The 144,179-nt window shown below is 43.0% G+C and overlaps 3 protein-coding genes and 1 pseudogene across 11 annotated transcripts in view; 2 read left to right on the forward strand and 2 right to left on the reverse strand.

Moving 5' to 3' along the window:
• Nucleotides 1-36,342: 36,342 nt before the first annotated feature.
• Nucleotides 36,343-105,767, reverse strand: LOC109894596 (serine/threonine-protein kinase D3). Of its 3 annotated transcripts, none has more exons than XM_031829059.1 (18): nt 105,366-105,767; nt 104,036-104,799; nt 65,964-66,102; nt 59,557-59,688; nt 56,919-57,082; nt 55,922-56,111; nt 55,709-55,786; nt 55,428-55,608; nt 54,991-55,192; nt 50,340-50,616; nt 48,603-48,658; nt 48,178-48,250; nt 46,749-46,855; nt 40,298-40,459; nt 39,516-39,614; nt 39,142-39,409; nt 38,478-38,563; nt 36,343-38,332 (listed from the first exon to the last, which is right to left on the reverse strand). In XM_031829059.1, the coding sequence occupies exons 2-18, from the start codon at nt 104,342-104,344 to the stop codon at nt 38,159-38,161; spliced, it is 2,697 nt and encodes an 898-aa protein (XP_031684919.1). In that variant the 5' UTR covers nt 104,345-104,799; nt 105,366-105,767; the 3' UTR covers nt 36,343-38,158. The 3 variants fall into 3 exon arrangements, with proteins under 3 accessions (XP_031684919.1, XP_031684918.1, XP_031684917.1); XM_031829058.1 differs by having other exon boundaries at nt 105,361-105,767; XM_031829057.1 differs by having other exon boundaries at nt 105,357-105,767.
• A 125-nt stretch (nt 105,768-105,892) lies between these two features.
• On the reverse strand, nt 105,893-111,733 carry mocs3 (molybdenum cofactor synthesis 3). Of its 2 annotated transcripts, none has more exons than XM_020488197.2 (13): nt 111,538-111,733; nt 111,078-111,210; nt 110,900-110,992; nt 110,523-110,643; nt 109,769-109,843; nt 109,472-109,589; nt 109,214-109,322; nt 109,068-109,130; nt 108,598-108,761; nt 108,174-108,221; nt 107,497-107,593; nt 107,183-107,290; nt 105,893-106,537 (listed from the first exon to the last, which is right to left on the reverse strand). In XM_020488197.2, the coding sequence occupies exons 1-13, from the start codon at nt 111,625-111,627 to the stop codon at nt 106,380-106,382; spliced, it is 1,377 nt and encodes a 458-aa protein (XP_020343786.1). In that variant the 5' UTR covers nt 111,628-111,733; the 3' UTR covers nt 105,893-106,379. The 2 variants fall into 2 exon arrangements, with proteins under 2 accessions (XP_020343786.1, XP_020343787.1); XM_020488198.1 differs by having other exon boundaries at nt 111,078-111,205; nt 111,538-111,625.
• A 2,090-nt stretch (nt 111,734-113,823) lies between these two features.
• LOC109893776 (glutaminyl-peptide cyclotransferase-like) lies at nt 113,824-117,169 on the forward strand (annotated as a pseudogene).
• Nucleotides 117,170-129,984: 12,815 nt separating this feature from the next.
• The window catches only part of LOC109894597 (connector enhancer of kinase suppressor of ras 3), a 90,378-nt gene continuing 76,183 nt past the window's right edge, over nt 129,985-144,179 (forward strand). For 2 of the 6 annotated variants that reach the window (XM_031829062.1, XM_020488199.2), the window contains exons 1-2: nt 129,985-130,236; nt 130,793-130,867. In XM_031829062.1, the coding sequence (XP_031684922.1) occupies nt 130,807-130,867 (61 nt within the window). In that variant the 5' untranslated portion in view covers nt 129,985-130,236; nt 130,793-130,806. Of the gene's footprint in view, nt 130,237-130,546; nt 130,868-144,179 lie in introns of those variants that run through there. The other 4 variants (XM_031829061.1, XM_031829064.1, XM_031829060.1 and 1 more) reach the window with 2 other exon arrangements.

Raw genomic sequence — 144,179 nt, forward strand, 5'->3', positions numbered from 1 at the left:
CTAACGTGTAAACCCCACCCATCGGCAGGCTGTTCACGTTACTTGCCAACCCAGAACAGCCATCCACTCAGCAGCACTTTGCCTAAGTATGTCCGAAATCGCACAATTTTATTTTATTTCACCAGGTAGGCTAGTTGAGAACAAGTTCTCATTTACAACTGCGACCTGGCCAAGATAAAGCGTAGCAATTCGACAAATACAACAACACAGAGTTACACAATCATGTCCGACATCGCTTTACCACTACTTACTGATGAGTATCAACTTCCTTGGCTGTATCTATAGTAAATGTTGTCTTTTCTCGGAATGAAGAATTCATCCTACCGGATGAAATGTCTTATCTTTACCAAAAGTTCAGGAAATACTAGCCTTCAAGATCTCGCCGTTGAATTTAAAAAACAAATTGAGATAAGCCTACTGTTAGCTAGAATAAAGTTAGCATGATAATTAGCATGCTAGCTAACATTAGCTAACCTAGCTAGCCAACATTTGCTAATGTAACAAGCGGTGTTAGTTGATGCTAGCTAATTCTACACCTCAATAGTTCACTAGCAAGTAGATACCTACTTTAGCTGGCTAAGATGTACCCAGATTCAGAAGCTTTGTTAGCTGACGCAATCTAACTAAACTGACTTAGCTAATTAGCTACTGTAGCTAACTAGTAGTTTAATGAATCTGGGTACATTTTAGTCAGCTAACGTTAGTCTAGCCGAACACATTTCCTCTAAACACCTGGTCTAGCTAGCTAACTAATGTTAGCTTTCGAATTTTAGCAAACACCCAGTTAGCTAGCCATTTTATTCCTTGTTCGTTGATAAAGTTGTTATTACCTTGCTAATTACTGTAGACTGAATTTATTGACGTAACCTACTAGCTAGATCAATTAACAGTTTTTTATCATTGTAATATTAAATGGTCACAAGCAGTCACTTACCTAATGTTTATAGCTTTAAAAATAGTATCCTACACCTTAAGTATTTGGTAATGGTAGTTATCTAGCTAAGTAACTATTTATATATTTTTTATTATTTCAGAGAAAGCATGTACACAATCTAAAGAAGTATGGAGAACTGACAGCAAACACACTGAAGAGAAAACATGCCCCTAAAACTCCCTCCACCATCAAGCAGAGCACATTACTGAAGACTTTTTTGAATGTCTCAAAAATCCATTGACAAAGCTGTGGTGAAGTATGTGGTCCAAGGGCTCCAACCATTCGCTGTTGTAGAACAAGAACCGTTTAGAGAGTTTGTCCAGGATCTGCAGCTTAACTCAAAAGATCTTATCAAGGCCCACACTGCGCTCCAGGATTGATGAAGTCTCCAAGGAAATTAAGAAGAAGGTGACTGAGGCCATGAGAGTAATTGACCACATTGCCACCACCACCGACTGCTGGTCTGCAAGAAGACCGAGCTTCATTGGTGTTATATCCCACTGGATAGACCCTGACAGTCTCAACAGATGCTCTGCAGCCCTGCCTGTAAACGGTTGAGAGGATCGCACACCTTTGATGTGTTGGCAGGCGCCCTAAATGACATCTATTCTGAGTTTGAAATCCAGGTTAAGATTGTGTGAACAACAATAGACAACGGCTCTAACTTGAAAGCTTTCCAAGTTTTTGTAGAAGGAGAAGGTGAAAACAACGAGACACTGGAAGGAAGCAGTGAAGCCAGGACAGGAAGATGGGGAAGAGGAACAAGAGGAGAGTGAAGAAGTGGAGTTTGTTGATGTGGCAACGATCCTGAATGAAGATGATGGTTTTGAGTACCAGCTGCAGAAGCACCAGCGCTGTGCTTACCACCTACTCAACTTAGTATCTACAATCGATGCCCTGAAAGCAACATCCAGTGAGGCTTACAAAAAAGTGTCCCATTTAACATTTGGCAAGTGCCAAGCACTTTGGAACAAATGCGGAAGATACACACTTGCAGCCAAAACGGTTGAAGATGCTTGCGACCTCCAGCTGCTGCACCCAAATGCTACGAGGCGGAACTCCTGGTTCATGGCTGTAGAAAGACTCCTGAGGATCGACAAAGGAGAGGCGGCCATCAGAGTTCCCTGCACAGACTTCGAGGTTCCAATGTAAGTAAGGATGATGTATTTTGTCATAATTTCATGTTGTCTAAATCTGTTGCAGTGTTTTCTGACCTTTTGCTTGGGGACTAATAACTATTTCACATGTTGTAGCCACACACTAAATTGATCCATTTAGTAAACTACTCATCCAGCCATTGATTACTGTAGTTAAATCAGGTGAAATGGTTAGTAGTCCCCTTTGTATAGGGTTAGGAAGCAGAGTAGTATTATTATTATTATAATATATTTTTTACAGGTTCAATCCAGCTGCACTCATCCTTCCTCACAGAGTATGCTTCTACCATGAGCCCAGTTGCGAATGCCATCAACATCCTGCAGGCTGAAATCAATGTCCAGATGTGGTGGCTACTTCCTACTATCAACCTGCTGATCACAAAAATTGACCGAATCAAGTTGTCTCTGAAGTACTGTAAGCCTCTGGTGGATGTGCTTACAACTGGGACTGAAGAAGCGCTTCAGCCACATATTTCACGACACTGAGCTGATCGAATCAAATCCAATTTATTTATATAGCCCTTTGTACATCAGCTGAAATGTCAAAGTGCTGTACAGAAACCCAGCCTAAAACCCCAAACAGCAAGCAATGCAGGTGTAGAAGCATGGTGGCTAGGAAAAACTCCCTAGAAAGGCCAAAACCTTGGAAGAAACTAGGAAGAAACCTAGAGAGGAACCAGGCTATGAGGGGTGGCCAGTCCTCTTCTGGCTGTGCCAGGTGGAGATTATAACAGAACATGGCCAAGATGTTCAAATGTTCATAAATGACCAGCATGGTCAAATAATAATAATCACAGTAGTTGTCGAGGGTGCAGCAAGTCTGCACCTCAGGAGTAAATGTCAGTTGGCTTTTCATAGCCGATCATTAAGAGTATCTCTACCACTCCTGCTGTCTCTAGAGAGTTGAAAACAGCAGGTCTGGGACAGGTAGCATGTCCGGTGAACAGGTTAGGATTCCATAGCCGCAGGCAGAACAGTTGAAACTGGAGCGGCAGCACGGCCAGGTGGACTGGGGACAGCAAGGAGTCATCATGCCATTGTAGTCCTGAGGCATGGTCCTAGGGCTCAGGTCCTCCGAGAGAGAGAATTAGAGAGAGCGTACTTAAATTCACACAGGACACCGGATAAGACAGAAGAAGTACTCAAGATATAACAAACTGACCCTAGCCCCCCGACACATAAACTACTGCAGCATAAATACTGGAGGCTGAGACAGGAGGGGTCAGGAGACACTGTGGCCCCATCCGATGATTCCCCCGGACAGGGCTAGAGGGATATCTTCAACCACCAACTTACCATCCTGAGACCAGGCTGAGTATAGCCCACAAAGATCTCCGCCACGGGACAACCCAAGGGGGGGCGCCAACCCAGACAGGAAGATCACGTCAGTGACTCAACCCAGCTGATCACAGCTGCAATCCTTATCCCCAAATTCAAAACAACGTGGATGAAGGATGACGCCACAATCAGAATGGGTAAGACAACATGGTTAATTAACAGTATTTATTATTCATAAACAGCTGTGTGTTGTGTACATTTTGACACTTCATAGATTTGAGAACCACCCATTTAAACTACAATCCTGACTTTGTGGTTCAGCCCTGTTGCTTGGTTTATATAGATGGGGGATAGGGATGGATTCATGTAGACTCATATCTACATGATTTCTATTGTCATCCTTGTATTTCAGGAATGGACGACATCAAGGACCACCTGGAAGAACCCTTGCTGCAGCTAGGCGATGGCACCAGTTCATCAGATGAGGACTTCTTCCCTCCTGAGTGGCGCAGCGGTCTAAGGCACTGCATCTCGGTGCTAGAAGTGTCACTACAGACCCTGGTTCGATTCCAGGCTGTATCACAACGGGCAGTGATTGATCGTCTGGGTTAGGGTTTGGTCGGGGTAGCCGTCATTGTAAATAAGAATTTGTTCTTAACTTCCCAGTTGTCTTGAAAGCACCCCAAATCAAAAAAAAAAAATTGGAAAGCATTCCCTCGCCTGCAATGATTGTGTGCGCTGTCATCGACTGTGCCGTCTGACACCAGATTGCTATAACATAAACTCAGCAAAAAAATAAATGTCCCCTTTTCAGGACCCTGTCTTTCAAAGATAATTCATAAAAATCCAAATAACTTCACAGATCTTCATTGTAAAGGGTTTAAACACTGTTTCCCATGCTCGTTCAATGAACCATAAACAATTAATGAATGTCCTGTCTGGTCCAGCGACCGGTGTAACGGTCGTTAAGACACTAACAGCAATTAAGGTCACAGTTATGAAAACTTAGGACACTAAAGAGGCCTTTCTACTGACTCTGAAAACACCAAAAGAAAGAGGCCCAGGGTTCCTGCTCATCTGTGTGAACGTGTCTTAGTTATGCTGCAAGGAGGCATGAGGACTGCAGATGTGGCCAGGGCAATAAATTGCAAAGTCCGTACTGGGAGACGACAAAGACAGACAGGACGGACAGCTGAGGCAGACAACGTCCTCGCAGTGGCAGACAACATGTAACAACACCTGCACAGGATCAGTACATCCAAACATCACACCTGAGGGACAGGTACAGGATGGCAACAACAAATGCCTGAGTGACACCAGGAACGCACAATCCCTCCATCAGTGCTCAGACTGCAATAGGCTGAGAGAGGCTGGAATGAGGGCTTGTAGGCCTGTTGTAAGGCAGGTCCTCACCAGACATCACCGTCAACAACGTCACCTATGGGCACAAACCCACCGTCGCTGGACCAGACAGGACTGGCAAATAGTGCTCTTCACTGACGATTCATGGTTTTGTCTCACCAGAGGTGATGGTCGGATTCACATTTATCGTTGAAGGAATGAGCTTTACACCAAGAAAGTAAAGACACCTTACTTGAAAATGACAAGTAAAAGTCACCCATTAGAATACTACTTGAGTAACAGTCTCAAGTATATTTAATATCAGTTACTTTAAGTATAAAAAGTTAAAGAATGAAACGTAACAGCCGTAAAGCAAAACAGACAGACCTTTTATTTGGTTTGAGCTTTTCTGAAAGGTAACAGTCTTACGGATGCAAGAAGAGCTCAGATTTTTTTAAATGATGAGGATTCTCAAATAGGCAACACTTCAAAAATATATCTTACAGACAAAATAGAATGATGCCTTAATGAAGGAATATAGCCAGTAAACGTAAGCTTACAATCACAGTCACTTTGCTTTAGAAAAAACATGCTATAATAGACCCTATACATAAAATAAAAAAGTACATGTACAGAACTACACACAACCTCACTATAGCAATAAGGACATCACCACTGATGGAACTGTATTAGAAATCAGTGTGTCAGGTCATGCCTTTGTAACAAGGACATCTATAACTGGTGAAGTTTTAAAATAAATGAACAAAACGCATAAGGCATCTGTGTCCTTGCTAGCATTAAGCTGTCATTATTTGAAGTTGAAGGATTTATGGTTCATCTTCAGTAAAAGCTGTTTTTCAAAGTTTATGGAATCTACCCTTGCTCTCCTGGGGCTGAAAACAAGTCCTGCAATGCTGAACAGCCTTTCAAAGCCAGTTGATGCAGGTAAGGGTGTGTTTAGCCTCAGAGACAGCTTACAGACTGCCGAGAAGGACTTGAGCAACTCCATATGATCAGTTGAACAGGCCAGGTATCCGTCCAGCTGTTTGGAGCTTTCTTGTGCTTGAGACGTCTTCATTTATTTTATTTAACTAGGCAAGTCCGTTAAGAAGAAACTAGGTCAATTCATGAGGTCGGAAAGTCGTTCTAGAAACAGTTCGAGAAACATGACAGTGTTTCGGACATTCAAAACAATTTTCTCAGTCTGAGCTTGTTTTTTTCAGAGTTCCCGGGTTGTCTTGAATACTCTTAAGTCAGAGATTTCCAAGTTCCCAGTTGGCATATGACCTAGTCTAACCCTACCTCATTGGTGTCAGGTGATGGAGACTGGAGGGGAAAAATGTGTTCATTTTGGACCATTCTTTGGACAAAACACTTCATTAGAGATTTTTATACTTGGGTGCATTTGTAAATTCACTCTTGCAATTTGCAACAAAAAAAAAAACATTTCTGCCACCTTTCCCTGTTGGTGAATTGTGCAGAACCTACACCCATTTACAGATGCCAACTACCATTAGTGCCTATTAATGAAGGTGTCTTCTTCCTGGGGCCTTTTGCTAAGAGCCCCTACGCTTGCTCTAAACATTGACAATGGTTTTGGAAACATAAAGAACTCATCTTTCATATCAGCAATAAATAATTTTCAACCGAAAGAAGTTTAAATGACTAAACACCTTAATTAATAGGGTTAGTGTCCCCACAAGGCCTTATCTCAAATGTTACAGGGCTTGTTTTCGGAAGACAGACGACCACCTGGGATAATTAGCTATCTAGCGTGCTGCGAACACCTGTGTGTAAGCGTAACTGGGGAGGAATTGTAGTTCATCAACGTGGAGGCCCACAACGTATGGATCTGTGCAAATCTGCTACAGTAAGTATCTTTATTTTAAATAATCTTTCTCTCTGATGTTAAAAATATGGACAGTCGTGGCTAAAGCTAACCGCTGAAAACCCTACGTAGAGAAGGGTTTTTGAGAGCTATGCTGAACCCTACCGCAGCCTGATATTGGACAATTTCTTCGGTTATATCAGTTATATCTGACTTCTTCTAATCTCATTTCATGGATACCCATGCACTACCCTTGTCTTGGTGTGATGTAGTGTAAATGTAGGCCTATGCAACTTTTATTTGCTGTCTCCAGCCAAACTTTGGGGCTCCTCTACAAAGGACAGATTGGAGGTGACATCCAGACAGACCACAGGTAAATATGGAAAATGTTCCCTTCATCCCTTTTCTGGTTCCCAAATAGCACCCTATTTCCTTTATAGTGCACTACTTTTGACCAGGGCCCTGTCAAAAGTATTGCACTATATAGGGAATAGGGGTGCCATTTTGGACAAATGTGTTTATCAATTATGACATAACATGTGGAACGGTTACAGATGAAACGGTTGAGCCAACGTGCGCTAATGTGATTAGCATTATGTTGTAAGTAACAGCAAACTTTCCAGGACATAGACATGTCTTGTATGGGCAGAAACCTTAAATTCTTGTTAATCTAACTGCACTCTCCAGTTTACAGTAGCTATCACAGTGAAACAAATACAATGCTATTGTTTGAGGAGAGTGCACAACAACAACAAAAACTTATCACAGCAACTGGTTCGAAACATTCACCTCTGAAGGTAAATAAAGTACTTACATTCAGTAATCTTGTTCTGATTTGTCATCCTGAGAGTCCCAGAGATTCAAATGTAGGAACTGGGTTCTACAGTTTGAACCCCTGCTGTCTCTGGCTCCACACCACCCCGCCTGGTCATCTAGATGTGTGAAAGTTAGTGTATAAGCTAATGATCCATCATGTAAGACATTCCTGGGAGTGTGTTAACTCACATTTTGTATTACCGTATAATTTTTGTATATTCTCTATAGTTATGTACTTAAATGTGTCAATTGACCAATTCGGCACATTTTGGCAGACTTGATACAAAATATTGTCCTGTATTGCAACGCTTCACTTGATCAATCTAAAACTTTGCACACACATTACTTCCATCTGGTGGCCAAAATCTAAATTGCGCCTAAACTGCAATATTATTTTTTGACCTTTCTCTTGCATTTCAAAGATGATGGGGGAAAAAAAACAATAATCGAAAAAGCATGATTTTTTTGTTTGTATTATCTTTTACCAGATCTAATGTGTTAAATTATCCTACATTAATTTTACATTCCCACACACTTCAAAGTGTTTCCTTTCAAATGGTATCAAGAATATGCATATTCTTGCTTCAGCTCCTGAGCTAAAGGTAGTTAGATTTGGGTATGTCATTTTAGGCTCCGATCCGATCCTAAAGAGGATTTATTAAGAACGATAAGAACTTCTTTAGAGGGTATGAGTGGTGGCTGATGAGAGAAGCCAAGAAATTGAATCACAACATCATGCTCCTAACTGAGCCAAATTACACATGATCTCTTTGTGGAGCTGGTGCTTAAGTGTTAAGTTGACTCATCTCACTTGGCAAAAACTGGTTGAATCAAAGTTGATTTCATGTAATTTCTACCCCCAAAATCTGTGATGACATTCAATCAACATTGAATCAACTGACTGGATTAGTTGACAAGTCAACCAAATGTAAATCAAAACTAGACGAACTGACGTCAGTGCCTAGTGAGATGATGTATACTGTTCAGATGGTTAAATAGAGCTGAAATTGGAAGTTTACATACAGTACACTTACGTTGAAGTCATTAAAACTCATTTTTCAACCACTCCACAAATGTCTTGTTATTTAACAAACTATAGTTTTGGCAAGTCTGTTAGGACATCTACTTTGTGCATGTACTTTTTCCAACAATTGTTTAGACAGATTATTTAACTTATAATTCGCTGTATCACAATTCCAGTGGGTCAGAAGTTTACATACACTAAGTTAACTGTGCCTTTAAACAGCTTGGAAAATTAAAGAAAATTATGTCATGGCTTTAGAAGCTTCTGATAGGCTAATTGACATTATTTGAGTCAAATGGAGGTGTACCTGTGAGATGTATTTCAAGGCCTACCTTCAAACTCAGTGCCTCTTTTCTTGACATCATGGGAAAATAAAAAGAAATCAGCCAAGACCTCAGAAAAACAATTGTAGACTTCCACAAGTCTGGTTCATCCTTGGGAGCAATTTCCAAATGCCTGAAGGTACCACATTCATCTATACAAACAATGGTACGCAAGTATAAACACCATGGGACCACGCAGCCGTCATACCGCTCAGGAAGGAGATGCGTTCTGTCTCCTAGCGATCAACGTACTTTGGTGCCAAAAGTGCAAATCAATCCCAGAACAACAGCGAAGGACTTTGTGAAGATCCTGGAGGAAACAGGTGCAAAAGTATCTATATCCACAGTAAAACGAGTCCTATATCGACATAACCTGAAAGACCGCTCAGCAAGGAAGAAGACACTGCTCCAAAACCGCCATAAAAAAGCCAGACTATGGTTTGCAACTGCACATGGGGACAAAAATCGACAATGACCCCAAGCATACTTCCAAAGTTGTAGCAAAATGGCTTAAGGACAACAAAGTCAAGGTATTGGAGTGGCCATCACAAAGCCCTGACCTCAATCCTATAGAAAATTTGTGGGCAGAACTGAAAAAGCGTGTGTGAGCAAGGAGGCCTACAAACCTGACTCAGTTACACGAGCTCTGTCAGGAAGAATGGGCAAAAATTCACCCAACTTATTGTGGGAAGTTTGTGGAAGGCTACCCAAAACATTTGACCCAAGTTAAACAATTTAAAGGCCATACTACCAAATAATAATTGAGTGTATGTAAACTTCTGACCCACTGGGAATGTGATGAAAGAAATAAAAGCTAAAATAAATAATTCTCTACTATTATTATGACATTTCACATTCTTAAAATAAAGTGGTGATCCTAACTGACCTAAGACAGGGAATTTTTACTAGGATTAAATGTCACGAATTGTGAAAACTGAGTTTAAATGTAGTTGGCTAAGGTGTATGTAAACTTCCGACTTTAACTGTACATTTGATATGAATGCTCCCTAGCTCAGTTAGCGTCTGTGATTACACAGATAGCTGTACATTTTTTAATTTGTGGTGCAACTCATTCAAAATGGATTCTCTCAGCATAAGGCAGTCCAAAATAAATAAGTACTCTGTTTTGACCTCTTAGGAAATAGTTCAGAGGCCATTGACAGGGGTTTCTCTGCTGATGTGTACGTCTACCTTTTGGAGGGTTGTGGGAAACAGGGTTCCCCATGTCTTATGAAATCTCTTAGCTTTGTTGAGTGGCGTGTGTAACTCTGGGTGAATGGGGTCAGTGAGCCTTGTGTTGGTGCCCTCATCTTGAAGCAATTTCAGTGGAGCTGATAGCCAAGAGCTCTATCAAAGAGCTCCTCAGCCCAAGGATAGGAGGGGAGGCTCAGGCTACTGTTCACCAGTAGCGATTAGATGATTGAGTTACAATGAGCCTGTCGTGATTGCAAACTCAGCCAACGATCTTGCTGATGAGCATAATTTTGGAACCATCAGACATTTGAGACCCCGATGCACAGTAGTTTTAGTTTGGAATGCTCAGTTAAAACAACCAACGTTTGTGACAAATCAAGAGACTTAAGTGGAATGAAATTGCAGCTTTATTCTGACCTGGACAGATGGTCTCGCACCATGAGAATAGACATTTACACAGACACTGACGCATGGAATGGGTCTCAGTCCATCAGCATTTGCTCATTGACTGAACATTCCAAATTACCATGGCAATTATGCATCACAATAGTAATTATCATTCTATGCTTTCCAGGCCCAACATGGACAGTAAAGTAGCCTGGGGGCTACACTTCTGATGGGTCTAACAATTGTATTAGGCTACTTTATCTAAAAGTGAGAGTGTAAACCCCAGCTGTTGTTATTCTTTCCCCAGGGAAGGACCATCCACCATATGGGAATCATTATATGGCCAATGGAAATGAATGTGAACGACCAACAATGAAGCATGGTTTGACTGTTTTACTGTTCAATAGTCATGGTGTGCTGAATGTTTCAATGCTGAACAACCATACATCCTAGGAGTACCGAAAATTAGAACCGAGCATTGAAAAAGGTCCTTTCATAACTCAGCCCCCTGGTCTTGGAATTCCCTCAAAGCCAACCTAAAAGTCCAGGACCTGGTGTCCCTGGAGGAGTTCAAAGGACAAATAGATGAACAGGTTGTTGAGACATGTAGTTTTTAGCTCACTAGTTTGCTTTGCCTTATGTAAGGATGCATGTTTTATTTCACACACACGGTAGGCCGTCATTGCAAAATAAGAATTTATTCTTGACTGACTTGCCTAGTTAAATAAAATAATATTTTTTTTCTGCTGTTGTATTTGTGCTGTTGTCTGTGTTGTCCGTTTTGTCTTACATAGTTTTTAGTTTTAGTTTTTTAAATCCCAGCCCCAATCCCCACAGGAGGCTATTTGCCTCATCACAGGCCATCATTGAATAAGAATTTGTTAATTGACTAGCCTGGTTAAATAAAATCCTCCCAACGGCCAGCGTCCCTGCACAGAGTGAGGGGATCCTCCCAACGGCCAGCGTCCCTGCACAGAGTGAGGGGATCCTCCCAACGGCCAGCGTCCCTGCACAGAGGGAGGGGATCCTCCCAATGGCCAGCGTCCCTGCACAGAGGGAGGGGATCATCCCAACGGCCAGCGTCCCTGCACAGAGGGAGGGGATCCTCCCCACGGCCAGCGTCCCTGCACAGAGGGAGGGGATCCTCCCCACAGCCAGCGTCCCTGCACAGAGGGAGGGGATCCTCCCAACGGCCAGCGTCCCTGCACAGAGGGAGGGGATCCACCCAACGGCCAGCGTCCCTGCACAGAGGGAGGGGATCCTCCTAACGGCCAGCGTCCCTGCACAGAGTGAGGGGATCCTCCCCACGGCCAGCGTCCCTGCACAGAGTGAGGGGATCCTCCCAACGGCCAGCGTCCCTGCACAGAGGGAGGGGATCCTCCCCACGGCCAGCGTCCCTGCACAGAGGGAGGGGATCCTCCCCACGGCCAGCGTCCCTGCACAGAGGGAGGGGATCCTCCCAACGGCCAGCGTCCCTGCACAGAGGGAGGGGATCCTCCCAACGGCCAGTGTCCCTGCACAGAGGGAGGGGATCCTCCCAACTGCCAGCGTCCCTGCACAGAGGGAGGGGATCCTCCCAACGGCCAGCGTCCCTGCACAGTGTGAGGGGATCCTCCCAACGGCCAGCGTCCCTGCACAGAGGGAGGGGATCCTCCCCACAGCCAGCGTCCCTGCACAGAGGGAGGGGATCCTCCCAACGGCCAGCGTCCCTGCACAGAGGGAGGGGATCCTCCCAACGGCCAGCGTCCCTGCACAGAGTGAGGGGATCCTTCCCAACGGCCAGCATCCCTGCACAGAGTGAGGGGATCCTTCCCAACGGCCAGCGTCCCTGCACAGAGGGAGGGGACTCTCCCCACAGCCAGCGTCCCTGTGAAGAATGAAAACAATCCTCCACAACCACCTCCCATCATCCCCATGGTGGCACCAGAGGCCAACCCTCAGAGCCAGACTTGCAGTTGCCTGGTGTCTCAGCCTGAGATGCCTGCTGGCTCAGCTGGGTCTTTGGGATTGGAAAGGTTAATGAGGTTCATCTACCTGAGGATAGAGGCAAATCTGTCTGGAAGCTGTTATTTATACTATTTATATAAACAATTGAGTGGATTAATATTTTTATATGCGGTTGATTTACATTGTTATTGTCTTCTTCCTTAGATTGACTGGGATCCAAAACTGAGCCCGTGTCTGAGGTATACACTTAAATTCAATTAAATTCAAAGCAGTGAATGACTGTTGTATTTCAACTGTGAGAATGGTACTAAGAATTGAAAAACAAGCTTGCACCACCACCTCCACCGATGCGGATGTATGGATATCAGGGTTCCCCTGATAGTCTCCCCAAAGGAATGAATCCTTACTATATGAAAGATGCTTTATCTCCAAGACTGTACCAAGGCTGCATATCTGAACCCTGCCGGCACTTGCTATAGCTTACAATATGGCAATTAAGGTCAAAGTGATTAAACTGCTAAGTACTTTTTGTGGGATAGGAAAAAAAACAGGATTAATATGTAGAAGATGTGCTCACCAAGGGATGTAGGAGGCTTGGCTTTACCAGATGTTAAATAGTCCAATTTACCATTTGAAATGGCTAAATTGGTGAAGCATTGGGACAAAATGGGTGCTGGCTTGGATTGGATAACAATAGAACGGGAACTAAGTTATCCTTCCACCCCTGTTGATACTCTGTTACATAGTCTTACAGGGCAGAGGTCTGTTGATACTCTGTTACATAGTCTTACAGGGGAGAGGTCTGTTGATACTCTGTTACATAGTCTTACAGGGCAGAGGTCTGTTGATACTCTGATACATAGTCTTATAGGGCAGAGGTCTGTTGATACTCTGTTACATAGTCTTACAGGGCAGAGGTCTGTTGATACTCTGTTACATAGTCTTACAGGGCAGAGGTCTGTTGATACTCTGTTACAGTCTTACAGGGCAGAGGTCTGTTGATACTCTGTTACATAGTCTTACAGGGCAGAGGTCTGTTGATACTCTGTTACATAGTCTTATAGGGCAGAGGTCTGTTGATACTCTGTTACATAATCTTATAGGGCAGAGGTCTGTTGATACTCTGTTACATAGTCTTATAGGGCAGAGGTCTGTTGATACTCTGTTACATAATCTTATAGGGCAGAGGTCTGTTTATACTCTGTTACATAGTCTTACAGGGCAGAGGTCTGTTGATACTCTGTTACATAGTCTTACAGGGCAGAGGTCTGTTGATACTCTGTTACACAGTCTTACAGGGCAGAGGTCTGTTGATACTCTGTTACAGTCTTACAGGGCAGAGGTCTGTTGATACTCTGTTACATAGTCTTACAGGGCAGAGGTCTGTTGATACTCTGTTACATAGTCTTACAGGGCAGAGGTCTGTTGATACTCTGTTACATAGTCTTACAGGGCAGAGGTCTGTTGATACTCTGTTACATAGTCTTACAGGGCAGAGGTCTGTTGATACTCTGTTACAGTCTTACAGGGCAGAGGTCTGTTGATACTCTGTTACATAGTCTTACAGGGCAGAGGTCTGTTGATACTCTGTTACAGTCTTACAGGGCAGAGGTCTGTTGATACTCTGTTACAGTCTTACAGGGCAGAGGTCTGTTGATACTCTGTTACCTAGTCTTATAGGGCAGAGGTCTGTTGATACTCTGTTACATAGTCTTATAGGGCAGAGGTCTGTTGATACTCTGTTACATAGTCTTACAGGGCAGAGGTCTGTTGATACTCTGTTACAGTCTTACAGGGCAGAGGTCTGTTGATACTCTGTTACATAGTCTTACAGGGCAGAGGTCTGTTGATACTCTGTTACAGTCTTACAGGGCAGAGGTCTGTTGATACTCTGTTACAGTCTTACAGGGCAGAGGTCTGTTGATACTCTGTTACCTAGTCTTATAGGGCAGAGGTCTGTTGATACTCTGTTACATAGTCTTATAGGGCAGAGGTCTGTTGATACTCTGTTACATAGTCTTATAGGGCAGAGGTCTGTTGATACTCTGTTACAGTCTTACAGGGCAGAGGTCTGTTGATACTCTGTTACATAGTCTTATAGGGCAGAGGTCTGTTGATACTCTGTTACATAGTCTTATAGGGCAGAGGTCTGTTGATACTCTGTTACATAGTCTTATAGGGCAGAGGTCTGTTGATACTCTGTTACATAATCTTATAGGGCAGAGGTCTGTTGATACTCTGTTACATAGTCTTACAGGGCAGAGGTCTGTTGATACTCTGTTACATAGTCTTACAGGGCAGAGGTCTGTTGATACTCTGTTACACAGTCTTACAGGGCAGAGGTCTGTTGATACTCTGTTACAGTCTTACAGGGCAGAGGTCTGTTGATACTCTGTTACATAGTCTTACAGGGCAGAGGTCTGTTGATACTCTGTTACATAGTCTTACAGGGCAGAGGTCTGTTGATACTCTGTTACATAGTCTTACAGGGCAGAGGTCTGTTGATACTCTGTTACACAGTCTTACAGGGCAGAGGTCTGTTGATACTCTGTTACAGTCTTACAGGGCAGAGGTCTGTTGATACTCTGTTACATAGTCTTACAGGGCAGAGGTCTGTTGATACTCTGTTACATAGTCTTACAGGGCAGAGGTCTGTTGATACTCTGTTACATAGTCTTACAGGGCAGAGGTCTGTTGATACTCTGTTACATAGTCTTACAGGGCAGAGGTCTGTTGATACTCTGTTACAGTCTTACAGGGCAGAGGTCTGTTGATACTCTGTTACATAGTCTTACAGGGCAGAGGTCTGTTGATACTCTGTTACAGTCTTACAGGGCAGAGGTCTGTTGATACTCTGTTACAGTCTTACAGGGCAGAGGTCTGTTGATACTCTGTTACCTAGTCTTATAGGGCAGAGGTCTGTTGATACTCTGTTACATAGTCTTATAGGGCAGAGGTCTGTTGATACTCTGTTACATAGTCTTATAGGGCAGAGGTCTGTTGATACTCTGTTACAGTCTTACAGGGCAGAGGTCTGTTGATACTCTGTTACATAGTCTTATAGGGCAGAGGTCTGTTGATACTCTGTTACATAGTCTTATAGGGCAGAGGTCTGTTGATACTCTGTTACATAGTCTTATAGGGCAGAGGTCTGTTGATACCATGTTACATAATCTTATAGGGCAGAGGTCTGTTGATACTCTGTTACATAGTCTTACAGGGCAGAGGTCTGTTGATACTCTGTTACATAGTCTTACAGGGCAGAGGTCTGTTGATACTCTGTTACACAGTCTTACAGGGCAGAGGTCTGTTGATACTCTGTTACAGTCTTACAGGGCAGAGGTCTGTTGATACTCTGTTACATAGTCTTACAGGGCAGAGGTCTGTTGATACTCTGTTACATAGTCTTACAGGGCAGAGGTCTGTTGATACTCTGTTACATAGTCTTACAGGGCAGAGGTCTGTTGATACTCTGTTACATAGTCTTACAGGGCAGAGGTCTGTTGATACTCTGTTACATAGTCTTACAGGGCAGAGGTCTGTTGATACTCTGTTACATAGTCTTACAGGGCAGAGGTCTGTTGATACTCTGTTACATAGTCTTACAGGGCAGAGGTCTGTTGATACTCTGTTACATAGTCTTACAGGGCAGAGGTCTGTTGATACTCTGTTACAGTCTTACAGGGCAGAGGTCTGTTGATACTCTGTTACATAGTCTTACAGGGCAGAGGTCTGTTGATACTCTGTTACAGTCTTACAGGGCAGAGGTCTGTTGATACTCTGTTACATAGTCTTATAGGGCAGAGGTCTGTTGATACTCTGTTACATAGTCTTATAGGGCAGAGGTCTGTTGATACTCTGTTACATAGTCTTATAGGGCAGAGGTCTGTTGATACTCTGTTACAGTCTTACAGGGCAGAGGTCTGTTGATACTCTGTTACATAGTCTTATAGGGCAGAGGTCTGTTGATACTCTGTTACATAGTCTTACAGGGCAGAGGTCTGTTGATACTCTGTTACATAGTCTTACAGGGCAGAGGTCTGTTGATACTCTGTTACAGTCTTACAGGGCAGAGGTCTGTTGATACTCTGTTACATAGTCTTACAGGGCAGAGGTCTGTTGATACTCTGTTACATAGTCTTACAGGGCAGAGGTCTGTTGATACTCTGTTACAGTCTTACAGGGCAGAGGTCTGTTGATACTCTGTTACATAGTCTTATAGGGCAGAGGTCTGTTGATACTCTGTTACATAGTCTTACAGGGCAGAGGTCTGTTGATACTCTGTTACAGTCTTACAGGGCAGAGGTCTGTTGATACTCTGTTACATAGTCTTACAGGGCAGAGGTCTGTTGATACTCTGTTACAGTCTTACAGGGCAGAGGTCTGTTGATACTCTGTTACAGTCTTACAGGGCAGAGGTCTGTTGATACTCTGTTACATAGTCTTATAGGGCAGAGGTCTGTTGATACTCTGTTACATAGTCTTATAGGGCAGAGGTCTGTTGATACTCTGTTACATAGTCTTACAGGGCAGAGGTCTGTTGATACTCTGTTACAGTCTTACAGGGCAGAGGTCTGTTGATACTCTGTTACATAGTCTTATAGGGCAGAGGTCTGTTGATACTCTGTTACATAGTCTTACAGGGCAGAGGTCTGTTGATACTCTGTTACATAGTCTTACAGGGCAGAGGTCTGTTGATACTCTGTTACAGTCTTACAGGGCAGAGGTCTGTTGATACTCTGTTACATAGTCTTACAGGGCAGAGGTCTGTTGATACTCTGTTACAGTCTTACAAGGCAGAGGTCTGTTGATACTCTGTTACATAGTCTTACAGGGCAGAGGTCTGTTGATACTCTGTTACATAGTCTTACAGGGCAGAGGTCTGTTGATACTCTGTTACATAGTCTTACAGGGCAGAGGTCTGTTGATACTCTGTTACAGTCTTATAGGGCAGAGGTCTGTTGATACTCTGTTACATAGTCTTACAGGGCAGAGGTCTGTTGATACTCTGTTACAGTCTTACAGGGCAGAGGTCTGTTGATACTCTGTTACATAGTCTTACAGGGCAGAGGTCTGTTGATACTCTGTTACATAGTCTTACAGGGCAGAGGTCTGTTGATACTCTGTTACATAGTCTTACAGGGGAGAGGTCTGTTGATACTCTGTTACATAGTCTTACAGGGCAGAGGTCTGTTGATACTCTGTTACACAGTCTTACAGGGCAGAGGTCTGTTGATACTCTGTTACAGTCTTACAGGGCAGAGGTCTGTTGATACTCTGTTACATAGTCTTACAGGGCAGAGGTCTGTTGATACTCTGTTACATAGTCTTACAGGGCAGAGGTCTGTTGATACTCTGTTACATAGTCTTACAGGGCAGAGGTCTGTTGATACTCTGTTACATAGTCTTACAGGGCAGAGGTCTGTTGATACTCTGTTACATAGTCTTACAGGGCAGAGGTCTGTTGATACTCTGTTACATAGTCTTACAGGGCAGAGGTCTGTTGATACTCTGTTACATAGTCTTACAGGGCAGAGGTCTGTTGATACTCTGTTACATAGTCTTACAGGGCAGAGGTCTGTTGATACTCTGTTACAGTCTTACAGGACAGAGGTCTGTTGATACTCTGTTACATAGTCTTACAGGGCAGAGGTCTGTTGATACTCTGTTACAGTCTTACAGGGCAGAGGTCTGTTGATACTCTGTTACATAGTCTTACAGGGCAGAGGTCTGTTGATACTCTGTTACACAGTCTTACAGGGCAGAGGTCTGTTGATACTCTGTTACAGTCTTACAGGGCAGAGGTCTGTTGATACTCTGTTACATAGTCTTACAGGGCAGAGGTCTGTTGATACTCTGTTACACAGTCTTACAGGGCAGAGGTCTGTTGATACTCTGTTACATAGTCTTACAGGGCAGAGGTCTGTTGATACTCTGTTACATAGTCTTACAGGGCAGAGGTCTGTTGATACTCTGTTACATAGTCTTACAGGGCAGAGGTCTGTTGATACTCTGTTACATAGTCTTACAGGGCAGAGGTCTGTTGATACTCTGTTACAGTCTTACAGGGCAGAGGTCTGTTGATACTCTGTTACATAGTCTTACAGGGCAGAGGTCTGTTGATACTCTGTTACACAGTCTTACAGGGCAGAGGTCTGTTGATACTCTGTTACAGTCTTACAGGGCAGAGGTCTGTTGATACTCTGTTACATAGTCTTACAGGGCAGAGGTCTGTTGATACTCTGTTACACAGTCTTACAGGGCAGAGGTCTGTTGATACTCTGTTACAGTCTTACAGGGCAGAGGTCTGTTGATACTCTGTTACAGTCTTACAGGGCAGAGGTCTGTTGATACTCTGTTACATAGTCTTACAGGGCAGAGGTCTGTTGATACTCTGTTACATAGTCCTTACAGGGCAGAGGTCTGTTGATACTCTGTTACATAGTCTTACAGGGGAGAGGTCTGTTGATACTCTGTTACATAGTCTTACAGGGCAGAGGTCTGTTGATACTCTGTTACATAGTCTTACAGGGCAGAGGTCTGTTGATACTCTGTTACAGTCTTACAGGGCAGAGGTCTGTTGATACTCTGTTACATAGTCTTACAGGGCAGAGGTCTGTTGATACTCTGTTACACAGTCTTACAGGGCAGAGGTCTGTTGATACTCTGTTACAGTCTTACAGGGCAGAGGTCTGTTGATACTCTGTTACATAGTCTTACAGGGCAGAGGTCTGTTGATACTCTGTTACACAGTCTTACAGGGCAGAGGTCTGTTGATACTCTGTTACAGTCTTACAGGGCAGAGGTCTGTTGATACTCTGTTACATAGTCTTACAGGGCAGAGGTCTGTTGATACTCTGTTACATAGTCTTACAGGGCAGAGGTCTGTTGATACTCTGTTACAGTCTTACAGGGCAGAGGTCTGTTGATACTCTGTTACATAGTCTTACAGGGCAGAGGTCTGTTGATACTCTGTTACAGTCTTACAGGGCAGAGGTCTGTTGATACTCTGTTACATAGTCTTACAGGGCAGAGGTCTGTTGATACTCTGTTACACAGTCTTACAGGGCAGAGGTCTGTTGATACTCTGTTACAGTCTTACAGGGCAGAGGTCTGTTGATACTCTGTTACATAGTCTTACAGGGCAGAGGTCTGTTGATACTCTGTTACATAGTCTTATAGGGCAGAGGTCTGTTGATACTCTGTTACATAGTCTTACAGGGCAGAGGTCTGTTGATACTCTGTTACATAGTCTTACAGGGCAGAGGTCTGTTGATACTCTGTTACAGTCTTACAGGGCAGAGGTCTGTTGATACTCTGTTACATAGTCTTACAGGGCAGAGGTCTGTTGATACTCTGTTACACAGTCTTACAGGGCAGAGGTCTGTTGATACTCTGTTACAGTCTTACAGGGCAGAGGTCTGTTGATACTCTGTTACATAGTCTTACAGGGCAGAGGTCTGTTGATACTCTGTTACACAGTCTTACAGGGCAGAGGTCTGTTGATACTCTGTTACGGTCTTACAGGGCAGAGGTCTGTTGATACTCTGTTACATAGTCTTACAGGGCAGAGGTCTGTTGATACTCTGTTACATAGTCTTACAGGGCAGAGGTCTGTTGATACTCTGTTACATAGTCTTACAGGGCAGAGGTCTGTTGATACTCTGTTACACAGTCTTACAGGGCAGAGGTCTGTTGATACTCTGTTACAGTCTTACAGGGCAGAGGTCTGTTGATACTCTGTTACATAGTCTTACAGGGCAGAGGTCTGTTGATACTCTGTTACACAGTCTTACAGGGCAGAGGTCTGTTGATACTCTGTTACAGTCTTACAGGGCAGAGGTCTGTTGATACTCTGTTACATAGTCTTACAGGGCAGAGGTCTGTTGATACTCTGTTACATAGTCTTACAGGGCAGAGGTCTGTTGATACTCTGTTACAGTCTTACAGGGCAGAGGTCTGTTGATACTCTGTTACATAGTCTTACAGGGCAGAGGTCTGTTGATACTCTGTTACAGTCTTACAGGGCAGAGGTCTGTTGATACTCTGTTACATAGTCTTACAGGGCAGAGGTCTGTTGATACTCTGTTACACAGTCTTACAGGGCAGAGGTCTGTTGATACTCTGTTACAGTCTTACAGGGCAGAGGTCTGTTGATACTCTGTTACATAGTCTTACAGGGCAGAGGTCTGTTGATACTCTGTTACATAGTCTTATAGGGCAGAGGTCTGTTGATACTCTGTTACATAGTCTTACAGGGCAGAGGTCTGTTGATACTCTGTTACATAGTCTTACAGGGCAGAGGTCTGTTGATACTCTGTTACAGTCTTACAGGGCAGAGGTCTGTTGATACTCTGTTACATAGTCTTACAGGGCAGAGGTCTGTTGATACTCTGTTACACAGTCTTACAGGGCAGAGGTCTGTTGATACTCTGTTACAGTCTTACAGGGCAGAGGTCTGTTGATACTCTGTTACATAGTCTTACAGGGCAGAGGTCTGTTGATACTCTGTTACACAGTCTTACAGGGCAGAGGTCTGTTGATACTCTGTTACGGTCTTACAGGGCAGAGGTCTGTTGATACTCTGTTACATAGTCTTACAGGGCAGAGGTCTGTTGATACTCTGTTACATAGTCTTACAGGGCAGAGGTCTGTTGATACTCTGTTACATAGTCTTACAGGGGAGAGGTCTGTTGATACTCTGTTACATAGTCTTACAGGGCAGAGGTCTGTTGATACTCTGTTACATAGTCTTACAGGGCAGAGGTCTGTTGATACTCTGTTACAGTCTTACAGGGCAGAGGTCTGTTGATACTCTGTTACATAGTCTTACAGGGCAGAGGTCTGTTGATACTCTGTTACATAGTCTTACAGGGCAGAGGTCTGTTGATACTCTGTTACATAGTCTTACAGGGCAGAGGTCTGTTGATACTCCGTTACATAGTCTTACAGGGCAGAGGTCTGTTGATACTCTGTTACAGTCTTATAGGGCAGAGGTCTGTTGACACTCTGTTACAGTCTTACAGGGCAGAGGTCTGTTGATACTCTGTTACATAGTCTTACAGGGCAGAGGTCTGTTGATACTCTGTTACAGTCTTACAGGGCAGAGGTCTGTTGATACTCTGTTACATAGTCTTACAGGGCAGAGGTCTGTTGATACTCTGTTACAGTCTTACAGGGCAGAGGTCTGTTGATACTCTGTTACATAGTCTTACAGGGCAGAGGTCTGTTGATACTCTGTTACACAGTCTTACAGGCAGAGGTCTGTTGATACTCTGTTACAGTCTTACAGGGCAGAGGTCTGTTGATACTCTGTTACATAGTCTTACAGGGCAGAGGTCTGTTGATACTCTGTTACATAGTCTTATAGGGCAGAGGTCTGTTGATACTCTGTTACATAGTCTTACAGGGCAGAGGTCTGTTGATACTCTGTTACATAGTCTTACAGGGCAGAGGTCTGTTGATACTCTGTTACAGTCTTACAGGGCAGAGGTCTGTTGATACTCTGTTACATAGTCTTACAGGGCAGAGGTCTGTTGATACTCTGTTACACAGTCTTACAGGGCAGAGGTCTGTTGATACTCTGTTACAGTCTTACAGGGCAGAGGTCTGTTGATACTCTGTTACATAGTCTTACAGGGCAGAGGTCTGTTGATACTCTGTTACACAGTCTTACAGGGCAGAGGTCTGTTGATACTCTGTTACGGTCTTACAGGGCAGAGGTCTGTTGATACTCTGTTACATAGTCTTACAGGGCAGAGGTCTGTTGATACTCTGTTACATAGTCTTACAGGGCAGAGGTCTGTTGATACTCTGTTACATAGTCTTACAGGGGAGAGGTCTGTTGATACTCTGTTACATAGTCTTACAGGGCAGAGGTCTGTTGATACTCTGTTACATAGTCTTACAGGGCAGAGGTCTGTTGATACTCTGTTACAGTCTTACAGGGCAGAGGTCTGTTTGATACTCTGTTACATAGTCTTACAGGGCAGAGGTCTGTTGATACTCTGTTTACATAGTCTTACAGGGCAGAGGTCTGTTGATACTCTGTTACATAGTCTTACAGGGCAGAGGTCTGTTGATACTCCGTTACATAGTCTTACAGGGCAGAGGTCTGTTGATACTCTGTTACAGTCTTATAGGGCAGAGGTCTGTTGACACTCTGTTACAGTCTTACAGGGCAGAGGTCTGTTGATACTCTGTTACATAGTCTTACAGGGCAGAGGTCTGTTGATACTCTGTTACAGTCTTACAGGGCAGAGGTCTGTTGATACTCTGTTACATAGTCTTACAGGGCAGAGGTCTGTTGATACTCTGTTACATAGTCTTACAGGGCAGAGGTCTGTTGATACTCTGTTACATAGTCTTACAGGGCAGAGGTCTGTTGATACTCTGTTACAGTCTTACAGGGCAGAGGTCTGTTGATACTCTGTTACATAGTCTTACAGGGCAGAGGTCTGTTGATACTCTGTTACATAGCCTTACAGGGCAGAGGTCTGTTGATACTCTGTTACAGTCTTACAGGGCAGAGGTCTGTTGATACTCTGTTACATAGTCTTACAGGGCAGAGGTCTGTTGATACTCTGTTACAGTCTTACAGGGCAGAGGTCTGTTGATACTCTGTTACAGTCTTACAGGGCAGAGGTCTGTTGATACTCTGTTACATAGTCTTATAGGGCAGAGGTCTGTTGATACTCTGTTACATAGTCTTATAGGGCAGAGGTCTGTTGATACTCTGTTACATAGTCTTACAGGGCAGAGGTCTGTTGATACTCTGTTACAGTCTTACAGGGCAGAGGTCTGTTGATACTCTGTTACATTGTCTTATAGGGCAGAGGTCTGTTGATACTCTGTTACATAGTCTTACAGGGCAGAGGTCTGTTGATACTCTGTTACATAGTCTTACAGGGCAGAGGTCTGTTGATACTCTGTTACAGTCTTACAGGGCAGAGGTCTGTTGATACTCTGTTACATAGTCTTACAGGGCAGAGGTCTGTTGATACTCTGTTACAGTCTTACAGGGCAGAGGTCTGTTGATACTCTGTTACATAGTCTTACAGGGCAGAGGTCTGTTGATACTCTGTTACAGTCTTACAGGGCAGAGGTCTGTTGATACTCTGTTACAGTCTTACAGGGCAGAGGTCTGTTGATACTCTGTTACATAGTCTTATAGGGCAGAGGTCTGTTGATACTCTGTTACATAGTCTTATAGGGCAGAGGTCTGTTGATACTCTGTTACATAGTCTTATAGGGCAGAGGTCTGTTGATACTCTGTTACAGTCTTACAGGGCAGAGGTCTGTTGATACTCTGTTACATAGTCTTATAGGGCAGAGGTCTGTTGATACTCTGTTACATAGTCTTATAGGGCAGAGGTCTGTTGATACTCTGTTACATAATCTTATAGGGCAGAGGTCTGTTTATACTCTGTTACATAGTCTTACAGGGCAGAGGTCTGTTGATACTCTGTTACATAGTCTTACAGGGCAGAGGTCTGTTGATACTCTGTTACACAGTCTTACAGGGCAGAGGTCTGTTGATACTCTGTTACAGTCTTACAGGGCAGAGGTCTGTTGATACTCTGTTACATAGTCTTACAGGGCAGAGGTCTGTTGATACTCTGTTACAGTCTTACAGGGCAGAGGTCTGTTGATACTCTGTTACAGTCTTACAGGGCAGAGGTCTGTTGATACTCTGTTACCTAGTCTTATAGGGCAGAGGTCTGTTGATACTCTGTTACATAGTCTTATAGGGCAGAGGTCTGTTGATACTCTGTTACATAGTCTTATAGGGCAGAGGTCTGTTGATACTCTGTTACAGTCTTACAGGGCAGAGGTCTGTTGATACTCTGTTATATAGTCTTATAGGGCAGAGGTCTGTTGATACTCTGTTACATAGTCTTATAGGGCAGAGGTCTGTTGATACTCTGTTACATAGTCTTATAGGGCAGAGGTCTGTTGATACTCTGTTACATAATCTTATAGGGCAGAGGTCTGTTGATACTCTGTTACATAGTCTTACAGGGCAGAGGTCTGTTGATACTCTGTTACATAGTCTTACAGGGCAGAGGTCTGTTGATACTCTGTTACACAGTCTTACAGGGCAGAGGTCTGTTGATACTCTGTTACAGTCTTACAGGGCAGAGGTCTGTTGATACTCTGTTACATAGACTTACAGGGCAGAGGTCTGTTGATACTCTGTTACATAGTCTTACAGGGCAGAGGTCTGTTGATACTCTGTTACATAGTCTTACAGGGCAGAGGTCTGTTGATACTCTGTTACAGTCTTACAGGGCAGAGGTCTGTTGATACTCTGTTACATAGTCTTACAGGGCAGAGGTCTGTTGATACTCTGTTACATAGTCTTACAGGGCAGAGGTCTGTTGATACTCTGTTACAGTCTTACAGGGCAGAGGTCTGTTGATACTCTGTTACAGTCTTACAGGGCAGAGGTCTGTTGATACTCTGTTACATAGTCTTATAGGGCAGAGGTCTGTTGATACTCTGTTACATAGTCTTATAGGGCAGAGGTCTGTTGATACTCTGTTACATAGTCTTATAGGGCAGAGGTCTGTTGATACTCTGTTACAGTCTTACAGGGCAGAGGTCTGTTGATACTCTGTTACATAGTCTTATAGGGCAGAGGTCTGTTGATACTCTGTTACATAGTCTTATAGGGCAGAGGTCTGTTGATACTCTGTTACATAGTCTTATAGGGCAGAGGTCTGTTGATACTCTGTTACAGTCTTACAGGGCAGAGGTCTGTTGATACTCTGTTATATAGTCTTATAGGGCAGAGGTCTGTTGATACTCTGTTACATAGTCTTATAGGGCAGAGGTCTGTTGATACTCTGTTACATAGTCTTATAGGGCAGAGGTCTGTTGATACTCTGTTACATAATCTTATAGGGCAGAGGTCTGTTGATACTCTGTTACATAATCTTACAGGGCAGAGGTCTGTTGATACTCTGTTACAGTCTTACAGGGCAGAGGTCTGTTGATACTCTGTTACAGTCTTACAGGGCAGAGGTCTGTTGATACTCTGTTACCTAGTCTTATAGGGCAGAGGTCTGTTGATACTCTGTTACATAGTCTTATAGGGCAGAGGTCTGTTGATACTCTGTTACATAGTCTTATAGGGCAGAGGTCTGTTGATACTCTGTTACAGTCTTACAGGGCAGAGGTCTGTTGATACTCTGTTATATAGTCTTATAGGGCAGAGGTCTGTTGATACTCTGTTACATAGTCTTATAGGGCAGAGGTCTGTTGATACTCTGTTACATAGTCTTATAGGGCAGAGGTCTGTTTGATACTCTGTTACATAATCTTATAGGGCAGAGGTCTGTTGATACTCTGTTACATAGTCTTACAGGGCAGAGGTCTGTTGATACTCTGTTACATAGTCTTACAGGGCAGAGGTCTGTTGATACTCTGTTACACAGTCTTACAGGGCAGAGGTCTGTTGATACTCTGTTACAGTCTTACAGGGCAGAGGTCTGTTGATACTCTGTTACATAGACTTACAGGGCAGAGGTCTGTTGATACTCTGTTACATAGTCTTACAGGGCAGAGGTCTGTTGATACTCTGTTACATAGTCTTACAGGGCAGAGGTCTGTTGATACTCTGTTACAGTCTTACAGGGCAGAGGTCTGTTGATACTCTGTTACATAGTCTTACAGGGCAGAGGTCTGTTGATACTCTGTTACATAGTCTTACAGGGCAGAGGTCTGTTGATACTCTGTTACAGTCTTACAGGGCAGAGGTCTGTTGATACTCTGTTACAGTCTTACAGGGCAGAGGTCTGTTGATACTCTGTTACATAGTCTTATAGGGCAGAGGTCTGTTGATACTCTGTTACATAGTCTTATAGGGCAGAGGTCTGTTGATACTCTGTTACACAGTCTTACAGGGCAGAGGTCTGTTGATACTCTGTTACAGTCTTACAGGGCAGAGGTCTGTTGATACTCTGTTACATAGACTTACAGGGCAGAGGTCTGTTGATACTCTGTTACATAGTCTTACAGGGCAGAGGTCTGTTGATACTCTGTTACATAGTCTTACAGGGCAGAGGTCTGTTGATACTCTGTTACAGTCTTACAGGGCAGAGGTCTGTTGATACTCTGTTACATAGTCTTACAGGGCAGAGGTCTGTTGATACTCTGTTACATAGTCTTACAGGGCAGAGGTCTGTTGATACTCTGTTACAGTCTTACAGGGCAGAGGTCTGTTGATACTCTGTTACAGTCTTACAGGGCAGAGGTCTGTTGATACTCTGTTACATAGTCTTATAGGGCAGAGGTCTGTTGATACTCTGTTACATAGTCTTATAGGGCAGAGGTCTGTTGATACTCTGTTACATAGTCTTATAGGGCAGAGGTCTGTTGATACTCTGTTACAGTCTTACAGGGCAGAGGTCTGTTGATACTCTGTTACATAGTCTTATAGGGCAGAGGTCTGTTGATACTCTGTTACATAGTCTTATAGGGCAGAGGTCTGTTGATACTCTGTTACATAGTCTTATAGGGCAGAGGTCTGTTGATACTCTGTTACAGTCTTACAGGGCAGAGGTCTGTTGATACTCTGTTATATAGTCTTATAGGGCAGAGGTCTGTTGATACTCTGTTACATAGTCTTATAGGGCAGAGGTCTGTTGATACTCTGTTACATAGTCTTATAGGGCAGAGGTCTGTTGATACTCTGTTACATAATCTTATAGGGCAGAGGTCTGTTGATACTCTGTTACATAATCTTACAGGGCAGAGGTCTGTTGATACTCTGTTACAGTCTTACAGGGCAGAGGTCTGTTGATACTCTGTTACAGTCTTACAGGGCAGAGGTCTGTTGATACTCTGTTACCTAGTCTTATAGGGCAGAGGTCTGTTGATACTCTGTTACATAGTCTTATAGGGCAGAGGTCTGTTGATACTCTGTTACATAGTCTTATAGGGCAGAGGTCTGTTGATACTCTGTTACAGTCTTACAGGGCAGAGGTCTGTTGATACTCTGTTATATAGTCTTATAGGGCAGAGGTCTGTTGATACTCTGTTACATAGTCTTATAGGGCAGAGGTCTGTTGATACTCTGTTACATAGTCTTATAGGGCAGAGGTCTGTTGATACTCTGTTACATAATCTTATAGGGCAGAGGTCTGTTGATACTCTGTTACATAGTCTTACAGGGCAGAGGTCTGTTGATACTCTGTTACATAGTCTTACAGGGCAGAGGTCTGTTGATACTCTGTTACACAGTCTTACAGGGCAGAGGTCTGTTGATACTCTGTTACAGTCTTACAGGGCAGAGGTCTGTTGATACTCTGTTACATAGACTTACAGGGCAGAGGTCTGTTGATACTCTGTTACATAGTCTTACAGGGCAGAGGTCTGTTGATACTCTGTTACATAGTCTTACAGGGCAGAGGTCTGTTGATACTCTGTTACAGTCTTACAGGGCAGAGGTCTGTTGATACTCTGTTACATAGTCTTACAGGGCAGAGGTCTGTTGATACTCTGTTACATAGTCTTACAGGGCAGAGGTCTGTTGATACTCTGTTACAGTCTTACAGGGCAGAGGTCTGTTGATACTCTGTTACAGTCTTACAGGGCAGAGGTCTGTTGATACTCTGTTACATAGTCTTATAGGGCAGAGGTCTGTTGATACTCTGTTACATAGTCTTATAGGGCAGAGGTCTGTTGATACTCTGTTACATAGTCTTATAGGGCAGAGGTCTGTTGATACTCTGTTACAGTCTTACAGGGCAGAGGTCTGTTGATACTCTGTTACATAGTCTTATAGGGCAGAGGTCTGTTGATACTCTGTTACATAGTCTTATAGGGCAGAGGTCTGTTGATACTCTGTTACATAGTCTTATAGGGCAGAGGTCTGTTGATACTCTGTTACAGTCTTACAGGGCAGAGGTCTGTTGATACTCTGTTATATAGTCTTATAGGGCAGAGGTCTGTTGATACTCTGTTACATAGTCTTATAGGGCAGAGGTCTGTTGATACTCTGTTACATAGTCTTATAGGGCAGAGGTCTGTTGATACTCTGTTACATAATCTTATAGGGCAGAGGTCTGTTGATACTCTGTTACATAGTCTTACAGGGCAGAGGTCTGTTGATACTCTGTTACATAGTCTTACAGGGCAGAGGTCTGTTGATACTCTGTTACACAGTCTTACAGGGCAGAGGTCTGTTGATACTCTGTTACAGTCTTACAGGGCAGAGGTCTGTTGATACTCTGTTACATAGACTTACAGGGCAGAGGTCTGTTGATACTCTGTTACATAGTCTTACAGGGCAGAGGTCTGTTGATACTCTGTTACATAGTCTTACAGGGCAGAGGTCTGTTGATACTCTGTTACATAGTCTTACAGGGCAGAGGTCTGTTGATACTCTGTTACATAGTCTTACAGGGCAGAGGTCTGTTGATACTCTGTTACATAGTCTTACAGGGCAGAGGTCTGTTGATACTCTGTTACAGTCTTATAGGGCAGGGGTCTGTTGATACTCTGTTACAGTCTTACAGGGCAGAGGTCTGTTGATACTCTGTTACATAGTCTTACAGGGCAGAGGTCTGTTGATACTCTGTTACAGTCTTACAGGGCAGAGGTCTGTTGATACTCTGTTACATAGTCTTACAGGGCAGAGGTCTGTTGATACTCTGTTACATAGTCTTACAGGGCAGAGGTCTGTTGATACTCTGTTACAGTCTTACAGGGCAGAGGTCTGTTGATACTCTGTTACATAGTCTTACAGGGCAGAGGTCTGTTGATACTCTGTTACAGTCTTACAGGGCAGAGGTCTGTTGATACTCTGTTACAGTCTTACAGGGCAGAGGTCTGTTGATACTCTGTTACATAGTCTTATAGGGCAGAGGTCTGTTGATACTCTGTTACATAGTCTTATAGGGAAGAGGTCTGTTGATACTCTGTTACAGTCTTACAGGGCAGAGGTCTGTTGATACTCTGTTACATAGTCTTATAGGGCAGAGGTCTGTTGATACTCTGTTACAGTCTTACAGGGCAGAGGTCTGTTGATACTCTGTTACATAGTCTTATAGGGCAGAGGTCTGTTGATACTCTGTTACAGTCTTACAGGGCAGAGGTCTGTTGATACTCTGTTACATAGTCTTATAGGGCAGAGGTCTGTTGATACTCTGTTACATAGTCTTACAGGGCAGAGGTCTGTTGATACTCTGTTACATAGTCTTACAGGGAAGAGGTCTGTTGATACTCTGTTACAGTCTTACAGGGCAGAGGTCTGTTGATACTCTGTTACATAGTCTTACAGGGCAGAGGTCTGTTGATACTCTGTTACACAGTCTTACAGGGCAGAGGTCTGTTGATACTCTGTTACAGTCTTACAGGGCAGAGGTCTGTTGATACTCTGTTACATAGTCTTACAGGGCAGAGGTCTGTTGATACTCTGTTACACAGTCTTACAGGGCAGAGGTCTGTTGATACTCTGTTACATAGTCTTACAGGGCAGAGGTCTGTTGATACTCTGTTACATAGTCTTACAGGGGAGAGGTCTGTTGATACTCTGTTACATAGTCTTACAGGGCAGAGGTCTGTTGATACTCTGTTACATAGTCTTACAGGGCAGAGGTCTGTTGATACTCTGTTACATAGTCTTACAGGGCAGAGGTCTGTTGATACTCTGTTACATAGTCTTACAGGGGAGAGGTCTGTTGATACTCTGTTACATAGTCTTACAGGGCAGAGGTCTGTTGATACTCTGTTACATAGTCTTACAGGGCAGAGGTCTGTTGATACTCTGTTACATAGTCTTACAGGGCAGAGGTCTGTTGATACTCTGTTACATAGTCTTACAGGGCAGAGGTCTGTTGATACTCTGTTACATAGTCTTACAGGGCAGAGGTCTGTTGATACTCTGTTACAGTCTTATAGGGCAGAGGTCTGTTGATACTCTGTTACAGTCTTACAGGGCAGAGGTCTGTTGATACTCTGTTACATAGTCTTACAGGGCAGAGGTCTGTTGATACTCTGTTACAGTCTTACAGGGTAGAGGTCTGTTGATACTCTGTTACATAGTCTTACAGGGCAGAGGTCTGTTGATACTCTGTTACATAGTCTTACAGGGCAGAGGTCTGTTGATACTCTGTTACAGTCTTACAGGGCAGAGGTCTGTTGATACTCTGTTACATAGTCTTATAGGGCAGAGGTCTGTTGATACTCTGTTACATAGTCTTACAGGGCAGAGGTCTGTTGATACTCTGTTACAGTCTTACAGGGCAGAGGTCTGTTGATACTCTGTTACATAGTCTTACAGGGCAGAGGTCTGTGATACTCTGTTACAGTCTTACAGGGCAGAGGTCTGTTGATACTCTGTTACATAGTCTTACAGGGCAGAGGTCTGTTGATACTCTGTTACATAGTCTTACAGGGCAGAGGTCTGTTGATACTCTGTTACATAGTCTTACAGGGCAGAGGTCTGTTGATACTCTGTTACATAGTCTTACAGGGCAGAGGTCTGTTGATACTCTGTTACATAGTCTTACAGGGCAGAGGTCTGTTGATAACTCTGTTACAGTCTTACAGGGCAGAGGTCGTGATCTCTGTTACATAGTCTTACAGGGCAGAGGTCTGTTGATACTCTGTTACAGTCTTACAGGGCAGAGGTCTGTTGATACTCTGTTACAGTCTTACAGGGCAGAGGTCTGTTGATACTCTGTTACATAGTCTTATAGGGCAGAGGTCTGTTGATACTCTGTTACATAGTCTTATAGGGCAGAGGTCTGTTGGATACTCTGTTACATAGTCTTATAGGGCAGAGGTCTGTTGATACTCTGTTACAGTCTTACAGGGCAGAGGTCTGTTGATACTCTGTTACATAGTCTTATAGGGCAGAGGTTGTTGATACTCTGTTACATAGTCTTACAGGGCAGAGGTCTGTTGATACTCTGTTACATAGTCTTACAGGAAGAGGTCTGTTGATACTCTGTTACAGTCTTACAGGGCAGAGGTCTGTTGATACTCTGTTACATAGTCTTACAGGGCAGAGGTCTGTTGATACTCTGTTACACAGTCTTACAGGGCAGAGGTCTGTTGATACTCTGTTACAGTCTTACAGGGCAGAGGTCTGTTGATACTCTGTTACATAGTCTTACAGGGCAGAGGTCTGTTGATACTCTGTTACACAGTCTTACAGGGCAGAGGTCTGTTGATACTCTGTTACATAGTCTTACAGGGCAGAGGTCTGTTGATACTCTGTTACATAGTCTTACAGGGAGAGGTCTGTTGATACTCTGTTACATAGTCTTACAGGGGCAGAGGTCTGTTGATACTCTGTTACATAGTCTTACAGGGCAGAGGTCTGTTGATACTCTGTTACATAGTCTTACAGGGCAGAGGTCTGTTGATACTCTGTTACATAGTCTTACAGGGCCAGAGGTCTGTTGATACTCTGTTACATAGTCTTACAGGGCAGAGGTCTGTTGATACTCTGTTACATAGTCTTACAGGGCAGAGGTCTGTTGATACTCTGTTACATAGTCTTACAGGGCAGAGGTCTGTTGATACTCTGTTACATAGTCTTACAGGGCAGAGGTCTGTTGATACTCTGTTACATAGTCTTACAGGGCAGAGGTCTGTTGATACTCTGTTACAGTCTTACAGGGCAGAGGTCTGTTGATACTCTGTTACATAGTCTTACAGGGCAGAGGTCTGTTGATACTCTGTTACAGTCTTACAGGGCAGAGGTCTGTTGATACTCTGTTACAGTCTTACAGGGCAGAGGTCTGTTGATACTCTGTTACATAGTCTTATAGGGCAGAGGTCTGTTGATACTCTGTTACATAGTCTTATAGGGCAGAGGTCTGTTGATACTCTGTTACATAGTCTTATAGGGCAGAGGTCTGTTGATACTCTGTTACAGTCTTACAGGGCAGAGGTCTGTTGATACTCTGTTACATAGTCTTATAGGGCAGAGGTCTGTTGATACTCTGTTACATAGTCTTACAGGGCAGAGGTCTGTTGATACTCTGTTACATAGTCTTACAGGGAAGAGGTCTGTTGATACTCTGTTACAGTCTTACAGGGCAGAGGTCTGTTGATACTCTGTTACATAGTCTTACAGGGCAGAGGTCTGTTGATACTCTGTTACACAGTCTTACAGGGCAGAGGTCTGTTGATACTCTGTTACAGTCTTACAGGGCAGAGGTCTGTTGATACTCTGTTACACAGTCTTACAGGGCAGAGGTCTGTTGATACTCTGTTACATAGTCTTACAGGGCAGAGGTCTGTTGATACTCTGTTACATAGTCTTACAGGGGAGAGGTCTGTTGATACTCTGTTACATAGTCTTACAGGGCAGAGGTCTGTTGATACTCTGTTACATAGTCTTACAGGGCAGAGGTCTGTTGATACTCTGTTACATAGTCTTACAGGGCAGAGGTCTGTTGATACTCTGTTACATAGTCTTACAGGGGAGAGGTCTGTTGATACTCTGTTACATAGTCTTACAGGGCAGAGGTCTGTTGATACTCTGTTACATAGTCTTACAGGGCAGAGGTCTGTTGATACTCTGTTACATAGTCTTACAGGGCAGAGGTCTGTTGATACTCTGTTACATAGTCTTACAGGGCAGAGGTCTGTTGATACTCTGTTACATAGTCTTACAGGGCAGAGGTCTGTTGATACTCTGTTACAGTCTTATAGGGCAGAGGTCTGTTGATACTCTGTTACATAGTCTTATAGGGCAGAGGTCTGTTGATACTCTGTTACAGTCTTACAGGGCAGAGGTCTGTTGATACTCTGTTACATAGTCTTATAGGGCAGAGGTCTGTTGATACTCTGTTACAGTCTTACAGGGCAGAGGTCTGTTGATACTCTGTTACATAGTCTTACAGGGCAGAGGTCTGTTGATACTCTGTTACAGTCTTACAGGGCAGAGGTCTGTTGATACTCTGTTACATAGTCTTACAGGGCAGAGGTCTGTTGATACTCTGTTACAGTCTTACAGGGCAGAGGTCTGTTGATACTCTGTTACATAGTCTTATAGGGCAGAGGTCTGTTGATACTCTGTTACATAGTCTTATAGGGCAGAGATCTGTTGATACTCTGTTACATCGTCTTATAGGGCAGAGGTCTGTTGATACTCTGTTACATAATCTTATAGGGCAGAGGTCTGTTGATACTCTGTTACATAGTCTTACAGGGCAGAGGTCTGTTGATACTCTGTTACAGTCTTATAGGGCAGAGGTCTGTTGATACTCTGTTACAGTCTTACAGGGCAGAGGTCTGTTGATACTCTGTTACATAGTCTTACAGGGCAGAGGTCTGTTGATACTCTGTTACATAGTCTTACAGGGCAGAGGTCTGTTGATACTCTGTTACGTAGTCTTACAGGGCAGAGGTCTGTTGATACTCTGTTACATAGTCTTACAGGGCAGAGGTCTGTTGATACTCTGTTACAGTCTTACAGGGCAGAGGTCTGTTGATACTCTGTTACATAGTCTTATAGGGCAGAGGTCTGTTGATACTCTGTTACATAGTCTTACAGGGCAGAGGTCTGTTGATACTCTGTTACATAGTCTTACAGGGCAGAGGTCTGTTGATACTCTGTTACAGTCTTACAGGGCAGAGGTCTGTTGATACTCTGTTACATAGTCTTACAGGGCAGAGGTCTGTTGATACTCTGTTACAGTCTTACAGGCCAGAGGTCTGTTGATACTCTGTTACATAGTCTTACAGGGCAGAGGTCTGTTGATACTCTGTTACAGTCTTACAGGGCAGAGGTCTGTTGATACTCTGTTACAGTCTTACAGGGCAGAGGTCTGTTGATACTCTGTTACATAGTCTTACAGGGCAGAGGTCTGTTGATACTCTGTTACAGTCTTATAGGGCAGAGGTCTGTTGATACTCTGTTACAGTCTTACAGGGCAGAGGTCTGTTGATACTCTGTTACATAGTCTTACAGGGCAGAGGTCTGTTGATACTCTGTTACAGTCTTACAGGGCAGAGGTCTGTTGATACTCTGTTACATAGTCTTATAGGGCAGAGGTCTGTTGATACTCTGTTACATAGTCTTACAGGGCAGAGGTCTGTTGATACTCTGTTACATAGTCTTATAGGGCAGAGGTCTGTTGATACTCTGTTACATAGTCTTACAGGGCAGAGGTCTGTTGATACTCTGTTACATAGTCTTATAGGGCAGAGGTCTGTTGATACTCTGTTACAGTCTTATAGGGCAGAGGTCTGTTGATACTCTGTTACAGTCTTACAGGGCAGAGGTCTGTTGATACTCTGTTACAGTCTTATAGGGCAGAGGTCTGTTGATACTCTGTTACAGTCTTACAGGGCAGAGGTCTGTTGATACTCTGTTACATAGTCTTACAGGGCAGAGGTCTGTTGATACTCTGTTACATAGTCTTACAGGGCAGAGGTCTGTTGATACTCTGTTACATAGTCTTACAGGGCAGATGTCTGTTGATACTCTGTTACATAGTCTTACAGGGCAGAGGTCTGTTGATACTCTGTTACATAGTCTTACAGGGCAGAGGTCTGTTGATACTCTGTTACAGTCTTACAGGGCAGAGGTCTGTTGATACTCTGTTACATAGTCTTACAGGGCAGAGGTCTGTTGATACTCTGTTACAGTCTTACAGGGCAGAGGTCTGTTGATACTCTGTTACATAGTCTTACAGGGCAGAGGTCTGTTGATACTCTGTTACATAGTCTTACAGGGCAGAGGTCTGTTGATACTCTGTTACATAGTCTTACCTTTATTTTATCAGGGCTTTGTAATGGCCACTCCAATACCTTGACTTTGTTGTCCTTAAGCCATTTTGCTACAACTTTGGAAGTAGGCTGGGGGTCATTTTCCATTTCAAAGACCTATTTGTGACCAAGCTTTAACTTCCTGACTGATGTCTTGAGATGCTGCTTCAATATATCCACGTAATTTTCCTCCCTCATGATGCCATCTATTTTGTGAAGCGCACCAGTCCCTCCTGCAGCAAAGCACCCCCACAACATGATGCTGCTACCCCCATGCTTCACAGTTGGGATGGTGTTCTTTGGCTTGTTAACCTCCCCCTTTTTCCTCCAAACATAACGATGGTCATTATGGCCAAACCGTTCTATTTCATCAGACCAGACGACATTTCTCCAAAAAGTACAATCTTTGTCCAATGTGCAGTTGCAAACCATAGTCTGGCTTTTTTATGTAGATTTTGGAGCAGTGTCTTCTTCCTTGCTGAGCGGCATTTCAGCTTATGTCGATATAGGACTCTTTTTACTGTGGATATAGATACTTTTGTATCGGTTTCCTCCAGGATCTTCACAAGTTCCTTTGCTGTTGTTCTGGGATTGATTTGCACTTTTCCCACCAAGGTACGTTCATCTCTAGGAGACAGAACGAGTCTCCTTCCTGAGCAGTATGACGGCTGCGTAGTCCCATGGTGTTTATACTTGCGTACTATTGCTTTTACAGATGAACGTGGTACCTTCAGGCGTTTGTAAATTGCTCCCAAGGATGAACAAGACTTGTGGAGGTCCACAATTCTTTTCCTGAGGTCTTTTCCCATGATGCAAAGCAAAGAGGCACTGAGTTTGAAGGTAGGCCTTGAAATACATCCACTCAAATGATGTCAATTAGCCTATCAGAAGATTCTAAAGCCATGACATAATTTTCTGGAATTTTCCAAGCTGTTTCAAGGCAGTCAACTTAGTGTATGTTAACTCCTGACCCACTGGAATTGTGATACTGTAAACAATTGTTGGAAGAATTACTTGTGTCATGCACAAAGTAGATGTCCTAACCAACTTGCCCAAACTATAATTTGTTAACAAGAAATTTGTAGTGGTTGACAAACAAGTTTTAATGACTCCAACCTAAGTGTATGTAAACTTCCGACTTCTACTGTAGCATCTTATGAACAAATGCTTGATAGGATTACTGATAGAAACAAGTTGTCTGGATTTCATGCACAATGTTTTAATGCTGTACAATGTTGTTGTTTTTCTTCTGTTTGTAAAAAATAAATACAACTTTAATAACCATTTTTTGTTGTTGATTAAACTGAGAAATTAGATTAGATTTGAAGATTGGAGAAGTCTAGTTTTATGACACACACAATCTGATAATCAATAGGTATGTAAAGAAGTAGAGTTTTATTAAATGTGTATGTACTAAAATATACAAAACACTGACACCTGCCAATCCAGCGGCAACACAGACAAGAACAGGAAAATACAAATAGATCCACCTTCATTCTCCCAGATTAACGACCAGTAGAGCCTGAACCAGGATCTATCCTCCCAGTTAATAGCCCACTAACACCATAGGCTTTCGGCTACAGCTTCCTCTGGGCATAGGGACTGCTTGAGATGGACACAGGCGTTGAAATGTAGTTAATGGTCGTCAAATCAAAGTGTAATTACGGGTGAAACATACTTTGGTAACCTTGGGGGAGACATAAAGCAGTCAAAAGCAGTACAGGAATGTTAATTGAGAAACCAACAGTGCACTGCACTGACATATCCCAGAATTAGGGCTGTATTCACTGTGATATTCAAGATCAACTCCATGAAAGTAGAAGATGTAGAAAAACACAAAAGATGCTCACAATAGGCTATTCTTTCCAAACACTCACCAATGAGTAAAATGTGTTTCTCATCTCTCCGTTTGCTTCACAAATTCAAATGAACGGATAGAACAATGTTGTATACCTTGCACCCATGCATGGTATTGGCATGGTGGAGCCCTTGTAATGAAGGCTTGACCCCCTCATGATAAACCCCGTAGTAAGCCCATTTCTCAGTCCCTCCTATTCAGCTGGCATAGCCTGATACAAGGACCTGGAGTGGCCTTGGTTCAACCAAGTCTCTTTCACATACAGTAGACAGCTACTGTAATACCTTGAAGGTGTGGTAGTCCCATCACCAGTCTTGCTTTCAACCCTGCATGGAATGTACGTAGTAAATCCATTTCGTCAATGAAGTAGAGTGAGCCACAATGATAAGACTGTCATTATAAAAAACGATTAGTTATTTGGTCATGGGCTATGAAAAAACAGGAAAAAATCTATAATATCAATGAGTTGGAGTCTTTTGTCCCTCAGATTTTAAATTGACTTGCTTATTTGATTGGTGCTCTACTAACGGCTTTGTATTGCAGCCCTTTTCACAAACTTCATACTACTCACCTACTGTAGGAATTACTGTATCAAGCTCTTACCACAAACGTCAAGTTGAGACGCAGTCAACCATTTCTGTCCTCTGGTAGTTTTCTCCAGGGAACCTGATGTAGCAGCGCTAACTTTTCAACTTCAAATTGTTAGGGTGGAGGGTAGTATAGTGCAAAAAATGTACCCCCATTAGTCAAATATAACATACACATGAGAGTTCCAGTTTCATACCGTCAAAGGACTTTAAAAACAATATTGGTATAAGCACAAAGTTATGTTTGCAAATACCTAAGCATTCCAATCTTTCTGTGGATATAAATCCCTTGTAAAAAGTGCCCTTTAAGCTCACTCTGTAAGCCCTTCACAGGTAGAATAGCATACCATTACTTTCACTCCCTATGTTGAGGAAATTGTATTTCTTAATTGTCATTTGCCTTGCAATAATGATGCATTTCCTTAAAGGAGCAATGAAATTAAGCTTCATCATAGAATTACATAGATTCTACAACATAAAAAATAAAAAAATGTCACGTTTTTGGTTACACTGCCGTGTCATAGAGTCAGACGCCTCCACAGTGCCACCTGTCTGTTCCCTGTGGCAGTGTCTAACCATAGAGTCTTGGGTCAGAATGTCTCCCTGTCACACAGCCCCTGCACATGGGTGTCTGATCCTTTCCCAACCATTTTTAAAGGGAATGCTTCCAAAGGTCCATAACCTGCAGAGGTTCCTATGGTTTTCCTCTTGACGACACCTGTAGCAAGTAACATGTCCTACAGGCCACTAGGGGTCCTCCTCCATATCGTCCAGGTTGGGTGCCATGATGAAGTGTTTTGGGTGGATCAGGCTGTGCTCGTCTGCATGCTCCTCCCAACGCCCATCATCACTCTCGTGAGTGATGTAACGCTCGCCACGCCGTGTTTCAAACTCCCTGAGGTCCAGCCATGTCTGGTAGTCCTGAAAGAGAGAGAGGAACAGGAGTTATAGCAGGGATCCAATACAATGTCTGCCCTTTTCTAAGTCACATTATGAAACGTGTGGAAATGTTTTGTTAGATGTGCCTATGCACTGCTTACAGTATAATTAGGCTAATATTTATTACCTGTAGCCAAGGATGGCTGAGAGACTTGTCCACACTGTACCGCTTCCTCATCTTCACTTGTAGGAGGTTATTAATGAGATCAGTAGCTGTGAGAGGAATAGAGATGTAATGTTAGTCTCCAATTGAGGTAGACATGCAACATCAGTGCTGTCTCTCTACCCACACGTCTACCAGCGTGGGTTTCAGACCTTGTGGCTCTTTGACCTGTGTGGTTTACATGATTCACTGACAAATCTCCCTGCAGCCCCATCTAAATATCCCCCACATAGGCCTACACTACTGTATATTAGAAATCATAGTTCAACTTGGTGGTGGTGGGGGTGGGGGGGCAGGACCGAGTTTGCAAAACCCTTGTCCTACAGCAGGAAATGTGAATTATTATGTGGATTATAATTAATGGACATTTTTATAGTGGTTGATACATTTTTTGTAAGGGAAAATCAAGTCAGAAATGTCAAAGTGGAAAAAACAAACTCTAGACGGCTTTTTAAACCTCAAATACACTAGTTTTACATTTCATGCATTGCAGGAAAGCTCTCCTGCATCAGGGCGATCAAATTACATCTGTAGTTACATTACACACTTTACAGAGATGTGTGTCGTCACTTAGCATTCATGCATTTAAATATTATTAAACAGCCTGCCTTCCTTCCTTCCTTCCTACCGTCTGCAGAGATCTCCTTCCATGGCTGGGGTGGGTACATGAAGGCAGCGTTCTGGATCTGATCGTTAATGTCCTCGTCCTCGTTGAAGGGGAAGGTGCCACTAAGGCTGACGTAAATGATGACCCCCACTGACCACATGTCCAAGGAGCGGTTGTAGCCCTTACTACGCAGCACCTCTGGGGCCAGGTAGGCTGGGGTACCCACCACCGAACGCCTGAACGACTTCTCACCAATGATACGGGCAAAGCCAAAGTCACACAGTTTAACCTGCCAGGACAAAAACAAACACACACATGAGAATGCTACATTGTCTCCTCCACACATTTTATACACATACAATAAATATTTTACTAGACAGATTACTGGTTGTTACCTGAGGGAAGGGTTCTGCTGAGGCCAGCAGCACATTCTCAGGCTTCAGGTCACAGTGGACGATATTCTTGAAATGCAGATGTCTCAAAGCCACCAGGATCTGTTACAGAACATAGCCCAAAGCCCATGGGGTTAGCTATATCAAACCACATCATACCACACAATGACCCATTCATACAACCTTATGGACTCACTCATAAAATATAATGTCTAAATAATGGGAGTTGCAATTAGTATTTTAGTAGTTAACTAAGCTATTTCTAGGTTGGTCACTTTCTTAGGTTCCATATGGAGACATGATCTCATCTCTGCTGTAGTGTAAGCATAAACTGTAGTTGCTACCGCTGCAAGCATGTTTAGCTGAGGTCCTCTAAACACTCCACACTGCTGCCCGACTCCTGACTTTGACAAAGCCCTGATAAACCACATCAGAGCCATGCCTAATGGACCAGCTCGTGTTTGGCCCCGGGGCCCCTCTCTTCTAATTAGCCCACAGAGCAGAGCAGAGCAGCGCACCACTATGCCACCGCAGGCTGTAATCCACCGGGAGGGACACAGCGATGATGCCATCCAGACCAGCGCTCCCCGTAAACAATCCCCCCCATATCCACACACCGCAAGAATAAATAGGCCCGGGCTTGAGTCTACTACAGATTATATAGAGAAAGGGAGAGGGAGGAAAAGAGGGAGAAAGAAAGTGAGCAAGGACAGAGAGATAGAGGGGGAGTTAGAGATGAGATAAGAGAAAAGTAGAGCAAGCAAGAATGGGAGAAAGAAACAGACCTGTGTGACCAGGAACTTGGTGATGCGTTCTGGGAGCTTGCTCTTCTCACTGGACAGGATCATCTCCAACATGTCTCCATGGAGCTTCTCCATGACAACAAACACCCTCTCTGGCGTCTCGAACATACACTCCAGGTTGACGATGCCAGGATGGTGAAGGTTCTAAACGAGGGAGCAAACCTCAGAGTCAACATTCTATCCTGTGCCATATTTCAGTGTCACCGTTCGAAACTCAGCAAGAATGACTACTGTATTAAAAACAAAAAACAGTGTTAAGTGAGAAGTAGGGATTTGTCTGAAGCCGAAAAAGCAAGCAAATACACGAGCACCACAATGCCTTCTTCACCCATGCTCTACCAAGGTTTTCCAGCACACAGCTTCTTCACCCATGCTCTACCAAGGTTTTCCAGCACACAGCTTCTTCACCCATGCTCTACCAAGGTTTTCCAGCACACAGCTTTGACCTACTACAGTAGTTACGTTGGTCTATTGTACTTCAAACTATGTGTAGGAAGGTTGCGTAGGATTCAAACCCTCTCAAACAGCCTAATTCAGACTCTTAGAGGAGGTGCTCCCACAATAATGTGATTTGTACCACATACAATTTAAAGTATTGGATTCTTCACACACCATACTAATCCCAGTCCGCTACCTTTTCAATCGTTTTAAAATGGTATGATAGGATACTTTGGGCAAGTTGTTATGCTTGTAGTAAAGTGATGCCTGCCGGTATTTCCTTAAACCTTTATTTTATCACAACAGTTGTTGTGTTTGAGCACAGTCACTCATATATATAGAGGTCTATAGAGCCTGTCTGCATTCCTGATTTCTGGAACCGTTAGCTTACCTGTGTAATATTTACATAAGCTCAGAAACACTTGTTCTGCAAACATGGTTCAGTTTGATCAATTGCCGTGCTGATCAATGAGCAGGTTATTACCTCTGTCAAATGACTATGTACCTTAAAGTTGTATGTATTTGTATTTATTTTTTGCAATAAAGATGGTGACGCTACAATAATACACATTTACAATAGGCCAATTTCTAAATATACACACAGCCCAATGAGATACAGTGCATTCGGAAAGTATTCAGATCCCTTGACTTTTTCCACATTTTGTTACATTACAGCCTTATTCTAAAGTTGATCAAATAATTTTTCCCCCTTCATCAATCTACACACTATACCCAATAATAACAAAGCAAAAACTGTTTTAAAAAAAACAGAAACATTTACATAAGTATTCAGACCATTTACTCAGTACTGTCCCGTTCTGTGAGCTTGTCCCGTTCTTGCTCCTAGACATTTCCATGTCACAATAACAGTACTTATAGTTGACCGGGGCAGCTTTAGCAGGGAAGAAATTAGATTAACTGACTTGTTGGAAAGGTAGCATGCTATCACTGAGCTCCACAGTAAGGCCATTCCAATGCCAATGTTTGTCTATGGAGATTGCATGGCTGTGTGCTTGATTTTATACAACTGTCAGCAACAGGTGTGGCTGAAATAGCAGAATCCACTCATTTGAAGGGGTGTCCACATACAGTACCAGTCAAAAGTTAGACACACCAACTCATTAGTGTTTTTCTTATTTTTTACTATTTTCCACATTGTAGAATAATAGTGTAGACATCAAAATGATGGAATCATGTATTAACCAAAAAAGTGTTAAACAAATCAAAGTATATTTTATATTTGAGGTTCTTCAAAGTAGCCACCCTTTCACTTGATGACAGCTTTGCACACTCTTGGCATTCTCTCAACCAATGCATTTCAATTAACTGCCTTGTTAAAAGTCCATTTGTGGAATTTCTTTCCTTAGTGCGTTTGAGCCAATCAGTTGTGTGGTGACAAGGTAGGGGTGGTATACAAAAGATAGCCCTATTTGGTAAAAGACCAAGTCCACATTATGGCAAGAACAGCTCAAATAAGCAAAAGGAAACAACAGTCCATTACTTTAAGACATGAAGGTCAGTCAATATCGAACATTTCAAGTTTCTTCAAGTTCAGTCGCAAAAAACGCCAAGCGCCATGATGAAACTGGCTCTCATGAGGACCACCACAGGAAAGGAAGACCCAGAGTTACCTCTGCTGCAGAGGACAAGTTAGAGTTAACTGCACCTCAGATTGCAGCCCAAATAAATGCCTCACGGAGTTCTGACATCTCAACATCAACTGTTCAAAGGAGTCTGCGTGAATCAGGCCTTCGTGGTCAAATTGCTGCAAAGAAACCACTTCTAAAGGACACCAATAATAAGAAGACACTTGCTAGGGCAAAGAAACACAAGCAGTGGAAATCTGTCCTTTGAGATTTTTGGTTCCAACCGCAGTGTCTTCGTGAGAAGCAGAGTAGGTGAACGGATGATCTCCACATGTTCCCACCGTGAAGCATGGAGGTGGTGGTGTGATGGTGAGGGGATACTGGTGACACTGTCTGTGATGATTTATTTAGAACTCAAGGCACACTTAACCAGCATGACTACCACAGCATTCTGCAGCGATACGCTATCCCATCTGGTTGGCGCTTAGTGGGACTATCATTTCTTTTTCAACAGGACAATGACCTAAAACACACCTCCAGATTGTGTAAGGGCTATTTGACCAAGGAGAATGATGGAGTGCTGCATCAGATGACCTGACTTCCACAATCACCCGACCTCAACCCAATTGAGACGGTTTGGGATGAGTTGGACCGCAGAGTGAAGGAAAAGCAGCCAAAAAGTGCTCAGCATTTGTGGGAACTCCTTCGAGACTGTTGGAAAAGCATTCCAGGTGAAGCTGGTTGAGAGAATGCCAAGAATTTGCAAAGCTACAAATCAAGGAAAAGTGTGACTACTTCAGGCCCAAGAGTTCAATCTTGGTTTCATCAGACCAGAGAATCTTGTTTCTCATGGTCTGAGAGTCTTTAGGTGCCTTTTGGAAAACTCCAAGTGGACTGTCGTGTGCTTCCATCTGGCCACTCTATCATACAGGCCTAATTGGTGGAGTGCTGCAGATATGGTTGTCCTTCTGGAAGGTTCTCCCATCTCCACAGAGGAACTCTAGAGCTCACCTCCCTGACCAAGGCCCTTCTTCCCCAATTACTCAGTTTGGTCAGGCGGCCAGCTCTAGGAAGAGTCTTGGTGGTTCCAAACTTATATTTAAGAATGATGGAAGCTACTGTGTTCTTGGGGACCACCAATGCTGCAGAAATGTTTTGGTACCCTTCCCCAGATCTGTGTCAACACAATCCTGTATCGGAGCTCTACGGACAATTCCTTTGACCTCACAGCTTAGTTTTTGCTCTGACATGCACTGTCAACTGTGGGACCTTTTATAGACAGGTGTGACCCTTTCCAAATCATGTCTAATCAATTGAATTTACCACAGGTGGTCTCCAAAAAAGTTGTATAAACATCTCAAGGATGATCAATGAAAACAGGATGCACCTGAGCTGAATTTCGAGCCTCATAGCAAAATGTATGTATATAAGGTATGTTTTTAAATTTTAAATTTAAAATGTGCAAAAAAAAAAATAATACTGTTTTTGATTTGTCATTATGGGGTATTGTGTGTAGATTTCTGAGGAAATTGTTTTATTTAATCCCTTTTAGAATAAGGCTGTAACGTAACAAAATTTGGAAAAAGTCAAGTGGTCTGAATACTTTCCGAAGGCACTGTATATAAGGAAATCAGTCAATTGAAATAAATGAATTAGGACCTTATCTATGGATTTCAAATGACTGGGCAAGGACGCAGCCATGGGTGGGACAATCAGATTGAAGTTTTCCCCACAAAATGGTGCGAAAAGTGCAATCCCAGAACAGCAGCAAAGGACCTTGTGAAGATGCTGGAGAAAACAGGTACAAAAGTATCTATATCCACAGTAAAACGAGTCCTATATCGACATAACCTGAATGGCCGATCAGCAAGGAAGAAGACACTGCTCCAAAACCGACATAAAAAAGCCAGACTACGTTTTGCAACTGCACATGGGGACAAAGATCGTACTTTTTGGAGAAATGTCCTCTGGTCTGATGAAACAAAAATAGAACAGTTTGGCCATAATGACCATCGTTATGTTTGGAGGAAAAAGGGGGAGGCTTGCAAGCCTTAGAAAACTGTCCCAACTGTGAAGCATGGGGGTGGCAGCATCATGTTGTGGGGGTGCTTTGCTACAGGAGGGACTGGTGCACTTCACAAAATAGATGGCATCAAAATGATGTGGATATATTGAAGCAACATCTCAAGACATCAGTCAGGAAGTTAAAGCTTGGTCGCAAATGCGTCTTCCAAATGGACAATGACCCCAAGCATACTTCCAAAGTTGTGGCAAAATGGCTTAAGGACAACAAAGTCAAGGTATTGGAGTAGCCATCAAAAAGCCCTGACCTCAATCCTATTGAAAATTTGTGAGCAGAACTGAGCTTTCCACAACTTATTGTGGGAAGCTTGTGGAAGGCTACCTGAAAACTTTGACCTAAGTTAAGTCATTTAAAGTCAATGCTACCAAATACTAATTGAGTGTATGTGAACTTCTGACACACTGGGAATGTGATGAAAGAAATCATTCTCTCTAGTATTATTCTGACATTTCACATTCTTAAAATAAAGTGGTGATACTAACTGACATAAGACGGGGAATTTTTACTTGGATTTAATGTCAGGAATTGTGAAAAACTGAGTTTAAATGTATTTGGCTAAGGTGTATGTAAACTTCCAACTTCAACTGTATATATTATTTTAATAGGGCCCAGCTTCCCGAAAGCATCTTAAGGCTAACTTCATCGTTAGAACCTTCGTAGACACATCGTTAAATCACCGAGCTGTTTCCCAAATCCACCATTACTACAGTTGCACTTGAAAACACTCGTTATTTACCAACTGCCTCAGACCACTTATAGAACAGCTAACCGGGTCTTTACATGCTTTGTTGCTCTTCCTCTTCACTTTATAAACAGAAGATCTCCGCTAAACATAGAATCAAGTTGTCTCTCTGTGACTGCCAATAACATATGTGAGAAGTCCTTCAAGACTGTTGGAAGAACATTCCTCATGAAGCTGGTTGAGAGAATGCCAAGATTGTGCAAAGCTGTCATCAAGGCAAAGGGTAGCTACTTTGAAGAGTGTTATTTCATAGTTTTGATGTCTTCACTATTATTCTACAATGTAGAAAATAGTAAAAATAAAAACACCTGAATGAATAGGTGTCAACATTTGAATGGTACTGTACATCTTTTAAAGTTCCTAAAAATACATATATTCACCGTTTTTAGAACCTAAAATTACCCTAACTTCAATGTCTGAAAAATACATATTTTAAACGTAAATTTGCTTACTTTGTTCAAATTTTTGGTAACATACTGAAAAGTAACTTGACACTGCTAATCAGTCAGCGCAAATTTTGATTATGACATGAAGAAGGCATGAAGAAAATTTGATCGATGACAAAGGAGGCAGTGTACTGAATTAATGCATCATAAGGTAAGAGCTTGAGTTTGTTCTGCTCTAACAGCGACGTCTCGGTCTCGTGTGTTGATCTAGCTAATTGTGTTCACTTACTACAATGCACATCCGATGCGCTACTTGCATGTGCATTGGCCGGGTTTAGATTCAGCAGCTAGCAAGACAATTTGTGTTGTGCGAGGCTTGGTTGGGGAAATGTAGCTTAGCTAGCAGTTGTTTGTGCTGAAACTGACATCTGGCTGCACATGATGCTAGCCAGTTTGACAGTAACATGCCTGAGTAGCGTGGCAGTTTCCCAGTTAGCAGCGTTTCCCAAAGTTCAAAAAGTTTGATCTTGACAAACTTTACTTAGCTAGCCAGCCAGCCAGCTTTGCTTTATGGAAGAATGTAGCTAGCTATGATATATTATCAACATTGCGTTATGGTCTACGATCTATAAAGCTATGTTACAGTCTCGTTGGCGTATACCTGTAGCTACTGGCTAGTTGGCTAGCTAACAGGCTATAGCAGCGGGGACGTTTGCTAGCTTACTTATTTGTGGTCTGATTTAGTTTAAATATACCTAGCTAGCTAGCTTCCTTTGCTTGTAGCTTGCTTCTCATCTGACTGGTGTTCGCTAGCTAGCTGCTGCTGTTGCGCAGCAACCGAGTTGCTGGTCCCGGTTTTAGAAATCTGAGATTCGGAAAATATATTAGCAGTGTCAGAAATGCTACAGAAAGGTAGCATATCGTTGGTTCAATATTCGCATGTGGGAGTGATAAATTATACATTTAATAAAAACTTTTGCCATACAAACGCATTCAGTCCGAAAGGTGTCAAGACTAATGTTCTCTTTATGGACGCTGTAATCAGACGCCTAGATATTGAGCTAGGCTTGGGCAAGACATTTTATTTTGCCAACGACTGTGTTAAAAATCCGGTATGTGGTTCTCGGTAGCTTCAATCAATCCCTAATACATTCGGGCTATAATACATCTGACTGTTCCAACATGTTCTATGTGTTACCTGGAGAATAGCCACTTCATTCCTCAGTTGGCTCTCCTGCTTGGTAGGGAACCTCATTTTGTCAATCACCTTGATGGCAACATCTCTTCCAGTCTTTCTGTGTTTTCCTGCCAACAGAAATAAATAAGTATGTAACAGTGTACATACTTTAAAAAAATATATATATATAGTGTATTTGGACACCCGTTGTTGACAGGTGTAAAAATAATCAAGCACACAGCGATGTAAAAATCTCCTTAGACAAACACTGGCAATAAAATGGCATTACTGAGCAGCTCAGTGACTTTAAACGTGACACCATCATAGGATGCCACCTGTTCAACAAGTCAGTTAGTCAAATTTCTGCCCTGCGAGAGCTGCCTCTGTCAACTGTAAGTGCTGTTATTATGACGTGGAAACATCTAGGAGCAACAACGGCTCATCAACAAAGTGGTAGGCCACACAAGCTCACAGAATGGGACCGCCGAGTGCTGAAGCACGTAAAAATCGTCTGTCTTCAGTTGCAACACTCATTACTGAGTTCCAAATTGCCTCTGGAAGCAACGTCAGCACAATAACTGTTTGTCAGGAGCTTCATGAAATGGGTTTCCATGGCTGAGCGCAAGCCTAAGATCACCATGTGCAATGCTAAGTGTCAGCTGGAGTGGTGTAAAGCTCACCGCCATTGGACTCTGGAGCAGTGGAAACACGCTCTCTGGAGTGATGAATCACGGTTCACCATCTGGCAGTCCAACGGACGAATCTGGGTTTGGCGGATGCCAGGAGAACGCTACCTGCCCGAATGCATAGTGCAAACTGTAAAGTTTGATAGAAATGGTAGATAATAGATAACGGTCTAGGGCTGTTTTTCATGATTCGGGTTAGCCCACTTAGTTCCAGTGAAGGGAAATCTTAACGCTACAGCATACAATGACATTGTAGACTTTTCTATGCTTCCAACTTTGTGGCAAATGTTTTTGAAAGAAAAGTTCCTTTCTTGTTTCAGCATGACAATGCCTCCGTGAACAAATCGAGGTCCATACAGAAATAGTTGGTGTGGAAGATCGGTGTGGAAGAACTTGACTGGCCCGCACAGAGCCCTGACCTCAACCCCATCACCTTTGCTATGAATAGGAACGCAGACTGTCAGCCAGGCCTAATCGCCCAACATCAGTGCCTGACCTCACCAATACTCTTGTGGCTGAATGGATGCATGTCCCAAATGCAATGTTCCAACATTTAATGCATAGCCTTCCCAGAACAGTGGAGGCTGTTATAGCAGCAAAAGGGGACTAACTCCATATTAATGGCCATGATTTTGGAATGAGATGTTCGACGAGCAGGTGTCCACATACTTTTGGTCATGTAGTGTATATATAGTATCATAAAGATAGATATGTTTGGGTTGAGAGAATACAATTAATCAAAACATGGATATCCAGGCACATACCTCCATACACAATCCCAAACTGACCAGATCCTAGAACCTCGTCAGAGAAGATCTGGTACACAGAGCTGATATCCTACAGAGTGGAAAATGCTTTATTATTACTAAAGTGTATTACATCTATTAGTAAAGGGTAATGCTAGTGCTAATACACAGCTATATGTTTACACTGCTATATCAGATGCCAAATGGGTCACTTTCACTCAATGCAGAAGTATAGCACACACCAATATCACCATTTCCCATAACAAGGGTATCTGTGACTTCCTTAATGTCTTTTTAAATATATATATATTTTTCATAACAGTTTACATGCAATGTTTAATGGTCAATGAAGAATGCAGAAGTAAAATAGGAAAATGTATGACTGCACACACGCACATACAGAGAAATTGGGCAAGATTGTCCGTAAAAGTTACCATACTCACCACATTCTCCTTTATCTGGCAGTTCGACACAGATATGCTGACAGACAACTCCTGTTCTGGTGGAGGAAACAAAAGTTTTCACTATAAACAGTACAAATGCAGAAAGTACTCAATGTATCCCTAACTTATCAAAAACAGAGATACATTTCTCACATTTTCACGTCCTTAAAGCCTATCACAGCTGCTTGGACTACACACAGCAGATACAATAATGACCCTTTCAAATGGATTAGGAAAGATATGTGTTATTGAACGGCATAACTATGTGTTGCATTTCATAGTAAGTGTTATGGGAGCCTCCCTGAGGCCAATATTCAGTCATGGGGTTTCAAAGTCATGTTTTACCACACAGTGGGGCAGCGGTCTAAGGCACTGCATCTCAGTGCTTGAGGCGTCACTACAGACACCCTGGTTTGAATCAAGGCTGTATCACAACCGGCTGTGATTGGGAGTACCATAGGGCGATGCACAGCGTCGTCCGGGTTTGGCCGTTGTAGGCCGTCATTGCAAATAAGAATTTGTTCTTAACGGACTTGCCTAGTTAAATAAAGGTTAAATAAAATGAATGAAAAATAATATTATGATCAACAATGTGTGTCCTCCTGTATTTGTCATTGAGTAAGAAGCATAGTATAGCACTATTGGGCACGAGGCTGAGTCTCTGCAGCTTGTTATTTCAGGGTGGTTGGATAGCGATGGGTAATAAAATGGTGGGCCTCATCTGTTTGGCATTATCAGCCTCACCATCTATCTGATTTACACCACAATTCATGGCCAGCTAAATGACCTCCAGAGGTTATTTAGAACTCACCTCATCTCCACTTTAAAACGTTAAAACCTGCCCTGGTGATTGTGGGCACTGAACCACAAGTGTGTTTATTTAATAACCTAAAGGTAAAAAAATGCCACTAATCTGATTCGGGCCATCTTCATTATTAGATTAAGGTGCATTACTGTATTGGATGTGATGGAAGAGGAAGGTGCATTTTAACACACACATATAATCCCCTGAATCTATGTCAGGTTTCAGGTGTCGCGCCATGTGCCCACAGGTGAGCAACAGGTTGAATGTGCCACCATGACTCTATAGCCCCTAAGATCATCATAATTATTATAATCAAATTCATTAACATCCATCATCATAGGAGGGAAGAGGTAAACCATGGCTTCTCAATTCAAGGCTCTGTTGTGTCTGTAAGTAGTCATTTCTGGTGATGTTCCCTTGTGGCTCAGTTGGTGGAGAATGGCGCTTGTAATGCCAGGGTTGTGGGTTCAAATCCCACGGGGGACCAGCTACAAAAAAAATTATGTACTCACTACTGTAAATCTCTCTGGATAAGAGTGTCTGCTAAATGACAAAAATGTTAAATGCCATTGTAGTTCTCAAAACAAGACTGACTGCTTACTCACTTCAGAACATCACCTCACCATACTTGACCGTTAACTCAGGATTCAAGCATTTAATGGGGACTCTTTTGACCCACTGCACTCATATAAAAATCAAACCACCAAACGACCACAATATGGGATTAGCCATTTTATGTGCATGAATAGTACTATTTCCATCGCTCACATAACCAAATTTCATACCACCTTTCCAGTGCTCGTGCCATTATCTACAATATGACAAATATATGCCAATGCTACTTCCAATAGAAATAACTAATGTATACACACATGATCAGTAGCCTAAAGCGATGTCTCCATGTTAACAGTAGAGAATGGTACTGTACTCACTGTGGTCCTTGCTCTGCCCGGTTGCGGTGGCCACACTGGGCTGGGGTGTGGCAGGCATCAGGGCCTGCCGGATGGCCTTCTCCCAGCCCTGAGCCACCTCCATGCCCACACCTGAAGCTGCCAAAGCGGGGCTGTTGTAGTGGACCCTGTGGTTCTCCCCTACATAGTAGACCATGGTGGAGGTGATGATTTCAAAGCAGTGTGGGTTGCTGCTCTGGGCTAGGCTGCTAAAGTCGTTTGTTTGTTCCACCTGCAGGATCTCTGAGAGAGGGATCTCCTGTGGGCCATGAGGGAAGGAGGGAGAGAGACACCAGAGTCATAAACAGACACAAACAAAGAGAGCCATGCCATCACCGCTAGTGATTGGGGAGAGAGAGATACAGAAGACAAATACAACCATGATAGACATAGAAAATACCACAGCCTAGTGAACAGTCAAACTGAGAAAGACAAGTCACTGAATCAATCACTAGCAAGACAGAAAGTCATATCAGATGTAAGCAGACACCAAATCCTTTGCAGAGTTCAGAGGTAACCGCTGAAAAATGCTCTAACGCTTAGCACGCGTACCAGAAAGAGTAACCCAAAGTTAGACCAAATCCCTTCCCACAGTGTAGTGTATCCACAGCCCCTGCCTAGTGCACAGCCTCTGTCTGACAGACCCTTACAGAAGTGACACGAGGGGCAGTTTGAGCAAACTTTAAAAGTCCTCTTTCCCTCCAGCCTCACTGTCAAATGCAAATCAAAGAAGAAGAAGGAAGTCCCTAGCCAATAGGAGCCCCTGCAGTGCCTCGCCCCCATTGTCCCACCCCCCGTCTACTCTGGGTCCCCTGAGGGCGGCTCACCACAGAGTATCAGATGAAGTGGTTAGTAGGGCCGGCCCACGTGAACCAGACCTGGGCCCATTGAAGAGAAGAGGCCCCATGATTACAAGGCAGGACACGAGAGCCCCATCTGAGCACGAGCCGTGCTGCCAGCCACTTAGACGCAAGACACAGTGACTACTGTTCCACAGACTATCAGACAACAAAAACCCTGTGCGGGGGGGTTGGGGAGAGGGATGGGGCGGGGCGGGGGAGCTAGAGACTGAGTGAAGCCCCCTTACCCCCATAAAAGGGTTTTGGAAACCACAAGTACAGGGGTCTCATCTTCAAAAGAGAAGCCTATATGACTTCCAAATGTTGAAAATGGCAGTCATCTGATGCATCGACACACAACCACCACCGCTAATCAGATGAATGGAGGTAGAGAGAGGAGGGGACAGCCACACGACAGGAGAACAAGAGAGAAGGAGAGAGAGACCGTGGGGGAAAACACCCGAGACTCAAAGGCTACGGTAGATAACCTAATGTGACCACTGGCTCAATCTATGGAGCGCACACTAGCAACAAATAAAACAGAACGACCCATATGACGAGATTTGAGAGAATGAGAAAGAACACATTGGCGAACAGCTAGTCTTCAATTAGTCTCCTGAGTGCTATGCTAAGTGGCAAGTTGATAATAAACGACCATATAAAGCTGCCTCTAAACACACCCTGAACGTCTCAATCCCAGCTGTATAAAAGACTGGGGTTTCCTCTCCACTGTTTCACTGCTGGGAAGATGGAGGGTGTGTCCGTCACAGCCGTAATAACTCGGAGAGTGGAGCTTTAAAACAGAATAATATTAGACGACAGCCTGGCAATTAGGTGTCTACCTACACATACACACACTTTCTCTCTCTCACACACACACACACACACTGAATGTGCTACATCTCACAAAACAAAAGTCGTTAGAAACCATAGCACCATAAACACCCTCCCACTGCGTCACATCTCTCACCACAATCAGGGGAGGCGTCAGAGTAACACACCCACACCGAACGAGGCTGGGACAGGCTCACAGAGGCAAGACTGTACGGAACATGTGGAAGCCTTTACACAGAGGGAACAAGGACTGCCTGGCTGCCTTAGTGCCAAGTGTCTAATTACACAGCTACGCCACTGGTGTCACCATGGAACTGTCACACACTCTCTGAAGCTGGAGTTATAGCATTTGGAAATCAATGTCAAAATGCATGAATCAAATGTATTCAAACTTGACAACAAAAGTTTATGGTGAAGGTTTGGTAAGACATTTGAAAGAGCATATCTGTTATGAGTGATGCAACTTGTTACAATGTATTGTATATACAGTGGGGCAAAAAAGTATTTTGTCAGCCACTAATTGTGCAAGTTCTCCCACTTAAAAAGATGAGAGGCCTGTAATTTTCATCATAGGTACACTTCAACTATGACAGACAAAATGAGAAGAAAAAAAATCCAGAAAATCACATTGTAGGATTTTTTCTGAATTTATTTGCAAATTATGGTGGAAAATAAGTATTTGGTCAATAACAAAAGTTTATCTCAATACTTTGTTATATACCCTTTGTTGGCAATGACAGAGGTCAAACGTTTTCTGTAAGTCTTCACAAGGTTTTCATACACTGTTGCTGGTATTTTGGCCCATTCCTCCATGCAGATCTCCTCTAGAGCAGTGATGTTTTGGGGCTGTTGCTGGGCAACACAGACTTTCAACTCCCTCCAAAGATTTTCTATGGGGTTGAGATCTGGAGACTGGCTAGGCCACTCCAGGACCTTGAAATGCTTCTTACGAAGCCACTCCTTCGTTGCCCGGGCGGTGTGTTTGGGATCATTGTCATGCCGAAAGACCCAGCCACGTCTTCAATGCCCTTGCTGATGGAAGGAGGTTTTCACTCAAAATCTCACGATACATGGCCCCATTCATTCTTTCCTTTACACGGATCAATCATCCTGGTCCCTTTGCAGAAAAACAGCCCCAAAGCATGATGTTTCCACCCCCATGCTTCACAGTAGGTATGGTGTTCTTTGGATGCAACTCAGCATTCTTTGACCTCCAAACATGACGAGTTGAGTTTTTACCAAAAAGTTATATTTTGGTTTCATCCACATGCTCTCTAGCAAACTTCAGACAGGCCTGGACATGTACTGGCTTAAGCAGGGGGACACGTCCCAGCTCTCTGCAGGTCATTCACTAGGTCCCCCCGTGTGGTTCTGGGATTTTTGCTCACCGTTCTTGTGATCATTTTGACCCCACAGGGTGAGATCTTGCGTGGAGCCCCAGATCGAGGGAGATTATCAGTGGTCTTGTATGTCTTCCATTTCCTAATAATTGCTCCCACAGTTGATTTCTTCAAACCAAGCTGCTTACCTATTGCAGATTCAGTCTTCCCAGCCTGGTGTAGGTCTACAATTTTGTTTCTGGTATCCTTTGACAGCTATTTGGTCTTGGCCATAGTGGAGTTTGTAGTGTGACTGTTTGAGGTTGGGGACAGGTGTCTTTTATACTGATAACAAGTTCAAACAGGTGCCATTAATACAGGTAATGAGTGGAGGACAGAGGAGCCTCTTAAAGAAGAAGTTACAGGTCTGTGAGAGCCAGAAATCTTGCTTGTTTGTAGTTGACCAAATACTTATTTTCCACCATAATTTGCTAATAAATGTATTAAAAATCCTACAATGTGATTTTCTGGATTTTATTTTCTCATTTTGTCTGTCATAGTTGAAGTGTACCTATGATGAAAATTACAGGCCTCTCTCATCTTTTTAAGTGGGAGAACTTGCACAATTGGTGGCTGACTAAATACTTTTTTGCCCCACTGTATGTGTTGGACGTCCCTTTCAGGCAGATTTCCCCAGCAAAAACCCATAACATTTTCAGATACAAATACTGCTGATGACAACGTGGCCCTAGAAAAAAACTTTCACTCTGCGACTGTGGAGAAATGTCAGTGTACTGCCTGTGAAACCATTGGAGGCAGGCTGGGGGATTTTCTCTGTGTATTAATGGCCGACTGTAGTTTACAGTTGCGACACAGCAGCCCCCAGTCTTAGTCACACCATTACATACATCATTACATTGGGCAGGCCCTTTTAACACACTATACACCCAAGACAATAAGAGACTTGATTACACACAGGTGGATTGTATTTATCATCATTAGTCATTTAGGTCAACATTGGATCCTTCAGAGATCCTCACTGAACTTCTGGAGAGAGTTTGCTGCACTGAAAGTAAAGGGGCTGAATATTTTTTTTCTTTCAATTTTTGATTTGTTAAAAAAGTTTGAAATATCCAATAAATGTCGTTCCACTTCATGATTGTGTCCCACTTGTTGTTGATTCTTCACAAAAAAATACAGTTTTACATCTTTGTTTGAAGCCTGAAATGTGGCAAAAGGTCGCAAAGTTCAAGGGGGCCTAATACATTCGCAAGGCACTGTATATATATATATATATATATATATATATATATATATATATATATATATATATATATATATATATATATATATATAATATATATATATATATATATATATATATATATATATATATATATATATATATATATATATATATATATATATATATATATATATATATATATATATATATATATATATATATATATATATATATATATATATATATGTGTTTTAGACAGTGTAGAGATTGAGAATTACTGATCTGTATACGTTGTTCTGTGACATCAATGTAAATGCAGACTCTGGTGCCCATTTCATTCTGCCATGCCTCTGCCTCTGTCAGATAATAGATGATATGTGGTGTTGCTCTCTCACCTTATAGAACTTTGCTCCAGTGTCGTTCTGAAACAGGCTGAGGCTCTTGGTGTCCAACCTCCAGTAGTGTCTCTTCCTCAGGTTGTCTCTGCTGGTGTAGTGGACCATCCAGCCCTCCCTCACCATGGTGGAGCTCCTCCTCTTGGTCTGTTTGATGGACTGGACCACCCGCATCAGAGGGATGTTGCTGCTGGTGGATGGGCTGGACACACACACACAGCACTTTTTATGAAAACATTTGTCACAAAGTGCTTAGCAGAAACCCGGGCCTGAGCGTGAGAAGAGCAAGCAGAAGCAACAATGGCAAGGAAGAAGGTCCATTGATGCAGACCTGTTTGATAACTACATGGTCTATGTTTACACAACTATTACATAAGTTAAACTCCAAGTTAGCTCAAATATGTCCCAGTAATGTAAGGTGTCTTGCTATATAATACCTGATGGTCTTGATGGGCTCCTCGTCCTTCTCCCGGTCCAGAAAAGGAGAGTCCATATAGAACATCTTGTCGTCTGGGGTTGAAGGTTCGTCAGAGTCATCCAGTAGTCCTCTAGTGCTCTCCACATCACTACTGTCCACCTCCATGGTACTGTCAGAGTCAGGCCCTGGGCTGGCAGGCTCTGTGGACACACACGATCACACAAATATGAGTATGTCCCTCAGTTACATCTTACCATGATAAATGGACATGGAATGTGAAAATAGGACAGCAGAAATTACCTCCATTGAAGGAAACCTCGCCCAAGCAGTCTCTTGGTACCTTTGATGCACACCGCTTATGGCAATTGAATTTACAATCTGAAAAGAAAGTACAGAAAACATGGATTTAATAACACAACATGGAACTCTAGAGGGAGAAAGGTAAAGAGGTCTAGGCCGATATGGACATAGAGACATACAGACAAACCGAGACGAAGGGAGGTGGCATCTCACCTCTGCACTGCATGCCCTGGCGGAAGAGGCCCTTGAGCAGGCGTTTGCAGTACTGGCAGATGGTTGGCCGTGTGTAGGTGTGGATGGCGAAGGTGTGAGGCACCTTGACTCGCCCCAGCACCATCTTCTCCATCCAGATGGGCCGGCCACTCCACGACAGGATCCTCTTCCCTGCCTCCTGGTGGCAGCGCTGTTGCAGGGAGAGATGGGAAGGAGGCAGGGAGTGAAATAAATAAATGAGAGGGAGAGGCAGATGGAGCAAGTGTGGTAACCACAGAATGTATGGATGGAGAGATTTATAGCCAGTGGGAGTGAGGGAGAGATAAAATAAACCAGGGAAGGAAGGAGATAGCAAAATAGGGAAGAAGATGAGGGATGGAGGGACCAAAAAGGACCAAATACACAAACATGGGCTAGAATTTACAAGGGTTTCATTTAATTGGCCTAATTGTATTTTCATGGACCTTTCATAAGTGTTGGTCACCAAGGAGAATATTCCATCCAGCTAGCCTCAAACAAACACGTTTCATACGCTTAGGGGAGGCCATCATACCATCCAGTTAATCAAATTCAATTTGCTGTCTCTTTGTGGTGTTTCACATCAAGATAGTAAGATACTCCAATAGATTTGGCTGACAAACATAGACAATTGTTAAGAAACAACAAGGCATGACCTTGTAGTTCATTTATTGCCAACTGACAAATATGTCTAAATCGGAATGACAGTTAGATTACGTCAAAAGTGAACAAAATTTTAAGCCAATCACATAGAACTGGTTAGTAACTGTACTGAAGATTAAAATCCTATGGTACTTTCACAAGGGGCGTAGACGGACAACGTTGCCGCCTTGCAAGCAATGAACTGTGCTTGGGTGTAACTTTATAAGGGATTGTGTTTACATAGCCACTTTCACAGGGTCTTAAAGCTTTTTGTATTGTGCAGAATGTATCTTTACCACAGAACATCTCTCTACACCAATGGAAGCACAGGTCTTACCTCCTCCGGGAATACCACCGCATGTTCAGTGGGACCGGGGAGGGGCCGGGGGACTGAGAGCGAAGAGCCCGGCAGGGACACGTTGGACAGACGTCTCTTCCTCACCCCACTGCAGTTGTTGGGTATCTTAAAGGCGCAGCGCTTGTGGTAGTTCAGCCCACAACCTAGAAGTACACAGGACACAGTGGTCACTAATTACACATGAAGAACAAAACACATATTGTACAGTACAGGCTATACAGTGGTGGCCAAAGGTTTTGAGAATGACACAAATATTAATTTTCACCAAGTCTGCTTCCTCAGTTTGTATGATGGCAATTTGCATATACTCCAGAATGTTATGAAGAGTGATCAGATGAATTGCAAAGTCCCTCTTTGCCATGCAAATTAACTGAATCTCAAAACCACATTTCCACTGCATTTCAGCCCTGCCACAAAAGGACCAGCTGACATCATGTCAGTGATTCTCTCGTTAACATAGGTGTGTGTATTGACGAGGACAAGGCTGGAGATCACTCTGTCATGCTGATCGAGTTTAAATAACAGACTGGAAGCTTCAAAATGAGGGTGGTGTTTGGAATCATTGTTCTTCCTCTGTCAACCATGGTTACCTGCAAGGAAACACGTGCGGTCATCATTGCTTTGCACAAAAAGGGATTCACAGGCAAGGATATTGCTGCCAGTAAGATTGCACCGAAATCAACCATTTATCGGATCATAAAGAACTCCAAGGAGGGCGGTTCAATTGTTGTGAAGAAGGCGTCAGGGCGCCCAAGAAAGTCCAGCAAGCGCCAGGACCGTATCCTAAAGTTGATTCAGTTGCGGGATCGGGGCACCACCAGTACAGAGCTTGCTCAGGAATGGCAGCAGGCAGGTGTGAGTGCATCTGCACGCACAGTGAGGCGAAGACTTTTGGAGGATGGCCTAGTGTCAAGAAGGGCAGCAAAGAAGCCACTTCTCTCCAAGAAAAACATCAGAGACAGACTGATATTCTGCAAAAGGTACAGGGATTGGACTGCTGAGGACTGGGGTAAAGTCATTTTCTCTGATGAATCCCCTTTCCGATTGTTTGGGGCATCCGGAAAAAATCTTGTCCAGAGAAGATAAGGTGAGCGCTACCATCAGAGTCCTGTGTCATGCCAACAGTAAAGCATCCTGAGACCATTCATGTGTGGGGTTGCTTCTCAGCCATGGGAGTGGGCTCACTCACAATTTTGCCTAAGAAAAACAGCCATGAATAAAGAATGATACCACCACATCCTCCGAGAGCAACTTCTCCCAACCATCCAGGATCAGTTTGGTAACGAATAATGCCTTTTCCAGCATGATGGAGCACCTTGCCATAAGGCAAAAGTGATAACTAATTGGCTCGGGGAACAAAACATCGGTATTTTAGGTCCATGGCCAGGAAACTCCCCAGACCTTAATCCCATTGAGAACTTGTGGTCAATCCTCAAGAGGCGAGTGGACAAACAAAAACCCACAAATTCTGACAAACTCCCAAGCATTGATTATGCAATAATGGGCTGCCATCTGTCAGGATGTGGCCCAGAAGTTAATTGACAGCATGCCAGGGCGGATTGCAGAGGTCTTGAAAAAGAAGGGTCAACACTGCAGATATTGACTCTGCATCAACTTCATGTAATTGTCAATAAAAGCCTTTGACACTTATGAAATGCTTGTAATTATAATTCAGTATTCCATAGTAACATCTGACAAAAAAAATATATAGACACTGAAGCAGCAAACTTTGTGGAAATTAATATTTGTGTCATTCTCAAAACATTTGGCCACGACTGTATGAAACAGACTTTGGATGTCAGCGTTGGGCTTGATACTCAGCAACATTTCATACCCAGCCATCTTGAGACATCTTAAGACATGTATTAAGACATATTTGTGATATGTTAACACGTCTTAGGAAGGAAACTAAGTAAATTAATACGGTAGAAAAGCACAACTTTGATTCTACCCACCAGCTTCATTCTCTTAAACGTCCACATGAGGGCTCTACATGCAGTCATTTGATCTCATCCTTCCTCATAGAAAGCTTCAAATGCTTTTCAAAGACATAGCATGGAATAAAATAGATCTGATCCAATAGTCACAAATCACATACAATTCTACATTCCACAATTCCACATTTAATTGCAATTTGACTAGGTATACCAGTCCAAAGCTTTCATCCTATTGGAGTGCCTGTTGCATTCCTGTCCCGGCTGGCCCTGAGGCAGGTTGTGTTGTACTGAGGGACAGGCTGCATCCATCGGAGAGGGTTAGAGTAGAGCAGCAGCACATGCTTTCTAAAGGGCCTTTGAAGGCTGAGTCCAACGCTTGGCATCAGCACACTGGGCTCAATTCAAACAGGCCAGGCCGGCCATCTCTTCAAAGACCTTCTTTAGTAATGAGAGGAAGTCACACACTCCACTGAGGCTTACTGCTGCACAGTGCTACCAGCCTTAATGTACCTCTCAGAATGGACCAAGAGAAGGGCATGCTGGATTTGTGTGTGTATGAGTGTACGAGTCGGGTAAACATTTAACACCTTGGCTTTCGGTTCACAGTGCACCCCAGCCTTGATGTGAGAGAGAGCTTGATGTGTGTGTGTGTGTGTGTGTGTGTATGCGTGTGTGCTTACCTTCACATTTGAGCCCCTGCCGGACGAGGCCCCATAGCATCTCCCCACAGTAGTCACAGAAGGTGGGGGCTTTGTAAGAGTGGACATAGAGGGCATGGGGGCGGATCTGGAAGTCCTCTACTGTTGCTAAAGCTGCAATTCAGACACAACTTAAAAACAAGAACATGGCAAACAAAACTAAAGCAAAACAAATACATTTCAAACATAAAAACCCTGAAACCAAATAATGAGAATTACAAAAAAATTAAATAACAATTAAATTTAACAAAAATATAAATGCAACAACTTCAAAGATTTTGCTGAGTTACAGTTCATGTAAGGAAATCAGTCAATTGAAATACATTCATTAGGCCCTAATATATGGATTTAACATGACTGGGCAGGGGTGCAGCCATGGATGGGGAACCAGGCCCAGCCAATCAGAATGGGTTTTATCTACAAAAGGGCTTTATTACAGAGGATCCCAGACGATGCCGCAGTGAAGAAGCTGGATGTGGAGGTCCTGGGCTGGCATGGTCACACTTGGTCTGCGGCTGTGAGGCCGGTTGGACATACTGCCAAATTCTCTAAAATGACATTGGAGGTGGCTTATGGTAGAGAAATTAACATTAAATGATCTGGCAACAGCTTTGGTGGACATCCCTACATTCAGCATGCCAATTGCATGCTCCCTCAAAACTTGAGACGTCTGTGGCATTGTGTTGTGTAACAAAACTGCACATTTTAGAATGGCCTTTTATTGTCCGTTATTGTCCGTTATTGTCCGAGGTTTCGGGCTCCATTTTCGGCTGAAGTGCTAAACGCTCACTTGTTTTCAACTTCAGCATGTAAAAACTGCCGCTCTTGTGTTTTCCACCCCATTCACCAGGTTCAGAAATGTACCTGTCTAATATCAGCTCGCTTGCACTGATGTGGGCGGAGTGGCAACATTTGAGGTGTGTCCTTTAAGAACAACGAAAAGCAGGTCTTAGCGGTAACACGGTTGGTAATAGCATGGATTTTGTGAGCGGGAGCACAACCTATCCAGCCGTGACGCACAGTGCCCTTGAGCTAGTTAAAAAAATAAACAAGAGAGGAGTGACTGCTCCCAAACTTGATCTTTTAATAAAGCTTGTTGATTAAGATTTATTTCAAAGCAGTCTCACGAGCCAAAACCTTCATTGATAGGCTTGGCTACTTGGCAAACAAAAAAACAGCCTTCATTGAGGCAGGGGAGGCTATAGGTCTCTACTTGGTTGATTTTTAATTAGATGAGACCCAAATGAGAAAAACCTTTTGTTCTTTATGTTTATAACTACAAGGGTTACAGGTACAAAAAACACATATCCTCTCTTGTTCCATAGCTTCTGACCAAGCTATTTACAAATATTATTGTTGTTTAAAAAAATTGATTGCTTATTTTTCGTTTAATTTGATTAAAAACCAGCTCGCATGCAATGGAATTTAGGAGCCGTCTGCTATTTCTGGAGAAGTGTGAATGACATCTGTAAGATGGTTCCATTACGTTTTTTAAACATTATACTGTATTTGGGACATTATCTTAATATTCTCTTTTTCAGATTCTGTGAAAAGTGTGGATCTGCGTAAAACCCTCCATTGTCTGCGTTGCCTTAATATTATATGCCTACAGGGAGAAATTATGGCGCCTGTAACTGTATTTAGACAGCCTATTTTAAACTAGTCGTTTCGATTAGAATTATTCACTCTCATTTTAGGCTTTATCAATAGTGAATTTAATCTTGCTTATTGACAATGTTTGGCATATCCATGGCTCAACCATAATGCAATGTATAGTAGGCTAGCCCCTATATCAGTGTAAATGCTATGTTTTAACAATATATTTCCATATTGAAACCAAGCAATTACTTCGAACAATGTGGACTGAAAACATGTTCAACATATTTAGCAGAGATGCTTTTAGTTATTTTATTTACCAAACTAGGCTATTATGGACTACACTGGAATTGATGACAACGCAGTACATAAAATACCATAAATACGCAACTTGAAGCAACCACATATTTAGCCAAGGAGCACGTTCGGATTGGCCAGTGAGGAGACACTGTTTATTCATCAAAACCCAGCCTTTTCGCGCCACCGCCACCTACTGGGCCCATAATTCCTGAAGTCAAAACAGCAAAAATATTTCTGACAGTCCTGGACCTATAGCGCTATCGCAAAAATGTACCACTGCGTTAGTTTGTTAAAAAAGAGCCCTGAGTGTTCACTGTAATGTAAAGGCATTTTATGCTGTTTTGTCAGCCGATAATAGTCAGATGATTTACTGGACCATCAGCACTTGTGTTATTGGTATGTCTGTGTGCATAAAACAAACTATAACTCAGATCTAGGGAACAAACTGTTCACATAGAATGCATCCATATCAGAGAGTCTGACCTGGGAAGTAACTTAGAACAGGCAGTTATGTACAGTAAGAGATGCTGGAGGGGAAAGCTGTTCTGCTCCGAGGTCGTGGTTTCTCTCACTAGGGCTCAGTGCTATAACATCTCAGTGCTATAACATCCCATTAACAGCTCAGTGCTATAACATCCCATTAACAGCTCAGTGCTTTAACATCCCATTAACATCTCAGTGCTATAACATCCCATTAACAGCTCAGTGCTATAACATCTCAGTGCTATAACATCCTGGCGGGCTGTATCACCGCCTGGTATGGCAACTGCACCGCCCTCAACCGTAAGGCTCTCCAGAGGGTAGTGAGGTCTGCACAACGCATCACCGGGGGCAAACTACCTGCCCTCCAGGACACCTACACCACCCGATGCTACAGGAAGGCCATAAAGATCATCAAGGACATCAACCACCCGAGCCACTGCCTGTTCACCCCGCTGTCATCCAGAAGGCGAGGTGAGTACAGGTGCATCAAAGCTGGGACCGAGAGACTGAAAAACAGCTTCTATCTCAAGGCCATCAGACTGTTAAACAGCCACCACTAACATTGAGTGGCTGCTGCCAACACACTGTCAATGACACTGACTCAACACCAGCCACTTTAATAATGGGAATTGATGGGAAATGATGTAAATATATCACTAGCCACTTTAAACAATGCTACCTTATATAATGTTACTTACCCTACATTATTCATCTCATATGCATACGTATATACTGTACTCTATATCATCTACTGCATCTTTATGTAATACATGTATCACTAGCCACTTTAACTATGCCACTTTGTTTACATACTCATCTCATATGTTATACTGTACTCGATATCATCTACTGTATCTTGCCTATGCTGCTCTGTACCATCACTCACTCATATATCCTTATGTACATATTCTTTATCCCCTTACACTGTGTATAAGACAGTAGTTTTTTGGAATTGTTAGTTAGATTACTTGTTCGTTATTACTGCATTGTCGGAACTAGAAGCACAAGCATTTCGCTACACTCGCATTAACATCTGCTAACCATGTGTATGTGACAAATAAAATTTGATTTGATTTGATTTTAACAGCTCAGTGCTATAACATCCCATTAACAGCTCAGTGCTATAACATCCCATTAACAGCTCAGTGCTATAACATCCCATTAACAGCTCAGTGCTATAACATCCCATTAACAGCTCAGTGCTATAACATCCCATTAACAGCTCAGTGCTATAACATCCCATTAACAGCTCAGTGCTATAACATCCCATTAACAGCTCAGTGCTATAACATCCCATTAACAGCTCAGTGCTATAACATCCCATTAACAGCTCAGTGCTATAACATCCCATTAACAGCTCAGTGCTATAACATCCCATTAACAGCTCAGTGCTATAACATCCCATTAACATCTCAGCTCTATAACATCCCATTAACAGCCCAGCGCTATAACATCCCATTAACAGCCCAGCGCTATAACATCCCATTAACAGCCCAGTGCTATAACATCCCATTAACAGCTCAGTGCTATAACAGCTACTTACAGTAGGAGGCGGTACAGCAGAAACTAACAACAGGCTACAGGGTTGTCTACAACATCACCTGTTTCAGAGTGGTATGGCATTACAGAGCACACTAAAGACCACTGAGACAGACTGTCTCATTCAACAGAACAGGACCAGAGAAGACCACATCCCATGATAATGATGCTCTTTAATAAGCTAGTTCATAGTATGGTTTGGTTTGTTTCCTATCTGGACTGAAACACAAGGTAGGCCCAGCCATTACTCAGGGAACTTTTCTCCATCTGCTGCTGTGGTTTGTGTTGGAGGTATATGAGTGAGGTCATTCTTGGAAGGGACAGTTAGTTCACAGGAGTGACTCATCCAAGATGTGAATAAGAGATCGCTATTCGCTACCAAACATGTGTGACTGCATCCCCCAGCACTGGAGAGAAAAGAGATCAATCTCTTTCTCACAGTTCTTTTGCAATCATTTATGCTGTTGTGGTTTTCCCATTGACCAACAAGGGAATCATAATCTTTTACGCCAGAATTTAGGTGGAAAACCCTGTGTAATGTCACAAATTATTTGTGTGTTTTTTTTCTGATCCAGGTTTACAATAAGACCAAGTTGACATACCAGTATTCAATGAAGGATGCACCAGGGACATTCTCAGTAGCTGTTGCCGTGACGAGATGCAGCTCTGAACAACAAATGTGACATCTATCCACTTAGGGAATAAAATTAACTTTACTGACAATCCCCAAATACCTGGAAGAGAGAACATTCTTTGGAAGATAAGAGAGAGAAAGAGACACCAGGAAGAAAGGGAGAGCAAAACAGATGGCTGCGGGGAGGAAGACAGATGAGCGATAGTGGGGCCTCCACAGATCACCTTATGACTTTCTACTGCAGGTCAAATCTAAAGGTCCAAGCTTAAAAAGCAGCACTGTTGATTTCCATGTTAAAATGATGCATATGGACACACAGCACCTCCATATGAATAATATATATTTCATTAACTAGCTATATAGATTCATTTAGTTGCTAATGAACTCGGCCGTGAGTCGAACTTCAAAGCGTAAAAAGAACTGAAGAAAGTCACATGCCACCACACTGGTCATAGCTCCCTGGCAAAAAAACACATGAAAGAAGGCATTCATGGGCTTTTCAAACACATCGAGGAAAAAAAACGCACAGCCTATTAACGGACTCAACTTTATGAAATGGTTGTTGAGATGTTTTGCATCAAACACCATAGAAGATTGAGCCAATAAAGAGTTTTTCACAAGCAGCAGGCCTGACATCAATGTGATGTCTGTTTGTTTTCATTTTTGACTAATCAGGCATCACAAGTGTCCATCAGGCATAATTCAGAAGTTATAGTCTATAACATTCATCGGCGACTAAAAGTGCTATAAAACAAATATATACATCCATTTTGTATGCCATATCCTGTCAAATAAGAGGGATGCTGAGTGAGAAACAAACAGCGAGTGGGATTCTTGGACCAAACAGCCCTCTCTCCATGTCCAACCCCCTGGTTAGGGATGGCCTGTCCACTATTTCCAGTGCCGCCCTGCACAGCCCAGCATGTTAATACTCAGTGGGTCCACTACAATCACTTACTGCAGAGAAAACAAGCCAGGCCCTTTGAGTCCAGCGCCAAGAGAACCCTGCGCTGTTTGTCTCTCACAGCCACAGAACTGAACAACAGGTCTCAAATAATTTATAGGAATCAATGGTGTCTTTAAAGTATTTAATTCATGTAAATTAGAAGCAACTAAGGGAAGGATAAATAGTATGATTTTAAAAATTCCTATTTTCAGTGTGCCAGACTAGAACAGCAAAGCATATCGGAGCTTGCATTGCACCAGTTTGACACATGTAGATCTCCTCAGCATATGCAGACCAACTACAAGGCTAAGACGAGGAAGCAGGGTGGATGTAGAGCTTGAGGATGTGACAATACTCTGACCTCACACAGCCATCCAGGTGCAACACTGAGGCTGAAACCTGTCAACCGTCTGAACCCAGAGGGAAGGAGACAGAGGTCTCCTGGATACACTCATTTGGGGCTCACTGCTAAACACCAGCAGATCAGATCCATCCGGACACAGAGTTATTTCATGTCTGGATCCATGCAGACAATGCTTCTAGTTCTACCCCGGAGAGAGAGAGAGGGAGGAGGGGGATGTACAGTCGAGGTGGTGGAACTGTGAGGTGCTTCCCAATGAAGACAGATGGAACCGAAAAGAATGCCTTTACGAGCCAGTGTTTGTTAGACTCAATAGTCAGCAGGAAACTGAAATAATCTGTGACCGGAAAAGAGAGGGGAAACTAGCCACCTGTCTCTCTGGAGGTGAGCTTTAGATAGGCGTGAAACAGCACTGTACAACACACAGGTTTGAATTACAGAAAATGTTGTTTACTAAATTAGTACATATAGCCTAAAGTCAAAATGTTAATAAAAGCTGTTAGGGTTGAACCCAGTTCAGAACTACTCACCAGAAAGCACCACCTCTATCAGATCTCCCTCATGGATATCTTCTGCTGACGTCAGCCTCTGGAGGATGTTCTCAGAGGTCAGGTCATGGCGGAAGAGCAGGATCTTGTCATACATGCCAAAGAAGCCACACTCCGGGAACTGGCGAGGAAAAAACAGAAAAACGCTTGTGAGTATCCACTATATCCAGAACGCAATGGCTGGAACACATATAATATACTGGCTCGACCAACAATATACACACAATAACTCATATACACTTTTTGAAATTGGCACCAGCTGATCAAGACCCTGTCTTAATATTCATTCAACAGTTGTTTACTCTTTATTTTTCCCTTCTCATGTGGTTTGGGGACATTTATGATTATGTTCAATGCGGTTTGCCATATTTACTGGACAAGTGCTACTAATTTATGGTTGGCCCCCATCTGATAAATATACGTTTATATTGTATACAGTACTGTATAGAGCTCCTTCTCTGACTCACGGAGTAATGGCTGCCTTTATACAGTCATCATAGCCAGAGCCAGCAAGCCTGTGGTGTAGGAATGGAACGGGGGTGTGTGTGGAATGAACACTCGGCTGAATATCACCACAGAGAGAGAGAGAGAGGGAAACACAGCTGTTTCATCCACCCAAGCTACAATGAGTCACACACACACACTCCTGCTCCCATTAACTACTTCCTGTGGCTCACGTCAGCAGTCAACGTGGAGGATGGAGGAGAATTCAAAAACACACTGGCTCAGGAAGAGAGCTCACATTCAAACACCTTTATCCCCTGAAACAGTGGAATGCACTGATTACAGTGGAAGGAAAAAACTATCAAATGGCTAATCAATATAGCATGCTGCTCTTCTCCATACAGCAATACAAGTAGGCAGAGTGCCATTAGGTGGAGGCTATTGATAATGAAACATTTATATCAAAACCGCACTGACATAGCCATTGTAATAACATTGTAATAACTTTTCTAGTCGACGATGTGGAATAGTTACCGACTGTCAGTAATCATTTAACTATTGCAGAAATTCTATCCAGCAGCATTAGGAGCAAAATGACAACTAAGCATCTGCTAGAAAATACAGAACTGTCTTGCTAGCCTTGGTTCTCAGCAGACAGTCTGAGGTGAGCTCACTTCAACAATGCTCTCCAGTAGCTGTGATGTAACCTCCAGCTTGGCAGTCCGTCAGGGCTGGGCCAGGTAATGCTCTGGACTCTCAGATAATGGCCCAGGCCATCAGACAGCAAGCAGTGAAGGAAACAGGAGAGGAGAGGATAGGGGAGGAGGGGTTAACATCCTGAGAGGAGTGACAGAGGAGCAGCAGCGTCCTGCAACACAGCCAGGAAGTAAGCCAAGTCAATACTGAGTCACTTCCTGGTCCCAGACCCACAGTTTCCACACAACTTCCACTGCTCGTGTCAAGACACAAAGGTTAAACACACACAGGTTATACACACATACATGCACACACTCACTAAATCACTGGCGTCCGCACACCCGCTCACCTGGCTACAGCATATCTTCTTTTCATACACACATCCATTGTGGTGTCATGTAGCAAAGTGGACATTTCACAACCTTCCTGAGGTTTCTCAGTCCAACATTTCCACTGGACATGGAGTTCTGTATAAGAAAAGTAGCCTGTCTCTTGCTATGCCTGACTACACTGTATGACACTGTAACCATGGATCTCTCACTCACCGTCTTCCCTCGCAGGGGAGGTCATGTCCTCTGTCTGGCAGGAAAACGATGCCCAGTTTCTGTGAAGGGCAGCAATGCCGTTTTTTACTCCTCTCATCTCTCCCTTCATGAAATGATAAAGTGTGTTTCCCCAACCCTTCTTCCAGTCAGCCAGTCAGCCAGCCAGTCAAGATAAGCCTACCTTCATCAGCAGTGTGTCATATTCAGATGTAAGGGTCGATAGGGGCTGTCAGGGCGGAAGAGAGCCAAAGAAGGGATGGATGGATGTAGGGGGCCATCCTGTGTGGCGCTCATCAAAGCGGGCCCCTGGCGGAGGCCCCCTACAGAGCTGCTTCTCCCTGCCAACATGGCTGCTCTGGCAGGCTCACCTAACACAGCTGCTTCCCTGTCAGGGTCACACACAATGCCCACGGAACAATGTGAGCAGTAACACAACGGCCAATGAGGCCCACGGGCACCAGGGTTGGCACACGATACAGCAGAGAGGAGAACAGCTGGAGCTCCTAAAATGCTTCTCTCCAGGGTGGTGGAGCCACGGCTGCAGGCTGACACCAGGAAAGAGGACACCAGGAAAGAGGACACCAGGAAAGAGAACACCAGGAAAGAGAACACCAGGAAAGAGGACACCAGGAAAGAGGACACCAGGAAAGAGGACACCAGGAAAGAGGACACCAGGAAAGAGGACACCAGGAAAGAGAACACCAGGAAAGAGGACACCAGGAAAGAGGACACCAGGAAAGAGGACACCAGGAAAGAGGACACCAGGAAAGAGGACACCAGGAAAGAGGACACCAGGAAAGAGGACACCAGGAAAGAGGACACCAGGAAAGAGGACACCAGGAAAGAGGACACCAGGAAAGAGGACACCAGGAAAGAGGACAGGGTTAGGGACTACACTGACAAACTATGCAAACTGCTTTTAAATGAGCATCAACCAGAATTACTGTACTGAATTAACCCTTACATACACATTATTATACACCCCCCCCCCCCCTAAACAGCACATTCAATGTGCCTAGTTCCCAGAGCAGCAGAGCAGAGCCTTGCTGAAGGCCATTAAATGGCCCAGTCATGTAAACACTGATAAACTCCTGTGTTTAAAAGGCCTCCATTATGCCTAATGCATATGGAACATGAAAGGCTCTGTCTGTTAGCAGCTGCCTTACATAACTGCATGATCATCCAGCGCTCCCGGCTGGCCTAGGCTCTGGCTCTAATCTGAGGGGGTAGTCCTTGCATCTAGTCTGCCTTTATACACAGTAGACCAGTCTGCATCTCCTCCTGTAAGCCTGATTCAGTCTGATGAAGGTCCATAGACTGAAGCATCGCTATGCTTTTGGTCTGTCTAGCCTAATCCACCCATGGCCAGTACTAGGCTTCTAGATGCATCTAGTGGGAAGAAGGGCTGAGAAGGCTGGGAAAAGGGAGAGGGAGGGTGCTCACACACACCATAACAATGACCCCAGTGTTAGGGCTACTGCCTCTGGCTTTAATGTAGCTGAGATAAGCTGGGGTCCTGCGGAGAGCAGAGAACAAAGAGATAAGATTCCCCGGTGGGGAGAAGTGACCGCAAAGCCTCTGTGTGTGTGTGTGTGTGTTGCCGTGTTGGCCCTGGCTGTGAAGACAGGGAGCTGAAAGGAGGGTGTGAGAGCGAGGAGAGCGCAGTGGGTAGGGATCTTATGATAGCTGTCCTGCTTTCCACAGGATACCACTTCACTAGGCTTGGTGTTTATCCAAATGTAGACATTACTAAACAACATCAAGAACGTGTACCTTTACACAGCTTCATGTTTCCAAAACAAGAGACATCCTAAGTCATACTTTGAAGTGCTTCATTGCATGGCTCTAGCATTGTCAGGGTGAGGTTTTCCTCAATACGTCTTACATTCCTAATCTCCAGACCCGGGGCCCCGGGACCATCCCCCTCCACTCCCCCTTCTGCCCTGCTCTGAGACCTGGCCAGCTGGATTCACCTCCTGTTGGCATTTACTGCAACACTTTCTACTGCACGTAGTTCCCATTCCAGCTGAATGCAGCTCAGGTCTACAGATTGGTACAGTTCTGTATTGGGGAAAGGGCTGGGTAGAGGGCTGTGGAGAGAGCTGGGTATAGGGCTGTGGAGAGAGCTGGGTAGAGGGCTGTGGAGAGGGCTGTAGAGAGAGCTGGGTAGAGGGCTGTAGAGAGAGCTGTGGAGAGAGCTGGGTAGAGGGCTGTGGAGAGAGCTGTGTAGAGGGCTGGGTAGAGGGCTGGGTAGAGGGCTGTGAAGAGAGCTGGGTAGAGGGCTATGTAGAGGGCTGGGTAGAGAGCTGTGGAGAGGGCTGGGTAGAAAGCTCTGGAGAGGGCTGGGTAGAGGGCTCTGGAGAGGGCTGGGTAGAGAGCTCTGGAGAGGGCTGGGTAGAGGGCTGTGGAGAGGGCTCTGGAGAGGGAAAGGTAGAGGGCTGTGGAGAGGGCAAGGTAGAGGGTTGTGGAGAGGGCAAGGTAGAGGGCTGTGGAGAGGGCTCTGGAGAGGGCAAGGGCCCTGGAGAGGGCAAGGGCTCTGGAGAGGGCTGAGTAGAGGGCTGGGTAGAGGGCTGGGTGAGGGCTCTGGAGGGGGCTGGGTAGAGGGCTCTGGAGGGGGCTCTGAAGAGGGCTGGGTAGGGGGCTCTGGAGAGGGCTGGGTTGGAGGCTGGGTAGAGGGCTCTGGAGAGTAGTGGATCAGGTCGGTGTCCACATCACTAAGGAATTAACACTAACACAGTCATGAAAAAGGCACGACAACACCTCTCCCCCCCAGGAGGCTGAAAAGATTTGTCATGGGCCCTCAGGTCCTCAAAATGTTCTACAGCTGCACCATTGGGAGCATCTTGACTGGCTGCGTCACCACCTGGTATGGCAACTGCTTGGCATCTAACCGCAAGCCGCTACAGAGTGTAGTGCGTACGGCCCAGTACACCAGTACACGGCCCGGTACACCAGCTTCCGGACATCCAGGACCTCTATACCAGGCAGTGTCAGAGAAAGGCCAAAAAAATGGACAAAGACTCCAGCCTATCAAGTCTTAAACTGTTCTCTCAGCTACCACATGGTAAGCAGTACCGATGCACCAAGTCTGGAACCAACAGGATCCTGTACAGCTTTTACCCCCAAGCCATAAGACTGCTAAATAGTCCACCAAATAGGTACCCGGACTATCTCCATTGACCCTATAGAGGGCTGGGTAGTATTACTGTACTTAATAGATCCAAAATGGGGTATAGCCTGGTGATTGTTAAATTTATGCTTGACTATTTGCATGACTATAAGGAACTTTAGATGAACGCTTCTGCTGAATGGCATATATCATATATTGATTGTGTATACAGTACCATTCAAAAGTTTGGACACACCTACTCATTCAAAAGTTTTTCTTTATTTTTACTATTTTCTACATTGTAGAATAATAGTGAAGACATCAAAACTATGAAATAACACATATGGAATCATGTAGTAACCAAAAAAGTATTAAACAAATCAAAAGATAGATTTTAGATTCTTCAAAGTAGCCACTCTTTGCCTTGATGACAGCTTTGCACACTATTGGCATTCTCTCAACCAGCTTCACCTGGAATGATTTTCCAACAGTCTTGAAGGAGTTCCCACAAATGCTGCGCAAATAGCCCTTACACAGCCTGGAGGTCTGCTGTGTCATTGTCCTGTTGAAAAACAAATAATAGTCCCACTAAGTGCAAACCAGATGGGATGGCATATTGCTGCAGAATGCTGTGGTCGCCATGCTGGTTAAGTGTGCCTTGAATTCTAAATAAATCACAGACAGTGTCACCAGCAAAGAACCCCCACACCTCCTCCATGCTTCACAGTGGGAACCACACATGCGGAGATCATCCGTTCACCTACTCTGTCATCAAGGCAAAGGGTGGCAACATTGAAGAATCTCAAATATAATATATTTTGATTTGTTTCACACTTATTTGGTTACTACATGATTCCATGTGTTATTTCATAGTTTTAATGACTTTAATGATGATTCTACAATCTTGAAAATAGTCCAAATAAAGCAAAACAATCTGGAATGAGTCGGTGTCCAAACTTTTGACTAGTACTGTAAATATATTGATTATATATATATATATATATATATATATATATATATATATATATACACATACATACAGTATATTGAGCATATTGATTGGTTGCACTGAGGCACTTGCATTGGCAAGCTCTATTGTAGCTGTGTTGTTGTTAGGCAATAAAGATGACTAACATAACAGAGTGGCATCCAGGCTGGTTAGAGAAATGGCACACACATCTTGGGTCAGGTCCCATAGTGACTAAGCATGGCCTTTGTAATCAACACACACTGTGGGGCTAACAGCACACAACCATTCAGCCCTACCCTGCACAAAGGCATGCAGGCGACCACACACACACACCAAAGACACCAACATGACGAATCAATGTGTGAGGTCCGTGCGGCACACTAGAAAGCAGAGTGGAAAAGAGCTTCACCACGGTAAGCCTTTGTTAAACTAACTAATCTGCCATTGATATGCTAAATCCTGTTAGAGGCAGAAAGAGAGGGAAGGGAGGGATGGACGGGGCAGACGAGAAATATGATACATTTCAATGAGTTCCAAAAACAAATAGCCTCAGAACAGACATGGAAAATCGAGTCTGACACAACTTTTCTGGTTTGAATGAACAAACCCGTCAGGCTGTAGTTAGTCTCTGAGAAACCAGATTTACTTATTGCTTAACTGCAACAAATTTCAAAAGAACACTGCATTTAAGATGCTACTGAATTTGAGAATTGATGTTGTCATAAATCACCCATCATGATTGGTGTATCTTAACATGTATAGTGATCAGTGGCACCAATGTAAAACATTCCTTCAATGTGTTAAAAGCTCAGGGAAGGAAATGGGATGTGTAGTGCATGCTCTATGCTGCTGTGTGTGTATGTGTGTGTGTTAGCGTGTGGGGGTCCAAAGGGTATCAGTGATCATGGCGAGAGGAGGGTGGTAACAGGGAAACTCTGTTAGAGAGGAGAGAGGGGAGCTGGCAGGGTCTGACAGATGGACACATGATTACACTGAGGAAGGTGTGCTGTCTGACCCAGGCTGCCTTACACCTTTATGAGGCTGGCCCTGGGCCAGTCTACAGTGATGGACAGCTACAGCACAGGGTTTGGTTAACCAAACCCATGTTTCAACAAGCAACTGGTACTGCTATTTGGCTGTGTAATATGAAGGATGATACTCAAGGAGAACATGAAACCAAATAAATCAAATTAGCTAAATATTGCTGATTCATGGTTGATTTAAGATGAAAACCTCAACCCTGTTATGGTCAATCCTGTTACATTATTGGCACTCTTCTCTCTCTCTCTCCAGTGGTGGCAGGTAGCCTAGTGGTTAAGAGCGTTGGGTCAGTAACACAAAGGTTAAATCCCTGAGCCAGCAAGGTGGTAAAATCAACCATTCTGCCTTTGAGCAAGGCAGGAAAACCCCCAACAACACTTGCTCCCCGGGTGCCGACGACATGGACGTCAAATAAGACAGCCCCCCCACACCTCTCTGATTCAGAGTTAAATGCAGAAGACACATTTTGGTTGAATGCATTCAGTTGTGCAAATTAATTTCCTTCCACTAGTAACTCTGCAGCAACATACAGAGAAGTGAGATCATGTGATTCCTGTAAGGGTATAGCCTCTACACCAGAACTAAGCATTACATGGTCAATATTATTATATATATATTTTACATTTATTTAACTAGGCAAGTCAGTTAAGAACAATTTCTTATTTACAATGACAACCTAGGAACAGTGGATGAACTGCCTTCTACAGGGGCAGAATGACAGATTTTTACCTTGTCAGCTCGGGGATTCGATCTAGCAACCTTTCAGTTACTGGCCCAATGCTCTAACCACTAGGCTACCAATAAGTTAGGGCCACAATCATTTCAGAACCACAGAAGACTTACAGTTAACCTTTAGTAGAATATTATTGGGTTGCTTCAGGAAAAGTGCACATTTTGTGTCCATTTGATATTTTAACTAGAAATTGTGCACCAATGTTGAATTTTAAAAGCCCGTTTAAAAGCCACCCAAAGGGCATCCAGCCAACTTAATACAACTGTGGGAAGCATTGGAGTCAACAAGGGCCAGCATCCCTGTGGAAAGCTTTCAACACCTTGTAGACTCCATGCCCAGAGGAATTGAGGCTGTTCTAAGGGCAAAAGGAGGCCAAAAGCCTAAAAGCGGAATCTAGTTTAGCTGGAAGGAATAGGTGATTATTACATATAGGACCTTGAATAGAGAAATCTGAGTTTAAAGTGTTGAAGAAATTGAGTCCACATTTTAAGAGCACTGATAAGAATTGGATAGGATGAGTAGCACGAAGCTAAGAGAGGAAGAATGGAGGTGATTAATGCTGACAAAGAGGAAGAGAAACAGGAGTTGGTTTCTGTTTGACACCAGTCAGTTTCTGGAGTGTAAAGTCAGTAAACAATATTTTGTATATTTGCTGCCCGGTAATAATACATAAAGTTTTTAAATTGTAATTTTTTTTACCCCCTTTTTCTCCCCAATTTCGTGGTATCCAATTGTTTTAGTAGCTACTATCTTGTCTCATCGCTACAACTCCTGTACGGGCTCGGGAGAGACAAAGGTCGAAAGTCATGGGTTCTCCGATACACAACCCAACCAAGCCGCACTGCTTCTTAACACAGCGCATCCAACCCGGAAGCCAGCCGCACCAATGTGTCGGAGGAAACACCGTGCACCTGGCAACCTTGGTTAGTGCGCCCGGCCCGCCACAGCTGGCGCTGCAGTACAGGGAGGCCCAATACATAAAGTTAGGAAAGGCTAATCCTCTGTGTTCTCTCTCTCTGGTGGAATGCTTTACGTATTCTTGAACTGCCATCGCCCCATAAAAACTAACACATATGTTTAGCTACTGAAATAAAAAAAGACTTGGGTAGAAAAAGGAGACATTGAAACAAATACAGAAATCTGGGCAATACATTCATCTTAATGGAATTCCCTTTACCAAATAAAGTACGATAGATAATACTCCATCTCTGAAATTCTAGTGTAAGTTTGTTAATCAGGGGAATAAAGTAAAGTTATCATCCAGCAGAGAGGACAAGGTACGGGTGATATTGAGCCTTAAATATTTTATGGAAAGGTCTCCTGCAGAATTTGTAATGCTAATTCATGAATAGGCCAAAAATGTCCTCTATGACTTTTAGCAAACACTCAAATCACATTGAGTGCAGTGTTGTACGTTCACCAAGGTACTGAGTGCCAGAGGTGAGACCGTTTTTTAAATGTATCCTTTATTTAACCAGAGAAGTCACATTGAGATTTACATCTCTTTTTCAAGTAAGCCCTGGCCACGATAAAGCCCATCACAAGACTGGAGTGTGAAACGAGGTGTTTTATCTGCCATAATGCAGCCATTCATAGCTGTGTATGACATTGTTTATCAGCACAAAGAACAGCCTGGCCCTTCAACCCCAAACCGACCGACCTACCGGGAAGCACAAGATGTTATTCAGTTGTTTTCGTGGCCTGGTGAACTAAGGTGTCTTGATGAAGCCATAGAGGAAGCAGACCTTAGAATGTTGATTGTGGATGTGTCACTGTTGTCGTGTTGTGGTGGTAAGGCATTATGGATGGAGCGATTGGTCAGAGAAGGATCCGCTACAGGTTAAAGGTTCAATTCCAAATGTGACTCAGTGGCTTGAATGCAAAATGTGGAGAGGAGCAGAGCTGCATGTACTGTGTGGTTTAAGTGCAAAGGAACAAAACTATGAATCCAAGTGAGACGGAAAGTCTACGACAAAGAGGAAAAGTGTTTTGATGTCAAATGCAAAACTGTTGTTTAACTTTGTGGCACATGTCACGGACCACATCAGTGGAAAATGTGCTGAATACACAGTCCAAAATCTGCACAAAGGAAAAGCTAATTGTGCTCTATGTGGCATTGGGGAATGGAATTGGAGTGTAAGATTCACATCAAGCACATTTAGTGGAAATGTCAAACTGTGTTAATTATTAAATGAAGTGTCCCGCTGTCTCCTGTGAAATGATTGCATTGGTCTTATATTAGATGATTCATATAATTGGTCATATTATAGCACACATAGCCAAGAGAGCACTAACATAAACCACATGTGGAAACAACAGTATTCATATTGAAACCCACCTCCTGGCAATGAAACATTTGCCACTTGGTTCTACTTAATATTATTGGTTATTGGACATTATACCGTATATACCGTACACCGGGGTATTGGGAAATAGCCATGGGATGATTTTCATATACAGTCAAACTACACTCCCATTCAAAAGTTTGGGGTCACTTAGAAATGTCCTTGTTTTTGAAAGAAAACTGGCAATGAAACATTTGCCACTTGGTTCTACTTAATATTATTGGTTATTGGACATTATACCGTATATACCGTACACCGGGGTATTGGGAAATAGCTATGGGATGATTTTCATATACAGTCAAACTACACTCCCATTCAAAAGTTTGGGGTCACTTAGAAATGTCCTTGTTTTTGAAAGAAAAGCACATTTTTTGTCCATTACAATAACATCAAATTGATCAGAAATACAGTGTAGACATTGTTAATGTTGTAAATGACTATTGTAGCTGGAAACAGCAGATTTTTTATGGAATATCTACATAGGCATACAGAGGCCCATTATCAGCAACCATCACTCCTGTGTTCCAATGGCACATTGTGTTAGCTAATTCAAGTTCATCATTTTAGAAGGCTAATTTGATCATTAGAAAACCCTTTTACAATTATGTTAACAGAGCTGAAACCTGTTGTTCTGATTAAAGAAGCAATAAAACTGGCCTTCTTTAGACTAGCTGAGTATCTGGAGCATCAGCATTTGTGGGTTCGATTACAGGCTCAAAATGGCCAGAAACAAGTAACTTTCTTCTGATACTCATCCGTGTATTCTTGTTCTGAGAAATTAAGGCTATTCCATGAGAGAAATTTCCAAGAAACTGAAGATCTCGTACAACGCTGTGTGCTACTCCCTTCAAAGAACAGGACAAACTGGCCCTAACCAGAATAGAAAGAGGAGTGGGAGGCCCCGGTGCACAACTGAGCAAGAGGACAAGTACATTAGAGTGTCCAGTTTGAGAAACAGATGCCTCACAAGTCCTCAACTGGCAGCTTCATTAAATAGTATCCGCAAAACACCAGTCTCAACGTCAACAGTGAAGAGGCGACTCCAGGATGCTGGCCTTCTAGGCAGAGTTACAAAGAGAAGGCCATTTCTCATACTTGACAATAAAAATAAAAGACTAAGATGAGCAAAAGAACACAGACACTGGACAGAGGAAGATTGTAAAAAAGTGTTATGGATAGACGAATCTAAGTTTGATGTATTTGGATCACAAATAAGAACATTTGTTTGAGACAGAAAAAATGAAAAGATGCTGGAGGAATTCTTGACGCCATCTGCCAAGCATGGTGGAGGCAATGTGATGGTCTGGGGGTGCTTTGGTGGTGGTAAAGTGGAAGATTTGTACAGGGTAAAAGGGATCTTGAAGAAGGAAGGCTATCACTCCATTTTGCAACGCCATGTCATACCCTGTGGAAGGCGCTTAATTGGAGCCAATTTCCTCCTACAACAGGACAATGATCCAAAGCAAAGCTCCAAACTATGCAATAACTATTTAGGGAAGAAGCAGTCAGCTGGTATTCTGTCTATAATGGAGTGACCAGTACAGTCACCGGATCTCAACCCTATTGAGCTGTTGTGGGAGCACCTTGACCGTATGGTACGTAAATAAGTGCCCATCAAGCCAATCCAACTTGTGGGAGGTGCTTCAGGAAGCATGGGGTGAAATCTCTTCAGATTACCTCAACAAATTGACAACTAGAATGCCAAAGGTCTGCAAGGATGTAATTGCTGCAAATTGAGGATTCTTTGACGAAAGCAAAGTTTGAAGGACACTAGAGGTCGACCGAATATGATTTTTCAACGCCGATACCAATTATTGGAGGACCAAAAAAGGCCGATACCGATTAATCGATCTATTTTTAAAAATGTATTTGTAATAATGACAATTACAACAATACTGAATGAACACTTATTTTAACTTAATAAAATACATAAATAAAATCAATTTAGCTTCAAATAAATAATGAAACATGTTCAATTTGGTTTAAATCATGCAAAAACAAAGTGTTGGAGAAGAAAGTAAAAGTACAATATGTGCCATGTAAAAAAGGGTCATTGCTCAGAACATGAGAACATATGAAAGCTGGTGGTTCCTTTTAACATGAGTCTTCAATATTCCCAGGTAATACGTTTTAGGTTGTAGTTATTATAGGAATTATAGGACTATTTCTCTCGATACCATTTGTATTTCATTAACCTTTGACTATTGGATGTTCTTATAGGCTCTTTAGTATTGCGAGTGTAACAGTATAGCTTCCGTCCCTCTCCTCGCTCCTCCCTGGGCTCGAACCAGGAACACAACGACAACAGCCACCCTCGAAGCAGCGTTACCCATGCAGAGCAAGGGGAACAACCACTCCAAGTCTCAGAGCGAGTGACGTTTGAAACACTATTAGCGCGCACCCCGCTAACTAGCTAGCCATTTCACATCAGTTACACGAGCCTAGTCTCGGGAGTTGATAGGCTTGAAGTCATAAACAGTGCAATGCTTGATGCACAACGAAGAGCTGCTGACAAAACGCACGAAAGTGCTGTTTGAATGAATGCTTAGGAGCCTGCTGCTGCCTACCACCGCTCAGTCAGACTGACCCATCAAATCATAGACTTAGTTATAACATAATAACACACAGAAATACGAGCCTTAGGTCATTAATATGGTCGAATCCGTAAACTATCATCTCGAAAACAAGACGTTTATTCTTTCAGTGAAATACCGAACCGTTCCGTATTTTATCTAAGGTGTGGCATCCATTAGTCTAAATATTCCTGTTACATTGCACAACCTTCAATAATATGTCATAATTAGGTGAAATTCTGCCAAATTAGGCGGCCCAAACTGTTGCATATACACTGACTCTGCGTGCAATGAACGCAAGAGAAGTGACACAATTTCACCTGGTTAATATCGCCTGCTAACCTGGATTGCTTTTAGCTAAATATGCAGGTTTAAAAATATATACTTCTGTGTATTGATTTTAAGAAAGGCATTGATGTTCATGGTTAGGTACACATTGGAGCAACGATACGCACCGCATCGATTATATGCAACGCAGGCCACGCTAGATAAACTAGTAATATCATCAACCATGTGTAGTTAACTAGTGATTATGATTGATTGATTGATTTTTTTTTTATAAGATAAGTTTAATGCTAGCTAGCAACTTACCTTGGCTTACTGCATTTGCGTAACAGGCAGACTCCTTGTGGAGTGCAATGAGAGGTAGGTGGTTAGAGCGTTGGACTAGTTAACTGTAAGGTTGCAAGATTGAATCCCCCGAGCTGACAAGGTGAAAATCTGTTGTTCTGCCCCAGAATGAGGCAGTTAACCCACTGTTCCTAGGCCGTCATTGAAAATAAGAATGTGTTCTTAACTGACTTGCCTAGTTAAATAAAGATTAAATAAAGGTGTAAAAATATATATATAAAATCGGCCAAATCGGTGTCCAAAAATACCGATTTCCGATTGTTATTAAAACTTGAAATCGGCCCTAATTAATCGGACATTCCGATTAACCGGTCGACCTCTTGACTACATTTCCTATTCATTTTGAAACTCATTTCATGTATGCTTTCATGAATCATTTCCAAGTGACCCCAAAATGTTGAACGGTAGTGTATATCTTCGACGTTTTTGAATACATTTGAATATTTATAGCTATTTTTAAGTAAAAACCTGCAGTCAACTTCTGCAATACGTTAGGACAGGTATTCTCAAAGTGGGGTACGCGTACCCCCAAACAGTCTATTTAGATTTTCCAACGGGGCTTTACATTTGGTTGAGTAGCCTCGTTTCACTGCCAAAAATAAAATTAAACGATCTAGCGAAATAACAACACAATGTCAAATACAGGTAGCCTAGTCAAATATTTAACATCCAATCACATTAACCGTTACTCTCTCACGGGAATTCAACTTGGGGATTACTCATATTGGGTGTAGTGCCTTTCCTCAGCCACAGTGTGTTATATGTGCATAAGTACTATCTCACAACTCAATGAAACCTTCACTCTTGCACAGACATTTAGAAACAAAACATTCTAATATGAAAAATAAGCCACGGCGATTTTTGAGCGAGAATTAAGATGCATTTTCAGTAGTTAGACATGTATAAAAGCAACAGATACCATTAATAAGAATGGGCTAGAAGCATCTTATTTGGTGAGCTACCGAGTGGCTGGACAGGCAAGCCCCATACTATTATGAGGACTTCATTCTTCCTGCTGCCGCGGATATGGCTGGGACAATGCTGGGGGACAAGGCCAAAACAACTATACAGACAATGTCTACATCAAACAATACTGTTTCACGACGTATCAGTGACATGGTAGGAGATGTTTTGAAACAATTACTGCTTCGCATACAAGCCAGTGAATTCTATGCGTTACAGCTGGATGAGTCAACAGATGTGGCGGGCCTGGCACAGCTCCTGGTATATGTCCGTTACGTTTATGGGGGGGGGTCAATTAAGGAAGACATTATCTTCTGCAAACCACTGGAAACCAGGACAACAGGAGAGGATATTTTTTAAAGTACTGGACAGCTTTGTGATATCAAATGGACTTTGGTGGTCAAGATGTGTTGGTATCTGTACTGATGGCGCAAAAGCCATGACAGGGAGACATAGTAGAGTAGTAACACACGTGCAAGCAGTTGCTCCCGACGCCACTTGGGTACACTGCAGCATCCACTGAGAGGCTCTTGCTGCCAAAGGAATGCATAACAGTTTGAAATACATTTTGGACACTACAGTGAAAATGGTTAACTTTGTTAAAGCAAGGCACCTGAACGCGTGCATTTTCTGCATTATACAATGATATGGGCAGCGACCACGTAACGCTTTTACAACATACAGAAGTGCGCTGGTTATCAAGGAGCAATGTATTGACACTTTTTTTTAAACTGAAAGACGAGCTTAAAGTTTTCTTTACTGACCAAAATGTTTACTTGTCACCATGACCGCTTGCATGATGACGAGTTTCCCACACGACTGGCTTATCTGTGTGAATGATCTGAATCTAGCATTACAGGGACTCTCCGCAACTATATTCAATGTGCGGGACAAAATTGAGGCTATGATTAAGAAGATGGAGCTCTTCTCTGTCTGCATTAACAAGGACAATACACAGGTAGTCCATCATTGTACGATTTTTTTTTGCGTGCAAACGAACTCAAGCTTACGTAAAATGTCAAATGTGATTTCTGGATTGGGCTGCGCTATCCTGCCTTGGCAAATCACGCTGTTAAGACACTGATGCCCTTTGCAACCATGTACCTATGTGAGAATGGATTCTCGGCCCTCACTAGCCTGAAAACAAAATACAGGCACAGACTGTGTCTATAAAATGATTTAAGGCTGAGACTCGCTCCAATACAACCCAACATTGCAGAGTTACGGGCATTCTTTAAAGCACATCCTTCTCATTATTCACCATTTTTTATGAACAAATAAGGTCTTATATGTAAGATGTCTAAATAAAGAGCAAAATTATTGATTATTATTTGTGCCCTGGTCCTATAAGAGCTCTTTGTCACTTCCCACGAGCCGGGTTGTGACAAAAAGTCACACTCATTCTTATGTTTAATAAATGTATCGTATAGTGCTTACAATGATGGCAACAACAAAAAAACATTTGAGCGGGCGCTGACCCTGGTGCTAGAGGGGGTACAGCTGACCCTGGTGCTAGAGGGGGTACGCAGCTGGAGGTTGAATGTTTGAAGGGGTACAGGACTATAAAAAGGTTGGGAACCACTGCGTTAGGAGATAAAGCAGATCGCTTTCTTAATTTCGTCTGTCACATAAGTTTTCATTATGAAGCTTACCGTAGTTCCCCAGAACAACAGCCAGTCACGTACGTGTACGTTGTAAAGAGCACAACAGGAGAAAGCGAGTCCATATCATTCTATATCTATCGGTGAGTATCTCTCTATTGTGCGGCGCGGCGCACATGATGTGATGAAGTTACACTGGTATGAAATGTACTACTAAATGTTTACCATCAGATATCGTAGAACTGTCTAAGAATAGATGTGCTATACTTTCCAGCTGCGCATTTGGTGACTTGTTAGTCTGATAATTAAATGGCTGAATTAATAAGGAGACGGGATGTTAGCTTTCTGCCATGTTTGAGAAGGCAAAGAGCTCTGGATATGTTCTGTCCAGCGCCCATTTTTTCCATGTGGTTCCCACTAGCATATATCTCCTATCTTTAATTCTCCCTTCTGCTCCATGTACACATGCTGTTCTTTCTTCAGACAAGCATGCATCACAACTTTCTTAATTTGCACAATTTCTCTCCTTCATTTTCACTTGTAAATTTCCACACTCACCGAAAATGGCTACTATATATACTTGTATAACTTTATGAGCTGGATTTGCCTGTCTGCAATTAGTTTGTTTGCGCTCGTTAGCATTTAAATAAAGGCATCCATGAGAATTGGCTATTATTTGTGCTCCTTTTGTTAGCGTACTGGTAATTGATCCCCTATGGGCTTTTTTTTGCGTTTTTAGTGCCCCCCTTGTGTGCTATGCTGGTAATACCGTAAATCCCGGGATGGCAGAAAAACAGAATGACGGTATGAAAATCTGGATACTGCCCAAGCCTACTGGACACACTATACAAAGAATTTCAGGAGGAATTTGAGCAGGCACAGAGGCTGGGAGGAATACGAACAAGCTGCTCATTTTGGAGCATAAACGTGGTCTATCCACGAGCACCAAAATTACAACACAGACTAGTACACAAGTGAAAATATAACATTTCTGTTGGCAGACTACTGGTTTTAGGCATCTTAGTTCAGATCTTTGATGTTCATTACAAACCACTTGAAATGTCAATGTGTTTGGAGTGTTTTGTTGACCATAATGTGCTTTTCAGTGCTACCCATGACTGGTCATTTACCATGTCATTTGCTTGTCTAATTTCGCTAGAACAGTCCTCTTGATCGTGTTCAAAAATAACACAACACAAACACCATCTCATTGAGCTTTCATGAAAACAAGAGCAAAATTCATCCCTCTCTCTTGACAACGTTGTTGATCAGTGAGCCCCCCACCCACAATGGGGCAGCAGCCATTGTTCAGAAAGGATAGTGGTATTCATGACTGATCCATACAACACACTCGACTGCTAGCTGGATGCTACAAGCCCTGAGGACAGTGTCAAAAGTGTACGAAAAGGTCAAGCGTCCACAATCGTTTGATGCTTTAGGAGATTTATGTCCATTTGTAAAGCTAATGAGTAGGCCACACGAAGCCAAGGGGAATCTTGGGACACGTAAAGAACAGTAGCCTAGAGTAGAATGATGCTGCTTCCCTGGAGCTTGAGTATGTTGATAATCTATAGAAAATGCATCTGTCCATCTTCCTATATACAGTACATCTTGTATACTGTCCATGCCGAGTTAGACCGATATATAATGCACTGCTCCCATAATCGTCTGACGAGTATGTGCCTTCCCTTACACCAAGCCCAGTAGCCAGTGGATGGAGAGAGAGCGAGGGGGGTGGGGGGGTCATGCTTTCTTTCTACAGTGCATGACATAAAACTATTCGCTCCCCATTTTGCTGTCTGGAGCCAAAGAAAACACACTACAGCTGGGGCAGAGAGGCAGAGAGACAGAGAGACAGCGAGCAGTCAACTGCACAGTCCATCTGCAATAGCACTATAGTCTTCACATGGTCCACGTTTCACACATACTGCTGTTTTAGGGAGTTGGTTGGTCCTGTAACTATCAGCATCTCCCTCCCTCTCTCTCTCTCTCTCTCTCTCTCTCTTTCCCTTTGTTTATCCATTACTCTCACACATTCTCATATGTACTTTTCTGCAGGCCATAGCAGCTACTTTCCACAGCAGGAAAAATAAACAAGAAGAAAATCCATCTTGGTAACAAACTGAGCCCAGTGCAAAGAGATGCGGTGGAAAGGAAATTCATGTGGCGGGGGAGTGTTGTTTTTTTTAGACGTTCTTCTTGCTCGAGGTTATGACCATAACGGCAGTTCCACGTGGTAATGACAATTCAGATACATCTGAAAATGAATGACAGTGTAGTCCTATGGAAAAAGTGAATATTAATAGTTTTGAATGAATCAGTGCACAATAAGGTAGTTTGTATTAGTGAGAAGACCATGAAACTAAAAGCCACACTTTTCTAACATTTCCCATGTATCTGTTAGATTTAGAATAAAAAGGCAGAACTGACACATTCCACTCAGTCTGTGGGCAAAGGTCACCATAATGACAGAGTAACTTATTGTCTGAGCAACTTTTCAGAGCGCTATACTGCACTAGCTCCTTCTTCTACAAATGTTCACAATATTTCAAGAAAGTGTGAACACCACAACCGTATAGGTTCAGCCCACTCTGTGAGATGAGAAAAACAGAGATTGAAAACATGCCAAACCTTCATATGTAACTAATTCAGTGCTGGTGTGGCGCCCTTACCTCGAGAGCCCTGTACATACCAAGTGCTGACAAGATGAAATTACAGTGCAAACCAGGGAGCTTAGGTCTAGGCCTCTCTCAAGAACCCCAGAGCAGTGCTGTCGTGAAGAGAGGCCATACACCTGTCAGCATGGACCTGCTTCCACTATCATGACAAACCGTAGGAGCTACTCCCATTACTTAATTTACATTTGGGATAATGATACTCCTCTCTTCCTGTTCACGGCAGTCTTACTGCTTTAATTTGAGACTCTTCCAAATAAAACCCATGGACCTTTAGCCAACATTGTGCTCTATTACTGAACTTTGAGCAGTGTGGATTTAGACTCAAAATGACTCAACACTAAGGAAGTGCATTGGAGATGTTGTACCCACTGTGTCTATTAAAACCTACCCTAACAAGATACCGTGGATAGATGGCGGCATTCGCGCAAAAAAGAAAACGCGAACCACCGCATTTAACCATGGAAAGATGATGGGGAATATGGCCAAATACAAACAGTGTAGTTATTCCCTCCACAAGGCAATCAAACAAGCAAAATGTCGGTATGGGGACTAAGTGGAGTCGCAATTCAACGGCTCAGACACGAGACGTACATGGCATGGTCTACAGGCAATCACGGACTACAAAAGTAAAACCAGCCACGTCATGGACACTGATGTCACGCTTCCAGACAAACTAAACACCTTCTTTGCCAGCTTTGAGGATAATACAGTGCCACCGACGTGGCCCACTACAAAGGACTGCGGGGCTCTCCCTCTCCTTCTTTGTGGGCCGACGTAAGTAAGACATTTAAACATGTTAACCCTCGCAAGGCTGCCGGCCCAGACGGCATCCCTAGCCGCGTCCTCAAAGCATGCGCAGACCAGGGTTACGGACATATTCAATCTCTCCCTATTCCAGTCTGTTGTCCCCACATGCTTCAAGATGGCCACCATTGTTCCTGTACCCAAGAAGGTGAAGGTAACTGACCTAAATGACTATTGCCCCGTGGCACTCACTGTCATCATGAAGTGCTTTGAGAGACTTGTCAAGGATCATATCACCTCCACCTAGGGTTGCACATGTTGGGGAATATTCAGAGGAGAGACTAAAAAATAGCTTATGTCTCATCAGACTGCCATCAGACTGTTAAACAGCCGTCACTAGCACAGAGAGGCTGCTGCCTACACACAGACTTGAAATCATTGGCCACATTAATAAATAGATCACTAGTCACTTTAATAATGCCACTTTAATGTTTACATATCTTGCATTATTCATCCCACATGTAAATACTGTATTTTTATACCATCTATTGCATCTTGCCTATGATGCCCGGTCATCGCTCCTCCATATATTTCTATGTATATATTCTTATTCCATCCCTTTACTTAAATGTGTGTGTATTAGGTAGCTGTTGAGGAATTGTTAAGATTACTTGTTAGATATATTCGGAACTAGAAGCACAAGCATTTCGCTACACTTGCATTAACATCTGCTAAACATGTGTATGTGACTAATACAATTTGATGTTGCCTCAAGAGCAACAAGTGCTCCAGTCCTCAGTGCAGAGGAGATGGTCACTACTTGGTGGCCAGCTCCTTAACGAGTCTTTAACGAGAGCTTTCTGAGAGCTACGGTCCATTCTTTACAGATGACAGAGAGAGACTGGCTCCCTTCCCCTGGTCGTCTCGTGAGTGTATGAGCGAGTGAGTGTGTCCAGGGTCTGGGAGGAGGAGAGGAGAGGAGAGGAGGAAGGCTGAGTCACAGGATCTGAGCCCTCTCAGGAAGAGAGGAAGAGAGCAGTGTGTTCTAAGCAGCTCTGCTAGGCCCTGAGCTCCGAGTTATGGGCCCATGGTGATGCTTCTGCAGCCCAGTGAAGATATACTATGAACACTCTCTCCTCTCTGTCTGGGAATGACAGGGGACTAGTGCCGGCCAGGTGGGTCTGATTCTGAACACAGTGTAAATAATCGTATGAAGATTTTGCTTTAGCCAAAATTATATTGATGGTGATCCATAGCTTATCTCTGTGCTCTGTTAGCGCAAAGAAACATAGGATTTGACAGGAGACGAGGAGACCTTAACTCCATATCAAAGGGTTATTCCTGACCATCTTCACTGTTTATCAGTTTAAATGCTTAAAAAAGCAGGAGTCTAAACAAAACACAGAATACATTCAGATGTGAGTAAAATGAGGTCAACATTTTGTAAAAATCTATTTTGTTCATGATCCCTTTCATTCACAGAGACAGACAGGAATAAAAGAAACTGCAGTGGACAGAAAATCCATTTGGACAGAGCCAGAGCCACACAGATGACTAAATAAGCCACTGAACACACTGTGCTCTTCCACTAACCGCAGGCAGCTGATTGAGGAGCAGGAGAAAACAGAGCCTGCTGTGGAAACAGGGAGAGGCTCTGGAGAGGGACTTGAGCTAAGAGCATACAGGCTGTGGAGATATTGTGACAGATCAAGCCAACTGACTGACTGGCTTGATCCCTTGTGGTCGGAGACAGAAGTAAACACAACATAAGTTAAACACACACGGGATCAGAGATGTTGAAAGATATTATTCTTTTTGATTTCATTTGCTTTTTAAACCTCTGTGAGATCAGATCATGTCTACTGTTGCTCAATGTCACCATTAAAGTGTCATACATGTCCTTTTTGTTCTCAATAGGTTATGGGTTTAGTGCTGCCTGGTATCAATGCCCTGTTGTACTTCCTCTGCCACCTTGTTATCAGCCTGGTTGATCACTCACTGATCCGACAAACAGGAAAGGAAAACATTGCTGAGAAAACACCTCAGAGTGCAGCATTTCCAACCTGCCCCCCACCCCCTCGGGGATCGATTATATTGTTTCTGAGCACTAACAGTTCCCGCATTGTTACAGTGTCTCCATGACATCTGTGGACACTGACCTCCATTCTTCTGCCGAGACAAATTAACCAACCTAGGGCCAGGCCAGGCCCGACTCCTCTCTCTCTGTGGACATGAAAAGGAGTGAACTTGGCAATGGGCCAACCTGCAAGTGCCCTCAGCATTGGTGATGGCTTTAATCCATTAAGTGTGCGCTGAGGTGGCCAGGCTAGAGAGTGCAGACAAGGTGGAATGCCTGTCCGTGCAGAGGGGGAAGTATACTATAACTCCAAGACTAAGTGTGCAGCCGTCAGACAAATCAATGAGGGAAATGTGACATCCTTCTATAAACAGGAATATACTGAACACCGGTATAAGATTTATGAGGGGACATTACTTTAATTTCTAGTTCTATATCTGTCCCCAATAATTTCACATTGGCTGTACTAAAGGAATAGATCAGCACAATTATAAATACAAGGTAGTTTGAGGAGGAGGATGGCTTATTACAGTAAGCTTATTACAGTAATCTAAAACTGAAAATAAAATTAACAAAACCGTTTGAAAAACTAAAACTATCTTTGACTCCAAAACGAAATAAAAAACTATTATGAATTAAGTTCAGTTCTATTCTTTTTTCTAAACATTGGGTAAAAATCAAATAGAGTTTTCAATAAAATCATTTTTTTTTTTTTTTTATGGATACAACTAAAAAAAACTAACAAATCAGGTCTGGAAAACTAACTGAAACTAAACTGGATTTCAAATGAAAATGTAAAAATGAATAGAATTAAAAACGAATCGAAAAACAAAACTATAATAACCGTGCTGTACAGTAAGTGCTTGAAAATCTATACACATGCGTATTTATTATAAACACCGTTTGAACCCCGACTATAGGGATTAGAGAAATACTAGAATTATCTCTAGCAACCATTGTACAGACAGAGTACAGTCAGAGGATGGTGAAGGACATCTGTGAATTCCATGGCTGGGTCTGGCTCCTACCACACAGCAGGGCACCAGTGGGCAAATAACAGGCCACAAACCAGGCACCCATGCAGGCCTGCCGCCTAGCCGTCCTCCCATCTCTCCCAAGGGAGGACCTCTCTTCACCAGTCACGCTGCCCCAGTCTGTCATTCTGTGACTGTTGTGGGTGAGTGTTCTGCTCTACCATGCCACTCTGCATTTGGGGAGATGGAGACTAGAGAAATGACTCCGTTCACTTTACTATAGAGGGTTTTTTCTCCCTTCCTCTCTTCTTTCCCAAATGACTCAGGACTGGACAAATTGATAGATTGCTTGCACAACATGGTTTTTCCCAGATATAAGTAAAGGCTTTTGGTGATACAGGTATCCCTCAGTTGCAGCATTCATATATAACCATAATTTAGTCTGCACTGCCTAAAAAGATTTTAAATTGAAATATAAACATTTAAGCTGATAAAATGAACCCTAAAATCAGTCTCCATCCAGAAGCCCCTAACTTACAACACTGACAGGTTGACTCAAATGTGAAGGTTGGCTAAAATGTGATTTTTTTTTCTTATGAGAAGCTGAAGAATGTGACTTCCAGGGAGTGGCTTGCCCCATGTATATAACACATAGCTGAGCCCAACCATCCTCAAGATGAAATATGGTTGTTCCATAGGAACATGCAGATGTGTGCTAAGCAGAGCTGGGCTGAGCAGTTCAGGACTATGGAGGAGGGGATGGGAAGGGGTGGTGGACGTGATTTATTTCCTGTGAGTTCCAGTTAGTTTTGGCCATTGGGAGAGGAGCACTCTTCAGTTTCCATCTGCACTCTCTCTCTTTCTGTTTTACCCCTTTTCTTTTACCCATGTTCTGAGTTCACCTCTCTGTCTCTCCCTCTCTCTCTCTGGGATTTACACAGGCCTCTATTGCCTTGGCAACAATTGACCATGTTGACATCTCTCCTCCATATGACCCTAACAGGAGAATGATAAAGCAGAGAAATTGTGTTACTAAGCAAAAAGCAGTTCTGCTCCTGTCGCTCGGACAAATCCTTTAATCCTTAATCGAATATGTGGTTAATATTAGGTGTTAGCTTAGCTATAGAAGAACATGTCTGCACGGTTTCACATTGTACATCCCTCTGACATTTAATGACGTGCCACTCATTCTGACCACCATACTTACGTTAAGCACCACACTGTCTTTAACCACAACAGCCATACAGTACAGTACACAGTACAGTACATAACAATATGAGTGTGCGATGTGCGACTTAAGTGTCATAAGCTAATGAGATACTAAAAATATAAACGCAACATGTAAAGTATTGGTTCCATGTTTCATGAGCTGAAATAAAATATCCCAGAAATGTTCCATATGCATAAAAAGCTAATTTCTCAAAAATGTTGAGCATTTCTCCTTTGCCAAGATAATCCATTCACCTGACAGGTGTGGCATATCAAGAAGTAGATTAAACAGCATGATTATTACACAGGTGCACCTTGTGCTGGGGACAATAAAAGGCCACTCTAAAAGATGGAGTTTTGTCACACAACACAATGCCACATATGTCTCATGTTTTGAGGGAGTGTGCAATTGGTATGCTGACTGCTGGCATGTCTACCAGAGCTTTTGCCAGGTAGAGAAATTAATATTAAATTATAATTAGCGGCCTCCAACGTCATTTGAGAGAATTTGGAAGTATGTCCAACTGGCCTCACACCCGCAGACCACATGTAACCATTAGAGGTCGACCGATTAATTGGAATGGCTGATTAATTAGGGCCGATTTCAAGTTTTCATAACAAATCGTAAATCGGTATTTTTGAACACCGATTTGGCAGATGTTTTTTTTTTTACACCTTTATTTAATCTTTATTTAACTAGGCAAGTCAGTTAAGAACACATTCTTATTTTCAATGACGGCCTAGGAACGGTGGGTTAACTGCATCGTTCAGGGGCAGAGCGACAGATTTTCACCTTGTCAGCTCGGGGGATCCAATCTTGCAAACTTACAGTTAACGAGTCCAACGCTCTAACCACCTGCGTCTCATTGCACTCCACGAGGAGACTGCCTGTTACGCAAATGCAGTAAGCCAAGGTACGTTGCTAGCTAGCATTAAACAATCAATCAATCAACATGGTTGATGATATTACTAGTTTATCTAGCGTGTCCTGCATTGCATATAATTGATGCCGTGCGTATCGTTGCTCCAATGTGTACCATAAACCTCCATGCCTTTCTTAAAATCAATACACAGAAGTATATATTTTTAAACCTGCATATTTAGCTAAAAGAAATCCAGGTTAGCAGGCAATATTAACCAGGTGAAATTGTGTCACTTCTCTTGCGTTCATTGCACGCAGAGTCAGGGTATATGCAACAGTTTGGGCCGCCTGGCTCGTCGCTAACTAATTTGCCAGAATTGTACGTAATTATGACATAACATTGAAGGTTGTGCAATGTAACAGGAATATTTAGACTTATGGATGCCACTCGTTACATAAAATACGGAAAGGTTCCGTATTTCACTGAAAGAATAAACGTCTCGTTTTCGAGATGATAGATTCCACCATATTAATGACCAAAGGCTCATATTTCTGTGTGTTATTATGTTATAATTAAGTCTATGATTTGATAGAGCACTCTGACTGAGCGATGGTAGGCAGCAGCAGGCTCGTAAGCATTCATTCAAACAGCACTTTCGTGCGTTTGCCAGCAGCTGTTTATGACTTCAAGCCTATCAACTCCCGAAATTAGGCTGGTGTAACCGATGTGAAATGGCTAGCTAGTTAGCGGGGTGCGCGCTAATAGTGTTTCAAACGTCACTCGCTCTGAGACCTGGAGTAGTTGTTCCCCTTGCTCTGCAAGGGCCGCGGCTTTTGTGGAGCGATGGGTAACGCTGCTTCGAGGGTGGCTGTTGTCGTTGTGTTCCTGGTTTAAGCCCAGGTAGGGGCGAGGAGAGGGACAGAAGCTATACTGTTACACTGGCAATACTAAAGTGCCTATAAGAACATCCAATAGTCAAAGGTTTATGAAATACAAATGGTATAGAGAAAAATAGTCATCTAATTCCTATAATAACTACAACCTAAAACTTCTTACCTGGGAATATTGAAGACTCATGTTAAAAGGAACCACCAGCTCTCATATGTTCTCATGTTCTGAGCAAGGAGCTTAAACTTTAGCTTTCTTACATGGCACATATTGTACTTTTACTTTCTTCTCCAACACTTTGTTTTTGCATTATTTAAACCAAATTGAACATGTTTCATTATTTATTTGAGGCTAAATGGATTTTATTGATGTATTATATTAAGTTAAAATAAGTGTTCATTCAGTATTGTTGTAAGTGTCATTATTACAAATAAATCTTTAAAAATCGGCCGATTAGTCGGTATCGGCTTTTTTTGGTCCTCCAATAATCAGTATCCCCGTTGAAAAATCATAATCAGTCGACCTCTGGTAACCATGCCAGCCTAGGACCTCCACATCCGGCATCTTCACCTGAAGTCGTAACTGACTTCAGTGGGCAAATGCTCACCTTCGATGACCACCGGCACACTGGAGAAGTGTGCTCTTCACGGATGAATCCCAGTCTCAACTGTCCTGGGCAGATGGCAGACAGTGTGTATGGTGTCGTGTGGACAAGCGGTTTGCTGATATCAACGTTGTGAACAGAGTGCCCCATGGTGGCGGTGGGGTTATGGTATGGGCAGGCATAAGCTACGGACAACGAACACAATTGCATTTTATCGATGGCAATTTGAATGAACAGAGATACTGTGACGAGATCCTGAGGCACATCGTCGTGCCATTCATCCGCCGCTATCACCTCATGTTTTAGCATGATAATGCACGGCCCCATGTCGTAAGGACCTGTACACAATTCCTGGAAGCTGAAAATGTCCAAGTTCCTCCATGGCCAGCATACTCACCAGACATGTCAACCATTGAGCATGTTTGGATGCTCTGGATCGATCTATACGAAAGCATGTTCTAGTTCCCGCCACTATCCAGAAACTTCTCACAGCCATTGAAGAGGAGTGGGACAACACTCCACAGGCCACAATCAACCGCCTGATCAACTCTATGCGAAGGAGATGTGTCACGCTGCATGAGGCAAATCGTGGTCACACCAGATACTGACTGGTTTTCTGATCCACGCCCCTACCTTTTTTTAAAGGTATCTGTGACCAACAGATGCATATCTGTATTCCCAGTCATGTTAAATCCATAGATTATGGCCTAATTAATTTACTTAAATTGACTGGTTTCCTTATTAATTTATTGAACCTTTATTTTTCTAGGCAAGTCAGTTAAGAGCAAATTCTCATTTACAATGACGGCCTACCCCGGCTAAACCCTAACCCGGACGATGCTGGAACAATTGTCCGCCGCCCTGTGGGACTCCCATCAAGGCCGGTTATGAGACAGCCTGGAATTGAACCAAGGTCTGTAGTGACGCCTCTAGCCCTGAGATGCAGTGCCTTAGACCACTGCGCCACTCGGGAGCCCTTCTATGAACTGTAACTCAGTAAAATCTTTTAAATTGTTGCATGTAGCGTTTATATTTTTGTTCAGTGTAAATCATCCCAAACAAATGTTGTTTGTGGCAAATCAAACTACAACACTAGGTTGTGTACTGTTCCATACATCAAGGCTGTGCAAATCCCTTGATTATAATCGGTTATTGTGTTGTTGTTGTTTTGTTTTTTTACAACAAACTATATTGAGAGCAGCTTGCTATTACTCAAAGGTTCAATATTACCCAAATCCTACTGTTTTCACTATGCTGTTTCATATCGTTCAACTTGGGGCTCCTGAGTGGCGCAGCGGTGTAAGGCACTGAATCTCAGTGCAAGAGGCAGTCCCTGGTTTGAATCAATTCAGGCAGCCCCAGGCTGAATCAAATCCGGCTGTGATTGGGAGTCCCATAGGGCAGCGCACAATTGCCCCAGCGTCATCCAGATTTGGCCGGGGTAGTCCATCATTGTAAATAAGAATTTGTTCTTAACTGACTTGCCTAGTTAAATAAAGGTTAATAAATAAAACTTGACTCATGGAGTGTTTGCTTCTCAAAAGGCCTTTGTTCAGCTAATTACACAAGCAGCAGTGCTACTCTCAACCAGAAACTGGGAGTTACTCTACTGCACTAACAAACCAGTAGGAAAGCAAGTGTGTACTGTGCGAGACAGCAACATTTCACAGCACAGTATTTCCAGCTGTAGTGAATATGTTCAGAACAGAGCAGGAATATCCTAGGGGTAAGGTAGAGATGTTCATAAAAATGCCTTTTGAGGAAAAGTTGTATTTTTTTCCATTGCCTTTGCCAAAAGGACTTAAAATGTCCTTCCTCTTTGCAAGCTTTATCATCCCCTCTGACAGTTAGAGAGGACCGATAACTTGAAGGCCAAGGTACACTGTAAACCCTCCATTTTAACATCCAACACTTTCAACGTTTCCCAACCTTCGCCTCCAAACACCCCCACCTGTTATTTAATCCTGCATTTATAGGCTATTAAGGCATGTCAAGCACGCCATAAACATAGGATATTAAGCTATGTCGAGCATGCCATAACCATTACACACTCCTCTACAATTTGGCAGAAGTGATACAAAAACCCAGTGCTATAGCTGAAAATATTTAATTTCATGGCATCCCATCCCAACAACATCACATCATCCTCCAAGTATGCCTGAATGGGAAGCGGAGGAATGCTTGTTGGCTGGCCTGGCAGGCTGCTGGAGAAAAGTCATTCTCAGGGAGTCGTGAACCTTTGTTCCGTGGTTGCTCCCTCTCTGGCTGCACGAGAGGACTTGAGCGACACCAAACAGGAAGCGGCTCCACAAGCAGACACTATCGCTGTTTATCCCCCCATTCATCACCCCCAGACACCCCAACCAAATAGCCAGGGCTAGGGAGACAGACCCAGAGTCTGGTGGCAGGCAGTCACAGAAGAGAGCCAAGCCTGGGCCGCCTGGTGCCCCTCAGGGTGGGTCATGTCACTCACTACCTCTGCTGTGTCTCCTCACAGTCCCAGAGGAGCATGGTCTGCGTGGGTGAGGTGGTGCTCTCACGCCAACTGATGATACTCTCAAAAAGGGTCAGCACCCCCATCATCTCATTGACTGAAGTGGAGCAGAGAGGGCAACAGCTATGCAGAGGGCTTCAGGAAGAAGTTATAATCTACGATAAACTCTAGGATCAGGTTATCCCATGGTCAATCTTAATCATTACGAGGTTTTGTAAAAGTTCCCTTAATGGTCGGTTACCTATCTTAACCATAGAGAGCCAAAACAGACCTTGGATCAGTGAATAAGGGCAACTTCATTACACATCCCATGGGGGCCCTGTGGTTTGGCAGTCAGTTGGATGATGAATGAGCTACATGGAGTCCATAGAATACACAGCTATTATAACTGATTGCATTCTCTAACTAGTCTGATTCAAAATGAGGGTTCAGCCAAGAGATAAATGGTCAATGCTGATTATACACATTGAAATACCACAGGGAAGCATCTGTAAAGATAACAACGCAGGTCAATGTGTGTATTCAGTGCAAACAAGGGAGAGCAACGACAATGTCAATCTAGGCCTAGGCCAAGGACAAAGCAAATTAAAATCTAATACTAATCTGTTTTTTAAAAATTTGAAGGGAATCAACTGCTCCAACAGCGTATACTCCTGACTGATGTTGCTCCATGTTTGTTGCCTGGCTCAGTGACGTACTGGTGGATCACCTACCCATTAAACTGTCCCTCAGTGGGGCACAGTTCTGTCCAGACTCTATCTACCGAGATAGTAGAACATAAAACACTTTCCCTGTCCGCTCCCCGGTGACACTGAAATCCTGGGTTCAACTTCATACCTTTCAAATTGTCAGTAAATCTAACTGCCTGTAGCTCAGTACCTGAAGCAATGATATGCATATTCTTGATATCATTTGAAAGGGAACACTTTAAAGTTTGTGGAAATGTGAAATTAATGTAGGAGAATATCAATTCTGGTAATAATATATAATATATATAGATCTGGTAAAAGATAATACAAACATGGTATGAATGCCAGATTGGACAATGCAGTTAGATTAACAAGAATTTAAGCTTTCTGCCCATATAAGACATGTTTATGTCTCGGAATTGCAGAATGCTGCATTCTGAACTATGAAATAACACATATGGAATCATGTAGTAACCAAGAAAGTGTTCAACAAATCAAAATATATTTGAGATTCTTCAAAGAAGCCACCCCTTGCCTTGATGACAGCTTTGCATTCTCTCAACCAGCTTTATGAGGTAGTCACCTGGAATGCTTTTCCATCAGTCTTGAAGGAGTCCCACATACAGTGGGGAGAACAAGCATTTGATACACTGCAGATTTTGCAGGTTTTCCTACTTACAAAGCATGTAGAGGTCTGTCATTTTTTTCAAAAAAATCCAGAAAATCACATTGTATGATTTTTAAGTAATTAATTTGCATTTTATTGCATGACATACGTATTTGACACATCAGAAAAGCAGAACTTAATATTTGGTACAGAAACCTTTGTTTGCAATTACAGAGATCATACGTTTCCTGTAGTTCTTGACCAGGTTTGCACACACTGCAGCAGGGATTTTGGCCCACTCCTCCATACAGACCTTCTCCAGATCCTTCAGGTTTCAGGGCTGTCGCTGGGCAATACGGATGTTCAGCTCCCTCCAAAGATGTTCTATTGGGTTCAGGTCTGGAGACTGGCTAGGCCACTACAGGACCTTGAGATGCTTCTTACGGAGCCACTCCTTAGTTGCCCTGGCTGTGTGTTTCGGGTCGTTGTCATGCTGGAAGACCCAGCCACGACCCATCTTCAATGCTCTTACTGAGGGAAGGAGGTTGTTGGCCAAGATCTCCGATACATGGCCCCATCCATCCTCCCCTCAATACGGTGCAGTCATCCTGTCCCCTGTGCAGAAAAGCATCCCCAAAGAATAATGTTTCCTCCTCCATGCTTCACAGTTGGGATGGTGTTCTTGGGGTTGTACTCATCCTTCTTATTCCTCCAAACACGGTGAGTGGATTTTAGACCAAAAGCTCTATTTTTGTCTCATCAGACCACATGACCTTCTCCCATTCCTCCTCTGGATCATCCAGATGGTCATTGGCAAACTTCAGACGGGCCTGGACACGCGCTGGCTTGAGCAGGGGGACTTTGCGTGTGCTGCAGGATTTTAATCCATGACGGCGTAGTGTGTTGCGAATGGTTTTCTTTGAGACTGTGGTCCCAGCTCTCTTCAGGTCATTGACCAGGTCCTGCCGTGTAGTTCTGGGCTGATCCCTCACCTTCCTCATGATAATTGATGCCCCACGAGGTGAGATCTTGCATGGAGCCACAGACCGAGGATGATTGACCGTCATCTTGAACTTCCATTTTCTAATAATTGCGCCAACAGTTGTTGCCTTCTCACCAAGCTGTTGCCCATTGTCCTGTAGCCCATCCCAGCCTTGTGCAGGTCTACAATTTTATCCTGATGTCCTTACGCAGCTCTCTGGTCCTGGCCATTGTGGAGAGGTTGGAGTCTGTTCGATTGAGTGTGTGGATAGGTGTCTTTTATACAGGTAACGAGTTCAAACAGGTGCAGTTAATACAGGTAATGAGTGGAGAACAGGAGGGATTCTTTTTAAAAAACTAACAGGTCTGTGAGACCCGGAATTTTTACTGGTTGGTAGGTGATCAATACTTACGTCATGCAATAAAATGCAAATGAATTACTTATAAATCATACAAATGTGATTTTCTGGATTTTTGTTTTTGATTCCGTCTCTCACAGTTGAAGTATACCTATGATAAAAATGACAGACATCTACATGCTTTGTAAGTAGTAAAATCGTCTAAATCGGCAGTGTATCAAATACTTGTTCTCCCCACTGTATGCTGAGCACTTGTTGGCTGCTTTCCCTTCATTTTGTGGTCCAACTCTTCCCATACCATCTCAAATTAAGTCGGGTGATTGTGGAGGCCAGGTCATGGGATGCAGCACTCCATCACTCTCCTTCTTGGTCAAATAGCCCTTACACAGCCTAGAGGTGTGTTTTGGGTCATTGTCCTGTTGAAAAACAAATTATAGTCCCACTAAGTGCAAACCAGATGGGATGGTGTATCACTGCAGAATGCTGTGGTTGCCATGCTGGTTAAGTGTGCCTTGAATTTTAAATAAATCACTGACAGTGTCACCAGCAAAGCACCCCCACACCTCCCCTCCATGCTTCACAGTGGGAACCGTTCACCTACTCTTCGTCTCACAAAGATACTGTTGGAACCAAACATGTCAAATTTGGACTCATCAGACCAAAGGACAGATTTCTATCGGTCTAATGTCCATTGCTCGTGTTTCTTGGCCCAAGCAAGTCTCTTCTTCTTATTGGTGTCCTTTAGAAGTGGTTTCTTTGCAGGATTTCGACCATGATGGCCTGATTCATGCAGTCTCCTCTGAACAGTTGATGTTGAGATTTGTATGTTACTTGAACTCTGTGAAGCATTTTTTGGGGCTGCAATTTCTGAGGCTGGTAACTCTAACAAACTTATCATCTGCAGCAGAGGTAACTCTAGGACTTCCTTTCCTGTGGCGGTCCTCATGAGAGCCAGTTTCATCATAGCGCTTGATGGTTTTTGTGACTGCACTTGAAGAAACTTTCAAAGTTCTTGAAATGTTCCGGATTGACTAATCTTCATGTCTTAAAAGTAATGATGGACTGTCGTTTCACTTTGCATATTTGAGCTGTTCTTGCCATAATGTGGACTTGGTATTTTACCAAATGGGGCTATCTTCTGTATATCAACCCTACCTTGTCACAATACAACTGATTGGCTTAAACGCATTAAGAAGGAAAGAAGTTCCACAAATGGACTTTTAACAAGGCACACCTGTTAATTGACATGAATTCCAGGTGAATACCTCATGAAGCTGGTTGAGGGAATGCCAAGAGTGTGCAAAGCTGTCATCAAGGCAAAGGGTGGCTAATTTGAAGAATCTCAAATATAAAATACATTTTGATTTGTTGAACACTTTTTTCTATTACTACAGATTCCATATGTGTAATTTAATAGTTTTGATATCTTCACTATTATTCTACAATGTAGATTAGAAAATAGTCAAACTAAGGAAAAACCCTGGAATGATTAGGTGTGTCCAAACTTTTGACTGATACTGTATACTGTGAAGTTTCTTAGGAGCCAGAAACAGAGCTGCCATGTCTGTCGGCGCCATCTTGTTGAAGGGTAACACAAAGTACAGTGCCTATTTGGCAGATTTGAATGTAAGCAGCGTATTTAAAAGTAATATCACCTTTAAGGTTAATGCAAACAGACAGTTTTGATTTTTTTAAAGCATTTTCTTCATATCGTATTTACGACCTTTTTCTTTAGCTCTTGTAACAAACCTTTGCAAACTTGCCAATACATTACCAGATCTATGCAAATATCAGCAGTAATCAGATGTTCTGCTCTGCAGATCAGAAATCCCCAGAACTAGTGAGTGAGTATCATCATAACCCATAAAGAACAACAACATTACACTGGCCTGGGGGAATGTGAATGTAAACTACATTCCATTACAGAACATAAGCGAGACACTCAATGATTAATACAATTTTCACTTTGTTGTACAATTAGCACTGGTGGTTATATGGGCTTTAGCAATTTTGAATGCTTCTCAGTATGTTCCTTTTATCAAATCAAATTGTATTAGTCACATGCGCCGAATACAACAGCATTACAGTGAAATGCTTACTTACGAGCGCCTAACCAACAATGCAGTTTTAAAAAATATGGATAAGAATAAGATAGCGATGACCAGCTAGCTCAGGTGTACTGAATGGGACGTGTCAGCTCAATGCAGATGTAGGACCTTAATTTGAGCCAGTTTGCTACAGCGGGAAAAGGAAATGTGAATTATTATGTGAATTACAATTAAACTGACATTTTTACAGCAGTTGATACATTTTTCATAAAGGAAAATCAAGTCTGAAATTTCAATGTGGAAATTACAAGCTTCAAAAGCCGTTTTAAACCTCAAATACACTACAAGTTTTACATTTCCCACTTTGCAGGAAAATTCTCCTGCAACAGAGTGATCAAATGAAGATCCTACATCTGTAGCTCAAAGCTGCTCCATTTTCTCAGAACAATGAATCTCTGGAGAGGAAAAGGTTACAGAGTATTTGCATTCTAGAGGTGACGAGTAAGGGGAGGTGTGAAGTGAACAAAGTTTCTATAAATGTGACTGTGTGGGCAGCCAGGAAGCACAGAGAAAAATATCACGTTTTACCTCCTCTTTCTAACTACAACCCTCATGCCCCCATTTCTCCAAAATACCTGATCCCTGTGACTCCAACCCTCCCTTCTCTTTACCCATTAGACCTGATGGAATGAGTTCTATAATCTCATCTCTCACTCACTTAGTCTCCGATTAACTACAGACACAAATAGAGTAATCCTCATTATGGGTGTAAGAAGATAATACAATAGATGAATGTGTGAATGCCATTTCATTAACACAGGTGTCTGTGATAAGAACATCCACATATAAGAACAGTAGGACCTACACCAGATCTATCAAATAGGAATCCAAACACTCAAAATGAAGAGAGAAAAGCACAAAATGTCATTGAGTAACAAACATTAAAAGAGTGAGTAAGACTTATACCATAAATGACCTTGGAACAAAGTGTATGTTTTATAAGCTGATAAACTACCCACTCTAACTATTCCCCAGGTCGTTGCTGTAAATGAGAATGTGTCCTCATTCAACTTACCTGGTAAAATAAGGGTTAAAAAATTCAATTAAAAATATATATATAGTACCAGTCAAAAGTTTGGAGACACCTACTCATTCAAGGGTTTTTCTTTATTTTTACTATTTTCTACATTGTAGAATAATGGTGAAGACATCAAAACTATGAAATAACACAAATGGAATCATGTAGTAACCAAAAAAGTTTTAAACAAATCAAAATATATTTTATATTTGAGATTCTTCAAAGTAGCCACCCTTTGCCTTGACAGCTTTGCACACTCCTGACATTTTCACAACTAGCTTCACCTGGAATGCTTTTCCAACATATACTAGGCACTTGTTGGCTGCTTTTTATTCACTCTGTCATCCAACTCATCCCAAACCATCTCAATTGGGTTGAGCTCGGGTGATTGTGGAGGCAGGTCATCTGATGCAGCACTCCATCACTCTCCTCCTTGGTCAAATAGCCCTTACACAGCCTGGAGTTGTGTTGGGTCATTGTCCTGTTGAAAAACAAATAATAGTCCCACTAAGTGCAAACCACATGGGATGGCGTATCGTGGCAGAATGCTGTGGTGTCCATGCTGGTTAAGTGTGCCTTGAATTTTAAATAAATCACTGACAGTGTCACCAGCAAAGCACCCCCACACCTCCCCTCCATGCTTCACAGTGGGAACCACACATGCGGAGATCATCCGTTCACCTACTCTGTGTCTCACAAAGACACGGCGGTTGGAACCAGACATATCAAATTTGGACTCATCAGACCAAAGGACAGATTTCCACTGGTCAAATGTCACATGCTCGTGTTTCCTGGCCCAAGCAAGTCTCTTCTTCTTATTGGTGTCCTTTAGTAGCGGTTTCTTTGCAGCAATTCGACCATGAAGGACTGATTCATGCAGTCTCCTCTGAACAGTTGATGTTGAGATGTGTATGTTACTTGAACTCTGTGAAGCATTTTTGGGGGGCTGAGGCTGGTAAATCTAATGAACTTACCCTCTGCAGCAGAGGTAACTCTGGGTCTTCCTTTCCTGTGGCGGTCCTCATGAGCGGCAGTTTCATCATAGCGCTTGATGGTGTTGCAACTGCACTTGAAGAAACGTTCAATGTTCTTGAAATGTTCCGTAATGACTGACCTTCATGTCTTAAAGTAATGATCGACTGTCATTTCTCTTTGCTTATTTGAGCTGTTCTTGCCATAATATGGATTTGGTCTTTTACCAAATAGGGCTATCTTCTGTATACACCCCTACCTTGTCACAACACAACTAACTGGCTCAAACACATTTAGAAGGAAAGAAATTCCACAAATTAACTTTTAATAAGGCACCCCTGTTAAAGTGAAATGCATTCCAGGTGACTACCTGATGAAGCTGGTTGAAAGAATGTCAAGAGAGTGCAAAGCTGTCATCAAGGAAGAATCTCAAATATAAAATATATTTTAATTTGTTTAACACTTTTTTGGTTACTACATGATTCCATATTTGTTATTTCATAGTTTTAATGTCTTCACTATTATTCTACAATATAGAAAATAGTCAAACTAAAGAAAAACCCTGGAATAAATCAGTCCAAACTTTTGACTGGTACTGTAATATATATATATATATACACATATACACACACACACTGCTAAAAAAAAAGGAACACTTAAACAACACAATGTAACTCCAAGTCAATCACACTTCTGTGAAATCAAACTGTCCACTTAGGAAGCAACACTGATTGACAATAAATTTCACATGCTGTTGTGCAAATGGAATAGACAACAGGTGGAAATTATAGGCAATTAGCAAGACACCCCCAATAAAGGAGTGGTTCTGCAGGTGGTGACCACAGACCACTTCTCAGTTCCTATGCTTCCTGGCTGATGTTTTGGTCACTTGTGAATGCTGGTGGTGCTTTCACTCTAGTGGTAGCATGAGACGGAGTCTACAACCCACACAAGTGGCTCAGGTAGTGCAGCTCATCCAGGATGGTACATCAATGCGAGCTGTGGCAAGAAGGTTTTCTGTGTCTGTCAGCGTAGTGTCCAGAGCATGGAGGCGCTACCAGGAGACAGGCCAGTACATCAGGAGACATGGAGGAGGCCGTAGGAGGGCAACAACCCAGCAGCAGGACCGCTACCTCCGCCTTTGTGCAAGGAGGAGCAGGAGGAGCACTGCCAGAGCCCTGCAAAATGACCTCCAGCAGGCCACAAATGTGCATGTGTCTGCTCAAACGGTCAGAAACAGACTCCATGAGGGTGGTATGAGGGCCCAACGTCCACAGGTGGGGGTTGTGCTTCCAGCCCAACACTGTGCAGGACGTTTGGCATTTGCCAGAGAACACCAAGATTGGCAAATTCGCCACTGGCGCCCTGTGCTCTTCACAGATGAAAGCAGGTTCACACTGAGCACATGTGACAGACGTGACAGAGTCTGGAGACGCCGTGGAGAACGTTCTGCTGCCTGCAACATCCTCCAGCATGACCGGTTTGGCGGTGGGGCAGTCATGGTGTGGGGTGGCATTTCTTTGGGGGGCCACACAGCCCTCCATGTGCTCGCCAGAGGTAGCCTGACTGCCATTAGGTACCGAGATGAGATCCTGAGACCCCTTGTGAGACCATATGCTGGTGCGGTTGGCCCTGGGTTCCTCCTAATGCAAGACAATGCTAGACCTCATGTGGCTAGAGTGTGTCAGCAGTTCTTGCAAGAGGAAGGCATTGATGCTATGGACTGGCCCGCCCGTTCCCCAGACCTGAATCCAATTGAGCACATCATGTCTCGCTCCAACCACCATCGCCACGTTGCACCACAGACTGTCCAGGAGTTGGCAGATGCTTTAGTCCAGGTCTGGGAGGATATCCTTCAGGAGACCATCCGCCACCTCATCAGGAGCATGCCCAGGCGTTGTAGGGAGGTCATACACACACTACTGAGCCTCATTTTGACTTGTTTTAAGGACATTACATCAAAGTTGGATCAGCCTGTAGTGTGGTTTTCCACTTTAATTTTGAGTGTGACTCCAAATCCAGACCTCCATGGGTTGATAAATTTGATTTCCATTGATAATTTGTGTGTGAATTTGTTATCAGCACATTCAACTATGTAAATAAAAAATAATTTAATAAGAATATTTCATTCATTCAGATCTAGGATGTGTTATTTTATTTTGTTCCCTTTATTTTTTTGAGCAGTGTATATACATACATACATATATAAACGTTCATGATCTAATAAGCAGTCTAATGTATGGTATCAGTTGGATAGGAACATCTGAATGTGAATCTGAAATCTGTATTCTGAGCCAAGGCAACTCCAAACAAATGGAATCAGCAAACTACCTTTGGTTCCATTGGTTTACTCTTGATTTTCCAAATTTGCTTCTGCCTCTTTCTAGTCAGTGGTACATGGGCAACCACTGTTTGTTGATACAGCCTATATGTTCAAAGACGCGTCTTATGCAGGGGCCATAACCCAAAGTCATTACTAAGAGCCACCATTGTCATGGAAAATAACCTGGCTTGAACATTACATCATGGATGACTTTGAGAGGAATAAACCACTGAGTGGTTCAGTGTTTGTGTCTCCAGTGAGAGTACACCACAATGTAAATAGCTGATGCTACTAGATCGTGCGCGGCAACCGGAGAGGCTTCACTGCTGCCGAGCGTGCTGCTGTGGTGCATAAAACTCACTCTGTGCACGAGACACAGATGTCTGCTTTACAAAAACAAAGCCCAAACAGAGGAGTATGGCACAGAAATGGCAAACCACAGATGCTATGCATTTCAGGGCAACTGTCTGCAATATAACGGTCTCCCTGTTCATTTAAACTGTGTTCTTTCAACTTGCAACCACAGCAAAGAATACAGAACAACATTCCAAAGAGCAGTGTTAAGGAAATATGCCCCTGATTTACTTAGCAGTATGCTTGATGGAAGACTTTCCAAACTTTCTTGAAACTTGAATTTGACACACAAAGAGACAACTAAGCTTTTAGGATTTACCGTGAATTTGCTTTCTCTTGCTCAGGCCTATCGATTGCATTTCATTCTATAAATATCCGTAAAAGTCAACCATTTTTCACTCTGTCATTATGCATTAGCTGCAGTTGGTCAAGTGTTAAAATAAGGAAGAGTTGTGTAATTACCTTTTGGTCAACAATAGAGCAGACCAGGTCTTTGACAGCAGACAGCGACAGGTCATGGTTCTCCAGGTTCACCATCTCTCTGGTCAGGCCAATCTGGAGGAGGAAGGACACTCCATGGAAAGAGCTGCGGGAGTTGGTGGGGCTGGGAGCGCTGTGAGTGTGACTTCTGTGACTCCCGTTGGACAGGCGGCTGTAGAGGGGTGCTGGGGGGCTTGGCGATGGTGAGGGGGTCGGAGGCAGGACTGGGAGTTGTGAGTGGAGGTAGGCTTTAGGAAAGGACGGAGGAGTTGAGCTGCTGCAGGCAGACATTGGGTTTCTTCCAATGGCAGAGATGATGATGCAAAATGTCAAGTAATGGAACTGTCAGTGATGCCTTGTTAAATGAGGCACCACTGAAACACTAAGCACAGACACTAGGTTGAAGAAACACTCAATACTCATTCTAGGAGACATGAAATGCAAGGTCTTCAAAGTATCATGAGCAGTGTTAGTCAACAGCAATAGTCAAACTTTCCTCCCCATTGACTTCTCAGACAGATACCTGGCAGTCAATTCATGGACAAAGCCTATTGATTGCACTTAATGGCCTCCACTCACTCTTCAAGGCAAGAGATGTGTGCAGTATACATTGTGGATGCTCTGGACGTGGTAGATCGATTCCCCAACGCTCAATGCAAGAGGCGGTCACCATTCCAAACGCCATGTTCTTGAATGGTGTCCCCTCACAGTACTGGAGTCAGAAATCCGCCCTGACCACAGAAAACCTGTCACAAAACAGATGCAGTAAATGTAATGATGGTAGAATATATGTTTGGGTTTGTGGAAATGGAAGGAGGCCATAAAAGTCGTCATTTTACATTATTCAACCTAACTGAGCAAATTCAGCAAAACAAATCATGACGTCAAAGCTGAGAAGGCTATGCAATAACAATACGAGCTGCAATTTACGGGAAATAAACATGGTAGGGATAAGGTTTGCATACAATAAACAAATTAAATAATTGTAGACCTCATTTTAAACTTCGATTATATTGTTAACAACACTTACAATGTAGGTGCTTAAGTACAAACAATGCATCACGTTTTAGACCCATACATTAGGGCATGTTATCTGTTTTATCTATTCTCGTGCAGAACCAACATCTGGAATCAAGGCTTCTCAACATCCTCCCGCTTTCGATTGAACTGCTGGCAGAAAACTACATGTCCACGAATGCCAAACAAGTTATACAACACCTGGTTTTGCAGTGAAAGCTTCTTCAAATATTATTCACTATGAATGAACTATTCCAATCGTATATAGATGTCTAAAACAACATACCTACATTACCTTCACCTTCTGAAAAAGGCAACATTGGATCCGTGGACAGCAAAAACTTCTCCAAAAACTCCAACAATCGAAGAAAACGAAGATTCAAGTTGCCTTATCGATAAAAAACGATGTAACCACATGCATTTGTACAAATGTTTAAACGCTCGCTAAAACCCACATTGCCGAGTTCTCCGCTTTTAGAAACTTCCTCTTGTAGTCTATTCGTTGTTGCTAGATAGTAAATTCATGTGCATTTTATTATCGTCCCAGCTGTGACTTCTCCCCCTATTCTGACAGAAAAAAAACAGGAGAAAGGTTCCTGGGGCTTGGAGTTCGATCACCTATTTGCTTTATTGGGTTTCCATCGGTGAAGAGAAATATTCAAACTACAATCTCACAAACGCAATGGCGTCTCTAAAAGGTTCACTTTACATTGCGCATGCCTCTTTCATCTACATCCTTTCCGTTATTCGGGCTGATGCAGGGGGAAAAAACGAGTTAGCTCGAATGGCTCAGTTCTGAAAATAAGTTGCCGACAAGGGAGAAACATGTCATCATTCTTTATTCTTTACACTGTCGCAGTGTTGCTTCTAATATTGTTTTGGAGAGGATGGTGACATGCATCAGCTACTCATTGTCATATCCAAACTGGAAACTCATTATGAATGTATAAATGTGTAACAACTCAATAATAACACATTCGTTAACTTTTATCCATGTTCCCGAATAGCTAAAAATTCATAATGCATTAACACACACACATATTACCCTGCATCCCCTTCACGATGAATTGGGGTTATTAAAATTCTACAATCTGGAACAAGGTTATATATATATATAATACAGCCCAGAAAACATGAACAGCAGATATGTGACTATTTCTTTCACTTTTCACCTTTAAGATGTAACTGCAATTTAATCTGTCAGTCATATTTGCCATGTCCAATGCAACCAGCATACATAAAACAAGGTAGAAAAACAAGGTTTATTAACAAAGTCATGAATCCACAGTGCAGAACCTGTGACGTTGAGTCAATACTGTGGGAAAGAGGGGTCTATCTTCTGTGCCCAGGCCATCAGCCCTCCACAGATGTCTTTAACAGTGACAAAGTCCACTTCAGAGCCTGACATCTTCTCCAAGACCTGAACTGCCTTCTGGGAGTCATTACCCAGCTTACAGATCACATATACTGCAGTATGGAAACACAAACAGATCAAATTGATGAGTAGCTTCAATTTCCTGGCAATTTCCTGACTAGGTGAGTTGAATATATAAAATGGGCAAGAAAAAATCCTTGTTTAATGCTCAGCTAGAAGCAGAGATATGGGATGATATTCTAATTCACTATTGGATGTGTTATGGACATGATATGACTTGTAAACTCAGGTCCCTTCTTTCACTCTTGAAACCTGAATCGATTTGAAACTTTCAAGGGTGTCAGGTGTTCAACTAAAGGTCTGCATTTACTGTTTACACTGTCGTTCCCAGAATGACCAATTAAAATAGCTCATTAATAACAAAATATACACAGGCTTGCTGGAAATACACTGCAGAAAAAAAGACCATGATGACTATTCAATAAAAAGAGGCCAGCTGTTCACGATGACGGTATATTTTTGTGTTAGAAAAATAATTACCTAGCAACTCCACCTCCCATCATTGGCTGTCCAAAATACTCTCACAGGACAAGGCTACACAGACTTAATTAGCACTCAAATTACCCCTCTTTTGTTCAGTGAATATGGGCTGCTCCATACACCTAGCTAGCTACTGAACCGCCACTGTGTGTTGTGACCTGTGTAGCTAGATGAAGACCTATTGTCAGTCATATTACCTGGGACCTGGGATTCATTCAACATCTCCTCTTTCACTCTGCCAATTCTCTCCTTCAGCACTCGGATATGTTCACTTTTTCTGTCCTCTAAACTGGATAGAGGAATGTCTAGCAATGATTTAAGGAAATTAAACATTGTACCATTGAATTGAGCACAATTACTTAACGCAGCTCAGAACACTTATGAAAGCACAGGGATGACTGACGTCATTAATAGCAGTATTTATATCCTCCTCACTAACTCCATATCTTGCAAATGGTAACTATATAGCTAGTGGAGTACAATGACAGGAGGGCATTCAGCAAAAGGATACTGAGGGAGGTGGGTAGGTGACATATATCTACCTCCACTAGAGGGCGAACATCTAGCAGGAGATGAGCAGCTGTGTTGTCCACTATAGATTTATACTCCTGGCAATAGAAAGGAGAAATTACAATGGTTGTCAGTGGTCACCTACAACACTCACTTTGTTAGACAGTGTAGTGTTTAAAAGGTCTGCCACATCTGAATTAAAGTTGCTGTTATTTTGTGAGATGACACAAAGATGGCACAAAGACTGGTTGAGTTGCTTTGGCCTATCACCATATGCATGGCACAACTTGCTGCCTTCTTTGAGTGGAGTAGGGTGGAGTAAGTTTAACTTTGTCATATTATTTCAATTATAGGAAATAAAACTGTTTCTGACTCCATGCATTAAATAATCTATTTTAGGCCTAATCAATCATGATCTTCATCTTAATGGCTCAATTCTTTTGAAAACTGTAATTTAGCAGAAACCCAAACAACTCCTAAACCACCACCATTTCTGTCAGTGCCAACAAACAAATACATGATTATTTTCCGTAGAAAACGTACATTCGAGTTTTAGTAATTTCCCATTTAGGGTTGGGTCAGCTTTTAGATTTAATCTGGGTTTATGAATGCACACGAATCACAGACAATCAAGTGTAATCATAATTATAAAACAGAAAGTAATCAACTATACTCTACCTGCACTGTTACCCTCTGGTCTTTGGAGAGAAGGTTTAGTCTTCGACACTGAAAGAAAACCCAGAAAATATTAGGTAAATGTTCAAAGCAAACATTGAAACTAAAATTGTCCTATAATTGATGGAAAACATTTTTTTTTAGTTGAGCTAAGTACAGAAAACTCCTTTTGACATACAGTGCATATCTCTGCTATTTATCTAAATTATGGATAATTAACACATTTTCCTGGCACAACATTCCATGTGCTACGTGTAGTTCTAAGCCGTCAAAGGTGTAGTGATGACACTCACTCTGGTCATTTTAGATTGGGACATACCACCTCCTCTTACTTTAAAATGGTAACTTAACCCTTTGAACTGTATTAAATTGCAACTCAATATGCAAGATGTTTGCCCACTTGGCCCTCTTCTCAGTGACCCCTGACCTTATCTGTGGCAGCAGACCCACAGAACTTCTCATAATCTACAAGGTGTGTGACAGTGGGGTTCTCTCCACACACAGCACAGCTGGCCTGCTTGGACCGCAGCCTGATGGACCGGAACTTGGCATCTTGGGCGTCAAACATCAACAGCTGTTGGCCACAGGAAGCTGTCACACTCGGTCAAAGAAAAGGCTCCTGTCTGGCTTGACAAACACCATAATGTTCTTTGTATATTCAGAAACAGACCTCAAAGGTCCTGAAATTTCATAGACTTTCCTCTCTTTTAGTCAAGTGTTGTCAGATGGGCATGGTCATGAAGAAAAACACCCCTTCCTTCCCATGCTACACTGACTCATTCAGGCTTTCATTCATCTAGTCAGCACCATGACTAAGCAGAAAGTGTTGTTTCATTGTGCAGTAGCTAAGCAGTGGGGCAGTGGAGTGACTCAGGGAGCTTTCACTGGGAAGGATACAGCCCTGTCCTGAGGCTATCTTCAGGACCTCCAGTGCTTGGAAGCATCCCATGATCCCTGGCACTGAGGAAAGAAAAGAGTGAAACATCAACAATCAATTCCACTCTCTACCTAACAGTGAAGACACAAATTAGAAGTGGACTCACCTACTCCTAAGATCCCTCCGTCAGAGCAGTTGGTCACCATCTCTGGGGGTGGAGGCTTTGGGTACAGGCACCTGTAGCAGGGCCCTCCACGGTAATTATACACTGTCAACTAGATACAGACAAGAGGGGTTACTATGCACAAAGGAAAACCAATAAACATATTCCATTTACTAGTCAATCATTTGTCAGACATTGATGTAAATCCAGTTAGCATGTGGGGACTTAATTATAGAGACTAAAATGTAACTAGATCCTTACCTGGCCCTCCATTCTCAGGGCACTGGCAGATACTAGGGGCTTGCCACTGAGGACACAGGCATCATTCACCAGATACCGGGTGGGAACGTTGTCCGAACAGTCAGCCACAATGTCGTACATGAGGTGGATAATGTCAAGGAGTAAAAATGCAGTGATTTTCTTCCCTCAAAAAGTCAGTGTTACGGTAAATGTTTGACTCTGGATTTGATGACATGGAAATCCTGTATGACAAACAGTAAAACCTCTTCTTTACCCCCTGGAAGATAATAGAAGGCACAAGGCTGAGAGGGAGGATACTGTTGGATGAGCTGTAAAGCATTTTCTGGAGACAGCTGGAAGTGGTAGGGAATGCATTCTACTGTGGAGTTCAACCTGTACACACATAAAAAGGACAGACAAGGCCATTCACATTCAACCCCTCATACTCATTTTGGAGAGCAAGAACTACTCCACAAAATATAGGCTCGCCAATTCTCTTTTCCTCTGAATGCCAAAACCTTAAAAACACCCTCCAGTGATTTGTTTTGCTTTTCCTGTTGAAAAAAAGATTTCCCATGTATGAATACCCCACTTCTGCCATGTCATGAGACATCTGGATTACCTATTGAGATGTGCCTTTTAAGTAAATCAGGTGTTAAATGAAGTGGAAAGGAGACGGGAGTAGGACTTTAACATTCAATTGCAATGCCATTAATGTACTGTATGTACACTAACAAATAAGAGTGATGACTATACCTATACAGTTATCTGAAAGCAAACTATTGCTGTTTGAGTAAATGGCACCACCAAGTGGCTATAGCTATGCTGTGGAAGTTCATCACAGTACTGCAGCATCATTGAGTGAAAGACCACAATAAGTGCTTTCGAAAATAAATCAACAGAGAAAGATAGTTGAGTATTCGTGGACAGTCAAAACAACAGTGTAATACAACCTGTGACAATGTAGTGAGATGGCAGTGAATGCACCAACTTATGGTAGGCCTACATGCTAGTGACTGACATGATTACAGTCCATGTATCGGCCTGTGCAGGCCCCAGTAGCCTCCTGTACCTTCTGACAGCATGGGCAGCAGACTGGGCCTTGGCCTGTCCCTGGCTGTCTTCTCCATGGAGCACCTGTCTGTGCAGGTTACTCAGTTCCACCTCGTCATAGTCCAGAAGACCCACACGCCCTGGGGTTATAGAGGGATGGACACGTTACAACAGTGTACACACACATAAGTATTGCATATCCCTAAAGGTCCACAGGAATATTACATGTAGTAGGCCTACCTAATACTTTGTGAAGTTATGCCATCCTCAAATGCTTTATTGATGTGTACAGATTCAAGGGACTTGTTCATCTATTTTGATGTACAGCATATGAATCATTGACCGTTACTGAGGGTATAACTTACTGAAATTCTCATTCCCCACATTTTTACCTACCGATTCCTGCTGCAGCTAGATACTGTGCCAGGGGACAACCTAGTCCTCCACACCCCACAACCAGCACTGATGTCTGGGAGAGGTTTAGCTGACCTGCAGAGATCAAATTATGGTTTCAATAGTGTTTTTCAAGTGTGTTTACGTCAATCAGAGATTGGGTGAAAGCTGCCATTATTACCTTGTACACCAAACTCTGGCAGTATAAGCTGTCTGCTGTAGCGCATGATGTCTTCATTGGACAAGGCTGCCTTGAGTTTCAGAGGTGGAAGTGTTGTCACTTTCTCCTGCAGCTGCAGATCTATCAAACTGTTCTGATTTCAGTGGAGAAAGGGTGGTGGTTCAGAATACGTTAAAGTTGTTGTTATTATTTTAGACAATAACCAAATATAACACGTCAAGGGACAAAGTCAATTGATTTGTAGGCTAGTTAGCCTCACGAATCTATCCATCCAAATTTCCTCTTGTTGACTCAAATTAAGGAGGTCTTCCTCACTGCTCAAAACAAAGCATCGTTGCTCAAACTCTGAATCATATAGCTACATTATAACGTGCGCTGCTGCAAAACAGCCACTGCAAGCACGAGGCTACAGCTACCTCCTGATATTCAATGTAAAAGCTAAAGAGTGTCATAGGCCTACCTTTTCTAATGTCAGTTTATTCTTCAATGCAACTATCTCTTTTTCTTTCTCCATAAGCCGTGCCTTCAAGCAGGAAACCTCTTCCGCCATTGTTACAATACGATAGAAAACACGTGCGACAGGAAACTGTCACAACGTTGCTGGCTGTTACAGTTTCAGTGATGTTTGTGGTGATTTGTAGCACTCGGTACTTCCTGGTCTACAGAAGAAGCTCACGTGTAATGAGACCACGTGCCAGTTGGAGGTGCGTTCCAGCGCCAGGTTGAATCTAGCGGGTTGATCAAGGCACTACACGCGCTGCTGTCACTGCGCAGTTTCGTTCTCACAGTTTGATTACTTTACTAGTATATCTATAAGCCGCTCAAGTCATTTAAAAATGGGAAATGTAAGTTTTGAAATCACTTTGAAAGGCTATACTTACATTTGTACTGACATTAGTTTACCTAAAATGCAGACAGATTTAGAGATGCAAGCTTTGTTCAAATTTTATAATCAGTAAAATCATAAATTGAATTGAAGCCTTCATAAAAAAAATCTAACATTAAACCAAAGTGAACATTTTACAAACCAATAATTCATAAATAGACAATCTGCTCTCTCTGGCGCCTTGGGATAAATAAATAAATAAAAACAGTGACGCTATAAAAACACGACATTATATTGTTCAATGATTATGTGAGCATGTTCTTGTTGCTTTTATTTTTTTTAAATGACCTGTTTTCATTTTCTAGATTACCGTTTTCTATTGCATGTGTGATTGTTATAGCCTAAATTAATACAAAATGTTATTTTTCTATTGTAACAAGATTTCTGGGCTGCCTGGGCAAAATTCCCAAGGGGAAAAATCCAATGAATAGATGGGCAATGAGATAAACACACAGGCAGTATCTAGAGTATTTTCCACATATTGACATTTCATATTTATAATTAATAATATTGCAAACCATTTATTTCAAAGTGGGTTTGTAGCCTAGCTACGTAAAATAGTATAATCCATGCAAAGTAACAATAAAGCCAGTCTGTTTTTACAACTCTGATCTCAAATGGTATTTTATTAGCTGTTCACTTACAACACACTCTTAGAAAAAAGGGTTCCTAAAGGGTTTTTCGGCTGTCCCCATAGGATAACCCTTTTTGGTTCCAGGTAGAGGCCTTTTGGGTTCCATGTAGAACCCTCTGTGGCAGGTTTCGTCATGGAACCCAAAAGGGTTCTACCTGGAACCAAAAAGGTAATTCAAAGGGTTCTCCTATGGAGACAGTCGAATAACCATTTTAGGTTCTAGATAGCACCTTATTTTCTAAGAGTGTAGATGTTGTGTAATTCCTTTGTGATGCAAGGCGCTTGGCCATGCAGGTCGCATGTTGTTCATCCTCTCTTCTCTTCGTCTCGTTGCTATGGCAGCACAGTCATCATCATTGATCCACCAATTGCAGATCTTGATATTTATAAATCTTAAGTCGAACCCCTTTTACCACAGGAGGCTGCTGAGGGGAGGATGGCTCATAATAATGTTTGGAACGGAGCGAATGGAATAGCATCGGACACATAGAATCCATTCCCCTGCAGCCATTACCATGAGCCCGTCTTCCCCAATTAAGGTGTCACCAACCTCATGTGTGACCCATGGTGTGAGCCCATTCACTGCAGCATACATCTAGGAAAGAGATATTCTAATACAAGATCCCCACAGTATTGGTTTTAAGTCTCTGTGATCATGACCAGTTTACTACTCTATTGCATTGGTTAATAGCCCATGTGTTACTATGTTATTAGCCCACTGTGTTATTACCTTCTGTAAAGGGCAGCAGGTAGCCTAGCGGTTAAGAGGTTGGGACAGTAACCGAAAAGTTGCTTGTTCGAATCCCTGAGCTGACTCGGTGAAAAATATGTTGATGTGCCCTTGAGCAAGGCACTTAACCCTAATTGCTCCTGTAAGTTGCTCTGGATAATAGTGTCTGCTAAATGTAAATGTAAATGTAATGGAGGCTGCTGAATGGAGAGAGAAGAAAGACCATGCTCTGTTCATATTGATGTTGACCTTTCAGGTCAAGTCCCAGAGAATACACACGAGAATCATAGTCATCTCCTCAGCCAGATCATCACATGCCAACTATACCCTGAAACAATAGAGAGCTGCTGATCTTCAGAGCACAGTGTAAGCTACAGGGGAAGGGTGCTGTTATTCTCTCATAAACCATCTTTTGTATCACTGTGCTGGCACTCAGTCCCGGTTACCAGGACAACAGATGATCACTGCACAAGAGGCAGGTGAACTTTGAGACCAAATGAAAACGACCTGGGTCAGTGGAATACAATCAATACCCTATTTAATGTCCATGTGTCTTTCCAAAATTATATTTAAGCTGAGTTTGTTATAGACAGATTCAGGACCGGTTTGTTTTCTCCCTTATTATCTCCTATATTTACATTGAAGTCATTTACAGTAGTGAGTGTATACCTTCTCTTTCATACTGGTGCCCCGTGGGAATCACACTCATAACCCTGGCTTTGCAAGCGCCATGCTCTATCAACTGAGCCATACAGGACCAACTGTAGTCTTTGATTTGATGATGGGGTAACCCTGTCGGATGATGTGTAGCTTGTCTTGATGATGCACATCAGCCAGACAGAATATACAGATGATCACATAGCAAGGTGTTGTAAACAACAAACATCAAAGTAACACAATGTAGCAATTCATAATGGACAATTAACTGACAGTTTGAAATTCTACAGTACATCATGTACTGATAGATATCCCACACAGCTACAGTATTTAGAGACAGTGATGATCTATGCATCATGTGTATTTCCTGCCTGTTCCTCAATTTGAATGTATCACTAGAGGAGATTTCCTTTTATCTACTTTGAAGGTCTGCACGTTGCAACTGTATCACAATGTTCTTTCACAGTTTCTAAACTGTATATTTCCTTCTACACACTGTAGATGTTGGAATAAGATGGTAGTGATTAGCAATGGTATTAGTTTCCCTGCATGGATGTCTTTATTGATAGCTTTGTGAAAGGTTGAAGCCTAGAGGTTAAGAGTGTTGGGCCAGTAACCGAAAGGTTGCTGGTTTAATTGCTCCTGTAAGTCGCTCTGGATAAGAGCGTCTACTAAAACGTCAAATGCTTAAACTAATCTACCTCCTTGGTTGAATTAACTGCGATTAATGAGGAGATTTATTGCATTTGTGATGCCTTTTTTCAATGACAGAGTCTCTGCCAGGGCTTCTCTCAACTATAACAGCTGGTAAGGAAACCCACAGGCTGATCCTCATTGATATTAGAGAAGCAGCCATAATTCTGATTATCTTGTCTTATCTTGTCCCTCTCGTCTCTTCTGCCTAGATTGGTCACAAGCCCAGCTCCCTCAGCTCCAGTGACATCACCAGAGTCTTTTCACACACAGACTTGAACCAGATGTGGCAGAGGGACCTCAGGCCTCTGCTAGTGTCAGGGTACCCCAACTCCGCAGGTAGCCTGGCAGTGCATCAGGTCGGTATCCCGATGGCATGAACAATCGGCTGTGTGTGGTCTACTTATAACATTATAGAGATGATTAGACTAGTCAATCAATGTAGGAGAGGGGTTTTAGTCAGTTCTTCTCAGTCAGTTACCAGGATGACGTCTGATAAGTGTTTCCCGATGCTTTGTCTATTTAACTGTGCAATGTGTGTCTCCCAATAGCACATCAAGAGCACTCTGGGTTCTCTGAGGGTAGGCTGGGATGTTAAAGAGGACACGTTTGAGTCACACACCCCTTACGGTCCCATGACTTTCAACAACATCATTGCTACCCTCAACCCCTCCGCAAAGCGTCGTCCGGTGCTAGCGTGTCACTATGACTCCAAGTACTACCCTCTCCAGTGTCATAGGTGTGAGTTCCTGGGTGCCACGGACTCATCTGTGCCCTGTGCCATGATGCTGGAGCTTGTACAGGCTCTGGACCGCGAGCTAAAGATTCTACAGGTGGGGAAAGGTTGAGAATTTTCTCATATGTCCACTTTAGTCTGTAGAATAATTTATATAATGTAGAATCGTTTTCTGAGCAATGTTAAATCGGAAAAGTTTGTAAAACCCACTCAAAGTTTTTACACAGCTGTAGCCAAGATCAACAAAGAATTGCAGGATGTTGAGAAAAGAAAAGAGATGGAATTCACTTGGCAGTCACAGTCACAGAGACCCCTCACATTGCTGTCTCTGCTGCCCTTCTCCATGGGTCAGCTGACCTCAGTCTGAGGGGATGGGTCCTGAGTGACAGAGACTGCCATATGGCCTGGCCAGGGGACATGTTTATCTGACTGTGCAGATAGTGCCAAATGCCACCATGAATACTGATTTCTTCATATAGCAGTGTTTTGTTTAAACCAATAGGTGGCAGCAAAGTTAAAAGTTCACACCAGTAGTTCCCAAAGTAGTGTGTGTAGTACATATTTTTCACTCCCCTTCTTTTGTCTCCGTCTCACTCTCACTCTCTCTCTCACCCTCTCTCTCTCATTCTCTCTCAGGAATCCAATCCCAACCTGTCTCTCCAGCTATTGTTCTTTGATGGTGAGGAAGCTCTGTTCCAGTGGACCGCTACAGACTCCCTGTACGGCTCCAGTCAGCTCAGGAGATGGAGAACACAGCACACCCACCTGGAGCCACAGACACCAACCAAATGCATTGTATGTCAGGCATTACAGGCACATATTTAAACACCCAAGCACAAATTCAGCCAATTCAGCCAATTCAGCGCTTATCAGGACCTAAGATTCACCTTGTTGCAGTGCAGCAGGGATGGGCTATCTTAAAATCTATCTTATGTTTGATTTATAAACATATCTTACAGCCTTGACAAGCAACCATTAAGGAGGTGTGAGTAGTGGGATATATTTGGACCTACAATAACAATATCTCAAATAAATGTAAGATGTGTTATTCTGTATGCGATCTGTATCCAAGCTATGGAGATATAGTACTACTGTTGTTTAAACAAATAGAGCACCTTTCCTGTCACCTCCTGTCACCTTTTATGTCAGGGAAGAGCGATAAAGGAGACTATCTCTGAGAGGCTCATAGTCCTGCAGTGAGGTATGTGTGTGTTTTAGAAAGGAGTCATGCATTGGGCATGGTGCTAATGTAACACACGGAAGAACACATGATGTCATCCTTAACCTCAAAGCTTCCAGGCAGTGAGCTTTTAGGGAATGATCTCCTGTGGAGAGTTACTTTCCCATGAGGCCTGGCTGGTGGACCCTCTCACACACTGACCTAAGGGGATCCTATTTCTTCCTCTCCTCTTCTTCTTCTTCCCTTCTTTCTCCCTCTCCTCCATGACCTGTTTGTGCTCTTAGACCTGATTGGAGGCCCTAGCCCTCGCTTTGGCAACCAGTTCCCCAACACTGCCTGGTGGCTCACCAGAATGCAGAACATTGGTGAGAGCTCACAGACTATGATCTCTGTCATTCTATCAGCCTATGTCTGTCTGTCTGTCTGTCTGTCTGTCTGTCTGTCTGTCTGTCTGTCTGTCTGTCTGTCTGTCTGTCTTTTGATGACAACGAGGAGAACCTGGACCGCTCCACCATCGAGAACCTCAACAAGATCCTGCAGGTATTTGTGCTGGAGTACCTCAATATAAATCCTTAATCCCTGAACCCCCAAAGCGCCCCCTAAATGTTAGGGCTTGTCTGGTTCTAGTGGGACCACAGCTCTCTCTTACACACATCACATATGACAGAGTTTAGGATGTCTCTTGTTTTGGAAACATGAAGCTGTGTAAAGGTAAACATTCTTGATGTTGTTAAGTAATGTCTACATTTGGAAAAACATTTGCAATCCTCCTAAAATCCCAAAGCGATGAAAATACCAAGCCCAGTGAAGTGGTATCCTGTGGAAAGCAGGGCAGCTATCATAAGATCCCTATCCACTGCGCTCTCCTCGCTCTCACACCCTCCTTTCAGCTCCCTGTCTTCACAGCCAGGGCCAACACACACACAAAGCCCTATCGATGCTCTAGCCTCCAGACTACCACACAGGATATTCTGTGTGTCTGCTTCCACAGTGCTCTCTTTATGTCCCCACATCCCCTTCTCTTTCTGAGGAGCTATGCCTGTGCCCCACTAGCCAAGAGGAAGAATAGACAGACATGCAGATAGACTAACAAGATAAACATTGGGGCTTCCAAGTGGCTCAGCGGTCTAAGGCACTACATCTCAGCACTAGAGGTGTCACTACAGACCCTGGGTCGATCCCGGGCTGTATCACAACCGGCCGTGATCTGTAGTCCCATAGGGCGGCACACAATTGGCCCAGCGTCGTCCGGGTTAGGGGAGGGTTTGAATTGGGTAGGCCGTCATTGTAGAATAGGAATTTGTTCTTATCTGATTGCCTGGTTAAATATACAGTTGAAGTCGGAAGTTTACATACACCTTAGCCAACTACATTTAAACTCAGTTTTTCACAATTCCTGACATTTAATCCTAGTAAAAATTCCCTGTCTTATGTCAGTTAGGTTCACCACTTTATTTAAAAAATGTGAAATGTCAGAATAATAGTAGAGAGAATGATTTATTTCATATTTTATTTCTTTCACCACATTCCCAGTGGGTCAGAAGTTTACTTACACTCAATTAGTATTTGGTAGCATTGCCTTTAAATTGTTTAACTTGGGTAAAACGTTTCGGATCACCTTCCACAAGCTTCCCAAGTTGGGCGAATTTTTGCCCATTCCTCCTGACAGAGCTGGTGTAACTGAGTCAGGTTTGTAGGCCTCCTTGCTCACATGCTTTTTCAGTTCTTCCCACAAATTTTCTATAAGATTGAGGTCAGGGCTTTGTGATGGTCACTCCAATACCTTGACTTTGTTGTCAAGCCATTTTGCCACAACTTTGGAAGTATGCTTGGGGTCAATGTCCATTTGGAAGACCCATTTGCGACCAAGCTTCAACTTCCTGACTGATGTCCTTGAGATGTTGCTTCAATATATCCACATGATTTTCCTGCCTCATGATGCCATCTATTTTGTGAAGCGCACCAGTCCCTCCTGCAGCAAAGCACCCCCACAACATGATTCTGCCACCCCCGTGCTTCACGGTTGGAATGGTGTTCTTTGGCTTGCAAGTCTCCAACTTTTTCCTCCAAACATAACGATGGTCATTATGGCCAAACAGTTCTATTTTTGTTTCATCAGACCAGAGGACATTTCACAGTCAACTTTGTGTATGTTAACTTCTGACCCACTGGAATTGTGATACAGTGAATTGTAAGTGAAATAATATGTCTGTAAACAATTGTTGGAAAAATTACTTGTGTCATGCAGATGATGCAGATGAAGTATATGTCCTAACCGACTTGTCAAAACTATAGTTTGTTAACAAGAAATGTGTGGAGTGGTTGAAAAGGAGTTTTAATGACTCCAACCTAAGTGTATGTAAACTTCCCACTTCAACTGTACATTTTTAAAGTAGTGGCATATGACTTGATATTGTGTTATTTCTGTTGTTTATACTGGTACATTACTGCCTGCCTTCTATCTGATAATACGCAGTAGCAGAGAGGCCTATTCCCTTGCTTTCCAGAGGGATGGAGATCATTTCAATATTAATTGGAGGAGGGTTTGGAAGAGCTGTGGCAGGAGACAGTGGCTCATGTTGGTGCGTTAACGTACAGAGCCTGACGTCATTCCCAAAAGCTTTGTAATTCTATACGATCACACAAAGATCTGCTGTGGCCTTGCTATTTGTGTCTGAATGTACGTGACCTTACACTGTCCAGTTCATATTAGCATAGAAAAACTTTCAGAGGTCAGGAGATAATATGTATATTTGTATTGTTAATATGTCATCTTTATGTTCTCCTTATATCCTGCAAGGTCACATAGAAATATAAGGTGAAAAGCCTGCTGTGTTTTTATGACAATGTTAGCTACGTTTTGATGTTCTACATCTGCATTGCTTGCTGTTTGGGATTTCAGGTTAGGTCTCTGTATCTGCTGATGTAAAAAGGGCTTTATAAATATATTTGTTTGAATGATTGATTGATGATGGTCTTGGAATAATACACACTGCAAAAAAATGTACATCCTTTATTTGAGTCTGAAATAAATGTTGATCCAAAAAAAAGAACGCCTCTCCTCAAGCACTGTTTACCTTTGAAGATGTTGTTTTTTACTTTGGTAGTTGTTGCCTGTATTTTTGACGTCAAAAGTGAAAGAAAAGCGGTTGACATTGTTTGTGCTGCAACTGTTTCTTATCTATCCTGTAGCCTTGTTACTTTACCGCTATCTATATGTACATACTGTATCTTCTTCAATTACCTCATACGCCTACACATCAACTCAGTACTAGTACCCCATGTATATAGCCATGTTATCATTACTCATTGTGTATTTATTCCTCGTGTGATTTTTCTATTATTTTACAATTTTTCTCTCTGCATTGTTGGGAAGGGCTGGTAAGAAAGCATTTCACTGTTAGTCTACACCTGTTGTTTACAAAGCATGTGACGAATATAATTTGCTTTGACTTGAGCTACTACTCGTGCAGAGCCCCAGATGCCTCTTATGAAGAGTTCTCTTCTTCAGCATCTCTTGATCTTCATCATATTTCTGTGATATTACAGAACTCTCTCTCCTTGGCCTCCCTGGGTGATTCGTGCCTGTGTTTTCTCACACACTAATTGTTCCCATCATGTCTCAGCAAGTTATACGCCACAATGCCTTTGTTTAACCTGTGTGTGTGATGTGCACAAATTGAACTGGCATACAGTGATGTGAGTGATGATGACTTCCTTGATCCGCATACTCATCACAGCCCAATTTAGCCTTGTTATTTTGAACAATACCTACTGAATTATTCCTACAGTTGTTGAAGAGTTGAAGCTGTGTTTGTGGTGGGGTTAGGCACCGGGAACTATACGCACTTCAGGATAATTTTTCTGGTCGCCATTTTGTCATATTTTCTCTGTATTTGCCCCTCCCAAATCCTTGTTAGCGCACTGATCAAACAGGAAACTCCCTGACAGGTAAGTCTACAAGTCTTCTGTAACCGTAAAAGCCTTGGTTTCATGCATGTTAACATCAGAAGCCTCCTCCCTAAGTTTGTTTTACTCAAATGCTTTAGTACACACCGCCAACCCTGAAGTCCTTGCAGTGTCTGAATCCTGGCTTAGGTATCCCACTAAAAATTCTGAGTTTTCCATCCCCCATTACAACATTTTCCGTCAAGATAGAACTGCCAAAGCGGGAGGAGTTAGTCTGCAAAGTTCTGTCATACTTTTCAGGTCTATGCCCAAACAGTTCGAGCTTCTAATTTAAAAAATGAATCTCTCCAGAAATAAGTCTCTCACTGTCGTCGCCTGTTATAGACCCCCTCAGCTCCCAGCTGTGCACTGGACACTATATGTGAATTGATTGCCCCCAATCTATCTTCAGAGCTTGTTCTGTTAGGTGACCTAAACTGGGATATGCTTAACACCCCGGCAGTCCTACAATCTAAACTAGATGCCCCCAATCTCACACAAATGATCAATGAACCCACCAGGTACAACCCTAAATCTGTAAACATGGGCACCCTCATAGATATTCTCCTGACCAACTTGCCCTCCAAATACACCTCTGCTGTTTTCAATAAGGATTTCAGCGATCACTGCCTCATTGCCTGTATCCGCTATGGTTCCGCGGTCAAACGACCACCCCTCATCACTGTCAAACGCTCCCTAAAATACTTCAGCGAGCAGGCCTTTCTAATCGACCTGGCCCGGGTATCCTGGAAGGATATTGACCTCATCCCGTCAGTAGAGGATGCCTGGTTGTTTTTAAAAGTATTTTCCTCACCATCTTAAATAAGCATGCCCCTTTCAAAAAATTTAGAACTAAGAACAGATATAGCCCTTGGTTCACTCCAGACCTGATTGCCCTCGACCAGCACAAAAACATCCTGTGGCGGATTGCACTAGCATCGAATAGTCCCCACGATACGCAACTTTTCAAGGAAGTCAGGAACCAATACACGCAGTCAATTAGGAAAACAAAGGATAGCTTTTTCAAACAGAAATTTGCATCCTGTAGCTCGTTTTGGGACACTGTAAAGTCCATGGAGAATAAAAGCACCTCCTCCCAGCTGCCCACCGCAATGAGGCTAGGAAACACTGTCACCACCAATAAATCCACGATAATCAAGAATTTAAAGAAGCATTTCTCTACGGCTGGTTATGCTTTCCTCCTGGCAACCCAACCCCGGCCAACTGCTCCGCATCCCCTGCAGCTACTTGCCCTGCAGCTACTTGCCCAAGCCTCCACAGCTTCTCCTTCACCCAAATCCAGATAGCAGATGTTCTGACAGAGCTGCAAAACCTGGACCCGTACAAATCAGCTGGGCGAGACAATCTGGACCCTCTCTTTCTAAAATTATCCACCACCATTGTTGCAACCCCTATTACCAGTCTGTTCAACCTCTCTTCGTATCATCCGATATTCCTAAAGATTGGAAAGCTGCCGCAGTCATCCCGCTCTTCAAAGGGGGTGACACTCTAGACCCAAACTGTTACAGACCTATATCCATCCTGCCCTGCCTTTCTAAAGTCTTCAAAAGCCAAGCCAAGTTAACAAACAGATCACTGACCATTTCGAATCACACTGTACCTTCTCCGCTGTGCAATCCAGTTTCCGAGCTGGTCACGGGTGAACCACGGCCTCGCTCAAGGTACTAAACAATATCATAACCGCCAACGATAAAAGACAGCACTATGGAGCCGTCTTCATTGACCTGGCCAAGGCTTTCAACTCTGTCAATCACCACATTCTTATTGGCAGACTCAACAGCCTTGGTTTCTCAAATGATTGCCTCGCCTGGTTCACCAACTACTTCTCTGATAGAGTTCAGTGTGTCAAATCGGAGGGCCTGTCAGTCTCTATGGGGGTACCACAGGGTTCAATTCTCAGGCCAATTCTTTTCTCTGTATATATCAACGATGTCGCTCTTGCTGCGGGTGATTCCTTGATCCACCTCTATGCAGACGACACCATTATCTATACATTATGTATACATGTAGTCCATCTGGAAATAGCCCACCCAATCTACCTAACTCATCCCCATATTGTTTTTATTTACTTTTCTGCTCTTTTGCACACCAGTATCTCTACTTGCACGTCATCATCTACTCATTTATCACTCCAGTGTTAATCTGCTAAATTGTAATTATTCGCTCCTATGGCCTATTTATTGCCTACCTCCTCGTGCCTTTTGCACACACTGTATATGGACTTTCTTTTTTTTCTACTGTGTCATTGACTTGTTTATTGTTTATTCCATGTGTAACTCTGTGTTGTTGTCTGTGTCACACTGCTTTGCTTTATCTTGGCCAGGTCGCAGTTGTAAATGAGAACTTGGTCTCAACTGGCCTACCTGGTTAAATAAAAAGAAAAACATTTAAAAATGTAGTCACAGTCAAACTGGTCAAAACACCGGACTAGATCTGCATAACCGCTCAAATTCCTCCAAAATCCTGGCATTCTGTATCTCCTAGTGATAGACTGGAAGCATTTCATGGTACGTTGTGCAGGTGATTGATCAGAATAGTGTGTCTAAATCTATTTGATCCAGCCTTTTGTTCTTTCCCTCTAACTGGAGGGAAGAGCATTGACACGCACCATGCCACTCTAGGCCCTGTCATTATAGCCTAGCCTTCTTAATTTACATGAATTATTCCTGTCGTTGAAGAGATGAAGCTCTATTTGTGGTGGGTGGTGGGGTTACCCACATTAAAAAATACTACAGTTTACTCTAGAACACTATAGTACTTACTATAGAATTCTGTAGTAAACTATAGTATACTGTAGAATACTATACTCCACATTGTAGTATCCCTGATCACATGTAGTACTTACTATATCATTTTGTAGTATACTGTAGAATATTATACTACACACTGTAGTATCCCTCAATTGTGTAGTACTTACTACAGAATTTTGAGGTACACTGTAGAATACTTTAGTAAATACAACAGTATTATCTGAAAAAAAACATGAGTATCTACTACAGTAATGTCCAAAATAGTACAGTCCACAAAAACACTACAGTGTTTTTACTATTGTAATGCTACAGTATTTAATTTGCATATATTCCACCCATTCCCATCCCCCATATCCCAATTTGCGCCACCCATGAATGAAAAACCTACATGCCAAGTGTACAGCATGTACTGTATTATACTCAATACAAGTTATGTAAAAGAGCAGAAGCACTGAACTATCTGTACAGAATCCAGCCTTACCTAAACGCCACAGTAAATACTACAATCCTCAAAAACAAACCATTAACTACATAATTGAGTTTATACTCTTATCCAGAGCAGTGTCTTGCTCAGGGCACATCTCCAGATGTTTCACCTATTCAGCTTTGCGATTTGGTTACTGGCCCAACACTTAACCACTAGGCTACCTGCCGCCCTATACTGCGGTTTTCTTTCACTACAGTATTTAACTATAGTTAACTTAAGTCTGCAAAAACAGTACAGTGAATACTACAGCAAAGTCTGCAAAAACATATAATACTATAGTATTTATATCATAGTACACTATAGTATTTTTTCATGTGGGTAACCTGAGGGAAGTGGATTGGCCCTGTCGTTCAGTTTAAGGGGCATAAAGAGCAGCATGTTCAAACAGGGAGGAGGAGAGAAAGCAGAAGTAATAGTAGAGTTGTACTGATTGTGGTTTCCAGTATTTTATTGCCTGGCAGCAGAGTTATATGTGCTCAGGTGTAATTGAAGCTGAACTGTAATTGTCTGATGATTAAAGTGTAGCTTCTACCTTCCAGCTGTGCTGAGAAGAAGGTTAGTAGGGGACTCTCCCTAGCAAGGTGTGTTTTGGAGAGAGGGAGGTGGTTGAGGCAAATATATTGGGTTTGTTTAGGAAACCATCTGTTGCTTAGGCCCTATTGCCTCTCTGCCATTGGCTACTGTACTATTGCTGTGGGAACAAAGACAGATACAACAGACACTCCCCTCATCCTGCTGTTGACTGGAAACACTGTAATACCACCCCAGAATGTATTAATCACTGTATGGTACAACATTTTCACAATATGGCAAATAGAGTGAAATAAAGTTTGGGCTATTCCATTCACAAACACATCAAATACAGTCAATAAATACACTATATCATACAGTCTTTGTAAACAGTCACACAAAGCATAGTTTAACCTTATGTTGTCAGCCCTGGGTCTTTTCCCTGAACCCAAACTACAATTATGCTACCTTCTAGCGTTGGACTTATTTCCTAATTAAATGAATGTCATTGTATATAATGGGATAATCAATTGTCTCCTTTCTGGTGGGATCAATGTTCATCCTTTGAGCGTGTGTCAGTGAGGGTTGTGGGACAGGCATGGTAGCCCACTCATTGTGTGGTCGCCTGGTCGCTTGTACAGTCCTTCATCAGTCTCTGGGAAACTTTGGAAACATATAAAAGTCAGCCAACACCCAAAACATGAATAGAAAGGGTTCAACAAATCATAACAGGCAGGATCTAATTACGGAAAGACGCTGGAATACGCCTTATGGCAGGGGTAGGTAACTAGATTTAACCGCAGGCCGTTGTTTGTTGGAGTGAATGGTCGGGGGAGGAAAATATTTATAATAATTTGTACACTGCAAATTGATGACAACTAAGGCCAAAAAGAGACTGTATTTGAAAATAACAATTTAATTCCCTGATTAGGTTGAGACACGATCACTTCTGTTTTTTTATAACTTTGGAACAGATATCCAACATTTTTTTTTCTGAATTCCTGGTGATTATTGAACAAAAATCTAATGTTTTACTCGCGGGCCGATTTGGCCCAGGGACCACTTGTTGCTGACCCCTGCCTCATGGGTTTTTAAGTGTTTCATTGTTAGACAGTTATGGGGATAGATAGGAAGTGAGTAAAATCGAGTAAAAGTTGGGATAAATATAGACTCAAACAAGTAAATAGTTATTGTATCAACTGCATTGTTTACTTTAACAGCATATACAGTGCATTCAGAAAGTATTCAGACCCCTTGACTTTCCACATTTTGTTACACTACAGCCTTATTCTAAAAGGGACAACATTGTTATTTTACCTCATCAATCTACACACAATAGCCAATAATGACAAAGCAAAAACAGATTTATAGAAATGTTTGCTAATTTATAAAACTAAAATCTGAAATATCACATTTACATAAGTGTTCAGACCCTTTACTCAGTACTTTGTTGAAGCACCTTTGGGAGAGATTACAGACTCGAATCTTCTTGGGTATGACCCCACAAGCTTGGCACACCTGTATTTGGGGAGTTTCTCCTATTCTTCTCTGCAGATCCTCTCAAGCTCTGTCAGGTTGGATGGGGAGTGTCGCTGCACAGCTGTTTTCAGGTCTCTCGATAGGGTTCAAGTCCGGGCTCTGGCTGGGCCACTCAAGGACATTCAGAGACTTGTCCCGAAGCCACTCCTGCATTGTCTTGGCTGTGTGCTTAGGGTTGTTGTTCTGTTAGAAGGTGAACCTTCACCCCAGTCTGATGTCCTGAGCGCTCTGCAGCAGGTTTTCATCAAGAATATCTCTGTATTTTGCTCCGTTCATCTTTCCCTCAAAACTTACTAGTCTCCCAGTCACTGATGCTGAAAAACATCCCGACAGCATGATGCTGTCACCACCATGCTTCACCATAGGGATGGTGCCAGGTTTTGGTTGGTTTTGCTTCAATCTTGGTTTCATAAGACCAGAGAATCTTGTTTCACATGGTCTGAGAGTCTTTAGGAGCCTTTTGGCAAACTACAAGCAGGCTGTCATGTGCCTTTTACTGAGGAGTACTCTACCATAAAGGTCTGATTGGAGGAGTGCATCTCTGCAGAGATGATTCTCCCATCTCCACAGTGGAACTCAGGAGCTCCTTCAGAGTGACCATCGGTTTCTTGGTCACCTGCCTGACCAAGACCCTTCTCCCCCAACTTCTCAGTTTGGCCAGGTGGCCAGCCCTAGGAAGTGTCTTGGGGGTTCCAAACATATTCCATTTAAAAATGATGGAGACTACTGTGTTCTTGGGGACCTTCAATGCTGCAGAAATGTGTTAGTACCCTTCCCCAGATTTGTGCCTCGACACCATCCTGTCTCGGAGGTCTATGGACAATTCCTTCGACCTGGTGAACGGAAAGGCTCTGGAGCAACGAACCGCCCTTGCTGTCTCTGCCTGGCCGGTTCTCCTCTTTCCACTGGGATTCTCTGCCTCTAACCCTATTACAGGGGCTGAGTCACTGGCATACTGGTGCTCTATCATGTCGTCCCTAGGAGGGGTGCGTCACTTGAGTGGGTTGAGTCACTGATGTGATCTTCCTGTCTGGGTTGGCGCCCCCCCCCCCCCCCCCCCCCCCCCTTGGGTTGTGCCGTGGCGGAGATCTTTCTGGGCTATACTCTGGGCTATACTGGTTGAAGATATCCCTCTAGTGGTGTGGGGGCTGTGCTTTGGCAAAGTGGGTGGGGTTATATCCTTCCTATTGGCCCTGTCCGGGGGTATCATCGGATGGGGCCACAGTGTCTCCTGACCCCTCCTGTCTCAGCCTCCAGTATTTCTGCTGCAGTAGTTTATGTGTCGGGGGGCTAGGGTCAGTTGGTTATATCTGGAGTACTTCTCCTGTCTTATCTGGTGTCCTTTGTGAATTTAAGTATGCTCTCTCTAATTCTCTCTTTCTCTCTTTCTTTCTCTCTCTTGGAGGACCTGAGCCCCTAGGACCATACCTCAGGACTACCTGGCATGATGACTCCTTGCTGTCCCCAGTCCACCTGGCCATGCTGCTGCTCCAGTTTTAACTGTTCTGCCTGCGGCTATGGAATCCTGACCTGTTCACCGGACATGCTACCTGTCCCAGACCTGCTGTTTTCAACTCTCTAGAGACAGCAGGAGTGGTAGAGATACTCTTAATGATCGGCTATGAAAAGCCAACTGACAGTTACTTCTGAGGTGCTGACTTGCTGCACCCTCGACAACTACTGTGATTATTATTATTTGACCATGCTGGTCATTTATGAACATCCACCCGGCACAGCCAGAAGAGGACTGGCCACCCCTCATAGCCTGGTTCCTCTCTAGGTTTCTTCTTAGGTTTTGGCCTTTCTAGGGAGTTTTTCCTAGCCACCGTGCTTCTACACCTGCATTGCTTGCTGTTTGGGGTTTTAGGCTGGGTTTCTGTACAGCACTTTGAGATATCAGCTGATGTACGAAGGGCTATATAAATAAATTTGATTTGATTTGACCTCATGGCTTGGTTTTTACTCTGACATGCACTGTCAACTGTGGGACCTATGGACAGGTGTGTGCCTTTCCAAATCATGTCCAATCAATTGAATTTACCACAGGTGGACTCCAATCAAGTTGTTGAAACATCTCAAGGATGATCAATAGAAACAGGATGTACCTGAGCTCCTGAGTGGCGCAGCGGTCTAAGGCACTGCAGTCCCTGGTTCAAATCCAGGCTGTATCACATCCGGCTGTGATTGGGAGTCCCATAGGGCGGCTCACAATTGGCCCAGCGTCGTCCGGGTTTGGCCAGGGTAGGCATTGTAAATAAGAATTTGTTCTTAACTGACTTGCCTAGTTACATGTAAAAACAAATTGGGTCTGAATACTTATGTAAAAAAGGTATTTTTTGTTTTTTTATATACATTTGCAAACATTTCAAAAAATGTGTTTCTTCGCTTTGTCAGTAATGGGCTATTGTGTGTAGATTGATGAGGAACAACATTGAGGAACAACAAAATTCAATCAATTTTAGAATAAGACTGTGGTCTTATTGTGGTAAAAGTCAAAGGGTCTGAATACTTTCCGAATGCACTGTATATGTGCCTTTATTCTTTCACACATCATCTGTTGCTTCCCATATGAGCCTTTGTATGCATGTTGCCTTTAACATTTTTGTATTACCTCCAGAACCAATCACATCTTTGGTATTATGAAGGAACTGTAGCTTTCCTATGTGGCAAAAAGTCCCCATTGTTATAATATGGAAAGCATATTATGCCATCAGAAGGTATTCGTACCCCTTGACTTATTCCACATTTGGTTGTTTTACAGCTTTTCTCACCCGTCTACACACAACACCCCATAATGACAAAGTAAAAATGGCTTTTGAGAAATGTTAACACATTTATTGAAAATGAAATATAGAAATATCTCATTTATATAAGTATTCAGACCCCTGAGTCAATACAAGGTAGAATCGCCTTTGGCATACATTACAGCTGTAAGTCTTTCTTGGTAAGTATCAAAGAGCTTTGCACACCTGGATTGTTCAATGTTTGCACATTATTCTTTAAAAAAATATTCAAGCTCTGTCAAGTTGCTTGTTGATCACTGCTAAACAGGCATTTTCAAGTCTTGCCATAGATTTTCAAGCTTATTTAAGAAAAAACTGTAACTAGGCCACTGAGGAACATGTAATGTCATCTTGGTAAGCAACTCCTGTGTATATTTGGCCCTGTATTTAAGGTTTTTGTCCTGCTGAAAGGTGCATTTGTCTTCCAGTGTTTGTTGGAATACAGATTGAACAAGGTTTTCCTCTATGATTTTGCCTGTGCTTAGCGCTATTCAATTTATTTTTTATCACAAAAAACTCCCTAGTCCTTGTCGATGATTTGATTTGATGACAAGCATACTCATAACATGATGCAGCCACCACTACACTTTAAAATATGAAGACTCGTACAAAGTGACGTGTTGTTTTGAATTTTCCCCAAACATGACACTTTGTATTCAGGACATGGCGTTTATTTCTTGAGCAGTTTTACTTTAGCCTTATTGCAAATAGGATGCATGTTTTGGAATATTTTTATTCTGTACAGGTTTCCTTCTTTTCACTCTGTCAATAGGGTTAGCATTGTGGAGTAACTACAATGTTGTTGATCCATCCTCAGTTTTCTCCTATCACAGCCAATAGGTGCCCTTCTTGCGAGGCATTGGAAAACCACCCTGGTCTTTGTGGTTGAATCTGTGTTTGAAATTCACTGCTTGACTGATGGACCTTACAGATAATTGTATGTGTGAGGTACAGAGATGAGGTAGTCATTAAAAAATCATGTTAAACACTATTATTGCAGACAGAGTGAGTCCATGCAACGTATCATGTGACTTGTTAAGCACGTTTTAAGGCTTGGCATAACAAAGGGGTTGATTACTTATTGACTCAAGACATTTCAGCTTTTCATTTTTTTTTATTAAAAAAAAATATTTACAAACATAATTCCACTATGACATGATGGGGTATTGTGTGTAGGCCAGTGACACAACATTTTAAATTCAGGATTTAACACAACAAAATGTGGAAAAAGTAAAGGGGTGTGAATACTTTCTGAAGGCACTGTAGTAGTACAATGCCGAAGTGGTTTATAGTTTCCTGCTGAGCAAATAGCTAACGTTAGCTCACCGACAGAGCGCAGCCGTGAGCCGCAACCAATGGACGTGTGGAAGAGGGACATTTAATTTGTTATTTTATATGGCCTGAAGAAGGGACAGGTTATGCTGTTCCTCTTTCTGTAAAATTGCCCCGTTCGCTGATATGCTCTCAATCGCACGGTTTCAAGTCACCCATTTCTTTGTCACCAGTCTGTTAAATAACTGCTTCTAAACTGCGCTGTTCTAACGTTCTGTGAAACAATGCCTGATAAGAATGACTCTGATCGAAGTGTAGGCTACGAAAAGTAAGGTGATATGATGAAACATGGTCTATCATTTTTATGATATATTTTAAAAAGGCTAAATTACCCATAACAAATGCTATATGAAGCTGCATAGACAGAAACACACAGTAAAGAAAAGAAAAACGAACTATGCACTTCAAGAATGTACTTTTTCCCCTCAACTTTTGAATGCAATAATGTATTATTATAGTATCGTCGTTATCGGCCATAGGGCTACATTCATTATCGGTGGTCAATGTAGTAAGATATAGCCTACATATTTGTGGTGCAATGTTGTTGATTGCTCCGCCCTGTTCAGTAGTTTCAGCTGAGCGAAACTATGCAACTTGATCCCAAGCCCAGTGACGAGCTATGGGGGTTTTCACTCCTGCCTCCAACCATGTGTGATGTGATTGAGTTCCCAATCGCTGAGTGCACTGAGAATACGAGCTAGAGTGAAGAGAATCACATAGAGAAAGACAGCTGCTCTACAGAGAAGCAATGCTAGTTTTATAATACATTGACAATCGTAGACAACCGTAAGCAGTGTTTTATAGTATCAATTTCTAATTGTTGTTTTAGATCGCTTCCTGGGAATGCAAGCAATGGATCCAATAACGAAGTGGACACCAACGCAAGTTGTCGACTGGATGAAAGGTAAATTTGGATCACTTTCACACACTGCCCAATTCACAATAATTGTCCATGTTAACCGCTATCTGAAACTTGAAACAACTCAATCCGCCTCATTCGCGGACCCCTGCAATGCATTTGTTAAAGCTCATGTTTCGTAGAAACTGCCTCTATGTGCTGCCGCCAACTATCGTCGTTGTCAACTTGTTGCACAGAGAACAAAGGGAAATAATATATTGCTAATGTTTGTGAGTTTAATTTAAAAGTGTTAACACGTAACAGCTGTTTGATCTTTGACAAACACTTTGACAAACAATTATCATGACACAGGTGGACCAACGTTTCCAGACAAATTGCCTCTGGCTGTGCCTCTTGCACTGTTCTTTGAGGAGAGAACTTTTGCAATAACAGTATTAACCAAAAACAGTGCAGTTATTTTTATATATCTCTATTTGGCAAGCACAATGTGTTACAACAGTTTGTTTTACTGGAGGCACAATAGAGTTGAAGAATATAAACTGAATTAATTTAATCATAATTGTCTTAATCTCTATTAGCCATCAGACAAAATTGTTGTAACACTGGAAACCACAAACTATTTTCCTGTAATATTTGGTTAAACACACAGCACAACTCGCACAATGCTGTATTGGTACACCCAGCATATTCTTAATGTGAGAATCAAACCTGGAATGCCGGTTATGGAAATGTATGACATCACCTAAGGACTATTTTCTTTGAACTACCTGAACCCTGTCATAGCATTGGCATGCAAAGTGACTCTGCTACTACTGTCATGAGAAGTATCGTCAGTCACAGATATGCAGCAACACTCCCCTATATGAAACATCATAGCAGGATAGAAGTGCCTCTTGTGAATAGTCTTTATGTCAAAAGAAACAGCATCTGAAATGTTGTTTGATATATCCTAGGGCCTTCATTTTCCAGAGTAAAGTTATTTGATAGTTCCTACATATTTCATTGCCCTAGACTGAAAATCCACATCCGTCTACTCTTCAGTAGTTGCTGAATGATGCAAACCTGGTGTGTAGGCCTTCTAGTGTTCCTGTTCAGTGCCTGTGTGTAGATAGATGTGCTAAAGGGATTGTTTGGGGTTACCCTGTGTGCCCAGTGGATGGAGGGACAATTTGTTCAGTAGACAGGCCCTACTCGTCAGTCTTCACACTGGCTATCTGACTCGGCAGTTCTCTATTGGAGGGTCTTACCACTGGCTCTGTTCACTGGACTGCCATAAGACAGCCTCTGTGCCTAAAATGACAACAGGCCATTGGTGCTTCACATGCAGTATAAACTCAGCAAACACCAATGCTGCCTGTGCTAATCGTCCTAAGGTTGTTTTCTTCGGAGGGATCATGGTTACTTTTGTGTGTGTTGGGTCAAAAGTCGTTGGTTGTCTTCATTTTATGAAGCTGATTAGTAATGGTCCATTAATCTACACTGAACAACACTATAAACACATGTAAAGTGTTGGTTTCATGAGCTGAAATAAAAGATCCCACCAGAAATGTCACATATGCACAAAAAGCTTATTTCTCTCCAATTTTGTGCGCACATTTGTTTACATCCCTGTTTGTGAGCATTTCTCCTTTGCTAAGATAATCCATCCACCTGACAGGTGTGGCATATCAAGAAGCTGATTAAACAGCATGATCATTATTCAGATTCACCTTGTTCTGGGGATAATTTGCAGTTATTACATAACACTATCCCACAGATGTCGCTCAAGTTGAGGGAGTCTGCAATTGGCATGCTGACTCAGGAATGTCCACCAGAGCTGTTGTCAGATCATTTATTTTCTCTACCATAAGCCGCCTCCAACATCCTTTCAGAGAATTTGTTAGTATGTCCAACTGGCCTCACAACCACAGACAACATGCATGGCATCGTGTGGGCGAGCGGTTTGCTGATGTCAAAGTTGTGAACAGAGTGCCCCATGTTGGTGGAGTTATGGTATGGGCAGGCATAAGCTATGGACAATGAACACAATTGCATTTTATCGGCGGCAATTTGAATGCACAGAGATACTGTGACGAGACCCTGAGGCCCATTGTTGTGCCATTCATCCACCGCCATCACTTCATTTTTCAGCATAATGCACGTCCCCATGTCGCAAGGATCTGTACACAATTCCTGGAAGCTGAAAATGTCCCAGCCTGCATACTCACCAGACATGTCAACCATTGAGCATGTTTGGGATACTCTAGATTGACATGTACGACAGCTTGAACCAGTTCCTGCTAATATCCAGCAACTTAACACAGCCATTGAAGAGGAGTGGGACAACATTCCGCAGTACACAATCAACAACCTGACCAACTCTCTGCAACGGAGATGTATGAGGCAAACAGTTTTCTGATCCACGCCTCTACCTTTTTAAGGTATCTGTGATACATAGATCTGTGATATACAGATGCATATCTGTATTCCCAGTCATATTAAAGCCATAGATTAGATATAACTTCCGGCGCCGACAGAGATGGCCGCCTCGCTTCGCGTTCCTAGGAAACTATGCAGTTTTGTTTTTTTACGTGTTATTTCTTACATTAGTACCCCAGGTCATCTTAGGTTTCATTACATACAGTCGAGAAGAACTACTGAATATAAGATCAGCGTCAACTCACCATCAGTACGACCAAGAATATGTTTTTCGCGACGCAGATCCTGTGTTCTGCCTTACAAACAGGACAACGAAGTGGATCCTATGCAGCGACCCAAAAAAACGACTCAGAAAAAGAGGGAAACGAGGCGGTCTTCTGGTCAGACTCCGGAGACGGGCACACCGTGCACCACTCCCTAGCATTCTTCTCGCCAATGTCCAGTCTCTTGACAACAAGGTTGATGAAATCCGAGCAAGGGTAGCATTCCAGAGGGACATCAGAGACTGTAACGTTCTTTGCTTCACGGAAACATGGCTCACTGGAGAGACGCTATCCGAGGCGGTGCAGCCAACGGGTTTCTCCACGCATCGCGCCGACAGAAACAAACATCTTTCTGGTAAGAAGAGGGGTGGGGGCGTATGCCTTATGGCCAACGTGACATGGTGTGATGAAAGAAACATACAGGAACTCAAATCCTTCTGTTCACCTGATTTTAGAATTCCTCACAATCAAATGTAGACCGCATTATCTACCAAGAGAATTCTCTTCGATTATAATCACAGCCGTATATATCCCCCCCCCAAGCAGACACATCGATGGCTCTGAACGAACTTTATTTAACTCTCTGCAAACTGGAAACGATTTATCCGGAGGCTGCATTCATTGTAGCTGGGGATTTTAACAAGGCTAATCTGAAAACAAGACTCCCTAAATTTTATCAGCAAATCGATTGCGCAACCAGGGGTGGAAAGACCATGGATCATTGTTACTCTAACTTCCGCGACGCATATAAGGCCCTGCCCCGCCCCCCTTTCGGAAAAGCTGACCACGACTCCATTTTGTTGATCCCTGCCTACAGACAGAAACTAAAACGAGGCTCCCACGCTGAGGTCTGTCCAACGCTGGTCCGACCAAGCTGACTCCACACTCCAAGACTGCTTCCATCACGTGGACTGGGAGATGTTTCGTATTGCATCAGATAACAATATTGACGAATACGCTGATTCGGTGTGTGAGTTCATTAGAACGTGTTTTGAAGATGTCGTTCCCATAGCAACGATTAAAACATTCCCTAACCAGAAACCGTGGATTGATGGCAGCATTCGTGTGAAACTGAAAGCGCGAACCACTGCTTTTAATCAGGGCAAGGTGTCTGGTAACATGACCGAATACAAACAGTGCAGCTATTCCCTCCGCAAGGCTATCAAACAAGCTAAGCGCCAGTACAGAGATAAAGTAGAATCTCAATTCAACGGCTCAGACACAAGAGGCATGTGGCAGGGTCTACAGTCAATCACGGATTACAGGAAGAAATCCAGCTTGCCTACCCTCCAAGCTCGTCATCAAGCTCGAGACCCTGGGTCTCGACCCCGCCCTGTGCAACTGGGTACTGGACTTCCTGACGGGCCGCCCCCAGGTGGTGAGGGTAGGCAACAACATCTCCTCCCCGCTGATCCTCAACACTGGGGCCCCACAAGGGTGCGTTCTGAGCCCTCTCCTGTACTCCCTGTTCACCCACGACTGCGTGGCCACGCACGCCTCCAACTCAATCATCAAGTTTGCGGACGACACAACAGTGGTAGGCTTGATTACCAACAACGACGAGACGGCCTACAGGGAGGAGGTGAGGGCCCTCGGAGTGTGGTGTCAGGAAAATAACCTCACACTCAACGTCAACAAAACTAAGGAGATGATTGTGGACTTCAGGAAACAGCAGAGGGAACACCCCCCTATCCACATCGATGGAACAGTAGTGGAGAGGGTAGCAAGTTTTAAGTTCCTCGGCATACACATCACAGACAAACTGAATTGGTCCACTCACACAGACAGCATCGTGAAGAAGGCGCAGCAGCGCCTCTTCAACCTCAGGAGGCTGAAGAAATTCGGCTTGTCACCAAAAGCACTCACAAACTTCTACAGATGCACAATCGAGAGCATCCTGCCGGGCTGTATCACCGCCTGGTACGGCAACTGCACCGCCCTCAACCGTAAGGCTCTCCAGAGGGTAGTGAGGTCTGCACAACGCATCACCGGGGGCAAACTACCTGCCCTCCAGGACACCTACACCACCCGACGCTACAGGAAGGCCATAAAGATCATCAAGGACATCAACCACCCGAGCCACTACCTGTTCACCCCGCTATCATCCAGAAGGCGAGGTCAGTACAGGTGCATCAAAGCTGGGACCGAGAGACTGAAAAACAGCTTCTATCTCAAGGCCATCAGACTGTTAAACAGCCACCACTAACATTGAGTGGCTGCTGCCAACACACTGACTCAACTCCAGCCACTTTAATAATGGGAATTGATGGGAAATGATGTAAATATATCACTAGCCACTTTAAACAATGCTACCTTATATAATGTTACTTACCCTACATTATTCATCTCATATCCATACGTATATACTGTACTCTATATCATCTACTGCATCCTTATGTAATACATGTATCACTAGCCACTTTAACTATGCCACTTTGTTTACATACTCATCTCATATGTATATACTGTACTCGATATCATCTACTGTATCTTGCCTATGCTGCTCTGTACCATCACTCATTCATATATCCTTATGTACATATTCTTTATCCCCTTACACTGTGTATAAGACAGTAGTTTTTTGGAATTGTTAGTTAGATTACTTGTTCGTTATTACTGCATTGACGGAACTAGAAGCACAAGCATTTCGCTACACTCGCATTAACATCTGCTAACCATGTGTATGTGACAAATAAAATTTGATTTGATTTGATGCCATGGGTTATGTGTGTAGGCCTACCCATGTTAGCGCGTTGTATACAAAAATACAGTTAAACATCATACACAATGAGGGCTAATGAATGTATTTAAATTGACTGATTTCCTTATATGAACTGTAACACAGTAAAATATTTGAAATTGTTGCAATTAAAAATATTTTAAATATTTGAAATTAATAAATATATATATATATATATATTGCTCCAAAAAATAAAGGGAACACTTAAACAACACAGTGTAACTCCAAGTCAATCACACTTCTGTGAAATCAAACTGTCTACTTAGGAAGCAACACTGGTTGACAATACATTTCACATGCTGTTGTGCAAATGGAATAGACAACAGGTGGAAATTATAGGCAATTAGCAAGACACCCCCAATAAAGGAGTGGTTCTGCAGTTGGTGACAACAGACCACTTCTTAGTTCCTGTGCTTCCTGGCTGATGTTTTGGTCACTTTTGAATGCTGGCGGTGCTTTCACTCTAGTGGTAGCATGAGACGGAGTCTACAACCCACACAAGTGGCTCAGGTAGTGCAGCTCATCCAGGATGGCACATCAATGCGAGCTGTGGCAAGAAGGTTTGCTGTGTCTGTCAGCGTAGTGTCCAGAGCATGGAGGCGCTACCAGGAGACAGGCCAGTACATCAGGAGACACGGAGGAGGCCAACCCAGCAGCAGGACCGCTACCTCCGCCTTTGTGCAAGGAGGAGCAGGAGGAGCACTGCCAGAGCCCTGCAAAATGACCTCCAGTAGGTCACAAATGTGCATGTCTGCTCACCTCCATGAGGGTGGTATGAGGGCCCGACATCCACAGGTGGGGGTTGTGCTTACAGCCCAACACTGTGCAGGACGTTTGGCATTTGCCAGAGAACACCAAGATTGGCAAATTCGCCACAGGCGCCCTGTGCTCTTCACAGATGAAAGCAGATTCACATTGAGCAAATGTGACAGTCTGGAGATGCCGTGGAGAACGTTCTGCTGCCTGCAACATCCTCCAGCATGACCGGTTTGGCGGTGGGTCAGTCATGGTGTGGGGTGGCATTTCTTTGGGGGGGGCCGCACAGCCCTCCATGTGCTTACCAGAGGGTACCTAATGGCAGTCAGGCTACGAGATGAGATCCTCAGACCCCTTGTGAGACCATATGCTGGTGCGGTTGGTCCTGGGTTCCTCCTAATGCAAGACAATGCTAGACCTCATGTGGCTGGAGTGTGTTAGCAGTTCCTGCAAGAGGAAGGCATTGATGCTATGGACTGGCCCGCCCGTTCCCCAGACCTGAATCCAATTTAGCACATCTGGGACATCATGTCTCGCTCCATCCACCAACGCCACGTTGCACCACAGACTGTCCAGGAGTTGGCGGATGCTTTAGTCCAGGTCTGGGAGGAGATCCCTCAGGAGACCATCGCCCACCTCATCAGGAGCATGCCCAGGCGTTGTAGGGAGGTCATACAGGCACGTGGAGGCCACACACACTACTGAGCCTCATTTTGACTTGTTTTAAGGACATTACATCAAAGTTGGATCAGCCTGTAGTGTGGTTTTCCACTTTAATTTTGAGTGTGACTCCAAATCCAGACCTCCATGGGTTGATAAATTTGATTTCCATTGATCATTTTTGTGTGATTTTTGTTGTCAGCACATGTAAAGAAAAAAGTATTTAATAAGAATATTTCATTCATTCAGATCTAGGATGTGTTATTTTAGTGTTCCCTTTATTGTGAAAGGTCAGTTAAATCTCTGAATTTAACATTATTTTTGACTGGATGTCCTGCAGCACCTTTCTCACCAGGTCTTCAAGTAGACTATCCTACTATGCACTAATATTGTGAAATTCACTTTAATACATTTATATATTTTTATATTTTCCTTTGCAATTGTTCCCAATAACACTAGCAGGACCACACTGGGTGTTGAAGTTGATGGCAGACTAGTCATTTCCCAAATATAATCTTGAATCCATTCACATTACATTTAAGAAATTTAGCAGACACTCTTATCCAGAGGGACTTACAGGAGCGGTTAAGTGCCTTGCTCATGGGCACATCGACAGATTTTTCACCTAGTCTGCTCGGGGATTCTAACCAGCGACATTTGGGTTACTAGCCCAATGCTCTTAACCACTAGTCTACCTGCTGCTCCTAATGCCCAGACTGAGGAGAGCTAGTGCTGATCAGAGAATGTTTAGTCCAAATCTCAGCTGAGTAGTTTCACACTTACAAACTTACTCTATTTTTTATCCTCCTACTCACAGCAGAGTCTACCAGGTTTGCTCAGGCATTCCAAATATGCAATCACAACTACTGTTCAAGTTGGTGAGTAAGAAGAGGCTTTCATAGTAATGTGAGTTTTACTGACTTTAGTTTAAGAAAGACATCAGCAATATAGTGTTACAGTATGTCTGACGTTTTCAGTGTTTGACAATAGAATACTCCAATCAAAGACTCTTGCAAGCTGACTGTTGTAATTGGTGTGAGAAATGTAGCGACAGGTTTGTTCTTAAGCAACAACAACAACCTGTTGGTGGACCACGATTAGAGAGCAGATGATCTAGTGGCCTACATCCGTCCCAATGTGGTCACAGGATGGAAGTGTCAAAAATCAGGACTGTACCAGCCAGAGGAGGAGGGTGTCATTTTTTAGAATAGCACTGACATGCCAAATTGGTGTTGTGTGTGTGTGTACTTTAGTGTGACGTGCCCAGTGGCTTTGCCTCTGGAGGATGTCCGAGGCCTTATCTTGTGAGGTGTTGGCATTGATCTTCATGATCCTTATCAGGCAATTGCCGGGTGGCGGTGTGAACAGACTCAGAACAGAGCTTATTGAGCCATGTGCCTCTCTCGACCACATACGATAATGCCTCTCGACCACACACGATAATGCCTCTCGACCACACACGACAATGCCTCTCGACCACACACGATAATGCCTCTCGACCACACACGATAATGCCCCTCTCTACCACACATAATGCCTCTCTCTACCACACATGATAATGCCCCTCTACCACACATGATAATGCCCCTCTACCACACATGATAATGCCCCTCTCTACCACACATAATGCCTCTCTCTACCACACATGATAATGCCCCTCTACCACACATGATAATGCCCCTCTCTACCACACATAATGCCCCTCTCTACCACACATGATAATGCCCCTCTACCACACATGATAATGCCCCTCTACCACACATGATAATGCCCCTCTACCACACATGATAATGCCCCTCTCTACCACACACAATGCCTCTCTCTACCACACATGATAATGCCCCTCTACCACACATGATAATGCCCCTCTCTACCACACATAATGCCTATCTCTCGCTCTTCTGTACCAGCATGGCTACATAAAAAAAAAAGTCCTCACAATGACCTAGGCTTTATGTAATAACCTGCATCGACTATATATACAGCCAGTAGAGAAGCATGTGTTCATTTGAACTAAACTGGGCTAAATACCACAGGACTGCCCCCCCCCCCCCTCCATACACCAGGGTCCATCTTCAAAGAAGGAAGTAAAGAATGAGGCAGGTTATTCCATGGAAATCGTTAAGATAACTAATTTTGGCAGAAACGAATGTCCAGTAATCCTCTCATTCTCCTTTTTAGGGTGGACCTATTGTAATCTGTTGATCTAGAGATATGTGTAACTTCCCTTTTTTTTAAAGGCTTTAGACTTCAGGGAAGCTGTGTAAGAGGATTCTCCCTGAGGGACAGGAACCTGAAAGTGATGGCAGTGGTTTCGCCCTGCCTGTCCTGTTTCTGACAAGCCCATGTGTTAACCTGATGTGGAAGAGCTTGCAATATGGGGACTTCTCAATCAGTCACCAATAGATTATATTTCTCCATTGTCCAGTTTGTTGTGTGCAACAGTATTGGGTTGGTGGTTAGGCCAAAGATTTTAATTAGAACGTACACAATGAAGACTATATTGTGTGAGAGGCTCATAAAAGGTTCCAAACTGTAAACCAGAATTGGTTGATGCTCATTTTATAATGCTTTGGAAGGTTAGAGGGGGTCACCTTCCTTGTGCCTCTGTCAAACTGGGCAGGGCAGTTAGCTTTTCATTCAAATCCCAATGTGAATTGCAAATCTCCCAGATCATCTGAGCTTAGTGGTGCTTCTAGAGGTTTGGCCCCAGTCTGCCCTAAGAGCATTGGCCTCTGAAACACACAGAGCTTAACATTGTGGGAATAATCGCAACCTTAGGTGGCACTGCTCTGGGCACAGATGGGTCACTGCAGCCATAGTGGCTAACTGCCCATGCAGAGAGCTGTGAGAGAGATGGTGTACCTCAACTTCGGAATCGTATGAGTGATATTCCTGGACTGTTGTAATGGGAATGGTTGGTATTTATTTTGACCTCACCGTAGAAAGTCTATGTTAACGACATGTTTTGTATAGGCATGATTTTGCTGCGCCAGACAATTTCCACGTTGTGGGCGAACTCTTAAGTTGCAAACAATTGTCGTGGTCTTTGCTCGTTCCTCGTGACTAGGTCTGCCGATTTTGAAGTACCACTACGTACTGTCGTAGGCTCCGACAAAGTTCCGTCAGACATTTTGAGCCTTTATGGTGTAGCCGGTGTTAGGAATCTGACGTACAGTGCGGGCAGGCCTGTAAGGCCTCAAAATGCTCACTACCGTGGTGGTGTTGGTACTATTAAAGCACTATGGAGTGAACTATGCTCTAACAGCCACTGGATATGACAGGAATGTGTTCTGCTACTGGACCGAACTACTGCCTCTGTGAATCAGCAGTGAAAACAAGCATGATGTCCTTTTATGCACTTATGCTACCAGTTTCATTTTTTTAAAGGATTTAAATGCCTGAGCTAGAATGACTGTTCAGCCTCTCTCGGTTAAGAACACACTTCCTATACACATGCAAGTCTTCTCATTCCGCCATAACCTGTTGGTGTTAGCCCATTTATCTTAGGTGCTCTCATGCTAAAACAAAATGAACACGTTGAATAATTGAGAAATTTAGTTCTAAAATAGGCGTAAACAGTCATTCTTTCTCCACGGTTGTATGTAATGTTTAACAGCATGTTAAAGGGGCAGTCTGCTTTTGCTTCATCCATTGAAGTCAAACTGTCAGACCATCAGAACCTAAAATATAAGCTGGTTTCACTCCAATCTTTGTAAACAAAGGAAATGTAAATAAACACTAAAGCCTCAACATGGTTAAACCTGTCATTTTGATATCATGGATGGTCAGTCATTGCATCCATAGCTCTGTCTATGAATTTGAAAGTGATTTACATTTCTCCAGCCCCATCTCTCTGCTTTTTACCGAAACAGGGGTGGGGAGATGCTTGGTTATTTTTTAAATTGCTGATTACTGCTTTAAGGGCATATAGGCACGTCTACATTCTACCAAACACAGGCAGTAACCTGTAACAGTAACCTAGAGATTGCATTCCTCAGGTTGGTTGACATTAACCTATGTAATGTCTGCCTTTGTAGTATCGCATGTAATGTATTACTGCTCAAACTACTGGTATCTCCCATCTCAAGGAAAATAGTGCCATTTTCAGTGGTCCAACACAATCCTATAGCTAGGACTCTTTTCACCTCGTTTTACCTCTGTTTGTAATTTTAGAACAATTTCCAGTCAACAGTACATTTTATGTTGACAGAATTTCTGTGGGTTAAAATGACAGTAACTCGGTCAGTCACTCTTATTCACGACAGTATTGGGTGACGCGGAACAGGAAATTAACAGGGTGTGTTTTGTGGTGAAAAAGGATTGCTGTGTGTCTGTCCTGCCGTCACAAGGAACTACTCAATCATTCATGATTTATGAGAGTATATTTCTTTGTGTCACTAACATATCATAAGAGATCCAGAAACACATTATTTTGTGTGTGTGTGTGTGTCAGAGGGAGAGAGAGAGAGACAGGTAGGTCATTAACATGGCAGAGTAGGAGTCTGTGGTGCGTCTCTGCCTTTCAGTGGGATAGCTGTCTGCGTCGTGCCCTGTGGGTGTCACACTGGCTGGTCACGCTGTCGCTCACAGATGACATCCCACTGAAGATGACTCACCTTCAGTCTCTCCCACACGGAGAACAGGATCGACTCATCTCAACGCCCCGCTCTCTTTTGAACTCGTTCTCTCTGTTCCACAGGATCTGAGTGCTAGCTGCGGGGGATTCCTATTGCGTAGTTTCTATTCAGCTGTAATGTACAGCATGTAATCTGAGGAAGAGAACATTTGGGTGGCTGCGAAATCTCAATGAAAGCAGTACAACCATTGTGGTGTGTTGATTCTCAGCTTGTTGTGTGTATGTATGTCCTGTGTGTGCTGACGACTTAATGGTCTTCAGTGGGAGGGACGACAGAGTAAAGTTACTCAATCTCTTTGACCCTTGTCTCCTTCCCTGACCTGGATGCGTGTAGGCTGTAAATCTTTCTAAACGGAATGTCCGTTCTCCTCCACCCCCCCCCCATCTCAAGTCTCCAACTCCCCACCAGACCCGTTATCATGGCTACGCTCCCGTTGTTTGTTTACCGGGCCCAGCCGTGGTTGAGGGCTGCGCTGGCAGTCATTGTGAGTGTTTGGGACCGGCACAAAGAGCAGGGTTACTGCTAAAGCCTGGTTTAGCTGAGAGAATGCACATCGTGGGTAAAAACAAATAGTGTATGTGCCTGGGCCAAGCGGGAGGCAGGCCTGCCCGATTATGGGGAGGTCAGAAATGGGATGCCTGGTTCATTTTTAGATTTGGACAAGGAAATACTCTCTTCGCTTGGCAGTTAATGGCAGATCTTTTTTCTGGTCCTTTCTGACTGTTTAACAGCCTGTTAGAACTGAACTAAAAGCCAGATTTGGAGGTTTGGAAAGTTGTGTACTCTCTTTGTTCCCCTTCAGAGAATCTTAAAGGTAGTCCCATGACATCCCTGTTAAACTGGCCAGGCCACCATGATCATACACCTGACATGAGGAGTGAAGATCACTCACTCACTACACAGCCAGTCTATTTCTGTCTATAAATAAAGGTCACTCACTATACTGTACAGGCAGTCTGTCTATTGTCTATAAATAAGGGGCAGGAGTGTTTCCTGGTCAGCTCTCTTTTTACATGGCTGGGCATGATAGAACACCATGTCTCATCCCAGCAAGGCAGAGGAAACCTATCTCTGTGACGACTGAAGAGACATCCTCAGCGAAGAATACTACATATGTTTTAGCCTGGCTATATAGTGACAGTATAGGTGCCTTTTTGGGGGGGTGGGGGGTTTGAGTGAAGTTGACTTAAGATGGTTTTTCAGATGACTTTGGCAAGCTCTGGGAGGTGTGTTACAATTGCACAAAGACTTTGTTAAAAACAATCGTCCCAGGACAAACAAACAACATTATAAGCATGGAGAAAGCTGGGGCGTGGTGGAGTGACAGGGAATTTCTGCCATTTTTGTGGCCCTTTGTTACTCTCTTTAGTGGTTGTTTACGTGCGAGGTAATGAGCAGCGTGGCTAGCTAGCTGGCTGGCTGCAGTGTTTAGTAGGCGGGAGAGGTAGTTCTAGAACCACAGCATTACTCACAGCTCCTGCTCCAGTCCGAGACCCAGACCTCACTGAATAAGAATGCCCATAGAAGTCATTCTGCGCATTGACGTGTATGACCTCTGATTGTTGTACACAAGCTTATGCAGGGGCAGCCTCTCTGAGCTGTGAGAAAGGACTTCATTGGATCTCCATTACAGGAAGAAACTCAGCAACCCATAACTGGTCTTTCCGTTTATGTCCTGTTGAAACGTGGATGTGACTGACGCGTTTGGTGCTTGGGAACTCAGCCAGGAGTGACTGTCAGAGTTTGAGCCTGTGGCTCTTTCTGTTGTTCACTCCCCTTGGTGTAGTTCTCTATCGTTCCATCTTTGTCACATGCCTGCAGGTCAGCAAGTATATCCACAGGTCAAAACTCCCCTTTTCTATCACAGCCCTAGAATCCAA

This window comes from Oncorhynchus kisutch, linkage group LG7 (genome assembly GCF_002021735.2).
Source record: "Oncorhynchus kisutch isolate 150728-3 linkage group LG7, Okis_V2, whole genome shotgun sequence".
NCBI lineage: Eukaryota > Metazoa > Chordata > Actinopteri > Salmoniformes > Salmonidae > Oncorhynchus > Oncorhynchus kisutch.

Excerpts from the sequence above, each read along its gene's own strand:
- LOC109894596 (XM_031829059.1), bottom strand. The coding sequence starts at position 104,344 with ATGTCTGCCTGCAGCAGCTCAACTCCTCCGTCCTTTCCTAAAGCCTAC. Across the intron at positions 55,193-55,427 it reads GAGCCCATCAAGACCATCAG|CCCATCCACCAGCAGCAACA; the intron begins GTATTATATAGC and ends GTGTGTGTCCAG. Across the intron at positions 48,659-50,339 it reads CGGGCAGAGCAAGGACCACA|AACAGGAGTTGTCTGTCAGC; the intron begins GTGAGTACAGTA and ends TTCCTCCACCAG.
- mocs3 (XM_020488197.2), bottom strand. The coding sequence starts at position 111,627 with ATGGCGGAAGAGGTTTCCTGCTTGAAGGCACGGCTTATGGAGAAAGAA. Across the intron at positions 109,590-109,768 it reads GCTTTACAGCTCATCCAACA|GTACGACATTGTGGCTGACT; the intron begins GTATCCTCCCTC and ends TATCCACCTCAT. Across the intron at positions 109,323-109,471 it reads CCCTGAGAATGGAGGGCCAG|TTGACAGTGTATAATTACCG; the intron begins GTAAGGATCTAG and ends GTCTGTATCTAG.